This window comes from Populus alba, chromosome 11 (assembly GCF_005239225.2).
Source record: "Populus alba chromosome 11, ASM523922v2, whole genome shotgun sequence".
In the NCBI taxonomy this organism is placed as follows: Eukaryota; Viridiplantae; Streptophyta; class Magnoliopsida; order Malpighiales; family Salicaceae; genus Populus; species Populus alba.
Genome location: NC_133294.1, coordinates 20268309 through 20390204, shown reverse-complemented (window position 1 = coordinate 20390204; position 121896 = coordinate 20268309). Strand labels below are relative to the sequence as shown.

General features: G+C 32.2%; 11 protein-coding genes, 2 long non-coding RNA genes and 1 pseudogene across 21 annotated transcripts; 6 read left to right on the top strand and 8 right to left on the bottom strand.

Moving 5' to 3' along the window:
• Positions 1–695: 695 nt before the first annotated feature.
• On the bottom strand, positions 696–3566 carry LOC118031590 (uncharacterized). Its single transcript, XM_035036050.2, has 6 exons — positions 3161–3566; positions 2770–3063; positions 2035–2192; positions 1353–1458; positions 1146–1271; positions 696–989 (listed from the first exon to the last, which is right to left on the bottom strand). The coding sequence occupies exons 1-6, from the start codon at positions 3350–3352 to the stop codon at positions 855–857; spliced, it is 1011 nt and encodes a 336-aa protein (XP_034891941.1). The 5' UTR covers positions 3353–3566; the 3' UTR covers positions 696–854.
• A 5255-nt stretch (positions 3567–8821) lies between these two features.
• On the bottom strand, positions 8822–10484 carry LOC118031589 (uncharacterized). The gene is made up of 5 exons (XM_035036049.2): positions 10116–10484; positions 9923–10012; positions 9741–9820; positions 9404–9597; positions 8822–9184 (listed from the first exon to the last, which is right to left on the bottom strand). Exons 1-5 carry the CDS (start codon positions 10322–10324, stop codon positions 9098–9100), a joined length of 660 nt encoding a protein of 219 aa, XP_034891940.1. The 5' UTR covers positions 10325–10484; the 3' UTR covers positions 8822–9097.
• An 8692-nt stretch (positions 10485–19176) lies between these two features.
• Positions 19177–20921, bottom strand: LOC118031587 (uncharacterized). Of its 3 annotated transcripts, none has more exons than XM_035036048.2 (5): positions 20600–20921; positions 20437–20499; positions 20241–20326; positions 19935–20137; positions 19177–19397 (listed from the first exon to the last, which is right to left on the bottom strand). In XM_035036048.2, the coding sequence occupies exons 1-5, from the start codon at positions 20785–20787 to the stop codon at positions 19299–19301; spliced, it is 639 nt and encodes a 212-aa protein (XP_034891939.1). In that variant the 5' UTR covers positions 20788–20921; the 3' UTR covers positions 19177–19298. The 3 variants fall into 3 exon arrangements, with proteins under 3 accessions (XP_034891939.1, XP_034891937.1, XP_034891938.1); XM_035036046.2 differs by having other exon boundaries at positions 19177–19409; positions 20600–20920; XM_035036047.2 differs by having other exon boundaries at positions 19177–19409; positions 20241–20323; positions 20600–20919.
• Positions 20922–25818: 4897 nt separating this feature from the next.
• On the top strand, positions 25819–27833 carry LOC118031586 (RING-H2 finger protein ATL54). Of its 2 annotated transcripts, XM_073412367.1 has the most exons (2): positions 25819–26693; positions 26772–27833. In XM_073412367.1, exons 1-2 carry the CDS (start codon positions 25944–25946, stop codon positions 27111–27113), a joined length of 1092 nt encoding a protein of 363 aa, XP_073268468.1. In that variant the 5' UTR covers positions 25819–25943; the 3' UTR covers positions 27114–27833. The 2 variants fall into 2 exon arrangements, with proteins under 2 accessions (XP_073268468.1, XP_034891936.1); XM_035036045.2 differs by having other exon boundaries at positions 25821–27833.
• Positions 27834–33355: 5522 nt separating this feature from the next.
• Positions 33356–35444, bottom strand: LOC118031585 (transcription factor bHLH94). The gene is made up of 3 exons (XM_035036044.2): positions 34449–35444; positions 33761–34162; positions 33356–33534 (listed from the first exon to the last, which is right to left on the bottom strand). The coding sequence occupies exons 1-3, from the start codon at positions 34926–34928 to the stop codon at positions 33439–33441; spliced, it is 978 nt and encodes a 325-aa protein (XP_034891935.1). The 5' UTR covers positions 34929–35444; the 3' UTR covers positions 33356–33438.
• Positions 35445–47124: 11680 nt separating this feature from the next.
• On the bottom strand, positions 47125–54727 carry LOC118031493 (protein DETOXIFICATION 27-like; annotated as a pseudogene).
• A 2720-nt stretch (positions 54728–57447) lies between these two features.
• On the bottom strand, positions 57448–61155 carry LOC118031584 (protein DETOXIFICATION 27). Of its 2 annotated transcripts, none has more exons than XM_035036042.2 (8): positions 60677–61155; positions 60049–60590; positions 59067–59153; positions 58831–58887; positions 58396–58634; positions 58140–58258; positions 57864–57953; positions 57448–57762 (listed from the first exon to the last, which is right to left on the bottom strand). In XM_035036042.2, exons 1-8 carry the CDS (start codon positions 60959–60961, stop codon positions 57703–57705), a joined length of 1479 nt encoding a protein of 492 aa, XP_034891933.1. In that variant the 5' UTR covers positions 60962–61155; the 3' UTR covers positions 57448–57702. The 2 variants fall into 2 exon arrangements, with proteins under 2 accessions (XP_034891933.1, XP_034891934.1); XM_035036043.2 differs by having other exon boundaries at positions 60049–60609; positions 60677–60816.
• Positions 61156–76143: 14988 nt separating this feature from the next.
• LOC140956127 (uncharacterized) lies at positions 76144–78480 on the top strand. The gene is made up of 2 exons (XR_012171191.1): positions 76144–76486; positions 76613–78480. It is a non-coding gene; the product is annotated as an uncharacterized lncRNA (long non-coding RNA).
• A 752-nt stretch (positions 78481–79232) lies between these two features.
• LOC118031582 (uncharacterized) lies at positions 79233–81372 on the top strand. The gene is made up of 2 exons (XM_035036040.2): positions 79233–80348; positions 80968–81372. The coding sequence occupies exons 1-2, from the start codon at positions 79302–79304 to the stop codon at positions 81370–81372; spliced, it is 1452 nt and encodes a 483-aa protein (XP_034891931.1). The 5' UTR covers positions 79233–79301.
• LOC118031583 (uncharacterized) lies at positions 80445–83753 on the bottom strand. Of its 4 annotated transcripts, none has more exons than XR_012171301.1 (3): positions 83557–83753; positions 82429–83492; positions 80445–81212 (listed from the first exon to the last, which is right to left on the bottom strand). It is a non-coding gene; the product is annotated as an uncharacterized lncRNA (long non-coding RNA). The 4 variants fall into 4 exon arrangements; XR_004684550.2 differs by having other exon boundaries at positions 80445–81359; positions 83557–83752; XR_004684552.2 differs by having other exon boundaries at positions 80445–81168; positions 83557–83752.
• Positions 83754–85703: 1950 nt separating this feature from the next.
• Positions 85704–87610, top strand: LOC118031581 (uncharacterized). The gene is made up of 6 exons (XM_035036039.2): positions 85704–86063; positions 86174–86272; positions 86439–86480; positions 86666–86795; positions 87019–87120; positions 87379–87610. The coding sequence occupies exons 1-6, from the start codon at positions 85737–85739 to the stop codon at positions 87447–87449; spliced, it is 771 nt and encodes a 256-aa protein (XP_034891930.1). The 5' UTR covers positions 85704–85736; the 3' UTR covers positions 87450–87610.
• A 3251-nt stretch (positions 87611–90861) lies between these two features.
• LOC118031579 (pyridoxine/pyridoxamine 5'-phosphate oxidase 1, chloroplastic) lies at positions 90862–98376 on the top strand. 2 transcript variants are annotated; one of them, XR_004684549.2, is made up of 15 exons: positions 90862–91096; positions 91195–91392; positions 91478–91516; positions 91598–91765; positions 91856–91961; positions 92989–93155; positions 93293–93535; positions 93718–93806; positions 95544–95594; positions 95696–95786; positions 96827–96931; positions 97016–97086; positions 97330–97425; positions 97816–97932; positions 98034–98376. XR_004684549.2 is itself a non-coding variant. In XM_035036038.2 (14 exons), exons 1-14 carry the CDS (start codon positions 90956–90958, stop codon positions 97880–97882), a joined length of 1632 nt encoding a protein of 543 aa, XP_034891929.1. In that variant the 5' UTR covers positions 90862–90955; the 3' UTR covers positions 97883–98376. The 2 variants fall into 2 exon arrangements, 1 of the variants encoding a protein (XP_034891929.1); XM_035036038.2 differs by having other exon boundaries at positions 97816–98376.
• Positions 98377–105241: 6865 nt separating this feature from the next.
• LOC118031578 (transport inhibitor response 1-like protein) lies at positions 105242–108916 on the bottom strand. The gene is made up of 3 exons (XM_035036037.2): positions 107852–108916; positions 106855–107356; positions 105242–106769 (listed from the first exon to the last, which is right to left on the bottom strand). Exons 1-3 carry the CDS (start codon positions 108496–108498, stop codon positions 106011–106013), a joined length of 1908 nt encoding a protein of 635 aa, XP_034891928.1. The 5' UTR covers positions 108499–108916; the 3' UTR covers positions 105242–106010.
• A 7408-nt stretch (positions 108917–116324) lies between these two features.
• On the top strand, positions 116325–119712 carry LOC118031577 (GEM-like protein 1). Its single transcript, XM_035036036.2, has 4 exons — positions 116325–116764; positions 116852–116953; positions 117417–117688; positions 119240–119712. Exons 1-4 carry the CDS (start codon positions 116446–116448, stop codon positions 119417–119419), a joined length of 873 nt encoding a protein of 290 aa, XP_034891927.1. The 5' UTR covers positions 116325–116445; the 3' UTR covers positions 119420–119712.
• The last annotated feature ends 2184 nt before the right edge of the window (positions 119713–121896 follow it).

Sequence of the window (121896 nt, the reverse complement as noted above, 5' to 3'; positions counted from 1 at the left end):
TTCCAGGAAATTCAATCGGTAATTTTACAACATAAAGATTTACCGGTAAAATTGGCAATGAAAACTTTTTTCAGCAAATGTTAATATTTTAAAATGGGTTGTTCTTCCCCTCATTCTTCTTCTTCTTATTCCTCCTACTCCTTCTCACGTAAAAATTATGATAATGTTAATTTGTTTTTGGACAAGGGAGGCAAGAAGTTTTTTGGAGCCACAAAAACGAGGTTGTTTTCTCGAGCAAGATATACCTTTTTTTTCTTTTTCATTTTTTTCACTTGTAAATATTTGACTCCTTACAGGCCCGCTTGAGCTAAAAATTATGATAACGTCTGGTACGTTTTGGTTTAAAAAACATTTCAGTTCGTTTAATAAATTTATGTTTTGGACCTGTTCTTTTCTTTTTTAAAAAAAATACTAATATATTTTCCATAACACTTGAGAGAACAAAATGAAAAGCACCGTATTAGAGGGATATGGACATGCATGGAACCTAAAGTATATTTAACTATTCGAAATTTGAAACAATAAATTGTTGGTTTAAACCACATTTAATCAATAGCAAAGCCTGGCGATAGTACAAAATAGTAGAGTCGACTAACAGATTAAATGAGCGAGGTCTCCTGAGATGCAAGAATTTCACCATCTCATCGCACCATTTTTTTTTTATCTGAAAAAACTCAGTAATCAAGATGTAGATATGAAAGAAAAGGAGAGAATCCTCGGTTCATTAGGAATTGGTTATAATTCTCTTACAACATATATGCAGATGCAATTGAAGCTATCTTTCCCTCCGCTAATGCTTCCTTACTCAATTACCCAGAGGCAGTAAGAAGAAATTAGAAAAACACCATTAGTCACTACTGCTTATACAGTCTACAACCAGGGGAGTTGTGACGCAATGGTGACAGTGGTTGTCTCAATGAATCTATATCCCCAGAATCAATCTTGCTCTCAACAGGGAAACTCCTCGAACTTGATTTTCGCTTGCTCCTCTGCAAAAAAGTCAAGGAAATTAAACTGCGAAATGAACTTCAATGGCCAAGGCTGCTCATGAAAGTGAACGCACATACAGACATGGTCGTGCGCACAAATGGGCAAACATGCACATACAGACACAAATCGGGAAAGAAGTCTTCCTTCTCTCTTACCTTAGCAGAAGCACTGCTACTATGCTTTCCGCCAGAACCATCAAAGTTCTGTTCTCTGAGTTCTCGCCTCAATAACCTTTTGTTCTCCCCATCCAGTATATTGTTCTCTTCAAATAATAACTTGACCTACACAAGACAGTGTTTCATTAAGCTATTACCAGGAAAACTTGTGTCCTCCAAGAAAATTGTTTCCATGAGTCTTCTCACCTCCTCTTCAGCTCTAGTAAGATTAATCCTGAGATGTTCCTTATCTTGCTGAAGTGTCCTTGCTTTAGCAGCTAGTGATAATACTTTCCGTGTTGAAGGCCTCAAACTACCACCGTCAGAGACAAAAGTAAAAAAGAAATAAAGGTGATAAGAGCAAGAGAAATGTCAAATGTTTTTCAACTTTTTGGCATGCACCATTACATTTCCAAGACACACAGTGACGATAACACACGGTTGTCAAGTGCACCAGTTTATCAGTAAAAGATTAGACACAAGTAAAAAATGTCATTTCACACCAGTTTATCTTAATGTCCGAAATTACTTAAGTCTCTTTTGCCTGTCAACAGAGAGGTTGGTTCGTCATCATCAGAAATACAGGTGACACAGTACAAGACAGTGTAATTGCTGAAAAGCTGTCAAAATTGGTAAAAAGCAAGGCAAGCTATAGGTATTGGTTTGGGTTTCCAGTCAGAGAAACAAGGTGTGCTATGAGGATCTTATTTTATCATTTCTGGAAAATAAAATATAGTAAAATCAAAGATGGTGAAGAACACTTCTTTGTCTACAAGTCCGTGGAAAGTATAATCAAGCAGAAAGATAGACACTCTAATATTTGTAAAGGAAAAGGCTATATTTCAACAAACTTGACATAAAAACAAAAAAGACTGAAAAATTCATTTACCTATTCCACATTTGCAGCAAAGTTTGACATGACTCATAGCCACTGTTCGCTTCCAAATAAGCTTGACCAGATTCCACCTCATCTTTATCAACCAATGTTGCTAAAATGGACTCAAGAGAATTCTCCTCCATATCAGTGCTCTCAGCTGATGAATCATCCTACAAGGTTACAGTTATTAAGCATTTTCATCCTTTACTTGGAGTGGTATATGCACGCACACAAAGAGAAGCAAAAACTGATAGTAAGTGAAAACTATGTGCGAAACACAGAATCCTCATAACAAAGGGGCATTCATCTATCACGCATAACCAAACAGTATTACCAGGTTATGCAAACCATTAATTTCAGTGTCAACAAAGTGTACATTCCTTTGAGCCACAATCCAGTAAGTATAATCAATGCCTTTCAAGGAATCAAACATTATTAAATGGGAAAATTTTGCATGAGTGTAAATACCCTTATGAGAATTCACAGAGTTCTGTTAGCTGTCCATACATAGAAGTAGCACTAAAGTTCCAGGATAAAGAACTATAGTCTATAAATCAAGTAGGCACAAACAGCTAAAAAAACGTTACAAGGCAGCCTGACACACAATACTGAATCAACTAAGCAATAATACTAACTCATCTATAAGGTATAAGCCCAGACAAAATGTAAGCAACATCCAATTCTCAAAAACCCACAAACAATCAATCAAAAGGAAAGGAAACCGAAAACAAAGAATTTAAAAATTACCCTACGAGTATGGCACTTGTGCTTATAAAACTGCAATTCCTCCAAAGCCTTCCCCGACTCCTCCTCCAATTCACGAACCCTAATCTCTGCCTCTTTTGCTCTCTCCTCCGCCTCTCTTGCCCGCTCATCCGCCTCATTCCCAAACTCCATTAAAGCCTCTCTATCATTATCATAAAGCGAACACTCCCTTTCCCATTTGTTACACTGACTCACCAAATTCGCACACTCCGCTGCCAATCTTTGATTTTCCTCCACAAATTTCTTTATCGCTGCTGCATTCATATTCGCCTCCGCCTAAAAGCCAAAACACACCAAAAAAGAGCAACCAGATTATTAAGAAAATCGGGAAATAAAACGAACTGGATAATACAATTGATTGGTAATTTTTTACCTTGGCACGGTCAATAAGGATGTCTTTTTGGCGAAATTTGCCGAGGAGAAGAAGGTGTTGGTCACGGAGACGGAAATAAGCATCCTCGTAAACGCGAAGCTTTAATTGGAGAGTGCGAGCAGAGACTGGTAGGCCTAAGGATTCATTGATTGTTTCTTTTATGTAATCGTCGATTTCTTGAAGTAGATCCATTTCTGATCTCGAAAATAAAAACCCTAGCTTTTGAACTGATCTCGAAAAGTCAAATCAACGAACCCTACGAGATCGATTTCGCTGATCTAATCTCAAAAGGATTGAGATTAAAAGTTTTTTCGCTTGGCTTCTGAGTTCTGTGGCTTTTGGATTTGGGAATTCAAATTGAAAGGGAAGGCGGTTTTTGGATTTTGGATTGTGGGAATCGAAACTAGCCGTTTGGAGGGTATTTAAAGCGGCATCTCGAGTGGGCCCTCAAATAGTTTGAGGCGTTTCAAATCTACCTGTGTTCGGCCCAGTAAGACCCAGCCCAGATGGGCTGTGAATAAGGGTTTTAAATTTATATTTTTCAAAATGTTTCATTTTCGCCTCTGATGTTTTACATCTTTTTTTTGTTCTTTTCTAACTAAATTAAGGAAAAGAGAGATTGTTAGATGGGGAATGCTAGCGGCCTTCTCTTCAACAACCGCTAGCAACACTCTCTCTACATAAAAGACATGTTGCCAAAATTTTAGTTAGTAATTTTGCAGTGCTTAGGCTGAAACGACTGCAAAATTTGATTACGAAGCTTTAGCTGAAACTGAAGCAATTTTTTTTTTTAACCTTCCATCTCCCATAAATTGTATTTTTATAGAACGTAAAAGGATGAAAAAAATAAGGATCAAATTATAAATAAAAATAAAATTCAGTGACTAATTCTTATTTTAATATAGGCATAATTAAGCTAAGTTTTTGAAGATTTTCTTTGCATCAGGTTCAATGACTGGAAACTAAAATTAGATATTACTAGCTTTTTATACCCCGCGCGATGCCGCGGGTCATTTTTTTTTGTATAAAAAATATTAAAAAAAATAAAATTTTAAAAATATTAGGTTTTTCTGCAAAGTTATACCTAAAAATTTTGGGTTTGGCTGCAACGCCTGACCTAAGAGTAATATTTATAATATTTATAATAAAATTAAACTTGCATGACCCAAGTTTAAGTGAGTCTGACTATAACACCGAACCCAAGAATATTAGATGTGGATCTGGCTATAAGGTTGTGTCATAAAAGTGTGATAATTAAATAGATTAATTAAAAAACAAAGAAAAAAATCAACAGAAAGGAAAAAACTAATAAGAAAAAGAAAAAGAAATTGAATTAATTGGGTTAACCCTTTAAACCAGGTTATCCCGTAAAACCTGGGATTTGCGTCATGAAAGTTTGATAACTAAATAGAAAAAAAAATGACAGGTTTACCCCGAATTAAGCGGGTTAACCCATCAAACCAAGTTAACCCATCAAACTCAGGATACGTGTCATGAAAGTCTGATAATTAAGTAGAAAGAAAATTAACTTTAACAAACTAAACTAAATGAAAAAATAACTCATCAAATCAGGTTAACTCATTAAACCCTAGATTCGTATCATGAAAATATGATAACTAAATAAAAAAAATTAACATTAACAAACTAAATCAAACAAAAAAAAATTCATAAAAAAAAAATTAAAAAGAAAAAGAAAAGAAAAAAAACAGTCATATAATATAATACAATATAATAATAATTATAATGAAAAAACGTGGGGAAAGCTAAAACTAAAGCTAAATTCTCAACCAACTCAATATTAAAAAAATAAATTTAACAAAGATAATTTAAAAAATAAACATGTGGGGAAAACACTGCAGCAAAACAAAAATCATGTAAAGGAAACACTGTAGTAATCCATGGTGTTTTTTTTTTAAAAAAAAGAAGCTACAAAGCTAAGTTCTCAACCAGCTTAATATATATAAAAAAAAAAACCAAGATCCGTGTAATGAAAGTATGATAACTAAATTAATTTTTTTTTCACATTAACAAACTAAATTAAACAAAAAAATTCATTAAAAGAAAAAAAACACAAAGAAAGAAGCAAAAAAAAAAAAAAAAACCATGGGCAAAACGGGAAAAAAAAAGGAAAACAAAAAAAAGTCAAGTGTTTCACTGTGTGCACAGTGATACATTATATGTAAAAAACAGAAGAAACAAAAGCGAGGAAAAAAAAAACAAAGCTGCTACAGTGAAAAACCCACGCGTTAAAAAAAAACATGTAAAAAAAACGAAAAAAAAAAAAAGCTGCTACAGTGAAAAAACATTTAAAAAAACCAAAAGCAAAAAAAAAAAGGAAAAACTGCTACAAAAAAAAATTAAAAAAAAATGCCACAAAAGAAAAAATGAAAAAAAAACTGCAAAAAAAAAACAACTTGAGCTACAGTGAAAAAGCTACGCGTTTTAGAGTTCTTATTAACCTTTCAAACCAGAATAACCCGTCAAACACTAGATTCGCGTCATGAAAGTTTAATAACTAAATAGAAAAAAAAAATTGACAGGTTAACCTATAATTAACTGGATTAACCTGTCAAGCTTAGAATACGTGTCATGAAAGTCTGATAATTAAATAGAAAGAAATTTAACATTAACAAACTAAACTAAATGAAAAAAATTAATTAAAAAGAAAAAAACAAGAAAAATAAAATATCTAGTGAACTCGTCAAACTAGGTTAACCCGTCAAACTCGAGATTAATTAACAAACTAAATTAAACAAAAACAATTAAAAGGAAAAAAAATCTAAGAAAGAAGCAAAAAAAATACCCATAAAGGCATAAAAAACCAAAACAAATACAGAAAAAAAAATGAAAATGAAAAATAATATATATTATAATATAATAATATAATAATAATAATAATAATTATTATTATTATTATTATATATAAGTATAATTAAAAGGCGTGGGGAAGCTACAGTGCTTTCCCCACACCTTTTAGAGTTCTTTAATATGCACCGGATTTAAAACATGGATCCCATCCACTAAAATTCACTCGTAAGAAGTAAAAGAAAATGTTATTTTTTTTTTGGTGAATAACAAAAAATATTAATTCCCTTGCATTACGAAGCAAGACTATCGTTATTTAAAAATTCAAATTGTAACTCTTTATTGTATTAATCATAAGAGTTAGACGAGAAATTAAATATGACACGTGCATAAAATCAACGAGGAGCCAATCGCTACTTTTTGAATAATAGGGTTTTAGAGCATGTTTGGTGCTGTCTTTGTACCTGTGTTTTGCCCAAATTTGAATTTAATTTTTTTAAAAAAAAAAATTGAGTTCGGTTTGTACTTTTAGTATCGTTTTGATGTGCTGATGTTAAAAATGATTTTTAAAAAATAAAAAAACATCATTGGCATGCTTTTCGGCACGACAAGCTATTTGAAAAGCAACCGCTACCACACTGCCAAACACGCTCTTAATTTGACGAATCCCATCATATTCCTGTAGCATCACTAGTATCCATTGCCATTAGTGTGTTTGGCACTGTGGTAACGATTACTTTTCAAATATCTTTTCATTATCAAAATACATGCCAGTGATTTTTTTTTATTTTTTAAAAATTATTTTTGACATCAGCACATCAAAACGATCTAAAAAGTACAAATCGCACTCAATTTTAGCAAAAAAAAAATTAAAATTGATTTTTTTGGGAACGCAGGTTGAATCGCGTTCACAAACAGTAACTAAATCATGTTTAAAATTGTGATAGCGATTCCAATTCAAAATATTTTTATTTAAAAATATATTAAAATAATATATTTTATTTTTTAAAAAATTATTTTTAATATAAACACATTAAAACAATTTAAAAACATTTAAAATATATAATTTTTAGCCAAAAAAAAATAAAATTTAAAAAAATATGATTTTATACCGCATTTCCAAACAGGCTTAACCATGAATGAAGTGATTATTTGATTTTGATTTTTTATTGCAATTAAAAAAGATTTTTCTAGATGAAATTTGGCAAGTGAGAAGAAATCTACTCTTACCATTCAACATGCTACTTAAGTTAAACTAGCTATTTGATCCACGTTCCGCCATGAGTTTTATATTTTTTTCAAAACTAATATGAATGTGTGGCTATTTCAAAGAGTTTTTTACATCAAAAAATTCTCACTATAAATAAATTTATTTTTTTACAAATATCTAATTAAATAAATCGATAATTATTTATGTAAATAAACAAAAAAAAAAGACATAAACAATAACTAAAAGTGAAGCTAGAAAAATTAAAAAAATAAATTTTGATCAAGATATTTAATCCCGTAATATTGAACATTTACATGGTTGTGTTTACTGAATTTATTTATTAAAACCAGTTTTTAATTGAATCAAATGATAATAGAAATAGACACGCACATGGAACTAATCATAAATATTATCTAAAAATAAAAGAGAAAAAAAAACATTATGGAAGGCTAAACATATCAAAAATATTATCTAAAAATAAATATTTTTTATTCTTAATAATAAATTTTATTTATATAAAACAAAAACAAATATAGATGAATTAGAATAATATCTTTAAAAATTTAACACACAAAACAATTTAAAATAAACCTCACTTTAAAAAAGGTCTTTGTTGCTCATAACTCAGGTCATGAGTAAGGAATAAACCGATAAAAAAAAATTAAAAATAACCACAAAACTATTTTTCTTAATAATGTAGAACAATAAAATCATAAAAGAAAATGAGAAGAAGAAAAAAATATCAACCCGCATTAATTTTTTCAAACATATGACCCGAGTTATTGGATTGAAAGCACTATAAATAAAAAACTCGTGAAGCCCAAACCCCAGTAAATCAAATGTTGAGGATGAAACTGGAAAAAAAAAATCAACTACACAAAAGAATCTAAAATAAAAAATTATATTAAATGATAAAATTAAAAACAAAAAAAACCAAGAAAAAAAAACAAGAAATCAAAAGAATAAAGATCAAATTGGAAAAAATAAAATATAGTAAATTGTAATTAAAGGACTAAATTGAAAATAAACAAAACTTTTATAAAAAGATCAAGTATAAAAATTAAAAATCAAAAGAAAAATTTTAAAATTGAAATACAAAAAATAAAGAGGTTAAACGTGTACGTTTTAGATTAGGAGAGAGAAAAGAATGGAGGAAAAGATCACTAGTGATAAACCGCCTATCAATGACCATCATGTGCCACACCATGAGAAAAAGGACGCAACAACACTTCCAACGACATGGTGGAAGGGCATGTGTGGCCACCGAAAGACATCCTACACGTTGCTAAAAAGGATCGATGCCTTTCTTGTGCCAACGCATGAACAACCTTTTTGAATAAAAATTTAAGAATTCAACATAAAAGGAACAAAATGCTTTTAATGAGCTTGAAATTTACAAAAAATTGATGTGAAATGATAAAAATACCCCTAAATATATGTCTTCTTTTGCCTGTTTTGAAGGGTAAAAATATATTTTTATTGTATTCTAAGAAATGAAAAGATAGAAAAATCATTGATGAAAAGTTCTGTTTTTTTTTTAATTTTAAAGGGTAAATAAGTCATTGGATTATTGAAAAAACTAGAAAAAAATACACATATCCATGAACAATTATTTAATAACCAATAGACCATTAAAAAATACAAAATTACACTCAACATCGAAGCATTTTGTTAATTTTCTTACTAATAAATGGTATTAAAAACCACATAAATCATGAATGGCAGTTACAGAGGATTGTCAAAAGACTCAAAACCACAGGATAGGTGGCTGAGGAGATGGTGGCGGTGGTGGCGGCGGCGGCGGTTAAACAACAATACATGGAATAGAGATCACAAAAACAATGACTCCACAATATTTCAGATTCTCAGTTTGATAAATTACAGGTGGATTTGGTACATTGACACGAGGCCTCAGTAAGCCATTATGAGTTTTCGGCTTCTTTGCTTTTGGTATTGGCTTGAACGAATCGATCCGCCTCTTCTTTCAGTTCTTTTTCGATTTCTTCTAACTGCAATTTTTAAAAACCAGAAATCAAATAAATTTAGCAAATGCTTCTACTTGATATGCAATTTCAAAATAAATAAAGCTAGCTGAATAAGCTGAGAGACCAAGTCATCCATGGCATCGAATTATTAGGAGAAGATAATTAATTCTGATATAGTTTGACATGATAAGAGGTAAGAACATGAGATATGGAACAAGGTTCTGGGTTGATGAAAAGAAGCACCTTCTCGATAGCTTCATCAACTAGATGAGCATCCCTTTCTGCTTTTTCGGCTATATTTTCAATATATCTTGCCGTTTGTTTAAGTTTGCCTTCCGGCAAACTATCGGCTAAGTCTTCTACTACCTTGTCCACTTTATCAGCAACCTTTTCCACAGTTTCGGCAACAGCTTCTGTTGTCTGCAACAATGAATCAACTTTTGTCCACACACCCAATTCAAAAGCTAAGTTAGGCCCAGAATCATATCATAAGACTGTATGAAAATGATTAATGGCCATGCGTGCTGGATGTTAAACTCAAAGAAAATGTGCGTTTTGATCTGATAATGAAAATCTCTACCTTTTGACTTTAGCATAGGCCACCATGTCCTGATGCCGAAGGGAGTTAAGGCTAAAATCAATCCCAGAACCCAAGTTTGCCTACACAATGAAAGTTTACTGCATCAGTACATCTTCAGATAATAGATTGCAGAAAGAATATTACGAATCGCATACACATTGAAATTTCAAAATAGCACTCACCAAGATCCGGGGTTAAGATCAAAGGGAAGATTAGAAGGAAGAGGAAAAGGAATTCCTGATTCAACGCCGGTACTGTTGACAGCCATGTCCCTGAATCACAATTAGGTAGAGTCACACAAGGATATGATGCAATCAGCTTTAGATAATCATAGTATAAGAAATTATAGCCAAGCAAAAGAGAGATTAAATATACATCTTTCTATTCTTTCCGTCGTGTAGGACTTCCCGAGTGGTAGTGGAAATGTTCATCTTCTGATGCCCAAGAAACTGGATTCTGCGATTGTTTTTGGAGGCTGCCAGATGAAAACTGGGATTAGTGCCATAAACTTGAGATCTCCGTCTGGATCCGGTAGGAAGACTAGCCCAGTTATGGGGAAGTGTTGATTTTGCACTGCACAACATCACTGCTAGGATTGATTTCTTAGAGGCTTATACGTATCTAGGCTGCGGGATGAGAGAAATCCTTGGATAGAGAAGTAGTGTTTCAATCTGTTAACATATAAGAAGCTTGGAAGGAGTTGTTTTGAATTTTCGACCATTCTCCATGTTTGACCACATAAATGACTTTTAGAAATGTTTGAAAACATCTTTAAATTGCCTGGTAAGAAAAGAAAGCCAGTCAAAGACGCTTTATTTCATGCTCTGACAAAATCCCTTAGGTTTATATTTTGGAACAGTAGCGACAAAGAAAATGAAAATAAAAGTAAAATGTTTTTATATATTTTTTATTTTCGAACGTACATTAACTTATTTTAAAAAATACTTATTTAATGCATGTGGGACCATAAATTATCTTTATATCTCTTTAATCAACCATATTTCTGTTATTTTTATACTTCTATCTACGTAAAAACTAACCAAACAAAACTTCAGAAATTAAACTTCTTTGAGGAACCATCAATATTGCAAGCTTGCAATGAATTCCTCTCTCTCTCTCTCTCTCTCTCTCTTCTCTTCTCTCTCTCTCTCTCTCTCTCTCTCTCTCTCTCTCTCTCTCTCTCCCTGTTGTTTGTCACAAGCCCGGTTTGGCTTAAAAAAAACCTTAAAAACAATGTTGATTTAATTTAAAAAAATATTAAAAAGAAGATATTTTAGCTAACCCGTCCAACTATTAGCCTGATTAACCCATCCAACTGTTACCATGATTAAGTTTAATAACTCTACTTTTTAAAATCTAATTAAAAATAAATATTTATAAGAAAGAAAACAAATAAAATCATTAAAGAAGAATGTGTTTCTTCGGTTTGAACTTCATTTCTATATTAATACATCTATTTATTATTTTAATAAAATCATTTTTTTATTATAAGCAATGTTTATTTTAAATAAAAATCTATTATAATCACAAAAGCAAGTTTAAAAATAAAATAAAATAAAATAACCTCCTAATACTTTGTATGTAATTGAAAAAAAAATTAATAAATATGATAAACTCATATAAAAATCCATAAAAAAACTTAAAGAAACAAAAACTTGATTTTTTATTGATTATTTATGAGAAACATAAAAATGAGAATAAAACAAAGGCTTGAACTAAAACATAATTTAAAAAAAAGGACTGAAAAATGAAATCAAAAAATTTTCACGAGCCAAATTTTTTTAAAAAGGCGTCCATGAACAATGATTAAAAAAAGCTTGCATACAAGAAGGAAACACTGTAGATTTTAATGGTGTTTTTTTTTATTCCTTTAAGAATTTTTTATTTTAGTCACTATTTTTTTTTATCTTTACATGTTTTTTTTTTTGGGATTTGGAGTTAATATTTGATTCAATTAACTTTCTATTAGTGTTGAAAAAAAATTCCTGCCTATTGAATTGATGATCAATTTAGTAATATCAAATTCAATTTTATTGATAAAAAGCAATTGAACCTTTGAGTACTGAAATTGACTATGAAACCAAAAAGATAACTTTAATATATATATATATATATATATATATATATATATATATATATATATATGTCTTCATTTGTGATTAGGAGACATGGCTCAATGACCATTGTATTTTTCATAATGAAAAAATCTATAAAAAAATATGAATAGGTCATTGGAAACTAAATGATAGTATCAATCACATTACCTGAGCTAGCAACCTAACCTTGAAAACTTTTGATCTAATTTTCTATCTAAGTTGAGCTTTAAATTAAACCATGTGAAAGTTATTACACCATAATTTAATTAATTTGATAGGTTTAAAAACAACTCGAATGATCGAGAAAAGCATGGGTCAGCCTAAAAAAAAAGATGAGAATTTTTTGTTGTTTTTATATTGAGAAAGTGACATGTTGGATAACACATAATCAACCAAGGTAAACCTCAAATGTGCGACTTGGGTTATGAACATGATCGCAATTTGTTAGCTTAGTCAGAAAACTATCTTTTTACTTTCCCTCCCCCTATTCTATTGTTGTTTGGGCCTTATTTGGGCTTGGATCATATAAATATTGGTATTAAAAATAAAATTTAATAGAGAATAAGGGGTTAAGTTGAAAGAAGAGGACGTGCCTTGGGTGCGATGAGATTAGATCCCTAATTGAAGACTTATTATCAAATTAGAGAGTAGATTGAACAAGACAAATAAGACTGGGGGCTTAATTGAAGAGTTATTATCAAATTAGAATCAAAGTGAGTAACAGGAAAAAAAAGCATGGTGCACGCGTCAATGTGTGAGGACAACCGATGACTTCGAGCAACGCTTGTTGTCTCTTGTCGCCTCAAAAGGTGGTCATGTTTGGTGTTTCTAGAATTTTATTAGAGTCCATGTCATCTCTAAGTGGCGCATGTAGGCTAATTCACTATGATGTGTAATCAATAATTTGTTTTTTTTTCCTCTCTTTTCTCTCTTTTTCCTCTCTCCTTTCCTTGGATTCCACAGTTTGATTTATTTCTTCTTCCTTTATAGCTTTTAATTTTGTTTTGTTGTCAATTTCAATCCCTCTAGTGTAAATCTATTTGAAATTGGAAAATCCAATCAATTTTCTCCATAATCAAGAGCAAATCAAATGTCAAGATGTCTTTTGACTATGCAAGAAGTCTACATATCAAAAACAAAAATAAAACACCAAGTCCAATTATGAAACAGATCAACACAAAAGGATTAAATAGAAGGAAAAAAAGTCACATGGAAAAAAAAGAAAAAATTAATTGTACTGTGTGAATCCTTAGCACAATCGAGAGAGGTGCTATGCAAAAAGAAAACACCCACCAGCTTCAGTTTTTCTTAATGTCGGCTGATTCAATGGATCCAATTGTTTTTCTTAAGTGCTTAATCTAGTGAGCATTCTTCTTCTTTTTAACGAAAAGAAAAGTGTTAAGAAAATTAACATATAATCTGGAAATGCATTGACATGTTAACATCCGAAGAGTTTTTTCTTCTTTTATCCAAGGGAAGATCTAGTGATCATTAAGTTACCTCTAAATTACCTCATCATTACCTCTAAATTGCATGTGCATGGGATAAGATTATTATGCTCGAGTTTTGTTTCCAGTTTTGTGTACTTGATGTTTTACCAGGATAGTTGTTAATTAAAGAAATAATTAAGGTAAATATTCTTAATTATTTTCTAATCCATAAAAAATATAAAATTAAAGAATTGAACAATTCAAAACAATCATGAAATTATTTCAATGATTTAATTAAATGAGATGATAAAACATTTTGTATAATTTATTTACTCCATTTCCTTTTATATCTTACTTATATAAAATATAATTAACATATAAATAAATTATCAAATAATATCATTCTTTTCCGTAAACAAATTATGACCAAGCTTCAAGACTTCATTACTAGGTTCGGTAGCTCTAAGCTGATAATTTTCGTGTAGCATGGAAAAGTAACAAGTGAATTAATCTCAGTACTTGGTTTTGAATACAATTATAACTCTGTCCTTTGGGTTTATAAACATCAATATATAATGGTTATTCCCTAAACTATCACTATGTCAGTTTTTCTATATAAATTTAAATTGTTAAATGTTATATTTGGGATTAAGAAAGCACCAATAGATATTTTACCAAAAAGTAATAAAAAGAATTCCGGGACTAAAGTATTCATTTTCAAACACAAAGGACTAAATTATAATAACATTGAAAACTTAAAGACTAGAGGAAAGGTAGAATGGATTTATTCATTTTTTAATACATCTTTTTTGTTTAGCATCAACTAGATTTTTGCTCGTGATCTACTGCGGGCCAGGAAAAAAAACTTTTTGATGTAAGAAATACTACGCTAAAAAAAATTCAAAATTCGAGCTATTGTTAAATTAGTAATTTAATTAATATAAATAAAAATACAACAATAATAAATAAATTGATAAAAATAAACAACTAAAACAAGATGACAAAACCATACCTGAGCCTATATGGATTATTAAACAACCTTATATTGTTGTACGGTGAAACTGTAAAAAAAAAACCAATTAAAAGAAATTTAAAAGCAAAGAAAAAAACAACAAAAAGAATAAGGATAAAATTTAATGGAAAAAAACCCGAAGATGATGAAATTTTAAAAAAAAAATAAAAAAAATTTCAAACAAAATAATAGCAATTAAAAAAATAAAAACCAAATATGAAATATTATAAAATCATATGGGATAAAATTAAAAAAAAATATTTATAAATTGATAGATTATTTATAGACTAAGAAATAGCTAGGAGGTGAAACTAGAAAAAATAAATGTAAGAGGTTAATGCAATAGAAGGTAAACCCAAAAATAAAATAAAAAATCAAAAGAAAAGATAAAAATAATAAACTTATAAAAAGATTAAAAAAAACAAACCCAGACAAATCATATAAAAAATTTATATATAATTTTTATCTCTATGAGCATCGAGTAATTACATTTCAATTTTTTTTTTTTGAATAATTACACAATTACAATAAATAGTGATTTTAGTCTCGGTAAACCGTAACTTTAATTAGTATGCCTTTTCAGAATCAGCACCGGTCAAACAAATTGCATTTGTCATTCTTTCCCGGCTCTCCAGTGTTTTTCTTCTTTGGATATGTGATCGGCTTCCGCTGCGACTTTTTGAACAAACGACTCCGATCTCCTTTTCCATGCCTTCCTTCCACCTGCATTTTAATCGAAACAAGAGACGGCTTAAAATAATCAGATGTTACCAATCAAATTACTAAGGACTACAAAGGGCAAAAATGTTTCGAGTTCAGCTGCCTCACATTTGGTTCCCAACCTAAGTTAATTTAATTAGTAGCACATTTTTTTTTATCGAGTCTTTTAACTTGAAACTTGTATAAATATAAAATATAATATCTAGTATTTAATTTTATTAAATAAAATAAATATAATGAAATTAAAAAATATAATTACTTAAATCAATATATAATAACTTAAATTATTATCTCATAATATAATTTATATTATTTTTTAAAAACACAACTCCTCACCAGCAAGAAAACGTACTGTTGCCCCTTCACAGATTTTGCAAATTGTCCAGCAATCGGAGAGCATAGAGCGAACCATTTGCTATCTTCGCCTTCTGGTAAGGATTTTGCAACGACAAAATGCACGCATTATTTCGGTGATGGAAAAAATTAATTAATTCTTAAAAAGCAAGAAAAAAAGGGTATACTTTTCCTGCCCATCGTTGACATGTTCTTTTTTTTCATTATTCACTTCAACATTTAAATTTTTTATGACATGTACAAATAATTCTGAAAAATCTCATTAAATATTTTATAGAGGTGTTTAAGAATATGGTAAATGTTATTTTTTAAAGTGTTTTTTTTTTTTATAAATACATCAAAATAATATTTTTTTTATTTTTTAAAATTTATTTTTGACATTAACACATTAAAACAATTAAAAAAAACACTAAAAAAATAATTTATTTAAATTTTTTAATAAAAAGCAGATCTTAATTCTAAAGGGACAAAGTTTACTCACCAAAACACTTGTGTCACTTTGTTTTATAATAGTATTTTAAAAGTTTATATTAATGGGGCATATTAGGTGTAAGAAGAAGTGGTTCATTGTGATTCATGAGCATTTCATAATTTTCTATTTCTCTGAAGCAACCTTAGCTGTTTATTCTATAAACTAATATGGCTGAGCCATGTAGCCAAGTCGGTGCGAGCTGAATTAAGACATGAAATTTTCCAGCACGTTTAAAGTTACAGTCAAAATCAGAACAAAACGTCAAAACTCTGGCATTGTTCCTAACGATCTTCAAACAAGACTTTTCAAACGTTGATAAAGAAAAGATTCTTGCTGACTCAGTTAGCGGTTCGATACAGCATGTTTTTTATATGAAAGAAGGTGCTAGGATAAAGGAAGGTTCAATGGTTCCGCGCGATATTAGGAAACATGTTTTTTATATGAAAGAAGGTGCTAGGATAAAGAACACCTTCTAGATGACTTCGTTACTATATGAGAATCTTTCGCTTTTTATTTTTTTTTTGGAACAGTGATGAATTAAGTTTTTATCATTATATTTTTATCAAAAAAAATACTAAATAAAAAAAAAATATGAATATAAATTCTTTGGAGCACAAGCACACTCTAATGAAGACATGATAAGTTTAGTAATAGTTAGACCCAATCATGATTAAGCTTGTTTGTGTGCCAAGCTTTGGGCACACCTAAGAGAATTATCATTATTATTGGGCATGTCCAAGAACATAACTAGACCATTCTCCCTAGGCATATGCATGTTAGAAAATGTAATTACAGTTGATTTTCAAAGTGTTTTTTCATTCAGAAATATATCAAAATAATATATATTTTTTTATTTTTTAAAAGTTATTTCTGACATCATCACATCAAAAAGATTTAAAGATACTAAAAAAAAAAATATTAATTTGAAGCAAAGAAAAAAATTAAAAATTTCAATTTTTTTAAAAATGTTTCTGAAACGCAAAAATAAACGGGGAATGAATATCTTTATAGGGTGCTTCCAATGGGACGGACCAAGCCTCCCTTGGGCTCACTAAGAGAAGAAACTTGGATTTAGCCTAGGAAAAGAACTTGGCTCTCATGAGTTTAGCTACATTTAACATCTTAGACTCTAATTCATCTACACCTTTTAGGTGTATAAAAATCCTCCACAAACCCATCATATTTTCATCAAATATTAATACACATGTAAAAGATATTTATGTATACTATCAGGGTAAAATTACACTTCAAACCCTTCTTTTCACAAAAAAAAAAACAAAACTTATGGGTTATAAATACACCATGAGACCTTTAGAACAAAGGTTCACAACTTCTTATCTTTTAAGATAAAAATACTTAGATTTTAGAGTATTTATAAACTTAAAACTTAAGAATAAATATATTTATTCCTGGAATCTAAAATTATTTTAAGTTATTTAATACATTTATCATAAAGATATCAACTTTATTATCGGTGGGTTATTAAATCCTCTAATTAGAACTATTTTTGTATGTATTCAAAACTTCTATTATAAAACCATAATTTTTTAGATTAAGAAAAAGAAATCAAACTACAATTAACTACTATCCCAAATACTAAATAACTTTTTATTTATATATACCTTAAATTTTAAAATATCATCGCCACTAGCAAAAGTTGCTGATTTTTCAAGTTTCCCACCTTCTAGCAGATGATCGGCAACTTCTTCAGCTACCTTCCCCATTTTCTCGGCCACCTCCTTTACAACGTCTGCAACATGATCTGCCATTTTCACTACCGAATCAATTTTGTCTACACATCCAATTTAAAAGATAAGTTGATAATTAGGTCAAAGTACTATTAAAATCATAATTAAATCGACAAATCAATTTTATCTTTATTAATCTCATTGTCAAACTAGCGCTGCCGGTTAGTTAATATTTATGCTTTAATGGAAATTTCCATCTCTAATTTGGAGGTTGCAAAACTGCAATTTCTTGTGCAAAGAAAATATATAAACCAATTAAGAGTTTTTCAATGACTTCCAAACTATTATACCAAACACGTAAAGATTCTAAAAAACCCACATTGTTTATATTTTACATGTTAAATTATTATCCCGAATGATTAACTTCAAACTATATCTCCCGTGAGCTTACACTTAGAAGATGTCATGTTAATCCATAAAAATAATTAACTCCAAACTATATCTCCCATGAGCTTACACTCAGAAGATGTCATGACAATCCATAAAAATAAATAACTCCAAACTATATCTCTCATGAGCTTACACTCAGAGGATATTCAGAAGATATTATATCTTCTGAGTGTAAGCTCATGGGAAGATATAGTTTGGAGTTAATCATATGTCATGTCAATCCATAAAAAAATAATTAAAAAAATTATTTTTTTATGGATTGACATAATATCTTCTGAGTGTAAGCCCACGGGAGATATAGTTTGGAGTTAATCATATGTTATATCAATTCATAAATAATTATTTTTTTTTATTAAAAAATTAATTTTTTAATATATTTTATATCATTTTGATACATTAATTTTTAAAAATAAAAAAAATATTTTTAAAAAAACAACATCAATCCTAATCACTCTACTCCGACAATACAACGGAATTTTAGGGTGCTCAAACATCTTTATTTATCAATTACCATCCGACATGTGCTGGATTTGTACGGAATTGCATTGGGCGTGAATTTTCAAAAGCTTATAAAAACTTGTCTTGTCATGAGGTGTCTGAAGGGTTATCATCATCTTACTCTTTAAAAAACTTCGTATTTTTTTTTTTTGTCACGACAAGACGTTGGAAAAGAAAGACATATATATGGAAAGATTGGATTGGTGGATCCTTTTCATCCAATTTAATTGCCTAACACTTGAGAGGCCAAAAACCTTTAATGTCTTGTATAAAAGACTTGACAACAAGTCTCATTCATGTGTAGTTAAGTAAATAAATATTATAAAAATCCTCCGTATCCAAATTATACTCAAGATCATCTCATTTTATAATAAGGAATTTTTAAAAGCATTAAGGGAATTTTGATAATATCTTTAAACTTTTGGATATAAGTTAAGAGGGTCATTATAATTTACCCAAATTCATAATCTAATTTATATAATTTGGAGGGTGTTATCAATTGAAATGATTAATGTAGGACTGAATTGCAAGAACCTGTATAATTGCGTGTCACGAAGACTAGGTTTTTTTTTTTTTTTTTTTTTTTTTTTTTTTTCTGGTAACTGCACGATGTTAAAAGTTTGGGCCCTCCTGAAAAGAATAAACAGTTGTACCCGGAGGAAACCCAGCATTAACGATTATCTAATGGTTTCAAGATCTAGCAAAATGGAATCGAATTGGGACTGAAAATAGATATATAAATAGATAAATAAATAAGGGTATCTGCTACTTATCAAGCTTTCCTTAATTACAAGTCAAATTTTTCATGGTACAATAACAAAGTGTTTCTTGGCTGGCCTCAGCCTTTTGATTCTTCGGATTTTCCATTGGCTTGCTCCGTGACTTGCTCCGAGAAAGACTCCACCGCCTCTTCCACCTCCTTTTCCACCTCTTCCACCTGATTTTTAATCTTAATAAGAAACAACGCAAACCCAATTTTTACTCAAAAAAAAAAAGAGGCTCAGTTTACAACATGGATGCTAAAAATATTGCAAAATGCTTAGTTTATTTCATGTAATATTATAACATGTTTAAAACAGCCTGAATTGGCTGTCAATGGGTGAAGCATGTGGCTGGTTTTGATTTTCGATCTGGACTATGAAAACAAGTTGGGCATGCTTTTTTTTTTTTTAATCCTTTCTTCTTTAAAGCAGGCAGCCAACAAGAAAATGAAATTTGCTGATTTTCTTTTCCCTGCTAGTTATAATTCAGCCATGGGACCATGTTGTTCGCAACTAAAACGAATCGGTACACGACTAAAGTGAATGCCAAAATCATCAACAACGAGCATTTAGGCTTACGCATTGATTCTGCGTTTCGAGAAATACATTTAACCTGATATAAGGAAACGATTCATGGTGACACAATTAACAATAGTTTTATATGGTGTTAGGTAATTAAGTGCTAAGACAGAAAACAGTGTATTAGGCAGTACCTTTTCAATCATTTCATCTACTACATTAGCATCCTTCGCTGTTTCTTTCGCTACGTTTTCAACAAATGTGGCCACTTGTTGAAGTTTCCCACCTTCCGGCAGATGATCGGCAACTTCGTCGGCTACCTTCCCCACTGCCTCAGCCACCTCTTCTACAATGTCTGCAACTTGATCTGCTATCTCCACCACTTCTTCAACTTTGTCTACACATCCAATTTAAAAGCTAAGAACACTAGATTCCATAACTCATTCACAGCATGTGAGTTTTTATTGAGAATTGACAAGTCAAGCCTTTCGATCCCTTACCTTTTATCGACAGTAATGGCCCCCATTTGTTTCTACAAAAGGGCAGAATTATTGATATTAGCATTCCCAGAACCCAACCCTTCCTGCTAGTAGATCACCATAAAGTTGTATTAAACTGGCCGGGAACATGAAATATAAGGGCGCCAGAGTGCAATTTATCTGTTTAATTTATAGATCGTTGGTAAAGTCAACTTACCAAGGAGAAGGAGCGGAAGGATGAGCAGGTCCTGTTCCAAGATTACTGTATACAGCCATTTCCCTGCACCATTACATGCATTAGACTCAGAGCTGCAAGATATCTGCATCTGCATCATTAATGTTATACCCAGAAAAGTTTTGCAAAAGGAAAATAAACGTACATCTTTGTATTTCTTGCATAGAGCAGTTTCAGAGAGGTGCTGAAAACTTCCAGCCTTTGATTTCTAAGAAACTGGCTTTTGAATTTGAGTTTTGAGATTTCCGAAGTGCTATCAGATACCGGACTAGGAGCTACAAATATCTGGCTAACGGAACTGTAGGGAAACATTGCTCTTGTTACAGCCATCATCAATGCCAAGGTTAATTTCCAACTCGTGCAATCAAAGAAATCCCTCGATCAAATCGAAGATATATATCTCAAAAGTTTCAAGTTTGGTGCAGAACGTGCTTGGAAATTTTAGATTATATTGACTCGTAGAAATGGTCGAAACATATATATATATATATATTGCCACTTGCCGGGCGAAAGTCAAATTATTATTTTTACCTTGCTTCGCGTTGCATGATAAATTTTCTTGGAAATCTCGTAGCTATTTCCTATGGAGGTCTAGGAAATTAAAGTCCATCTTGGCGTGCAATGAGAAAAGGACAGAAAATGTGCTCATCTCCCGCAAGGTCATCCAAGTTTTCGTGTTGAGAAGATGAAATGATAAAATACCATTGGGATTTAAGACAATTAAGAATATTTTTATTGGCTTGAAAAAGATTACTTTATAAAGACGCAACATTCCCTGTTCCAACTCAAATGATAATTGAACAAAAAAAAGTAATTCTGGTTTAGTAAAAAAATAGTAATTGGGAAAACATCAAAATCACTCTTCCAACTATCCAAAAAATCTCAATTAGGTTCAAAAGCTAAATAATTTCTCAATCGAATCCAAAAAATCTCAATTTAGTGGTACTAGGCCCAAGGACAAAGAAAGGTTTGCGGAGTCCGACATCCCAAGCCGAGGCCCGAAAAAAGAGCCCAGTAAAGATTGAGGCCGAAAGATTTCAATAACCAATCAAATTACGGATCAGAAGGTATGGTAATAGCTAAATTGTTAATTAGCCAGGCGTGATTCTATATATATATATATATATATATATATATATATATATATATATATATATAATTGGCAACATTATAATTTGGATTGTGCCAAACACGCCGAATTTGGGATTTTGAACGCCATCCTGGATGGATATTATGCACAATCTGTGGCACCACGTATCATGATGAATTTAAAGATGATTGAGCACCATAGAAGCTTCGCCAGACGGTCGTTTCAGTGCCCGGGAAGAGATAGGAGAGAGAAGGGTCAAGGTTGAGTGGTGAAAAAGTCAATAGAACCCTAAACTAATTAATTGCGTGTCGTGTAATCAACTGGACGAGTGCAGGGATCGCATCGCATGTTTTTTATTGCCAGTTTACAAAGACAGATTGGGGTGAGGTTCTAAGTAACTAATTAATTGATATTGTCTCACCAACATCAATACTAATAACAGATGCGAATCGAACCGATCACAATGGCTATGGCGAAGAAAAAATGAGGCATTAAATGAACTTATTCAATGCATTGGAGCCAAGACTGACTACAAAGAAAATACAATATATACGGAAGAGCTCAATTCTTCCACGACTTGGGTTCAGGGTTAACATCACGATGATAGTCTTATTTGAACAATTAATGTTAACATTACAAGGATATTTTGGACTTTATAAACTAAAAATTTCTAGTTTTCAAGGTAAAAATAATCTTGAAGTTTATTTAGAGTGAGAAAATAAGGTGAATTAGATTCTTAATTGTCATAGTTATTATGGGTAAAAAAAGATGAAACTTGTGATGTATACTTGAATTTGTTGATTACACGATTTATTTAATGGGATCAGAATAGAAATTAAGAGACCTCTTTTATTGAATTAGATACTCGAAAATTCATATGGATACCTCTTCATGCACATCCTGTTTGAAGTGAAAATATGAAGGTCATCCAACTTATTCTCTGTTATCTTCTTTGCCTAGCAGATTTTCCGGATGCTTAAATGGCTCCGACGTTGTCTCCGTCGCTTCCCGCTTCAGTTCATCCACCTACAGTGGTACCAAAGTCAGACTAACCCTTTAGCTCATCCCCTTTGATCAGGGCTCCCAAGGAAAACCTCCAAAATCGTGTTTGGATTGGATCTACTGTTTATGGATCACCAGCAAGAAATCATTTCTTTTTGAATACCTAAGTTCTGCACGCATTGCAGACGTTTAACTACCGAGTACTGATACATAAAAGTGTCATTAGAAAAAGGCAGCAAATCAAGAAGAAACGATTGGTTTTACTTGAAGAGAATTGAAATGCTTAAAGACGATGAATTTTGGATGGAAATAGCCACCGTATTTGGTGAACTTTATATGTGAATCAAGTCCTTGGGCATCTTTAATTGCTTTTGTTAAAAAAATTTAGTGTTTTTTAATTGTTTTGATATATTAATATTAAAAATAATTTTTAAAAAATAAAAAAATATATTATTTTAATGTATTTTTAATTAAAAAATATTTTTTAAAAATTGACTTTCTGAAACACCCAACAAATTCCACTGTTTCTTAGTTTTCCATGGTTTGGAAGCTTTTCATATTCCTTCTCAGCCACTACAGCAACTTTCTCCACCACATCAGCCACATTCTCCACTGTCCCTTTAACTTTCCCGCATTAATTTACCGTTTGAGAAAACTATGCAGATTATATTTTTAAAAAAATTAATTTTTTTTATTAAAATTTAATATAATTTGTATGTTTTAGATCGTTTTGATGTATTGATATTAAAAATAATTTTTAAAAAATAAAAAATATCATGAACATGCATTTCGGCACGAAAAATTATTTGAAAAGCAACTGCTACCACACTGCCAAACATACTCTACATCACAAAGTTTATAATATGAATTACATAAATGTTCTTCCAACCTGCAGTTTTGCCGATCGTCTTCTTTTTTCATTTCCACATTTTCTATAATTTGCAATTGTGGATGACCTTATCTGAAAAAAGAAGACGATCGACAAAACTGCAGTTTGGATGAACATTTATGTGATAAATCCGAAACAGACAAAAAGACTTCCCCTTGACACCACCAGTACTTTTGTAATAAGTCCTGTTCTGATATCCCTTTCTTTAAGCATAGAACTTCTACTTAACCTTCATAAGAAATTCTTTTGCGCTATTTGTCTAAACGGTAACATTTTATTTTAGGATTTACACTTAGATTATGTTAGGTATAACTTTAAAATTGATTTAATTCTTTTTTAATTTACCTTTGAGTTTTAGCAAACATTCCCATTTCTTCTCCCAGGAAGGCTGAAGCATAAATAACGTTGATTTGCTCGTCGCATTAACCTACATAATGCATTGTATTATTGAAATGAACAGATCTATCTATGCCAGTAAAGAGGAGAAAAAGGATTTCTTGGTAAGAAAAGAAATCACCATATTAGAAGGTTCAAGATGGATTTATGTTCAGATGTAACTTCCTAGGAACCATTTTTTTGTCATTCTTGATGCCCTTTTTGTTATTAATAACACTAAATTTATTAGACTAAATATATTAGATTAGTGAATAATAATATTTAGTTTATCATATTTATTATTAATAATTTTTTTTTTAATATTCATTTATATTTGATTAATGAATATAGAATAAAGAGATAAAAATAATTTGCAAATAAAATTATAAAGTTGTTATAATTATGAGAATTTTATTTCATTAAATCATTATTCCTAAATGTTTTTAGTCAATATTCTATTAAGACTAAATATTAATTAGAAGCAGATATATATCATGTTTTTTATATATATAAAAGGAAATAACTATTCTCATAAATTGAGGTACAAAAGATATTTAACATTAATATGCATGTGCTTGTCAAATGATATGTACACTGAATTAACCCACAAAATAATTTTATATGGAGAAATTACCTAAGTCTATGGAAAAACTAATGTGATAGTTGTTTAAGTAATCCTTAAACTTGAGATTATTAAGTTATCTTATATATGAAATGTCATACTTTAATTTTGAATCACATGTTGTTCTAATCAAAGATAATAAATAGGTAAATATTTGATATAACATAAATTATATAAATATATTTGAATAATTAAGAGATGATACATCATCTCTAAATGAATTAGAGAAAATATTTCTTCTAGTTTCAAATAATATTAATTGTAAAATCATTTATTAATGTGGAATGATATTTGAAAAGAATTTTAAATTTTATTTAAAGAATCAATTACTATAGTGTTGAGAATTAAAAATGATTTAATAAAACACACATGGAAATATCTAAAACATAAAAGAAAAGAGTTAATGCTCTAAGGTATACCAATTCTTTCTTCAAAAAAAGTTTAAGAGATTCTTCACTAATAATTCGTGTATATTACTATTAGAAACCAGAAACTTAAATGACATGTGATTTTTAACAACCCAGAATTATATATATATATATATATATATATATATATATATATATATATTTATTTATTTATTTATTTATTTTGAAATCATTATCACCATTAATTGGGACCATAAATTATATATATATAAACCTCACATGGCAGATACGAGGTCCGTTTCACCTAATAGGTCTATACTGTCTATAGACTCTTTACCAATCCGGCTGTGACACCAAGGATGTCTTACCAGGGACGGTATTGATTGCACCAACTCTAAGATATGTTATAATAATAATGATAATGACACACTACCACAATAGTAACAGGACGACTCCGAAGATATTATAGCGCACCTAATAGATAAGAAATAATGGGAAAAGAAGATGGCCATCGGAAGAGAAGTACTTGGGACTCAGGAAAGGGAAGTTTAGTTTGTATTGGTACAGTTCGACTCAACTTATTTTATGCATGGCCTGATAAGATCAAGCAATGCTGTACTGTAATGAGAATGCTAATATTCTACTCGAGACGTGCTCTTTTTTGTTTTTGTTTTTGTAATGAGAATGTTAACAGCTGACAGTGGTCTCGAGAGTCTACAGAAGCCATATTGTTATGTTTATTACCGGATGAAGGAGAATGCTGAGACTACATTCACAGCACCGAACTTCTTTAACTTGTTTTCAGCCTGTTGTATTGTCTTTGATCTCCTTGTACTGTACTATGAAAGTCTAAAAATGGGCAAAAATACAAGTAAATACAAGGCACAGAAAAACACAACCAGATAAGAGTTATCTACGACAAACGACAAGGAACTTCTAGATTCGGAGCCACACCTACCAAACACATCAGTAACCTTGTTGATTAAAAATTGAAAAGGACATGTTTCTTAACCTTGTTAAGTTCTTTTCTTCCGATTGAAACAAAAGATAGTAAGCTCACCCACTAAGCCTCACACAAACACATTGTTGCAGATCTGTCTTTACTTTCCTTCTCAATTTCTTCCACTTTTAACAGTTTCTTTAATGGCGATGAAACACAGAAAACTGTTCCCAATTGGAACCGAAACAAACCAGACTATAGACTGCCCTGACTTCTGTGACCCAGCTTGTCCTTATAATTGCTATCCTTACTCAGACTACTATTTGCTACCCCCACCCCCACCACCTCCATTCTTGCCCCGAGAACATCACTTATCACCATATGTGATCATCATAGTTGCTTTGCTAGCCAGCTTCTTCCTTGTTGTTAGCTATTATGTTATTGTGGCCAAGTCTTGTTCTGGTTGGTGTGGTTCCAGGGATAACACGGAGCCCCAGGCTCAGGAAGATGATACAGATGAAGAATTTCTTGAAGAGAACCGGGTTGATCACCCGATTTGGTTCATTACCACCATCGGCTTGCAACAGTCAATTATAAATTCAATCACTGTTTGCAAGTACAAGAAGGGAGAGGGACTAATTGAAGGCACTGAATGCTCAGTTTGCTTGAGTGAATTTCAACAAGATGAAACTCTTAGGCTATTGCCTAAGTGCAACCACGCCTTTCACATCTCTTGTATCGATACTTGGTTGAGGTCTCACACTAATTGCCCCTTGTGTCGTGCACATATAATCAATGGTCCAGCTAGCACTCCCTTGATTTCGGTGGTTCAGAACCACGATAACTTGAATCCAACTTTCAGTACCCAGATGGAGAATTCGGATGTTGATAGTGGATTGGGTAATAATCAAGAGAGTAACGAACCTTGTGAAAACAGAGCTGGAACAGAGGAGGTAGGTGAAATACTGCAGGTTGGTGAGGAAAGAACTTTGAAGGATGAAGTAAATTCTAATGATATTGGTGATCTCCAGCTGCTCTGTAGCGCCGTTGACAAACACCGGGCTGAGGATAATGATATAAAGCTGCTGAGGAGGTCTTCTTCAATGGATTCTTTGAGAGCTACAACTATGTGTATTGGCCTGAATGATCATAAGAACCTGGTTGATCAGATTGACATTAATGAGGAAAGAAAATCAAATATGGTTTTGAAGCGAGATGGTGGGTATTCAAGCGTGTTTAAACTGACTGGTACTTCTTCCTTTTCACTATGTCTTCATAAAGGTCCTGTTTCCATGAAAAGATCATTCTCGTGTGGAGGAAGGTTTTTCTCTTCGAGGCAAAACCCAAGCCTGAAGTCAATTCTTCCGTTGTAAATTCAAAGACTTCGCTCTTTTTTGGTAAGTATTTTCATATGAGATATCTGCAAAACGGAGATTTCTCTTGCACTCCAAATAAGTTGGGGTTCTTGGAGATCAAGAGGTGAGCTACAAAATGTCTCTACTTACATATTAATATGTTGATATGCACCTTGCTTCAGTGTTTCACGTTCTGAAGCAGAACTGGAATAAGTTTCTATATCACAAAAATTGTGATTTAATTGATGCCTTGAAGGAGAAGGTATCAATTCCACCACCAAGAACTCATTATGTAGTTCCACTTTTATCAGAAATCCCTGAGGGGATGTAACTCATGTTTCTGAAGAGATGAGGTGATAGATCCGGTATGCAATCTTTTAATTCTGTCTATTTGACAATAATGGATGTTTGCAAGTATCACAGTGATGTTTCAAGCGGAGATGCATCTTACACAAAGAAACTAGCAATATCAAAAAGAGGGTTGTTGAGGAATAGACCATTTATGACATTAAGGTACAATTATACGTTTAAATAAAAACATAAATTTGAGGTGAGAAATATGCAGCCATAGAATTGTAGGATAGTTCTTGTCCTCTTCACTTTACTTTATTACTGAAGTAGAGTTTATTAAAGATGCTTATAAATCAATGAAGGTGACTACATGTAAAGGGAATAAAAATGTAAAAGGGTCATTATCTAGTTTTATAATAATAAGAAATTTTAATTGATTTTTAAAAATTCTAGATAATGAGTTAATTATATAATAAAAAAGATAGTCATTATTATATACAACTTATCTAAAATAAATTGTATTATTATTTGTTTTTAATAATAAAAATACATTATATACTTACATGTTAAGAATTTATCTAAACTAGTATATTTATGTTTTTATTAAAGGTAAAAACTATGATAGCCCAAGACAATGATTTAGAATCTAGGCTTATACAAACTTGATTTATCCTCACTACTGTAACATGAGCATTGCAACTAAGAGGATGGAAAACAAACGATAATCATAAGCTTTTTCAAGATTATATTAATTGAAATGGATTCAAGATCCACCACTTTATTTAATGAGTCCATGTGAGATCAATCTAATTTAGCTTAAATTTACCTATAACATCAAAGAAAGTTATTTTGAAAATAAGAACACAAGATAAATTAATCACACACATGTCAACATGAACATATAAAATTCACTTTCAAGTAACAAATAAACATTGACAAATAAACATCATCATTAAAATTTTAAAAATATTTATATTTAGTTTTAAAAACAATATTATCATTATAAGTGACTTCATCTTTTGAAAATAATTACCTAAATAACTGGAATACCTAAATAGCTGGAATAGTAGCTTAGAAAGGTATTCTTGAGGGCAGACTAGAAATCCATCGACCTAGATTCACAAGAAGAAAAAAAAAAACATTGCTATTATTATTATTTAGAAAAATTATGAGGAAAGTATGATATTTCAAAAATATCTTTGAACACGATAAAATTATGTCTTAATTGATTTATTTTATGCTTTTCATTAACCTAAAATAATAATGAATAATGATAATTTATTCATCCTGGGTAACAAAATATGCATGCAAAAACAACACCCATTTTCAACAATTCAAAAACCACATCTGAATCGCAAAATAAAATCCACAAAACAATCTAAACACCGTAAACACCATGAGCTTTCATAATCATCCACGACACATTGTCAACTAATTACATTAGTCGCGAAACAACTGGATTGCCCAGATTTAATCAGCCTATACTTTTAATCTGTGGTTTTTTTTCCTTCACTACAGTCTTAGTTTGCCATACTGAACTCGTCCTAAGATAGAGCATCTCCGAGGTATGTGTGTAGCTCCTCCAAATTCAATTGAAATGGAAAAATAAATTTTGGTGATCTAAAGGGCTTAAAGTCTCTAAGATGTGCGTGGTCTTTTAATTATATTTTTCCTTCCCTTTTTCCTCCTTAACGATTCCATGCTCTCAAAAAACAAGTTCTCATAATTTAAACCTTTACTATCTCCCCGCTAGTTGGATGCTAAAAAAACAGTGTACAAGATTTTATTTATGGTCAAAGAAACCTGGGTTAGTCCAATATAAATCTCAACAAATTAAGCAATGTATTATATATCAAATCTTTTGTTAATTAATTATACTCAAAGTCAAGATCAAAGCCACTCTTTATCGTAACATTTTGAAAAATGGTACGCACTTCCAATGTATCACAGCTATTTGTTAATGTGCTAGGATATTTAACACCAAACCTTCCCTACACAGCTATGCTTACAGTGCAGATGTGCTTTACGTCATTTCCCAGTTTTCCTTTCTCATCATCGATCATAAAATCTTTGGCAGACTTTAGCTTCACGGTGATGGCGATGATCAAAATCCTACCATTCAATTTTGCCTAACAAATGCTGGCTAATTAATGACAATTAGTAAAGACCTAACTTTTTGTCAAACTTAACATTTCACACGGCAAGATGCTGAATCTTCAACTACCATATATGATCTAAAAGAAAAGAAAAAATCAACCGCGTTTTCAAGTTTTTTTCTCCGCTAGGAAAAAAAAAAAGAAGAAAAAAGAGAAAGAAATCCAGCAAAGGATAGGCCCATTATTGTAGATTTCTGCTCCATGGCGAAAATGATTTGCGGCTATTTCAATTACCTGTTCGGGGCCGAATTTTATTGGTTAGGCCTATTACAAATCCAGTTGCTAGACATTTTTAACTATCTAATCGAACAATGATAGCTAGAAATTGTGAAGTTCTTTTTATTTTTAATTCACGAAGACAAGCTGGGATTTGAGACTTCTTGTTTATGAGGAAGAGGAAGACACGTACTATTGCATCAAATTGGAACTTTCTTAGTAAAAGAGGTCCTAATTTAACAATATGCTAGTGAAGAGTGAAATTTCTTAAGGATCGATGGGACTGGTTTCATTTTTCGTTTTCTGTAAATAAAAATTAAATTTGAAAACAGTAACATGGATTTTGATTTGTTGTGGTGTTTTGAAGAAGTTTAGATGTGTTATGATTAGAATAATTCTTAGAGGATTCCCTTTGTATAGACGCACGCTGTATATTTCTTCCATCAACTTAGATTTTCCGATGGAATCTCTATGCTCTGCTAAGATATGAGCTCGTGAATGGATTTGTATATGCTTTTGTTTTTCCCAAAGTCGATTGACTCAACTATATATTATACAAAGAAATAGAGCCACGGTCCGCCTCCTACATGCAACCTCAAGATCGGTTAGATTAAATTAATAATTAATGTTAACATCAAGTAGATATACTTGTAAACTAGATTGATATGTCCTAATCTAAAAAGGAGTTGGACAATTGAAGTGGGATTTCTGACAAAATTAGAAACTAATTTCCTATAATTTAAACAGTGTGGTATGTTATTGAAGTAAGATGTATTGATAATCAAGATCTACCATATCATGGTTTTGTCTATGTATTTTCCCTATAATTTGAAGTTTCGTAAGATTTTAATTCAACTGCAGCCTCTAGCTCCAACTGTGACTCCTGCCTGCCCTTCAATTCTTTGAAGTTCAAATTTTGAAGACACACGTAGCCCCACCAGTCGCGCACTGCCAGATAGAGCCAAGATAGAGGGAGGCAGTGTATGCATCCCAACAGTATAAAGAAGCTTTATTACTCTTTCGTAGAAATGCAGTCGTAATGATGGGGGGAATATCGTACCTGTTCTTGTGGCCGCCATTGTTTTAAAATCTTGAGGATAATTCTTTAATCGGCAATCATTTTATACACGAAACTTCTTCGATCCCACCGGAACTAGCACTTTTGTCATTTAAAAGCTAGAGTACCAATCATCAAATCATAAAAAGAAAAGAAAAAAAAAAAAACAGAGCTTGGGTTCTTACGAAGTTACACGGTAGCTAGCCTCGTCTTTCTCCCTGTTAGTCCTTTCGAGCGCTACTTTTCCCCCTAAAGTGAGAACGAAAATCTAATGGATTTCTTCTCCGTGCGAATATGTATATATTGAAAACCCACGTACTACATGCCTTGTCCATTTTATGATTCATACTTAGATATGTGGCCCACTACATCGCGGGTTTGTAATTTTCTTCGTGTAAAACCAATGTCGAATTACCAAAATCATATTTTGCTTAATCGGACAATAATAAGAAAAAAGAACACTATAATCCGTAAAAAACTCTTTTGAAATACCTAATTGAATAAAAATAGATACAAAAAAAAAAAAACATTGCTCAAGTCAACTCAAGATAACATGATTTACATTAGCCTAGCTAATATGGAAGAGTCAAGTTAACCCGCAAAATCCATTATCCAAATTATAATATTGGGATAACCTAATAAAAAAAAATTAAAAAGCTATTTTTGTATATATAAAAAACTAATGTCAAACAATAATATTGAAAAAAACATAATAAGCAAAATAAAAGGACAACGCCGACCCACATGAAATTTTCAAATGGATCATTAAACTTGAAGTACCATACATAGAAAAATAGTAAAACTCATTCCCAACAAATCAAGTATCAAATATTGTTGCAGCTTCAAAGAAAGGTGAGAAAGTCAGGGTGTGTGTGGTCTTTAAAAACTTGAATAGAGCAAGCCTTAAATATGATTTTTTTTTTTTTTGTTACCTCATAATGATTTACTTATGGATATTGTTGCTAAAAATTTCACATACTCTTTCATGGTTGGATTCTTAGGATATAACTAAATTAAAATGACAAAATAACCACCTTCATCACTTATTAGGGTACTTATTATTACAAAGTTATGCCACTTCATGAATGACTCAACTTCTACTTGTCCCAACTCGTTTCCTATAGTTTTAAAAGGTTTATTTCAAATCCAAAAGCAATTTATTTGTTTTGTGATATTGATATATGAATTGATTTTATGTGTACATTTATGATGATAATTAAGGTGATCAGGGGCGGAGTAGGAAAGAAAAATTAAAGGGGGTCAAATTAAAAGAAATTATTTAAAAAGATTAAAATTTTTCATTATTTTATATAAGGGAGGGGCTGGGAAAATTTTCCTTGCAGGGGTCGGGGCCCCTGCTAGCCCCCCTGTCTCCGCCACTGAAGGTGATATTTTGTTGATTATATGTGTGTTGATTTATTTATCTATATTTAGAATGCTTTTATTGATTTTGTGATGATTTAATTAATTATGTGAAAAATATGCATTGGTCCACATTTGATTCTCGTGTTTGATATGATTAAGTGTGATTTGTAATTTGGGGTGCTAAATATTTTTTTAAATGGCAGGAAATATTATATCCATGTAACAAAAAAAAATGTTAGGTTATTATTAAAGAGTTAACCATTAGTATGATCACTCAATGGGTTTTGTTAATTAGATAACAACACTTTGTTTTTTTTTTAAAAAAAAAAAAAAAAACAATTATAGATAGTATGATCAACCAACAGGACTTGTCCTTTCAAAAATAAAAAAAAAAATTCAAAGTTTTATTTTAAAAATAATAATAAATGAATTCAATTTGTGAGTTAAAGGTTCTCTTTTGTTTCATTTTTCTTTCATATAATAAATTGTTATTTTATCAGCAAAGTCGCTCTCATAACGACATTTATTTTCTAAAAATAATGAATTTTATTAATTTTAAAACATATTTTTTAGGATATTATCAATCATGACAAAAAAAATTTAGGTTGGGTCAATATAACCCTAAAAGGCTTATCAAGTGTGATAATTCAAGAAACAGGCTCAAAGCTTAATTTGTTATTTTTCATGCTCTCGAATCAACATCTATGTTATCCAAGTAAAGATTGGATCTTGTAATCAGGCTTATGCCCCATCTCACTTTCATATGATTAATAGCTTTACTATACATGTATATATTAGTTTAGATCTTTTTAGTAAAAATATAATAGTTAATTTTATTATTAAATACAAGCACAACACAGCCTACCATAGATGAGATATTTTAGAATAACGTGTTTTTTTTAGTACTATAATCAACTTTTTACCTAAAAATATCTAAAAAACAAGTTTCTTAGATGACTTAAATGAAAACTTCTGATCTATTTTTATCTTAATTTAATTTTCATTGCGGTATCGAATATGACACGAAAGATAACAAATTTGATTGGCATTGATACAAAACATATATAGATGGAAGAATGGCTATTATTCATTTCTTTGTTGTAATTGTAATTATTAATATTATTAACACTCGGTCGCGGTTATATAAAATTATCTTGGCGAAATTAAAATGGAGGGAAAATTAAACCAGCAAAATCCATTACGAGAGGCAAATTAACAACCCTAACTGCAGAACAGGTACAAATTAGGTTTACAAATTTCAGCTGAAAGCTGTTGCTTCTTCAATCCTGTATAGCATGTGATTAACAGCAGCTGCAATCTCATCCACTGTATTTAGATGACATCCTTCTTCAACCTGTCCCAATATATCCATACCCAATGAAAAATTAAAAAAAATAAATAAATTGAACACTGTACAGTAAATGTATAATAGTATATGATCATAATTAATATCAACCTTTCCAATTAATTGGTGTTTAATTTTATGGCTCTATTGGCTTAAAAGGAGAGGAAAATAAAAGGTGATATAAAATTGCTCAATAAAGAAAAATTGACTGATTTGACTATAAAAATTCACTAACCTTGACACTAACTGAATAGAGAACCATTTGATCAACAGTGGTGACATTGAGGTGAAGAATACTGAGCCTAAGGTTTTGCAACCCCACCATCAACTTCAAGAGCTGTCCTGGCCGTTTCTTTGATAGAATTTTGAGATTGGCATGGCTCTCCACCATTGTCACTTCTATGTCCCCTAAAGCCCGCTGGTTCTGATCAGCCACCGATTCATCTGCCGTTACTGAAGGCTGAGATGCACGAGTCGAATACTGTGGAAAGGTGAAGAACTCAGCAAATAGCCGTGAAGAGAAACCATTATCGTCGAGTTGTTGCTTGTTCTTTTTATTAGTTCGCATGGTCTGCAAGAGCTGCTCTAGCTCCTTCACGAAGTTAATGGCACCTCCAATTATCGATGCTTGGTCACCCTAAGAAGAACAAATTAATGCAATTAAATTTATTATAATATGTTTGAAAAAATTTACTTCTAATGAATTAGTACAAATCCGATCAAGAGATGACCGGTTAATCAATAGATGGAACTGTATAATAAGCTCCGGTGAACTTCCATGAAAAATTAATTTCCATAGAAGTGGGGCTATGGAATTCTTTTTTATCATTGAATTTTGAAAACAGGTAAAATATAATTCAAGATTTAATATGCACAGTTGAAAAAAGGGGATTTGATATGCCAAGGCGTATGTAGGTACATACTCTTTGAACATAAGAAGGAGGCATCAAAGACCTAAGCACAGCAAGATACTCATTCATCTGTTTTCTACGGTTGCGTTCAACAGCAATGTGAGTCATTCTCTGGCTCTCAATTTCTTCTTTATTCTTGGAGCTCTTGGTGCGTCTCCGTTTTCTCCTGTTTGTTGCTGTCACTGGTGCAGGTTCCATCATTGCAGGAAACAGTATTCCTTGGAGAGATTGATCAACATTGCAAGTCCCGGGTGATGAGGAATTGTAATCCCATTCTTTTTCTTGTTGCATCAATGAAAGTGATGATGAATCCCAGCTTGCATGGAGACCTTGTTGCTCCATGTTGTTATTTTCAAGAATCCCAAGAAAAGCTTTATCATCTTCTTGCAACTCAAAATCATAGTCCCAAGCCCCCCCTCCTGCCAAGGAGTAAGAATCCTTGCAGCCATAAGTAAATGGATCTTGAGAGTACACAATTGCCTCTAGTTCCATGTCTAGCTAGCTACTCTCTCTCAAAAGCGGAAACAGGCGGACCTTTTGTGTTTTCTAAAAATCTCTCTCTCTCTCTCTTTTCCTCACTCCAAGAGGCAGACAAACATGAAAAGAGGATTAGGGGTACAGACCCACAAGCTAGTGTACTGTGTACAAGCTGGGAGGAGTGTTATGAGTAGAGAGGGCTTAAAAGGAGGAAGAATTATAGTATAGAAGTGGCGTTCCGTTTGAAGAAACCCAAAGGAACATAACATGCACAAACCCGAAGGACGTCTATATACCAAAGGACAAACGAACTTGCCTTTTTATCTTTCTCCCCGTAGGAGAAAGCCATGATACTTTAGGGATGTTTAATTAACTAACAAAAGCTACAGCGTTCTGCACGTGAGATGCCAATTTGTTGAACACCTCATAAACGAGAGAGAAGAGAGATTCTCTTGGTTCTTGGAGATTGTAAATACTGTTTCCTGAAAATTAACATGGAACACACACACTACCAGTGAAAAAGAAAAAAACCAGACTACCTTACTCCTGAATACACATCCCAAAAAAATAAATATATGCGAAGGTAACAAAAGGAGAGGAATTTGATAAGAAAAAAGGTGGGTCCAAAAGGTATATCCCATTTTATGAGAAGGGAACATTATTTTCCAAGTTAAGGGCGGCTTGAGTCGTCTTCTTTGACACCACTGTTCCTTGTAATACGTTAAAAGGCTTACTTGGTCCTTTCAAAGTTTCAATAGGATGCATTAGTTTCTAACAATAAATAAAAGGATGTGCCTAAATAGATGTGACGATAGATTCATTTGGCAATAATGTGGTCGGACACTTGGTCATGGAAAGGAGAATATGTCGAAAAGCTGATAATAACCCAGAGATTCCGAGTAAGATCTATAGGGGAAAGAGCGAGAGAAGGAGGACAATTTAGCCATGTGACCCAACAAAGAGCCACTCCGTGATCATCTACAGTCAAGACTATGTGTCTACTTTCCCGATGAACGCCCTCGTTGTTCTCTTGCCGCTTCCTTGTTACACTTCCCAACTCCCAACGTAAATTAACCTTATTTACTGATGCCTTTAATGTTAATGACATTAGTAATATTAATCACAAGTCAATAAGACATTCTCTAGGGTTTCCTCTCTTCTTTCTTGGGTTCTATCCCATGGAGCATAAATTGCCCCACAACGTTATTTTATTTCGTGTTTAGAGAAATGTGATTCCATGCCATAGGCGCTATACACTGCCCTCTTTAATTAATTAAACAATTATCAATGGAAGAATAGAAAAGGGGGAAAAAAAAAAAAAACAATCCTTATCGAACTGGCATTCCTTTGAATGTATCACCAAGAATGTAGTTTAATTATGAGATTCCTTGTCGAAATGCATGCTTAATAAAAAAATCAACTGGCTATTTTAATACCTCTAATTCACTTATTTTCTTCCTTGAGATCTCTTTGAAAGGTACCAAATTCCTGTTAAAAAATCGAGAAATACCAATCAGCCTACAGCTCTGAGTGTCACATTACGCTACCACCTAGCAGTTTGTCACCCATTCCCTTAATTTAGTAATTATGCTGTACGAATTTAATTGTAGCATAATTATTCAAATATACTCAGGACAAATCATATGCTAATGAATCGCTTTTCAATTAATTAATCACTCCAATATGCTTACGTGTGTTTTTGTTTCCTTTCCCTGGAGAGAGAGGGAGAACAATAGAAAGAGTACGCTTTTTTTACTCATCGAGGGAAAAAAAAACAGCTCTTTCACTATATGGTAACAAAAATCAAATGCTGTGACTCATCGGGTAAAATTATAGCACGAAGATCATGTTTTTGCCAGAGCGCTCTTTTGAGCCATCAATTCACAACTTTATGAAGTTGCGTCCCAATATTTCATGCTTGGATTCGAATCATTTCCAAAATAGTTTTGGTGGAGATAAATTGATATATATCGACAAGTTCTCCAGCATCGAAGGCTCCTGTGATTCAATTATTTGATCGTATTGGGTCTTTGTTCGAGATTTCTTTTGACGTGAAAATCATTATCTAAACAAGCACGTGTGACATGCACTGGTTGTTGAATTTCGGTCAAAATTTGACCATTAATTTTAATGAAAGTTGGCAACAAATTGAATCGATCGGAGGACCAAATCTGTATTAGAATCAAGGACTTATTTAAAAAAAAAAAACCATATGACTCAATGTCACCAAATCATTGAATACAAAGATCTGCGATGAATGCAGATCTCAAGGATTTAGATTGCATAAATAAGAAAGTTGCTCCTTTTTTTGGTTAGTCCCTTCTCCTTCTGTACATAGTTATAACGTCATAAATCCCGGTGTTTTGGAAAAAAATCGATGAGATATCGCATGTATTTTCTATAGTGTAAAAGAAAAAAATAAACTCACAAAGGTTTCTTGGACCAAAGTGATGGCAATCTAGGTTTATGAAGGTGGAGGTTTTGATAAAACCATCGGCAAATACAGAAAGATTTATTACCAAAGATTTTATGAATTATTTTGATACATGCTTCCATGTATCAAGAATAATTTTTGCACGGATGTTAATAGTTATTGGGCTATATCAAATATTGGGGGGGGGGGGTTTGTATATTATATAGATAATTCAATCCATAAGAATTATAATAGAAAATTGTTTGAATCGTTTTCTTCGAGAAAGGAGCGAAATATAATAAACTTGAATTTAGATAGCTATTTAAAATCTTAGTGAAAGACTTAACAAGATAAAATACATCAAATAGGTAAAAATATTTTTTTTAATGGTGACCTTGTAACAATTATGTAACTAATTATATGGATGGAATGAATGAAATTGATAATGGATAATTTATTGAATTGTGAAATCAATAACTACAAATTGAAAGAAAAAAAAAATATTTTTTCTAGATATTTTTTAGGTAGCCCGGACCTCCAATGACAAAATTGAAAGTTTATCAAGACTCAACATGACATTACCTAGACTTCTAACTCAATAAAATAAACTAGAATTCAATTATTCAAAATTTAAAATATTTTCAAACTAGAAATTAATCTCAAAAAATTCTTAGTAAAGTTGGTAAAAAAACAAAAAAATAAATTCAACCCTAAAACTTTATCCCATATTAATAAGAAATTTTTTTTTTCCTCCTCCAAGACCTATGCAAACACACAAACATGGCCTATACCCCACATTAAAAACTAGAAACTCTTATTCTCTTATTATGCCTACATAGAGATGCTTTTGTTGATTTATTGAAGACTAATGACAAGAAAGTATCCTTTCTTAATTATTTTCCTCTACTTTTATCTTATATGATTGTTCTAGTTTTTGTGTTAAAAAAAAAGTGAATCAACTTTAAAAAAATGATGAAATTGACATAAAAAAAATATTTTAAACCCAATTTCTCTTCAAAAAAAATTAAATTGTGTATGAGTTGTCTAGATATGACTTAGTCAACTTGATTGGTCAAAAAATAAACACGATCGACTTGTAAGAAAAGTTTGGGGTTAAAATTAAAAAAAAAAATGATGAAATTGATAGGAAAAAAAAAATATATATCAACTTGGCTATTTATCTAAACCAGGTTTAAAATTAAAATATAATGAGTTTTTTTTTATATGATTTATTTTACTTAGTCAATTAAAAAATAACCTAAATGAATGTTAAAAAAATCATCATGAAATTAATAAAAAATAATAAATTTTTTTTAAAAAATTATAAACAGTACAAGAAGCTTGGAAAAATTTTCTAAGAATTTTAGTTGTGATGCATGAATGTGAATAAAATATTTATTAAAAAAAAACATTTTATAAACAGTACAAATAAACTTGGAAAGCTTTTCTAAGAATTTTAGTTGTGATACACGATTCTGTAAATAAAAATATTTATTTTAAAACCATTATATATATTTATTTCTGTGCTAAGAGCTTTGAACAGAAAGTTTTATTTTTCATGTAATTTCAATTGAGTCTTGTAATTATTAATATTAATTAATATTAAAAACTTATCTTATCATTAATTTTAAAATTTATAAAAATTAATTAAGATATGTATACCTTCATCCGAATATCCCATAATAAATTAAAAAATAATGTATTTTTTAAGAGATAGAGTGAATCGTCAATGATGATGACAGAAACTAAACCACAACCTTTCGTGTCTAATCCAGGCTTTGTCTCCTACGATACTGATGGAATTGCACCCAGCAATGTCTAATCTAGGCTTAATCTCACAACTCATCGCCTACACTAACCTACAATGGTACGAAACCTATTTAATTATAATCGTAGCATGTGTGAGCTCTATGGCATGCTGTCAAAAATTGTAACAATCAACTAGTCAGCTAATGTATTAATCAAGTATGCTATGCACTGTTAAGCCAGGGATCAGAGATCTGGTCTCATTAAATAGCCAAATTTTTGAAAAAACAAAAATTGTTTTTAAATTAATTTTTTTTTATACATTTTTCAGATTATTTTAATATATTAATATTAAAAATTATTTTGAAAATATATAAAAAATTATTATTTTAATATATTTTTAAATAAAAAATATTTTAAAAAACAATTATTACCTTATTCTAATCACCGTAACCGCTTTAGAAACTAAGTTGCTGGCATAATCAAGGAAACGCGGAGACATAGGGACCTGAAATCCCGGGAACCTGTTTATTGTTTGTTTCATAATACTCCTTCGTTAAATAGTAAATACACTCGATGCCAACCTTTAGAATTAGATTCTCATAACCGGGTTTGCATACAATATTTTTAACCTGAGACCATATTCATTGAAATTGGCTGCTTACAACCAATGGAAGCAAGCCACGTCAATAATAGGCCCTGCTGGTGCGCGATAGGCTAACACCTGGGGGTGGAAAGTAAAAACACGAGTTAATAGCTCTGTTTCTGTATTTTAAAAAATATTTAAAAAAAATTATTTTTTTTATTAATTTTAAATTAATATATTCTTTAATGTTTTTTAAATTCATTTATTAATGTTTTGATCTCTTTAAAATAATTTTTAAAAAATAAAAAAATATTATTAAAATATTACTTTAACAAAAAAAAATTATTTAAAAAAACAATCTACAATTACACTTTCATACAAACTTAATATCTTTATAATTCATACTGAAAAGGATAAAAACTTGGATTCATTGTCGTTCTTGTGATGTGAAATACGCAGCTTCTCTTTCGTCCTTGCTTGACAATAATGTATAGCTTTAACCCATGCATAGGTATTATCCCTTTTCTCTTTTTTTACTTTTTTTCGCTTTTCCGAACCCAAAAGATTGGATACTGTCCGGAGAACATTTTGTTTTATTGAGTTCGGAAATTAAGGGAGTTTTAATGTGAGAAAGCCTAATGCATATATATATGTCATTAAAGCACTGGCGATTTTTGGTGTTGAAGTCTTGACTCTACATAATTCTGCACAAGTTCTAACTTTATTCTTTTCCTTCTTCAATGTAGCGATGGTATGACCACTCGATATATTTGAACACCAGTAATGGAACTTGAAGACATTACTCAAATAATGCCACTAAAATGGATTAGACTGGAGCCCATGGCTATTTTTGATAATGTTTCAATATGCCTAGTAGATTTAACATCAAGGTTTATGTGTGAGATATCGATTAAATCTCCTAATTCTAGCAATTTAATTTATTTTCTTGATTAAGGTGGATGGTAACCGATACTTAATACCTGTTAAGCCAATATAATTAATAGTTGGTATCTATAAAAAATCTTATTTAATAAATTTAAGGACTCTCTGATGGTTAAGTCTATCTTTTAAGGAGATGGATTCTAAAAATATAAATGCTCAAACAAAAAATATTCAGAATAAAGCGATTGTGAACACCTTACTTTTAAAACCTAAGTAGATCTTATAGCTCATCATTCTTACCTTTTGTTGAAGCAAGGACTAAAAAGTCATCCTTTATAATAGCATTAAAACAGTCATTTTATGTAACAAACGAGGAAAACATATATCTAACTCGTCAGAAGTCTTGTGATCCAATATGTATCATGATAAGATTGCTAAAGTCTCTTGTACTTAGACTTAACATTTGGGCTGAGCTTGATGGTGATAAGTTGGCTGGTAACTCGTCATACGTCCAACTCATATATACTTGAGATTAACGTTCTGACTGAGCCCCAAAAATATTGAATCTGAAAATTCTCTTAAACTATATATGCTTGAGCTCAATGTCTAGTTGTGCCCCAATGATATTTGTGATCTGGCAGCTCATCCAGACCTATATATTTCTTGGGCTCAACACCTAGCTACGCCTAGCTAGCTTCTAAATTAATATATCTGTCTAGAATACAGAATTTGTAAGGCAATTAAAATATATGATATAAGTCTTTAAATAACCTTTATGTAAAGAAAAAATATGATGGTGGAAGAATAAAAAACATAATAGGTTTATACCTTAAAAACTAGATTTACTTTTAAAAAAAATATTCAATTGTTTTTCCTTTGAAAATAAATTATTTAGCAAGTGAAAGATTATTGTTCAAACGGCTCATTCAAGGGCATGGGCAAGATAAACTAATGGGTTTAAAAAATAATCATGAATCAAAAATATTATTTTATAATAAATTCAAATTTAAAGTCAAAAATAGATTTGTGAAAATCAAATTCAAACACGTCTCAGAACATTATGCACTGAAACCCGAGACCTTGTACCCTACTTTTCTATACTTTTCATGTTGAATTTTTACTTTATTTTTGTTAGCAAAAAATATATTATTTTGTCTGATTTTCACCACAAAAACCTATTTCATGGTAGAAAATAAACAAGGAAATTAAAGGTAACTATGGTATCAAACCAAATCTTTGATTAAGAAAACAAGTAAAAATCTTATGGGACTTCACTAATTCTAGAGTGTTAATTTAAAATCAGATGAGACAAAAGTTTTATTAATCTAGAAGAGGAATAAGCTAAAAGCTTTAATAAATAATTAAAAACCACTCAAGGGTTAAAAATCCACCACCAAGGTTTGTTTTGGTTTAGAAGATCTTGTTATTTTTAAAAGCTTAAATTAAAAATTATATTTTATGTAAATAAAATAAAAATTAATTCCTTCTCTCAAAAAAATTCAATAGTTATTCTACTCGAATCAATAATAATAAAAAAATCATGCTACTAAAGCAAACTTGAATATCAATTTTTCATCAAAAGTAGTCAATAAATCTTTTCCCTCGAAACAAACTTAAAAACTATTTTATTAATAAAAATATATGAAATAAAATATCAAAAAAGAAATAATAATACACCTAAAAATAATCCCTCTCAAAATGGTCAACTCAGAATAATATTTTTTCTTTAATTTAGACCATCTCTCTAGTCATTTTATAATCTAAAAAATAAAAGAAGAAATTTCATCCAAACACTAACATGGTGGCTTTCATTTCTCCCCTTGAGAAGTTAGATTAGCCTAACATCATTAAAAAGTAATGCACAAGGTTAAAACACAAATTGCATAACTGAAGGATCAAACTCGAGTCGAGAATTGCAAAGCAATGTAAACTTTATTGGCTGGGAATTTAGAAGGCAAGAATGAAATTCCTACACTATTCTTTATTCTCCAGAAAATGACATGTCGCTTCCTTTGTTTTGGACCTCATTTATAGTATCGAGAACCCTTACAAAATAGGACATAAATCCCTACCTTTTTTTTTCCGTTCTTGAATTGTGCAAGGCCTCTTTCTTTACTTCTTAATTTTGATGAAATCCATCTATATTTAAATACTTAAACTATTAGCTATTATATAAAATCTTAAAAATAGTTTTATACTAATATAACAACACATACCTTAAAATAATTTTTTTTAAAATCTAAAACTTACATAGGTTTATCATTACTTTGTATTATTTTTTTTTATTTTTTTTTATTAATATGAATGTTCTTATCAGCTTATATGCACCTTGATTAATCTCACAAGTCTGAAGTTAATGGTCATATAAATTTTCAGTGATCCTGAGATTTATAAAAACTCAAATTAATTACTTCTAGAAAAAATCTAACTAATTAAATTATATTTTTTAGTGTGAAAACAACAACCTCAAATACTTGTAGATAGACTATAAACCTGTGTCGGATTTTGATTTGATTACAAGTATAGAGGTGGTAGACAATGCCATATCATAAAAAAAATACCCTCCACTTAATTTAAGGCTATATTTAGCTGTCAAAGACAATAAGAGGTCCTTATGCTAGACACGTAACAATCTCTAGGACCACTCACATGGTGGACGATAACCAAAAAAAAACTAAAATGGAAAGCAGATTTATTATGCACATGTACTTAATTTACTACCCAGTGATTCAATACAATTATTGTTTTACCCTTCCCAAAATCTAATGGCTTTAATGTTAAGGGTAATTCGGTTTTTTTCTAATGACTCATTAGTCATTATGCAATTAACCAGACACAACTTGGTATTTTTGCTTTTTTTAATATAGTAAAATTGCCAAAGTGCCTTTAAAAAAATAAAAAGCAAACGATGGTATTCATACACGATAGCTTGAGTATGAAGGAGGAATTCCTATAAAGAATGACAATGGATTGGATTTAAGTGAGATTTTTTCCACTCGCTTACGATCTTGTTTGTTTAAATTCCTATAGAGGTGGAGGAATTTCTCCATGGCAGGTACCTAGCCCGATTTTTTTACTCTAAAAAAATAAAACATAAACTTAAAATAAAACTATATCTCTATCCATAAATCATAAAACTATAAAATAAACTTTAAACTTTAAATCAATGCATAAAATTATAAAAATACTTTACAAATCATAAGATAAAATCCACATACTATATCACACAATAAAAAATAAAACTCCTTAAAATAAGATAAAAACTTTAAAATATGAAGTGACGGCGGGGTCAAGTGAACCCCTCACCCACCACCGCATCTCTGCCAGTCAAGCCAAAACAAATTTTATACATCCTTGGCTTTGAATAAAAAAAAAAAAATTAACATAATTTATAAAATTTTAGCTATAAACAAATTTAAATTGAATAAGACAAAACTTAAAATCAACCCAATCAAGTAAAGTTAACATCGTAGCTCCTACTACCATGTCTTAGACAAGAAGAAGTTATTATTCCTTTAATAAATTAGCAGTGCACATGAACATGATTTATAAAAACTGCAATGATATGTCTGTCCCTGACTCGTATCAAGTAAGGCTACTTTTCTCGGTATTAAGGCAAAATAATCTCAAATTAAAAAAATTAAAGAAATCTAATAGATGATCTCTATAACTCACGGGTAGAATTATACTATTATTTATCGAATAAACATTTTAAATATTTATATTTTTCCATTTAATTTTGGTTATCTATTTGAATATCCACTGCCCCAATTGCTATTTATTATTCAATAAAAAAAATAATGTAATATGAGATATCCATCGTTTTATTGTTAGATTGCCATCCCTGTCACAAAGTCCCTTTTCCGGAAAAAACGAGAGTTTCTCATTTAGTTATATCCAGGCCTGATTTAGTTTATTTTATATAGCTTGATTATCTATTCTAGTAATTGGGCTAAATGATGATAGGCACGGAATGCTATGGGCTTGAAAATGGGCTGGAGATGTCAAGCATGGACTGCTGTCGGCTTAGACACCCAAATTCTAAAGAGAATGGACGGACTTCTTTGCTCCTCAGCCCATCAATATACTTCGCTCGTTCCATCGTTTCATTTCTTGCTTACATTGAGATTTTTTAATATTTCTCTTGAATAAAAAAAAATAATATTAAAAATTTAAAAAAAAAAATAATCCTGAGATAATCGACCATGAAAAAAATTAAGAAAAAAAATAATTTATTTTTCAAAAAAAAAAAACTTTTTGATACTTTTCCGGAGATTAAACATCTAATTTTCTTAAATAAAAAATATTGTTGAGAAATGCGCATCCATTAGAATATTTGATAATGTTCTATATTTTTTTTCTCAAAAAATATCATATGACTCAATTTTACTCTTAAAAATTTAAAAATATTACAATTTTCTATTTGTTTTCAAAGTTGTTAAACATATTGGACAATTTTAAGGATTAAATATTTTTCAAAAATTTTATCTGGGCATTGTGAAATTCTTTGTTCTTTAAAATCTTAAAAGTTTAAGTTTTTCTTTAATATTTTTTATTTCCCGGGAATTTTAAAGACCCGGATTCATTGGGAACTTTTTAAATTTTTAAAAAACTTTATGTTTAAAATTCTAATATTTTTTTTCTAGAAATATTTTCAAAAACATTCAGTTTTTTTCTAAAAAAGATATTTCTAAAGATTTTTCCGATTGTTAATCGGTGCTGAGTTTGCAATTAGAGGCAATTAAATCCGATGAGGTTGAATCGACTAAAGTTTACAAACAACCTTTTTTACGTAAGTTAATTTGCCTAGTTAGTACAAAAACAGGTGCAAGTGTGGCACTTTTTCAATAACTTTCAATACAAAATAAAATATTTTACATAAATTTTCAGCGCAGTCGAAGTTTAATGAAATATCCTTCTTGACCTATATTTTTCCTTTATTAATAATTAGATTATACTTCCTTAAAAAAGATTAAACTTCTTACCACTCCTTTTCATGTGAAGATTTCTATGACCAATCAGTATTTAAGTTTTTTTTTTTTTTTTTTTTTAAAGGGCATTGTTGCTGATCGGCTAAAAGGCCCAGGGTAAAAAAATATAAACAATGAACAATGCTGTCCAGTTAATTGTCTTGGGCCAGAGGCGTAACAACAAAGACAGTAGCTTGTCCAAACTACTGGTCTGGTCCAAAAGCCCAACTGCTCAAGAGGGGTAGCGGAAGAGAGAGGACCGGACAGGAGGAGAGAATTTACAAGGACTGACGACTCACTTTTCCATGCAATGATAATCAGTATGTTTAAGAGTATAGTATCAGTTATTTTTTAAAATATATTAAAATAATATTTTTTTATTTTTTAAAAATTATTTTTGAAAAAATACAATCAAAATAATATAAAAATATTAAAAAAAATAAAATTTTTTAAAATTTTCAAAAAATACTTTCAAAATACAATGTGAAATATATAAAGGTGTCATCTTGGCTCCTATGATGACCCACCGTATCGTGTTAAAATTCTCGCTAAAATGAATGAAACGGCAATAAGAAAAATCATTATTAGAAGTAAATTCAGTACCCAAGTTTATAACTCTCATATTCAGTACCCAAATTTATTTTTTCTAGACAACATGTAATGCAGGAAAGGAAAACGGAAAGAAAAGGAGAGAGAGTATAGGAATGCACGTGCTCTGACTGCCCAAACACCTGACATACATCAGTTAGAAGCTCATGGCTTGTTAGGACAACAACATCGCGCAATCACCCACTAGTGTGACACAACACAGGTATTAGCACAAACACACAAATGGTCAATGCGGGTTCCCTGTCTCCCTAATGACCAGTGTCATGCCTCCCACGGTCCTTGTGCAATTATAATTGTACGCCCAGAGGATCTATTTATAATCCTACAAGCTTTTAAAACTCATTTTTAACCTTATCGATGAAAAATATTTTTTAGACTTTATTGATATAAATATCTGTAATTATCGCTCTTTCAAAAACAAAAAACAAACTCGAGAGATACAAATTGTAAGTGTGTGAACAAAAATGAAATAATATATATATATATATATATAGGATGAAAAAAAGAAGCCAAAAGCATTGTAGATGAACAATTTCCCATCCAACATCGAGCTACAGTGTAGAAGAAAACACCATAATCATTCCATTTTCTTTAATAATTAATATTACAATTTGTATTTGAAAACATTTTTTTTTTATTCGAGGAAACTCTATCTCCTATAAAAAGTACTTTGTAGGTCCAGGTGAGTGAGTAAAATCTCGGCTGTCCTAGGCTTTTATAAAAGATGCACGCCTGACTTGAACTCGAGACTTGTTGTGCAGATCTCAAACTCTTTGCCACTACATTATATCCTTGGGATGTATTTGACAACAAGATGGCACTTGGCAAACATAACAACGAGCGCGTCCGTTTGGACTGCAATCATCCCGTTGGCCTGGGTTTTGACCATTTGTCTACGCGATTCCGAGCCTTTTCAGCCTGCAAATTAATTTCTCAAAACTTGCGAGCAGAAGATCATATGAATTCAAGTTGAAGCTGTACAGCATCAGTCATCAATATAAAATTCTAGCTCTTTATCCCAGTTAAATTTATCGTTATGGTGGCCAATGTAACAGTTTGGGTAAAAGTTCCACCAAGAATCATCCCACACCAGATGCCCTGGTACATAAAATAATCAAAATTAGAAAACTCTTTTTTTTAGTGGCCGTTATCTTGTAAAAATGTCGATTGTTTTTTCTCCAAACCCCAATTGTCAATCGGAAAAGTAGTTTACTCTATGTTCTGTTAGCTGTTATCTCCTGCAGAATAGATGAAAGGAAAGTCATGGAAGTAAAAGAGATCCCAACTTTGGAAACTCACCTTAATACCCAACTTCAAGACCCATCCCGTAAGAAATCCAAGATGGAGCCCAATAATGTAGTAGCAGCCAAGATTTACATACGCGATCTTTGTTTGCGACCCTGATACTACGGCCACTCCTGTCACGGCGAAGACGGTTTCTTTTAATGGATAGAGAGGAAATCGGAAGGGACAACCAGCTCCTCTATAGCGATAACATAGAATTAACAGTTTATTATTATTATTATTATTGAATATTGTTAAGTTATAGTTAATTAACTGGAAATCTCGAAATCACCTGACAGAACCAGTTGAACATTATTAAGGAGAATACTGATGGCTAAGAGGGGCGAGAGGCTATCAACCTCATGGATAACATCAGCGTCAGAAGTGAATGCCAATGCAATCTTGTTCTTCAATAGCATGATAAGCACGCACAACACAAGTCCAGTTATTGTTGCAAATGATTATTGCTTTACTATTCCCAGCTCCTAATTCATTGGACGCTCTCACGTTGCAAAATTGATGGTAGATTTCTTTGAGTGTAAGATCAAGAATAGCTAGCTACAGATATATAGATGATTATATTGTTAAATAATATTTATGTTGTCTTATTTATTAAGGGTAGAATAGTACTTTCAGTTTAACCTATATATACTTTATTTGTAATTAGGTTAAGACTATGTATTCATAATATACAGTTCATTCAGAATTCTAGCCTCCTTTTTGTGTTTGATCTCAATTAGTTTAACATGGTATCAGAGCTGGTTTTATGGAACGAAGCTTAATCCCAAATACAGCTTCGCGGATCCAACTGCAATTATTTTGGTTTTATGGAACGAGCTCAATTTTTTTTTGGAGTGATATTTTGTCTTCCGCTTCTGCAAAATTAGGTATTTCGACAGTCTCTGCAATTATTTTGGTATTTCGACAGTTTCTGCAATTATTTTGGTATTTCGTCTTCCCTTCAGCTTCTGCAATTTGGTATCTGCGTTCAGTTTTTGCAAATTTGTTTTGTGTTTTGGGAGTAATCGTATAATTTCGAGAAGATATTTGTTTAGTTTCTGCAATTGAGTATTTTGTCTTCCGCTGCTTTTGCATTTTGGTTATTTTGTAATTGTTGATTATGGCTACTGAAAGAGATGATTCGCTTCAGTCTGTGAGTGTGAGGTTGGATGGGAAGAACTATTCATATTGGAGTTATGTAATGAGAAATTTCCTTAAGGGTAAGAAGATGTGGGGGTATGTTAGTGGAACTTATGTGATACCTAAGAATATTGAGGAGGGGGATGCTGGTTTGATAGATACATGGGAAGCAAATAATGCAAAGATCATTACTTGGATCAACAATTCTGTTGAGCATTCAATAGGTACGCAGTTGGCGAAATATGAGACAGCAAAAGAGGTTTGGGATCATCTGCAAAGGTTATTCACACAATCAAATTTTGCAAAACAGTATCAATTAGAGAATGACATACGAGCTCTTCATCAGAAGAATATGAGTATTCAAGAGTTTTATTCTGCTATGACAAATCTTTGGGATCAATTGGCTCTTACTGAATCGACAGAATTAAAGGCATGTGGTGCCTATATTGAGCGTAGAGAGCAGCAAAGATTGGTACAGTTTTTAAAAGCACTTCGCAGTGATTTCGAAGGACTTAGAGGTTCAATTCTGCATCGTTCTCCACTGCCTTCTGTTGACTCTGTTGTCAGTGAGTTATTGGCTGAAGAAATACGTTTTCAGTCTTATTCTGAAAAAGGAATTCTTTCTGCTTCAAATCCTTCAGTACTAGCAGTACCTTCTAGGTCATTCTCTAATCATCAGAATAAGTCTCACACAAGGGTTGGCTTCGATGAGTGCAGCTTCTGTAAGCAGAAAGGTTATTGGAAGGCTCAGTGTCCTAAGTTGAGACATCAGAATCAAGCTTGGAAGCCTGGAAATCAGTCACAATCTAATGCTCATAGACCACCTCAGGGTTATAAACCACAACACCACAATACTGCAGCAGTAGCTTCCTCGAGTTCTATTACCGATCCTAATATTTGGCTGAGCAATTTCAGAAGTTTCTCTCCTTGCAGCCACAAGCAATGTCCGCTTCTTCTTCCATAGGTCAGTTGCCTCATAGTTCCTCAGGTATGTCACATTCTGAATGGGTCTTGGATTCTGGTGCTTCTCATCATATGTCTCCAGATTCCTCATCTTTTACCTCTGTATCCCCTTTATCCTCCATTCCTGTTATGACTGCTGATGGCACTCAAATGCCCTTAGCAGGTGTTGGTTCTGTTGTCACACCTCACATGTCTCTCCCTAATGTTTATCTTATTCCACAACTCAAATTGAATCTTGCGTCTGTTGGTCAAATATGTGATTCTGGTGATTATTTAGTCATGTTTTCTGGTTCCTTTTGTTGTATACAGGATCTACAGTCTCAGAAGCTGATTGGGACAGGCCGTAGGAGAATGGACTATATATTTTGGATGAGTTAAAAGTGCCAGTTGCTGTTGCTGCCGCTGCTACTACTACAGTTGATTTGTCTTCCTTTCGTTTGAGTATTTCATCTTCTAGTTTTTATTTATGGCATTCCCGTCTAGGTCATGTTTCGTCTTCTCGTTTGAGATTTTTGGCATCCACAGGAGCTTTAGGAAATTTGAAAACTTGTGACATTTCTGATTGTAGTGGATGTAAATTGGCAAAATTTTCCGCCTTACCTTTTAATCGAAGTATTTCTGTTTCTTCTTCACCGTTTGATTTGATTCATTCTGATGTATGGGGACCTTCTCCTGTTGCCACAAAAGGAGGGTCTCGATATTATGTCTCTTTTATTGATGATCATACTCGTTATTGTTGGGTTTATTTAATGAAACATCGTTCTGAATTCTTTGAGATATATGCAGCTTTTCGAGCTCTTATCAAAACTCAATATTCTACTGTGATCAAATGCTTTAGGTGTGATTTAGGTGGGGAATACACTTCTAATAAATTTTGCCAATTGCTTGCCCTAGATGGAACCATCCACCAAACTTCATGTACAGATACTCCTGAGCAAAATGGTGTTGCTGAAAGAAAACATAGGCACATTGTCGAAACTGCTCGTTCTCTCTTGTTGTCTGCTTTTGTTCCTAGTGAGTTTTGGGGAGAAGCTGTTCTTACTGCTGTAAGCTTGATTAATACAATTCCATCTTCTCATAGTTCGGGTCTATCTCCTTTTGAAAAAGTTATATGGGTATGTCCCTGATTATTCCTCATTTAGAGTCTTTGGTTGTACTTGTTTCGTTCTTCGTCCTCATGTAGAACGAAGTAAGCTATCCTCTCGATCCGCTATTTGTGTCTTCTTGGGCTATGGTGAAGGTAAAAAGGGTTATCGTTGTTTTGATCCAATCACTCAGAAACTTTATGTGTCTCGTCATGTTGTCTTCCTTGAGCATATACCTTTCTTTTCTATTCCATCCACTACTCATAACCTGACTAAATCTGATCTTATTAGTATAGATCCATTTTCTGAGGATTCTGGTAATGATAGCTCTCCCCATGTTCGATCAATTTGTACTCATAACTCTGCAGGTACTGGTACTTTACTCTCTGGCACACCTGAAGCTCCATTCTCATCTACAGCCCCTCAAGCTTCATCTGAGATTGTGGATCCACCTCCACGTCAGTCCATCCGTATTCGTAAGTCCACAAAACTACCAGATTTTGCTTATTCTTGTTATTCTTCATCATTTACTTCCTTTTTAGCCTCTATTCATTGTCTTGTTGAGCCCTCTTCCTATAAAGAGGCAATTCTTGATCCGCTTTGGCAGCAAGCTATGGATGAGGAACTTTCTGCATTGCATAAGACAGATACTTGGGATCTGGTTCCTCTACCTCCTGGTAAGAGTGTTGTTGGTTGTCGTTGGGTGTATAAGATCAAGACTAATTCTGATGGGTCTATTGAGCGATATAAAGCTAGGTTGGTTGCCAAAGGATACTCTCAACAGTATGGTATGGACTATGAGGAGACATTTGCTCCGGTTGCAAAAATGACTACTATTCGTACTCTTATTGCCGTAGCTTTCGATTCGTCAATGGCATATTTTCTCAACTTGATGTTAAAAATGCCTTCTTGAATGGAGATCTTCAAGAAGAAGTTTATATGGCACCCCCTCCTGGTATTTCACATGACTCTGGATATGTTTGTAAGCTTAAGAAAGCATTATATGGTCTCAAACAAGCACCCCGTGCTTGGTTTGAGAAATTCTCTATTGTGATCTCGTCACTTGGCTTTGTTTCTAGCAGTCATGATTCTGCTCTTTTTATTAAGTGCACTGATGCAGGTCGTATCATTATGTCTTTATATGTTGATGACATGATTATTACTGGTGATGACATTGATGGTATTTCAGTTTTGAAGACAGAGTTGGCTAGACGATTTGAGATGAAGGATTTGGGTTATCTTCGATATTTCCTGGGTATTGAGGTAGCGTACTCACCTAGAGGTTACCTTCTTTCTCAGTCGAAATATGTTGCAGATATTCTTGAGCGGGCTAGACTTACTGATAACAAGACTGTGGATACTCCTATTGAGGTTAACGCAAGGTACTCTTCTTCTGATGGTTTACCTTTGATAGATCCTACTTTATACCGCACTATTGTTGGGAGTTTGGTATATCTCACCATTACTCGTCCAGATATTGCATATGCTGTTCATGTTGTTAGTCAGTTTGTTGCTTCTCCTACTACTGTTCATTGGGCAGCTGTTCTTCGTATTTTGCGATATCTTCGGGGTACAGTTTTTCAAAGTCTTTTACTTTCATCCACCTCTTCCTTGGAGTTACGTGCATACTCTGATGCTGATCATGGTAGTGATCCCACAGATCGCAAGTCTGTTACCGGGTTTTGTATCTTTTTAGGTGATTCTCTTATTTCTTGGAAGAGTAAGAAACAATCTATTGTTTCTCAATCATCCACCGAAGCAGAATATCGTGCCATGGCATCTACTACCAAAGAGATTATTTGGTTACGTTGGTTACTTGCTGATATGGGAGTTTCCTTTTCCCATCCTACTCCTATGTATTGTGACAACCAGAGTTCTATTCAGATTGCTCACAACTCGGTTTTTCATGAGCGGACTAAGCACATTGAAATCGATTGTCATCTTACTCGTCATCATCTCAAGCATGGAACCATTACTTTGCCCTTTGTTCCTTCTTCATTGCAGATTGCAGATTTCTTTACCAAGGCGTATTCCATATCTCGTTTTCGTTTTCTAGTTGGCAAACTCTCGATGCTTGTAGCTGCCGCATCGTGAGTTTGAGGGGAGATGTTAAATAATATTTATGTTGTCTTATTTATTAAGGGTAGAATAGTACTTTCAGTTTAACCTATATATACTTTATTTGTAATTAGGTTAAGACTATGTATTCATAATATACAGTTCATTCAGAATTCTAGCCTCCTTTTTGTGTTTGATCTCAATTAGTTTAACATATATAACCAACCAAAGCAGCTCTAAATGCCTGATTTGGGAGTTGAAATGTATTCAAAGTGTTTACAGGAATGGACTTCTGATTCTATCTCGTAAGATTTATGGACATCTACTCGATAAGGAGTGACATTATTTGAACTCGAATTAAAACACTAACATGGCCATGCCGCCACACATACTGACTACATAATGTGTTTTAGGATATTACAGGTGAGAAGAAGAGGTTCAAAATAGTACCCGCAGCTGCAAGGAAGGCCAGGGGAATCGTGAATTCCCACCCAATAGTACCCATGCTGCAAATTTTTAATCCTTGGTTAAAGCAAGGCTTCCAGAATCGCGAGCTAATAACAACTGCAAAGACAGCAAAGGAAAAACCGTCTCTTACCAGACTGAGAGAGCATCCACAGCAAGTGTCGAGTTTTTCAAGTGCCCAGTCATTATTATAAGTATTCTATAGTACCAATTCTCCAAGCTGCAGCAAATAAGAGCTAGATGTAAATTCTTGGTTTAACTGTATTAAATTTGCTGCTTAGTTAACGTTCTTGGTAGAGCGTGGAAACACAAAATAACAATATTATTTGCCTTTGTATATGATATTTTGCTCAAATATGGATTATAAATGGGTAAAAAAAGAAATTTGTTGCTTCAGTTCACGAACTATATCCACCTGATGAATTAGTGATCTTCACTTTTTCTAGCTGGATACAAACACGCACCAACCATTTTGACTACCCCTCAAAACATAAGGCTCCATGTAAATGACCTTGCTCAACAAGAATCGATATGTATATCACTGTGTTTTTTTTTTTTCTAAAAAAAAAAAGATTATCAAATTATAACCGTATCAAGATCTGGAAGATGTTTTTTAAAAGAAAAAAAATCATTCTGATTAAGGTATTCGGCGAGCATTAAGGGAATTCGGAGGAGACAGGACTACATACCAGAGCATGACCCCAGAAGCAACAGAGAGCTTGACAAATTCCCATAGCCCAGAAAAGGCTTGGACGGAAAACCCAGTCCAAGTAGAAGGGCACCGACCACAAGAACTATAAACGAACAACCCAAGTGTTAAAGCCCACCAGGATATATCCAAAGCAATAGCCACGCCAACAACCCCGAAATGGAGCTCGTAAACGAAGAGCCAGCTTGCCAAGGCATTGATCCCCAAGCTCACCAAGGAAACCCAGGAAGTCACTTGATTCTTTAGCTGGCTCTGCAAGAACGTCCGCAATGGGAACAGAAATGCAAAGCTAAAGTGCAAAGGTATCAACCATAAAGCCACCGCTCCCGCCATCTTTGCCACTTATTCATCAGCCTGACCTAGACGTTTGAGAAGTGGAGTGGCAAAAACGTAAAATGGCAAAAGCAAGAAACAACACAAGAGCAGAACAACCCAAGATCTTTGCATGTAGATGCCCAACATATGGTATCTTTCAGCCCCAAAAGCTTGCCCACAAAGTGTCTCTAAAGCACTTGCCATTCCTAACTAATTAAAATGCGAAAACATCCCCTAAAGAAGATTAGAGCATATAATCGAAAAAAGAAAATAGAAAAGAAGTTGGTTAGTTTTGGAGATAGAAAATGAAAATCAAATAATATCGCACCAGGAAGCCAACAATAACGGTATTCGAAATGGAGATAGCAGCGAGCTCAACACCACCAAGATGACCAGCAAAAGATTGATCAGTGATCATGTTCATGGAGAACATGGCCATAAGACTGAAGATGGCTGGCCCTGCAGTTTGCCATAGCTTCTTTGTTTCAACCCAGATTCTTGATGCAAGATCGTCCTTGTTTTCTTGATCATGTTGATCTTGGAGATACAAGGCTTGATTACGTTCACTATCTGTGTCAACACTCCCCATCGAAAGGAAAAAAAATGCAATATAATCTAGCTATTCTTATTTGCTTCTGAGGGAGAGAGTTTGTTGGATGTATAAATAAGAAAAAGTTTCATGGTTAGTAAAATTGCTGTTATATGGCTGATATGGTTGGCAATCAAGTGAAAGGGCATCTGGGCATGGATTGTATAGGCTTGAGGACACATGGAGGTAAAGGTGGCAAATGAATATGGGAAGGGGTATAGGAAATATGTTGCCCATTTACGTTTATGATCCGTTTATTTTTAATATATAGAAACTCAAACCTTAATTCCGAACATTAACTCATTTAAAAAAAATCATTGCAAAAAATATATTGAATCTGAGTTATAAAACAACTCAGCATCTATATATAATGATAAAATTAAAAAGAAAATAAAATAAAATAATTAATTTTAAAAATTCATTAAAGTAAATTCAACAAAAAAAATAATAAATAAAAAGAATCAAGATAACCCAGATTATTTTTAAAATTAATAAAAAAACTATAGAAAATATATAAATTAAAATCCAGCCCAACTTTTGAAAAAAAAAATCCCACATCATTTTATTAAATAAAAAATAGCCTCTGCATTATTAATATAATAATTTGGATGGAACATCTAGGACGCATTTTTGATACTTTAAAGATCCAATTAATTAAAACTTGGTGCACAAGTTGGTGATTTACACAAACATTAAACTGTTGGAACTATAACATGGAACAGCTTAAAGGAAAGCATTGCAATCTAATGTGCTTAACTGATGTAATTGCATATTTGAATGCAATGGTAGTTTTTTTATTAAAAAAAAACAAATAGTGAGAAATTCTGTAAATCCATAGGGGATGCCAAAACTAAATAATTACTACATGGATCTAAAAATGCAGGTCGCACCTTCTTTGATCGATATTTGGGGCAGTCTGGCTCAAGGATCCAAAGAACACTCCAGATGGTAATCGACTGCCATCCAAGGGAAGCGGGATCGGCTAGCTTTGGTTAAGGTAATATCTAATTATCTGGATTCTAGCTAGCAACGCTAGAAGGAAGGTCCATGGATATGTTAATGGCTTATGTTGTTGAGAAGGAGGAGGCACTCGAACGAAAAACTACAGGAAGCCCGTCTAAACTTCTCTGCCATGACAAGCAAATTTTGCGATGGAGACGGTGGCTTTTGGATGTAAAACACCATTTTGAGCAGCAACAGAAGCAGGTTGGAAGGACACTGCAGGTTTAGCTACAGGGGCCTCCCTTGTATATCAGCATATTATTTTATTTTGTTTTTTTGGTTATGATTGTAAATAATCATATCACATGTTTATAAACTAAACATATTTCTTTCACTTCTCTGATTAAATAACTCTTTGGACAACACATACGTAGTTCGCGTAAAAGCGTGTAAGAATATTGAAAAACCAAGAGAGAGGTTTTGATTTAGTCAAGTGAGGGATTCCCAGGTAGACTGGGTTCAGGACAATACAATACGCATCAGAATTGTCATGAATATGGTCTCAGGCTGGGCAATAGCTAATTACCATAAAATCTAATATGGGCCACATCAGCCGGCCCATTCATCTGAACTTGCAAACATTTTAAAAATATTAAATCTTTTTAAAAATATTTTTAAAATACAAAAAAAATAAACAGGATAAAAAAGCTAAGAACCGTCCATAAGATATCCAAGCGCAGCCCTGATTTACATTTGCCAACTTTTCTTGCAATCCGGATCCTACTCCTCTCCTGTCACGTTGAAGATGGTTATTGATGGATGGGTTTTATGGGAACATTAATTATTGATGGATGGGTTTTGGATGTTTGATGGATGGGTTTTATGGGGACATTAATTATTGATGGATGGGTTTTGGATGTTTGAAGGATGGGTTTTATGGGAACATTAATTATTGATGGATGGGTTTTGGATGTTTGATGGATGGGTTTTATGGGAACATTAATTATTGATGGATGGGTTTTGGATGTTTGAGGGATGGGTTTTATGGGAACATTAATTATTGATGGATGGGTTTTGGATGTTCTGGGGGTCTAATGAAAATAGTTGATGTTCTGGGGGTCTAATGAAAATAGTCGATAGCATGGCATTCATCGATTGGTGATCTTGCTGTCATTAATTATGGATATCAACTGCATTTTGCTTTCAGTATTGAATTTTGTCAAGTCATTCACATTTGATTGGAATTCTTTTTCATTCTGGTCCTTTGAGAAGCTTTAAACAGCGTTATATGAAGTCTATGTAACATTTTTAAAGCAGACCACCAGTCATTAAAAGAAAAGGCAATATAAAATCCATTAGTATTTGTGAAGATGTAAAGGCAAGAGATCGGATTTTCTTCAGGGATTTCATATTTTTCTGAGATTAGCATATAACACGTATTTTGAGGCAGTGATTTTAGTTTAAGAGAGTGTTTAGAAACGTAGGTAGCCTGTATTTTTTAAAAATTTTAATTTTTTTATTTAAAATTAATTATTTTTTCATATTTTTAATTGTTTTAATGTTTTGATTTTAAAAATAAATAAAAAATATTATTTTTATACATTTTAATATGAAAAACACTTTAAAATAATTATGAATATCCTTGAAATGACCGAGTTTTAAAAATAGGGATTTGATGCTTTGACTTCATTAGGAGTTAGGACAGGAAGCACCAAGGATTCTGCTAGACAAACGCACGTATACCCAATATTCATGTTACAGCAGCATCAAGAGAAACATGGAGGAATGAATATTTTCATTTTTTTGGTAAAATTAATATTAATTTGCTTAGCATGTAGGAAATGCAAAAATGAAAAACAAAATCATGTGCTTACAAAGAAACTCGGTTGCCGCCAATAGGGCAACACTTTACCGCTCTAAAGACAATGAAATGCAGCTTAAATAATAAAAATTTTCTACTCCAAGAATTTTTTGGGTAAACCTCTTCTTCGCAATAAACCCCTCGAGGACTGTTATCAAATTGAGTCTCTCTATCATTGAACATCTGGCTTCGATTGCGACCACTTGTTCACATTAATGCGAGCCTTTTCCGCCTTCAAATTCAATGCGTTGACAAGTAAAGGATCATAAGAGAAACATTTATGCATTGTATAGAGTTGAAGTTCTAAAAGAGAAGTCAGTTTATGCTTCCTACCTCCTTATCCCAGTCGGATCTCATGGTTATGATGACCAATATCACCGTTTGAACGGCGGTTCCACCAAAAATCATCCCACCCCAGATGCCCTGGTATACCCACAACAGCGGTCCGAGAAACAAACTTCTATTAGTAACAAAGAATTAACAATCTCTCGATTGCACAGAAGAGAAAAGAGAGATTTGATGAAATGGCCGCTTGAGATATTCAATCCATATTACTTGAAAAAAAGCTTTTTTGATCGGAATAAATTTAATTGAAGGCAGTTAACTCACCTTAACACCCAACTTGAAGACCAATCCTATTAGAACTCCAAGTGGGAGCCCAATAATGTAGTAGCAGCCAAGGTTTACATATGCAACCAATGCTTGCCATCCTGCTCCTACCGCAACTCCTGCCATGGTGAAGGAATTGGTAAATATAATTTGAATTAGAAGGAAAGAAGACAGGAATTGAAGTAATGTGTTGGCAATTTTTTAAAAAAAATTTTGTGTGGGGGGGATCATAATTGACAAGGGGTTTGAAAATTACCTGACAAAACTGGTTGAACGCTGTTAAGAAGAATAGTAATGGCTAGAAGCAGGGAGAGGTTATCAACCTCCTGGATAACGCTGGAGCTAGAGGTGAATATTAATGCAATCTTGTTGTGTAGTAACATGATAATTACGCAAAATATAAGTCCAACTATAGATGACTGCACCACGGATACTATAGTTGCAAATTTTGCTCCCTTGCCATTTCCAGCTCCTAACTCATTAGACACCCGTACTCTGCAAATTTGACAAGCTTTTCATGGTTGTAAATTCAACAAGAAGACAGAGATATACGAATCATTTCTTGAAGTGATAGCTTAAATAGCACTGTGTGTAACTGACCCCAAACCCAAATACAAGGAGTACATCTTCTTCTCTTCATCACCTCAAAACTTATAATTAGTGAATTATGTTCAAAAGATCAGGAAATTACCCTGTAGCCGCGAAGAAGGCCAAAGGAATCATGATCTCCCACCCATTAATACTCATGCTGCAAATTTCAATCAGAAATACTAATTAAAGTGGAGATCATAATAAGTGTTTTACAGAGGCGCGCATGTTCTTCTTTCACAATAAGAATCTAGCAAGTAAAACAGGGTTTATGATACCGAGAAATTAAAGAAGAGATGGAACACTTTAAAAAGAACATCAATCGTTAAAATCTCTTACCAGACTGACAAGGCATCCACAGCAAGCGTTGCGTTCTTCAAGTACCCTGTCATTAATATCAGTATTCTGTAGTACCAATTCTCCAGGCTGCGTACCAAAGCCAGATACAAAGAGCAAGTTATTATTTTCTTCTTTTTTCTATTTAATTATGAGCAATGCTGCGCAAACTAATAAATCATACAATACAAGATTCTCTGTTCATATATGGCTAATCATTTTTTAATAAAAAATAACAACAACAACAATAATTTGATGACAGTATATGGCAAAAGAAATGAAGCGCGTGGAAAAAGAAAAAGAAAAAAAAGGGTAAGCTCATGAATAAACATAAAAGCATCTGACTGGTTCAGTCTCCCAAGAAGAAGCCCAACAAGACTTGAGCCCAACATCAAGCGTGTTTGGCAGTGTGGTAGCGGTTACTTTTCAAATAGCTTTTCATGCTGAAATACATGCAAATGATGTTTTTTTATTTTTTAAAAATCATTTTTGATATCAGTACATCAAAACGATCCAAAAAGTACAACCATAACTCAATTTTAGCAAAAAAAAAAAATTAAATTTTGTTAAAACGCCGGTTTGGCAGTAGTATCATCGGCAACTACCAGTCTACCAGAGGATTCCAACGCAAGAACCAACCTATTAGAAAAAGATTAAGAGAATTTGATGTATCTATTCTTAGTTCATCAATGAACTAAACCCCATCCCTTCTTTTTCCACGCCCCTACATATTAAAATATGCTTATTTATTTTTATTTCACAAGAGAGATGTTTGGACTCCATGCTTCTTGAAGGCACACACCGATGCCAGTCAGCTGCAATTTATTGACAACATGTATCTAAGCCTTACCTTATCTCTCTTGGAGAAACAGTCCTTCAAAAGTTAATTGATTACTTTCTTTCATTTTAATTAGATTTTTCTTTATAACCACATCCACTTTAATTAGACAGGAGCAAGGGAATTTTGAGGATGAGAAGAAGATACCAAAGCATGACTCCAGAAGCAGCAGACAGTTTGACAAATTCCCAGAGGCCAGAAAAGGCTTGTGCCGAAAACCCAGTCCAAGTAGAAGGACACCAACCACAAGAAGTATATATGAACAATCCAATAACTATAACCCACCAAGATATATCCAAAGCAATTGCAGCACCAATAACTCCAAAATCAAGCACATAAACAAGGAGCCAACTCGTCAACACATTGACCCCTAGACTCGCCAAAGAAATCCAGGCTATCACTTGATTCTTTAGCTGGCTCTGCAAAAACCTCTGCAATGGGAACTGAAATGCAAAGCTAAAGTGTAGCGGTATCAACCATAAAGCCACCAATCCTGACTGCTCTGCGACGTCATCGGGCTGGCCTAAGAGTTTGAGAAGTGGAGCGGCAAAAACGTAAAATGGCAAGAGCAAGAAACAACAGAAGAATAGAACAATCCATGATCTTTGCATGTAAATTCCCAACATATGGTATCTCTTTGCACCAAAAGCTTGCCCACATAGAGTCTCTAAAGCGCTTGCCATTCCTAGCTGTTTTTTTTCAAAACCACTTTAAGAAGTTTAGACAATAGAAAGGAAAAGGTGCAAGATTGAAAGCGAAATTTCCAATAGCATACCAGCAGTCCGAAATTGAAGCCAACAATAACAGTATTGGCTATGGAGATTGCAGCAAGTTCAACATCACCAAGATGGCCAGCGAAAGCTTGGGTGATGATGTTCATGGAGAAAGTGGCCACCCTGCTGAAGATAGCAGGCCCAACGATTTCCCATAGCTTCTTTGTCTCAGTCCAGACTCTAGATGCAAGCGGGTCTTGATTTTCTTGACCGACATCGTGGTTGACTGGATCATCTAGTAACAAGGTATCATGGAGATCATCACCATTTATGCTGATTCTGCCCATTAGAGAAAAAATGCACCACTGTATTTTTCTTCGCGACTCTTGAGGAAGCTAGAGAGAGCGCTGGGGAGAGAGAGGGTCAGAAAGAAAAGGTATAAATAAAAAAAGTTCTTACCCCGACCTAGCTTAAACGGTGTCCAAATGCACGTTAGAATTATTAAAAATATGGACAGATTATTTTGGACTGCCTATTACTGGAGGTCCGGGTTACCGCTCACCAAATTATTTCTAGCGTTAGAGCTATCTTCCATATATAAAAAATATATATATATAAAAAATCATATTTTCATTATGTAAAAAATTATTATCAATTTTATTTTTTAAGATAGCGTTTAATATCATGTTAATAATTATTTATTTTTTAAATTATTTTTTATTTTTAATATCAATACTAAAAAAAACATCATGAAAATTAATTCAGTATAAAAAATATATATATAAAAAAAAAAAAAAATCCTTGCATTCCGTACGAAACACCAACTATCCTTGTGAATGCTTTTAGGTGACAGCTTTTGAATGTAAATAATTAAATATGCTCTTGGGGGACACAGCTTTTTGAATCGTAATTTTTTCTATGGAAAGTGAAAACTAACCGAGGCCCTCTCTGTTTGATGAAAAATATTTTTTAAACAATAAATAAATTATGAAAAAATAGATTTTAAAAAAATAAATTATTTTTTAATGTTTAGTAGTGTAATAAAAAATAAATTAAAAATATTTTTCAGTGTTTAATTATATCATGAAAAATAGGATAGAAAATAATTTATTAATGTTTTATTTTTTAAAAAATTTTAAAAATAATAATAAACAAATCTTAAAAATTAAAAAGTTGAATGAGAATGAAATTAAAAAAATATATAATTTCATAAATTATCTCAAATAAAATAAATAATCAAAATAATAGAGATCAAATCAAAAAAATAAAAATAAAAAGATGAAGAAATTAAAATAATAATAATTAATATTTTATAAATTATTTCAAATAAAATAAGTAACAATTAAAGAAATGAGAACTAAATTCGATAGATAAAAAATTTCAATAAAAAAATAATAAGGGAAAAGTAAATAACAATTATAAAAATAAGAACCAAAATTAATATAAAAATTAAATTTAAGAGATGAAATTAAAAAATAAATATTTAAAACAAAATATATATAGTAATTAAAAGTTTGATGATCAAATTAGATATAATGAACAAATAATATGTCATTTTAAAATTTTTCACAACTTCCAAAAGTGTTTTCGGCTTAAATTTTTTAGGAAAATACTTTTCTGAAAACTAAGTTAAATTTTTTTTTAACTGAAAAGTATTTTTTATTAACCAACTTTTCTAATAATAAATACATAAAATTTTAAAAAGTGATTTTTCAGAAATTATTTTTCAGGAAGCCTCGAGATCATAGACAATGATTTTTTCAGTGACGTCATTTAATACGTATGTCACCCAACGTGTTATGTTAGTGGTTAGAAATTTGGAGACGTCAGTTTACACTACAGCATTTTAATTATTAATTAATATATTCTATTTAAAATCTTAATTTGAAAAAAATTTAATTTTTTACATACCTACTACATTGCTATCAATTTTATCATCGTTTATTTTATGAAAAGTAATTTTTTTAAATATTATTTTTTAAATTATTTTATATTTATTTACTATTAAAAAAATTGATCAATATAAAATATTTTCTAATAAAAAAAATTAGTTTGATTTTCAAGAAAATATATTTTTTTTTTATTTTAAGTGTAAAATACTTTTCAAAAATTATGCAAAAATTTAAAATATCATTTTATTTACTGATTATATTAAATTTGTTCTTTAAATTTTGTATTGCTATAAATTTTATTTTGATTTTTTTTAGTTTCATCATTTAGAATTTGATTTGATTTGATTTAATTTTTATATTAATTTTATCCTTATTTTTATGATTGTTATTTTTTTTTATTAATTTTTTAATTGAATTTTTTTTTATCTATCAGATTTAGTCCTTATTATTTTAGTTGTTATTTATTTTATTTAAAATAATTTATGAAATTATAATTTTTCAAAAATTTCATTATCTTTCAAATTTTTGCATATTTTAGATTTGATCTTTATTATTTTAATTTTTATTTATTTTATTTGAAATAATCTATAAAATTAGATTTTTAAAAAAAATTATTTTCATCAAACTTTTTAATTTATAAGATTTGCTATTCATTATTTTAATAAATTTTTTTAAAAATATATTAATAAATTATTTCTCAGATATAATCAAACACTTAAAAATATTTTTCAGTTTATTTTTTATGATAATATTAAATATTAAAAAATAATTTACTTTCAGTAATTTATTTAAAAAAAAAAAACTACTTAAAATGAAACTGCTTTCAGCAAATAAACTGGCGTAACATTCCATCATAAAGTATAACAGATCCTGGAACAGTATAATCTAATGATTTCAATCTAATATTCCGCTGATTTGTGAGCTGGTTGGTTTTTTTTAAGGCTTCCGGCGATTTGTTTTATTGAATATTCACAGTTAATTTAGAAAACATTTAAAGAATATAATTATTCGGATTAAAAATTTATAAATTCGTTATCATTCAAAAAATATTTTATTATATTTTATTGGTTTTTTAATAGTGAGAAGTGAATGTATTGGTATATTTTTAATTAATATATACATGCAAGCACGATTTTTTATTTTTTTTGCAATGGATTAATCTCTTTTTTTGTATTGAGATGAGGTTTTATATAAAATATATTTTTTTCATTTTTCATAAATACTATATGATTAAATTGTAAAATTTAATTACTTTTAAAGCTAATAAATATATGAAATAGTTCCAACTTTCTATTTAAATGTAAAATGTTAGGATTTACTTAATCTACATTGACCACTCTCATATACATCAAACGGTGCTGGTTAAAAATATTTTTATAAAAATTTGAATAAAAATAATTTAATTGACCGACACTAATAATATATTATTGTTGTTGTTTGTTGTTATTACTATTATTTTATTATGGATGACAACAAAAAATTTCTGTCATTTTATTTTTTCACGTTGATTAATATGAAAATTGACAATTGAAGTTGACAAATTTTATTACTGATCCGTTACACTATTTCTAAGATGTCAAATTATGTCAAATAATTACTGGCTAACTGACGAGATTCGTCAGTTTATAGTGTTAAAAATACGTGTCCTTCTTAGACTTTAAATTGAAAAAATTGATCATTTTAATTAATACTAAACTTGACATAATTCGTTTTTAATTTATTTTTAAAGTTTATAACCAACAATTTCAGCCACGTTAGTTATAACCTAAACCTGAAAAAAAAAAAAAAAAAACACGGAGAGTGGAAAGATTTTAGCAAGATACTGTATTTCATTTAACACTCCAACTCCAACTTTTATTTTTTTAATATTAAACATGTATACACACACACACACATAAAAACTCTGGTTATCAAAATCTAAACTAAACTAACAGATGACAAGTCACTTGCCAATATAAATAATAATTAAAAAAACCAATGATGTATCACTCGTTTTGTTTTTTTTTAAAAAAAAAAAAGGATCAGGTTTGCGAATTTAGCTATAAAGATCTATGGTTACCTAATTTTTTCTTTTTTTCTGTAGGCTAGCACATTTGCCCAGCCTCTAAGACCCAGGGAACTGACATCTTTCTAATGTCCCCTAGTTTTTTTTTTAAATAGTTTTTAGATTTTCATTAAAATGCACTGTAAGTAAAATAATTTAAATTATTATTTAATTTTATCATAATTATTAAATAATATCATAGGTTTATGATAACATTAATAATTATTTTTTAATTATTATACATATAATAGCAAAAGATATTACAAACATGCTCAAGAATATTCAATAAAAACACATTTTTTATTTTTGTTATTTTCTAATATATTTTCATAGATATGTTAGTCCCCATTAATTAATTATTTTCTTCATTCACGTATAGATACGAAGTTATTATTTTAATATTCTTTTGTTACAACTTTATTTTGAGATTATTATAAGTTTTTTTTATTAAAAAGTAATACTTATAACAAAAAAAATACGTTAAAATAAAAAGAAATATATTAACAAGGAAATAGAATTTTGATGGAAGAGATGTATTTTCCTGCTTGTTTTAGATAACTGGATTTTTTAAGAATATTTATTTTCATTGTTGTTGATTTTTTTATTTAAAAATGATGGTACTGATAAAAAATAAATGAATAGATTAAAAAATCATTAATGTGATAAAATGTATTTTTTTCTATAGAATTTTAATCATTATTTTTTATATAAATATTGATTTTAATTATAAATTTTTTTAAAAAAATAAAATAAAAATGACCGTAGGATTATGTGAAAAAATATCTCTTGTTGTTCTAAAAGGACATCTAATTCAGGTTATGTTTGTTTTCATCAATTTTCATGACTGTAGTGAAACAAACATAGTATGTTATTTAGTATCAAACTAAATTATGTTTTGTATCGCATAGCCTATTAATAATTGAGTTTGAAATGTAATTTTTATGAAATAATTTTAATGTTTTTTAATTGAGTTTCGTAAAATCTTATTTGTTTTTACGTTTCAAAAACGCTTTTGAAAAGAATTAAAATTTTTTATTTTTTTATTTGCTTCAAATTAATATATTTTTGAGTTTTTTAGATCATTTTGATGCACTAATATTAAAAATAATTTTTTAAAAATATATATATATCTTGATGCATTTACATGTAAAAAAATATTTTGAAAAAGAACTGCAACCACACTTTCACCAAACATTTTATATATATTTTTTGCTATACATAAACTTCAATCATAAATTTTATCAAACACATGTCTAAATTCATCTAACCATATTTTTTTAAAACTTATTTTTTAAAATTATAATCACAAAAATTACCTCAAAAATAAATTTACATGCTTTTAAAGGTGCCCGGCGAAACGAAAGTACATTTTGTCCGGAAGCAACCGGGCGATGGTTTGCCTTGTAAAATTTAGTGTACACTGATTCTGAACGGTCATGTTTTGTTTGTAAATCAAACAGTTTTTATTTTATTTTATTTTAAAAAAAAACTTATCTGTCCATTCTGAGCATTAATTAATCAATCAACAGAATTTAACATGCTCCACACATTTAAATATTATTTTTCACACATGTTGGCAACTTTATCTGCTACCAGTAGAAGGGTTGGTGGAAAACGAAGAAACTTTTGCATGGAATTATGTTTAATGTGGTAGTGCGATTTGTGTTTTTATATTATTTTTCTGTTAAAAAAATATTAACTTAATATTTTTTTAATTATAAAAAAATATATTAAGATGATAGCATTTTTTTTTTCTAAATACATGATAAAAGATATAATTTTTTAAAATAAAAATTAAAAAAGAGGTCGAGTATGTGGATCTAGGTAGCCTAATACGCATGGGCTCAAAAAAACCTAAGCAAGGACCTCTCAACCTGAATTTGCTTGTCTAGGTCATGATATTTTTATTTTATTTTATAAAAAAACAAATGAATTGTTGTTTGTTTGCCTATATTTTGATCACTGTTATGGTAGGGAAAAATTCAAGACATATTTTTGTTCGTTTTTAAAAAATATTTTTCAATTTATTTTTTCATAAAAGTTGTAATAAACACCCTTAGAGCATGAGAAAGTAATTTATCAACTTGAAGAAAAAAAAGAGGTTAAAAAACACAAAATCAAACCGAGTAAAAAATTATTTTCCTGATCTTGATATGTTTTTTCAAGCAATATTAATATTCAAAACAATTACCATCAAACTTTTTTTTATCAAATGAAATTGTCAACACCAAAATCAACATTTTTAATGAATGAAATTGGAGTCAATAAATGGCTTACTCTTTTTTAGTTGGAATCCAATGATTTTCTCTCTCGTCTCTTAAATCACAAACTTAAAATAAAAAAATAAAAAATGCTTGTACAGAAATTGAAATCACAAAAACTGGAGGGACTTTCAAGGAAAAAGAAAATGTAAAAGGACTAAGATTAACCTTTTTCTTAGATTTTATACTGGCCATGGGACTTATCTTTATTTTATGCTCTAGTCACCTTTTTCTATTTTCCTATCCTTAACAAATTTTCACGTACTTGTCATTAATTTGTCTGTTGAAAATTGAAATTGAAAAAAAATAAAGAAAAAAAAATCAGTGTATCTATAACCAAATACCTAAGCATTTTAGTATATTCAGTAATTTGAATATATAGTCGTTGGCTTGTTGTTATTTATCTATTTCTTAAAAATATCTATTTTGCAATCGTGAAAACTTCAAGCATCATGTTTTCTGCTGTAAAACAAATCAAATTATACCAATTAGCAAAACAACATTTAGTAGACTATTTAATTAAAAAAGCTTGAAATTAATTTCTCATAGTCTTAAGTTCAAGCTCAGTAATTATTAATATAATAGTCATTGAATATTTATATAGTTGTTAATTTTAAAAACCATAAAATTAATTGAGGCATGCATAAGTTAATCTGGATAACTCTCAAGTGAAAATACCCCTAATTTTCAAGCTCATACTCCACGGCGTACGTATTGTTACGAGAGAAATGGACAGTACGACTTTCCTTCTAGGTCCGTGGCGTCACCGGTAGGCTGAGATAGGACTGTACATGCTGAGCTGGCGAATTACAGAGTAGACAGTAGACAGCACATCTAAAGATATTTTTAGAAACAAGAAACAAGAAACTAAACCAACCATCTACGTGTGTGCATATTTTCTTTTCAAGCCAAAGATATTTTTAGGAAAAAATAAAAACCATCTACGTGTAGCCTCTTCCTTTGATTTTTTATTTATTTATCAACGAGAATGAGTGGATGAATCTCGTTGTAAGTGTGAGTGATGAGTCTTTTAAAGTACTAAAAAATCAACTAAGCCTCTCTTTTTGGTTCAATTACCGGCAGATATTAATTACTATTCCACGTATGGAGTGTAAAATTACCCCAAATTATCAATATTATTTCTTTTTATTCTTTCTCCTAGTTTTTTTTTTTTTTGTCTCGAAAGGTTTATACCTGAGCAAATTTGTATTTATATATCAACATAAATTTGTATTTGTTTCTCCAATCAGTACTACTATTTTTTTTTAATTATAATTATTTCCTATCTCTTTCTTCTAGTAATTTATCCTTAGATTTATCAGTGATTTAAATATCTTTAAAAACTAATGTTCGCATTGTTTTTTCACCGTGAACATTCTTAATTAACAATTATTTTTAGATACTGTTTAGATACGTGATATACAAATTGTATTGTATAAAAATTTATTTTCTCATTAAAAATTAATTTTTATATATGTTTTTTATCATTTTAATTCACTGATTTTAAAAATAATTTTTTAAAATAAAAAAAATATCATTTTAATCTATATCAACATAAAAAACACTTTAAAAAACAATCACAATTAAATTTTAAAAAAGACCCTTACTGTAATTTTTCTTCTACCGTCTTAATTTAAATTTTTATCCTCGTGGTAATTGTTACCTTAAAAGATTATGAGAAGTGACGTGAGATTAGGCCATGTCCGTACATTCTTGGGTATTGTTGTTTTGTTGCCAATAATTAAAATAACAACATGCTTCCGGACAATATGCTTCCGGACAAATTAATCAAATAATCAATTAACTGTGCTTCCAAATCGTATTTAGAAAAATCAAACCCTAATCACAGGAAGAATCCGAGAGGACGAGAGAAAAAATCCAAACCATGAAAATTATACAAAGGGAGCTTAACTTTTCTCCGTGGGCCAATGCCAGCAAATAGAAGTGTCGGAGGGAGCTCAACTTTTCTCCGTGGGCCAATGCCAGCAAATAGAAGTGTCGGACTAGCAACATCTTTTATCTGACTCTCACTGATGGCGTCAAATTGACATAATGACTGTACCGAGCAACTGTGTTCAAGGAGCCGAAAATTAAATTACCAGATCGATGAATGCTCGGTGTTTGTTAATTTACTTAGTCTTTTCCTTCCCTTTTCTGATTTTCATAAAGTGCGCCCAATTGTGATATTTCTAAATTCCAAGCACGAGTGCTTTGATTAAAAACATTTTCAAGCAAATCGCACGTCGTCTTTAAAGAAAATCGAGAGGCACTCGATTGGCACGATGAACAAACACTCTTTTGTCTACTATTGTCTGGATATTGTTGTAATTTTAAAATATACTCCTAATTGGTAACCAACAATTTAAACCTAAAGATCCTTTTTATTCTCATTTCTTTATTTTTTTTTCTCTCCTTGCAGCCACCCACCTCTACTTCTCTTACCACCGCCCACAACCTTCTCTCTCTCTCTCTCTCTATGCCCAGATTGGCGACAATCTCTCTCTTTATAACATTGAAAGTTAGAGTTTTAAATGAGAGGTTAGGTTAATTAAATATAATTTAAGTTGATAATTAGATTATTTTGTTAAATAACCAATGATTTTAGGTTGATGTTGATTGTGAATTAATAAAGTTATGTGATAAAATAGTTAGTGTTGATTTAGATTGAATTATGAATTATACTGAATTGTATATAATATAATAATACTAACTATAAAATACATAAATTTGATTGATAATTTTGTTATGGTAGCAAAGTTTGATGAATTTAGGAGTTCACCGATTAATTTGATGAATTTAGGTTCCAGTCGATTATATTACCGTTATGGATTTCTTGGTAAATCACGCAATTTCATTAACCTTAATATATTAATAAATTAAAATTATATTTTATTGTGTTGTTTAACATGATATCCGATGATTTAGAAATGCTATGCTCCCATGGTAGTATCATTGTTAATACTGACAATGGTATTACTTATAATGGAGGAAGCTATGAATTCTTAATTGTTATATTAGACATTTCTCTTAACGAGTTATCTCAATTTTTATGTGGTCGATTTAGTTGAAATATATTTGAAAGAGAAGTTAAAATTACTCTGGGGATGTTGTAAACCAAGGCCAGTCAAGCTCATTATATCACTGTACTAATTTGTAGTGACGATAGTGTGAATTAAATGTTTGGGTTTACGAGGATTAATAAGATTAATATGTTGGAGCTCTATTTGAATAATTGAACTAGATAAGGAGACTCCTTTAGTATAGAGTTGACTTAGGTTTAAGTAACTCTTAAAAAACTACAAAGACATTATGAGTAGCTGGTCCATTTATGTTATGTGGCAATGCTACTAGACAAATATTGGTGCAAACAATGATTAATATGGAACCTTAACTGGGTATTAAATTGTCTCCATATTGTTATGGAGAATCCAGACCAAGCGATGACGAAGATGACCATCACATTGATAGAGTTGAGGTTGAGGAGAAAGACGAGGATGATGGGTTAATTAAGCTTGTTAATCAATACACGCCACCTCTTGCTCCTGAATTTGAGGTTGTGAGTGTGAATAACCAATACGAATGCAATAAGTGGGCTAATAGTCATAGGCATTCAAGCTTATCAGTTGATGAATTGAAGGTTAGAAAAAAAATTCAAAGACAAGTTTGAATGTGTTAATGCAGTAAATAAGTGACACATAAAGAACTCGTTGCAATACAAAGGTTCATCGTTCAACAAAAACCTATGTTCATTTGAAGTGTGTTCAGAAATCATTTTGTAGATGGTTTTCGCGTAGGAGATATCACTAAAAGCGACTACATCAAATTGATATGTCTAGGCATTAATTTTAAGACCTCCCCAACATATGTGATAGAGGACCAATTGATTTTGTATGCTCGAACATACGTGTTACATATGTTTGGAGGTCTTGTTTTCACAAATACTTTTGATAAAGCAGTAATGTTGTTTTTTTTTTTTTTTTACATTACTTGAGAATATTTGAGCTATTCCTAATCACAACCAAGGGGACTATTCTTGCATATCTATACGAGCAACTATGCAGAGCATGTCTAAAAAAAAAGATAAATTACCGGGTGCCTACCATTTTTTTAGGTATATATATTTAAAATTATTTGATTGTTAAAATTAATAGAATTATAAATGCTAACTTATAATTATCAATGTTAGTTAATATAGCTCGGTCATAAAAACATATTCATATTGAACGTCTAGAGAGTTAAGGTAATAATATGCTAGATATTGTCACTCATATGCCATTATCCATTGGTTTTAGATAATAAAAAATTAAAATTGATTATAGTCAATGAGTTATTTATATTAATTAAATGGAAAAAAAATATTAAGTTTGTGGTTTGTCATGTCAGATGACATGGAGCTAGATATTTCATAGTAAATCTCACTCATGTCCACGAGTTTTATCAAGATGAGTTGGTTGCACAATAATCACATCAGGTTTGTGTTACAAGTATATTGAATTTTTTGTTATTTGAACATAAATTATCTAATTTTGATTCGTTATCTAATATAAGTCTTTTATATATTATGATAAGTTATATGGATGTCATATATAGAAGACTTGATACTTCAAACTTTGCCCACATATGAAACTGTCTCCTCACTCTTATCTTCATCCTTGTCTGGTTGCCAAGGTAAATGTTAGGAGAATTGGTTGGTGATTCATTCATCTTACCTAGATCTCTAAGATGCTAGCAGAGATCATGTTTTTTTAAGAACGATATCCAATAATTAATAAAAATATCTACATGAAATGATATTTTTTTATTACACGTCGTTTCATTACACGTGCACAATCATGTTTCCCGGGATATCCATACAATCCAAAAATTGGATTGCATGGTACTCCAAGACTTAAAAACACTATTTAGTATTCGTTGTGATAATGTGAATTTTTTATTATTGGATAGAGCGACTAAAAAACCCTATTTTCATTCATCGAGGTAAAAAGGCTAACTCTGGTCCTTAGATTATCTTGAGAAAATTATATTAATATTTATTGGGAATTAAATAGTATTATGGTAGATATTTGTTTATAGGATTTTTATGAATTAATTATTCTTTGATTTTTTTATATAGCCACATGAAAACTTTTATTTTTGTTTATAACTTTTTTTTTACATTATAAATTTTTTTTTTATTAAATATAACATGCTAATAATAAACAAATATGTTTTCATAAAAATAATTAATAAAAGAATGAACGTTTTGTCTCTAAAAATAAAAATATTCACTCTTTTATTTAAATTATTAAGATACTTGCAAATATTCATTTAAATTATCTTATATATATTTTCAACTCTTATAAATATCTATTTTAATCATCTTATAAATAAATAAAAATTAGTTTTGAAAGTTAGGAACTTAACTATATAGACTACGATCGTATTATACTTAGACCCAACTTAAGAATAATAAAAAAAAAATCCTATCTTTTCCGAAACGCGTTTCGTCAGCGGCCTCAATGATTGGTCTTGTCTATTCTGAATAATAAATACTCCACGTGACTGCCTTACTTATTTCTGGAAAAGCAATTCTTTTTCTTTCGAGAATGCGAATGATTATCGATAGTTTTTGTCCCACCCGCATAATGTGCGCTATAGGTCCCCGCGAGAGGAAGCCAAGCAGATCTCGTCCAAGAGACATCCGTCCCCCTTAGCCACTCTCTCGCAAAAAACAAAAACCTAAAAAAAGTCCTAATTTACCACTCCTTTCGTCAAGAAAGTCTGGCGCCCCAACTTCCCTTGACGCTGTTTAAATAGAATTAGAATTCAATTTTGTCTCCTCTGCCTTGTTCACATTTTATCTCGAAAATACTCTTTCCAAGTTCTATCATCGTATTGTTTCTTCGAAGAAAATCCTTCCGAGACCATCTCTTCTTTTAAGATATGAAGAAACTGTATGCTTCACTATAATGATTCTTAGAGATGACAGTTCGTGACAAAAGCGAGACCAGAAAACAAAACACCAAAAAGATAAAAAAAATCACTCGAATCACAGCAACTTTCCCATTCTTCTAAATTTAACTATTCATTTTAGTATTTAGGTTTAAATCTACAGGTTTTTCAGTGCAATATTAAATAATAAATTGTTTTTTAAAAAAGTTTTGGTGAAGAAATGTATTAAAATAATATATATATATTTTTTAAAATTTATTTATAAAAAAATAATTTAAAATAAATTTATTATTTAAAAAAAATATAATTTAACCACAATTTCGGACACGTCTTACCCACGTCAGATCTCTAAAGACAGGAGACGTGCCCCGTATAACTTTTGGACACCACCAATTTTCTACTCATCTAGCCTAATCGCGGTGATTAAAATCGCTGTGTTTTGGGGTCCAGAGGGGAGAAAATTCTCTGGGCTACAGAAGGAGCACACGTGTTCAACTATTTCCACGGAGCACACGTGCTCAACTATCTCCCTTCTATTTCAATTCAAGATAGCGTTTAGAGGACATTAAAAAATGGGGTGAAAGGGTACAAAAGTAAATAATCTCAACCAATCATCCATCCCTAAAACCATATTAAAACTTGTAAAAATTAGCACAGCCACCGCACCTTTCGTTGTATTTTTTCTTTCTTCCTCTTTGACATTACATTCCTTAAGTTCTTAAGCTTTGAGTACAATGTACAGGAAGATTTTGATAAAATTATATAAATTCAAACTACAATTATTCAATACATACATTCAACAAGAAAAATATGTTGACATGTTTTAATGAACACAACTACTTAATACCAAGTTAACGTGGTGTAATATCATCTCTTCAAAGTCTCATTTTTTAAATAATATCTTATTGAAATTCTATATTATAATCAATAAATTTAATTTAATTATATAGCTAATACAGTTACGTAATTCGACTACATAAACACATATTGCATTTGACCTTTGTTGACAGACAATCATATATGCTTCACCAGTTTGCCTGCCTATCTTTAATAATTAATCCTCGCTGGCCATGCATGTGCTTCCTGGAGTCGACAGCAATAAGTGCTATTTGAAGAGGCTCATTTATCGAACACCTCAAGATAATCCCTAGAGCGGGAGATTAGTTTAATTGAGACTCAAAAGTTAGAAAATAAACAAAAAAAAAACAATAATCATCTTCCATAAAGCAGAGATTCAAAATAAAATTAAAAAGATTACAGTTAACTTGAACTAAACAAAGAACTTTAATAAAGATAACGCATAATTATCACGAGATTAGCGAAGGTACTTTTAAGCATGATTGAGGAGTGCATGTTCCGAACGAGAAAGCAAAACGATTACAATAATCACATATTTAGCATGATTGAGGGGTGCATATAAATAACCATTATCCTTGAAGTGACAAATCTGTGATGAGAGACGGTAGGCTCCATGGTTGCATGTCACTAAAACACATACAGCCTCTTGGGAGGCTGCTCCTTCAAGAACTAGAGGCACTCCTCTCATTCATGACATCAATCGATCATACAGCCTCGTGATTTAGTTTTTCAGAATTGCTGGCTACGGGCTTTGAATTTTGCAGCTAACACCCCAAGTTTACTCAATGTTTTCTGTCCAAGGTTTTAAAGTTCCTTTAAAACTTGAAAGTATGGTTGTGGTTATTTTTCAAAATATTTTTTACTTAAAAATATATTAAAATAATTTTTTTTTTTTTATCTTTTAAAAATTATTTTTAAAATACAAAAACAACAATGGTTAGCTGGCTCCATCGACACCTAATGTTAAATTGAGCCCAGGAGTCAAAGAAGGGATGAAACAGTAAAGCCCACACGAATCAAATCCAATCATACAGCTAGCATGGTGAAGAATTAAAAAAAAGCTGGGCTTGCCATGCTGGGCTTTACAACTATGGTATGCACCCATCGGATCTCGTCCTATCAGAAGATTAGTTTAAGATAGCGATCAAATCTCATCCAATCAGAAGATGTTTTCAGGATCAATATGATATTTCTTCACATCAAAGGATGTTTTTACTGTCATCATCAGATCTCTTCACATATTGGGAGATCGTTTTATGGTCCCTATTAAATTTCATCTTATCAAAAGACCATTTCAAGATCTTGTCCTTTAGGAAGAAGGCTCTTCCAATATCAAACTTGAGAATATCCTTTCATGATCTCTCTTCGTATCACAAGGATATTTCATAAACCCGTGTTCAATAACTTAATTCTCAATAAAAAAAATAAAATAAAATAGAAGGAAAATATTTATGTCTAGAGGTGAAAATTCCTAGTAATTGGTATAAAATCCTTAAATAAAATAAATAAAAAATAAAAAAAACTCATACCAGGCAACCCATTATGTAACCATCTTCTAAAACCCTATGATATTAAAAACTTTAGATATTTTTTTCATTTACTCTTAGTAATGTGGGGAGATCTAAAATTCTTTCACACCTTAGAGTTATCCAGCTTGGCTTTTTTCTTAGCATAGACGTGTGTCTCATAATAGAAATCATGCAATATGGTTTAAAAATTCCTTAAACAAAATAAATATAAAAAAATCACAATTTCTTAATATACTTCACACGTTAAAACTTACCTAATTTTATTATGGTTTTCCAAGACTCGCCTGGCTACCTTAGAGTTTGCAACATCCCATCAAAAAAATTTCTTATAATAATTTTTGTAAAATAATTAGTTTCTAAATTTAATACACACACAAAAATTATTGATTATTTATATACTAACCTTAAACTTCTCTCACCATTTCTCATAAAAAAAAATCATTTCAAAATGATCTTTAAGCTGGCTCCATTTAAGCAAAGTCATTTTCACTACTATTTAGCATACGCATGCGGCGTCACGATAATCATCATCCTGAATTAGGATTTTTAGATGCGTGAAAGAATAAGAAATTTTTGTATGGTTAAAAATGTTCAAAGTCGCCACCTAGTATTTTGATTATTAGAAACTATAAAACATCTTCAAAGTCTAGATAAGAATATTGGTTGTGTATAAAAATGATAATACCACCCCTACTACACCCCACCTAAAGTAAGCCGCATTATTTATTTATTTGATTACTACTAAGGTAATGTTGTGTTTTTTTAAACAATGGTCTATTTATTGGTTAATAAAGGTCCATTTTAGTATATGAATCATGACTTTATAGGTCAAGCCTAGTCATTCTAGAGTCATAACATATTTTTACATCTATTTCTTTTATATCAGGTATACATCTTATCTATAAGGTTATATAATCTTTTATATTAAAAATAAACAAATTGGTTTTCGGTGTTTTTGAAATTTACATCAAGCTTCTATAGTTTTAATAAACTTGTTATTAAATTCATGATGCATGTAAAATATAAAAACTACTTTTTTATTTTTAAGAAGTGCTAAATCATGGAAATATTTTTTTCTCTCTCATTTTTCTTTCATATATTTTAGGCCTGGCCATGAGAATTTCATATGGGAAGCATTCTGCATCTGTTTTGAGAACGCTAATTTTGTTTCCAGTGCTAGCTTTTATATCACTTTCTCTTTTTGGCGTCGGCAACTTATGCATGCAACAATAAGCATATAGAGCGAAATTGAAGAATCTTTGACATGCATATCCACGGGGACATCAGGGCATTTCGTTGAAAAACATCAATGAAGGAAATGCAGGAGGGAGAAACAAACATAGCCTTGGTGTCTCTTGTATGATTTGTTGGTTGAGAAAGCATGCTGTTTTCTTTACTTTGTTTTCTTTTTGTAATTATTAGTTGAATGATGTCCTCAAAGCTTATCTTATACATATGAGATGTCGTTTTTACTCTCCTGCAGATCAGACCTTATCTGGTTTGGCTGGAAGTCCTGCATATGTTGTCCCTGAAGTTCCATTGGGAAACTATTCTGAGAAGGTCGACATTTGGAGTGCTGATGTCATCCTACATGCTATCATGGTCGTAAGCCTTCCATTTCAAGCTGACTCCTTATAGGCTGGTTGAGGCAACCAAGAATGTCCAGCTTGATCTTCACACAGGGATAGGAGAGTCAATATCTAAACCTGCACGCGAACTGTTGCAAGGATGTTGACAAGGGATGCATAAGCCAGGATCACCATGCACAGATGAAGCACTTGATAAATATCTGAGACACAATGAACTAAGACGACGGACATATGATTGCATTTTGTTTTCTCTTCTGGGTTCACATGTCTGCTCGTATTGTGGCACTGGGATTTTTTTTGCAATTTTATCCAACTAGACGGGTAAGACTTAGACTACTTAGCGACAGCTTCTTTAATGAGTGGCAGTTTGCCTTTTAAGAGAGCCTCACTCTGTAGTTCCTTGTCTGCTTAGCAGCACCTTGATGACAAGCTTTCTAGGTGATTGCCTGTGTTTATCTCCTTGACGAAATCTCTATTGTATACTTGTCTCAGAGGTCTTTACATCTCTGGGAAGTAACCCCTCTGACTGAAAGAAGAATTTTCAGCTTCCGTGCTTTGCATGTGGTGAGCTGCCATTTAAATTAGATTGATGGTGCGTGATGCATCCTTACATGTCAAAAAACCTAATAATTCTTTGCAAGTTTCCCAAGTGTGAAATTAGGTTTTCCTTCTTGGTTGCTCGTTTCCGATTTAATCTCAATTTCTAGTAACTCCTCGTAGGTATTAGTAGAAAGTCCTCAATTCCCGGCCTTGAGGTGCTGGATTTTTAATTAAAGGCTACTCCATATTTCCTGAGTTGTAATTTAGAACTGCGTCAGTTTTTTATAGTGTACATTTGTTTGAGATTTTAACAAACTTATAGAACTTAAGAGTTACCATTTTCACTAGGTTTACAGTCCGTGCAATCTTGTCTGCTCGCAAACGTGATTGTCAAATCCATTTTAACCGAGCTCTTGTTAACTCTCTCGATTTATGCATTGTTTGTGATCTTTGATAAGTTTCCTGGACTCTATAATGGTGGAAAGTGGAGTTTTTCATAAATTTATTGCTGGTTCTACTGACTAAATTAACTGTTAACTAGTGTCTTCCCAGGGCATCCATGGATTTTGTTCTACCCAGAGCGCACCTTAAAGATACTGTCCATCAGGTCAAAAACAAAGAATCAAGTTGCAGAAACTTCGTCCCAACCTGCAAATGCACCTGTTAAAGTTGGCTGTCCCGAAGAGGACTCAAATCAGCTTCCATCTGATAGTTAAACCTGCAAGTCAGAAGAGCAGGACGAATATGAGCAAAAGAGGAGTAGATGTGGACCCACTGGCCCAATAGAGCCAGAGTGATCATCTAACATCACAGCGAACAATTAGTGTAGAGCATTTTGATTCAGCTGACAGATTAACACAACTAACGTTGCTCATCTCCACTGTTTTGTGAGCCGGGAGAGAAGATCTGAAACAGCCACACCTTAACTCCAATTTTCAGTGGGCACTGGGCGAAGATGGTTACAGAGCAACTTAACCATAGCTGGTAAATATGGTGTCATTTCTTTTTTATCAAACATGACTGTAACTTCTTTCAGTAGCCATGTTCTCGATTTAACTCCAATAATGTTTCTAGACTGATTGGCTGAGAAATTTGTTGAACAGAAATAGTGCCAATGAGCAATTATGATTTATGTTTTGATGTCAGTTTGCATGGATTAGTTCCTTGCTTTTCGAAGTCTGTTTTGGACGTAAAATTGCAGGCCCTTTCTAATTTGTTTCAAGGATCTGTGTTTTAAAAGGGCTCTTCACTTTGAGCTGCAGAGAAGCAATGATGTCGAAGTTGAACAACAGTTGATGCCCTCGGGATTGTAATGTATTGGCATTGCCTTCCTGATCCAATCCCTCTCAAATGCTAAACTCTGTGCCACCGTCAATTGTGGATCTCGATGCATAAAATCTTATAAACAATAGTTCCCCAGGTTCTGTTTCTAAACGTCAACTGCTGAACAGGCATAGTTCGATGAACATAGGAATGTAGACCCGTGACATCTTCTATTCTTCTCTCTTTAATTTTATGTTTGTAGCAAGTTGATGTGGTTTCAATAAGGTCTGGACGTTGGAAAAGTGAAAATCTTTTCGCTCGGAACACTAATCTTAGCCTCTCACGACTAGTTCTCCTCCGCAAGCAACGTGGCGTTATAATTTCATAAAACACAGGGTCAGTAGCTAATTAACAAGATTGGAACATGACATCATGGACAATAAATATTTAAACGCTGCCATTAATGTTTGGGAGTGCTGCATAAAATACTGGTTTATAAAAATTTAATTTTTTATATTTTTTATCGTTTTAATATATTAATGTTAAAAATAAAAAATTATTTTCATATATATCTAAAAAAATAGAAGCTGGCAGTAAAATAATCCTCATAGCTGGACCTGGAGGGGAGACTAGCTATATTTTATGCATTAACCTTTGACCAATCACGATTAACAGAATTGTTTATCAGGGCCACTTCAATCTCGAGAGCTCAACTCCTCACAAAAAGCCATAAAAGAGGCTACAGGTTTCCATCGCTTCCATTTCAAAACTAAGTTAGGTATGGATGTGGAAAAGACCACCAAAACATTTACCAAAAAGAAGAGTTCATGTCACTCAAACAAGATCATCACATGTGTTTTTCTACTGCCGCTGATTCCCATACTCGTGCATTTGCAAGCCTCCCCTTTCTATTTCTTTTCCTCTCCCACTGCTACTTCACGAGCTTTCTTCAACAAATGGAGAGGAATAGCACTTGACGCCTCCGCTGGTCCTTCTATCTCCAAAAACAGTGAAGGTTTGATCTCAAAGCTCCGAGAGTCAGTCACTTTCCTACCCCTGAAAGATCTGAGGTTCGCTCAAACTGCCATGGAGGGGAACACTTGGTTTATGAGCTCCTTGAACGACACCCATGAGGCAAACGAAGCTGAATACCTCTATTTCCCTTCACAAATGTCCAAGGGGCGGCTTCTATGCATCAAAGGACGTCACGCGACAGATGGCACCAAGAACTCATATGCCTTGGTTTGGCCAGAAGCTCTTCCGGACTCTGCCACACTCATGAAGGGCTTGACCTTTGTGTCAGACACATTCTATGATTATGGCAATTTGTGGCATGGATTGACTGGTATGGCGCCCTTTGTTGGTTGGTCTATGAAAAATAAGTGCCTGAATCCTACAAGATGGGTGCTGTTCCATTGGGGAGAGTTGAGGTCAAAAATGGGGTCATGGCTACAACACCTAATGCAAGCTAACTTTGGAGATGTTAAAATTGAGGGATTTGAAGGAGGAGAAGGGCCGTACTGCTTTGAGAAGGCAGTTGTGATGAGACATAACGAGGGAAGTATGGGAAAGGAAAGGAAGCTTCAGGTTTTCGACTTGTTGCGATGTAATGCTAGAAGATTTTGCGGTATAAGCCCTGAAGGGAAGGGACAGGAGACCAATGAAAGAGGTGAACCGGTTATAAGGCTGACGCTGCTCATGAGGACAGGTTCAAGGTCATTCAAGAATGCAAGCGCTGTGAGAGACATATTTGCACGGGAGTGTGCAAAGGTGGAGGGCTGCACATTCAAGGTAGCTCAGTCGGAAAATCTAAGCTTCTGCGACCAGGTTTGTTTGTCTGAAACCTCTACTCTATTGGATCCAAAAATTTTCTCTTTTCCTAGTCTTTTTACATTGAAAAAAAGATGATATCTTCAAAGAGAATTCATGCAAAAAACATAATATACCCAAGATATCGATACATTCATTACACTTAACATACATTTTTCTCTCAGCAAAGAAAAAACGACACTCATCTTATTTTACTCTATGACACTCATCTTATATTAATGACATAGCCCCTTCATTGTTACTGAGAAATCAAATTATCCAGCGTTCAATTTCTTTTGAACAAATGCTAGTGATCATGATGGTAAAATCTCTGGCTTAGTCAGGGACAACAACGGGCTGTGACTGGTTAGGTTGGGAGCAGAACTAATACAAGCGAATGCCAAAATAATCGAACTCCTACATACTCATCCGATTGGTCGAATGAAGAACATATAGAACATTTTGCAACTCACTGCTCATTAAGTTTCCTTAGCTGAAATTCTCTCTTGTACATGCTTACTAAACAACATGCAATGACAGTAGCAATAAGCCAACAGGAATTAATAAAAAGCTCGATGGTTCGAAATGTCTTGCTGCAATCTAGCTCATTCTTTTAACAATTGTGTTCATCATTCAGGTCAGAGTAATGACTTACACCGATGTTGTCGCATCCCCACATGGTGCTCAATTGACAAACATGCTTTTCATGGACAGAAACAGTAGTGTGATGGAGTTCTTCCCTAAAGGATGGTTAGAGCTCGCCGGAGTGGGTCAGTACGCACATCACTGGATGGCAGACCAATCTGGCATGAATCACCGAGGTGCATGGTGGGATCCACTGGACAAAAAGGAATGTCCATTTCCTCAACAAGATCTAGATTGCTTTAATTTTTACAAAAATGGGAAAGTTGGTCACAATGAAACCCATTTTGCAGAGTGGGCAAGAATTGTTCTCGACCAAGTTAGGATAAGCAAGATGCAAATTGCCACTAGGAGTCCCACTAACAAGCCACAGCCAAACTCAATTGCCTGCAAGTGCTAGTGTATTTGTTCACTTGGCATTTTACAATCTTAAATTATAGGGCACACTTGAGTGCTAACAGCAAAATTTGATGAAATAATGCTTTGTTCTTGTACACGAGAAACAAGAGGAAAACATGCAGTGATATTCTCTTTATATAGCATTCAACTACAATTATAAGGAATTTTTCAAATGTTGCATTAAAATTGAAGAAGCTGCCAGGAAGATTTACAATTGAACCTACATTTTAACTTTTTTTTTTATTAATATGGGTGTCTGAGCCCACTTACGCGCACCTCGACTAATCCCACGGATCCTAAAGTTAACGATCATGTAAACCTCTAATGCCCCCGCGGTTTATGAGATCCGAACTAGTGACTTTTAGGAAGCAAACCTAAAACCTGACTAGTTGAGCTACACCCCTCAGGGTTCCTGCATTTCAACTCTTGATACATCCAAAGGATGAGCATTGCTTTAACAGATACTTTGGTGCTCAATAGACCTCATCTTCTAGACATTTTGGACCACAGATAAAACACCAAGAAACAAAACAGTGCAAAAACAACCACATGAACAATATGGTTTCCACCATTCTTGATGATACTCTTGTTTAATTTCCTAAGGTTTTTCTTCACACCAGCTTGAGCTTTCATCACAGTCATTTGCTGTTATGTCATTCAAAGGAACCTTTCAGAAGGCAGTTGCAGATTTTTGTAATGGGCCGATGTTTCATTTACTAAAAATAAATATTCAACATCTCAAGTTGTTTTCTATATCTGAGAATCAGTATTTTCAGTTATGGGCAGATAACTGTCCTCTTCTTTTACAATATAATGCGCTATCTCTAAAGTTCAGTAATTTTATCCACCATTTCCTTGCCCTTTTAAAATTTCACAGGGCCATTGTGTTTTGTTTCAATTTTTTTATTAAAAAAAAAGGTTGAAACTAGCAGACTAGCAATTCAAAAAGAAATCATTATATCATAGGAGTGGCAACGTTGAGCAAACCAAAAACAAAAGGATGGCAGAAGTTAGTGTGCACAAATGTAAAAAAAAAAAAGAAGGTTTAAGCATATACCAGAGTCTCTAAGAAATCCTTCTCATATTTTGCTTCTGATTCTATCTCTTGAGCCACCTACACCATATGATTAAATTGGAGCTTGAACATTACAACAGAGGAAACTTCGAACAATTCTGCACTCAAACTGACCACATCAGATGGTAATGTTAAATTTCAAATGGAAAGATCTTCATCATAAAAATATGCGAACAGTATAAACACAGAAAAATCATCAACAGTAGTTTTTATTTTTGCAGGAAATGTGCCCAAATTCCATACGATAACAAACACAGACCAATCCTGGCTTCGATAGCCAAGAATGGCATGCATGTACTTCCTCAGAGTCTTTAAAGCAATCAATCCACCATAATTCCTTCTTCACTGGGAAAAACCCCAAGAAAGGACCTTATCTTGTTTCTTCTTTTATTAAATATAATAAAATATCCAGAGTCCAATAACAAATTGACAACAGTTTTGTAAAATCCCATGAAAGAACAATTTCACAAACCCAGAGTTGATCAATCACAGACATCTTCAACTATGACCAAAGATCATAGAACTTAGGGTCTTCGATACAACCTTGACGGTCTTTTTCTCACTCGACGACTCATCTTCCTGGCATGCACTGTTAACATTTCAATTGCACTAGAAAGCCAGCCGATACTAAACCAGTAGGAACAGATGTCATAAAAATAAACCCCGAAACAACATCTTACATGCCAAGGAGAAACAGCAAGTGGAGCTGCCCAAATTTGCCACACAGCCAGGCTTGTTTGTGTGATTGAGTATTAGAAAATCTAATCTTTAATAAATCACTCCATTTTACAGCCCTCGAGCAAAATATTAGTTCAACAATACAGAAACATGTCCGCTTTTTTCCAGAGGAATTGCTTTTCCTTCATTAAGCAACCTCAACAATTTTTATATATATAAAAAATAAAAATAAAGAGGAGCTTGCGTTTCTTAATTGCCTAACTTGGCTACGAAGGCCAGTGATCTCATCGTCCAAATCCCAATGGATCGGGTCAATCCGCAATTGTATTTCATCGGAGCTCGCCACGGGTCTCGTGCTAAGTCCCTCTCTACAAACATTTGAAAAGAATTAATAAAGGAATCATAAACCCTAAATTTGAGAATAGCAAATACCTTGATCTGTAAGGAGCAGCGCCTCTGTAAAAAGAACCGCCTCTTCGGTTCAAACGAGCCTCCGTTCAACAAAAACTTTTTTCCTTGAAGCAAATTTAGAGGTGAAGCCAAATTAAAAAGGCCGGAGATTTGCGCGAGTTTTAAAATTCGAAGAATTGGTTGGGGGGTGGCGTTTTTTCGAGCGAGTTTCAAAAATTTTATGTTCCACGTATTAATTACTTTTTAAATAATTTTAAAGAAAAAAAAAGATATATATATATATATAATAAAATTTATAAACTATTATTATTTTTTTAATTATATTTATTTTTTCCAAATAAATTTATAAAATAACTAATAAAATATCATTGATTATTTCATACCATTATAAAATTTCCTATTTTTATGTGTATCAATAGTATTTTTTTTTTCAAACAATAAAGTGCATTATTTATTTGGCTTTGATTCTCAACTTACACGTGCAATCATCTCATAATTATGATCATGCAATGAAGTTATTTATTATAACTTTGATTATAGTGTTTATAGATTTAGTTTTGGGAAAGAATGTTTTATATCTTCAATTATGCTGGAAAAGATATATTAATGATTAAAAATTATTTTATTTTATTTTATTTTGAGTGTTTAAATTAATTAGAATATATTTTGTTATTATAAATGGGTTTATAAAGGTTCCTTGCGATTTTTGTTATGTGCTGGGTTAAAAATAATTGGAATGTAGATTAATGGATTCAAAAACTTGAAATCAAGTACTCGAGCCACCTCATGTAATTGAAAATGTTGGTAGACAAATGTGCATCATTTGCCCGAATGGGTGATGCGGTGTCTACCATTTAAGAAAAAAAATATAAACTAGGGGCGTGGGTCTAGGTTTTAACTTAGACTGGCGCGCCAATTTTTTTGGGACGATGTATGCATGCCTCTTCATTTTTTTTATCTGTTTTCATTTCACATTTTATAATTAGAATTTTAAAAATAAATTTATTTAAATGATATTTAAATATAAAAAAATAATTATCCAATTACATTATTATTTTCAAATAATATTAGCGTCTTTTATGGGAATATACACAATTACATTTTCTTATATAATTTAAATTGATATTTTTTTTATGAAACCTCTTTTTTATTATCATATAATTAAATATATAAAAATTTAGAAGTGTCCATCATAGTAAGGTTAAATATCTCCACTTATATTTACTTTTTACTTGCATGTTATTTTTTAGTTAGCATCAACAATATTTTTTATGATTCACTAGCTATTGAAAAAAAAAAAAAAAATTTTAACTCACACGTTAACTTTTAAATTTTCAATTAATATTTTTTTATATTAAAAAATGTTTTCACGATACCTACTAATTTTCTCTCCTGTTAAAAATTAATTTTAAAACGGGTAATTGACTAGTTTTTTATACGGTGAAAAGAGTGTTAAATTCGTCCTTGATTTTCCTTTTCGGTGGCTTTCTGTTTTTTTTTTTATTATTATTTAAATTCGGCGGCCTTTTACTTTCTCACATGGTCAAGTCAATTGGAAGCCGTGTGATAATTAATTCTCTAATGCACAGTAACCTAAGAACAACTCAAGGGACGTGGCAAAAGAAATGTGTATGTATATATATATATATATTATTTTAATTTTTCAATGTTTATTTCATGTGCTCTAAGCGTACTGCTAAATAAAATATCGAAATGCCTTTTCTCTCCAAATAAGTGGTACTTCTACATATTTAGTCAAAACCAATAAAGTAAGGTAAAAAAAAAAATAAACCAATTAAATACTGTGTAGGAAAATTACATTGATTTTTTTAAAAAAAAAAACTTATTTCTTACAGTTGGATAAAATTATTTTTTCAAATAGGTTTTTTTTATTAAAATATACATAACAAAAATATTTATATTTATATTTATATTATTTAAAATACTAATTTATCAATTTGACTCTCCAAAACAAAAACAAAGAGATGGTCTAAGATGTATATTTCCATCTTTACCCATAGATCACAACCTTTAGTCATGTCTGACGCACATCCTCCACCATCGATTAGTTTGACCTTCGATGAATCCGATGCTGCCCAATAAACCACTTTCACTGTCAAACAAATTACACGCGTTGTTTGGAAGTTTCCATCAATCCATGTCCATCAACACCCTTTTCGCAAACGCAGAAATAACACGCGATGCCTGGCTATAAATTTTTGCCCTCCAAAGCCACAGGTGTCACAGCCTTTCTCTCTCCTATAAAATTCCCCAGACAGAGAGAGGATACCCACAAATTTTGCAATATGGGAAGTGAAGCTGAGATTCCTAGAAAGCCCAGGTTTTTATGCCTTCATGGATTTAGAACAAGCGGGGAAATTCTGAAGACACAGGTGCACAAGTGGCCTGAATCAGTGCTTCAAATGCTCGATCTTGTTTATCTAGATGCCCCTTTTCCTAGCCAAGGAAAATCAGATGTGGAAGGAATCTTTGACCCTCCTTATTATGAGTGGTTCCAATTTAACAAGGTCCAAATCCTTATGCATATTGTTTCTCTATGGTTTGATTTTGATACTCGGTTTGTTTTGGTATATATTTTTTTTTAATTTGAAGAGATGTTTGGTGTGTTTTCTTCCAGGAATTCAGTGAATACACTAATTTTGATGAATGCCTTGCTTATATTGAGGATTTCATGATCAAGAACGGACCCTTCGATGGTCTGCTTGGTTTTTCTCAGGTGTGTGAAAAACTGTGTTCTTTATTTGTTTCCATTTATATAAAGATTCTATTTGCTCGCAGAGAAAATGCAGAAAACTGTAATGATTCTTGTTGTTTACATTTTATTCATGGCTAGTTTAATATTTTCATGCAACTTGTTCACTGGATGTGCATAAATGACACAGGGCGCAATTTTATCGACTGGGCTTCCCGGATTGCAAGCGACGGTTAGTTGAAGCTGCTCATTTTTTATTTTTATAAATTATAATTTATTTGTTACAGATGAGAGGCTTGAAACCCGACATCTCCAGGAAGGAGAATATGAATACAAGTCACTGGCAGCCTCTAGTTTATTAATAGAATTATAATAATGCTAGATGATTTATTGGGTTTTTGCTGTTTCCTTTTGCAGGGTGTGGCTCTAACCAAAGTGCCCAAAATAAAGTTTCTGATAATAATTGGAGGAGCTATGTTAAAGTCACCGTCTCTGGCTGAGAAAGCATATGGTTCCCCAATTGAATGCCCATCCCTCCACTTTCTAGGTATCATATCTACATTTATTGTTTCTTTCTATGAGTATAGAGTTCCATATCTTTTGCCATTACTGCTTTATCAGCATTGATATGTACTAATGAGGCATTTCGGGCTCCTTGTTTATAAATGAAACGGTTAGCAATCATTGTGAAAAGAATATAAAACAAAGCTGTATATTATTGAATTCAGAAATAACATATTTGCTAATGTCATCCTGCCTGTTTGTTGCAGGGGAGACGGATTTCTTGAAGCAATATGGAATGGAACTCATAAAATGTTGTGTAGACCCTGTTGTGATTCATCATCCCAAGGGTCATACGATACCAAGACTTGGTGAGTGCTGAAATGTGAATCACCCTTCTTTCTGTTTTGGTCTAACAGGAGGCTCAATGCATCTTGTGCTATTGTAACAAGGGATAGATCTCCATCAATCATTAAATCCTAAGTGCATCCTTCACATGATTTGGATCTAAAATCTTCGAGTGTAAATCCCAAGTCTTAATTGCTGATGAGGGACCCAAGTCTTAATTGCTTATTGCATTTCTATCATTGTTATTTACTAACAGGCAATTATTTCTCTCTTTCTTTCAGATGAAAAGGGTCTGGAAACCATGCTGAGCTTCGTTGACAGAATTCAAAACATGTTACTGGACAACAAGTAGATTATGGTAGTGCTTATTTAGAGCATCATCGATTCACTTTAAGCGGATTAATAGTGTATGATGGCTAGCCAGAGCTAGCAATGATGTTAATCCAGTGCCAACATGTATTTTTTTAATGCAATTTGACGGTTTCCCCCAATACATGCTCTTGTTTTTGTTTCTATCTGCCTTACAGGCGCTTTCTTCTGAGTGAGCCTGTGCACTGGTATTTTATGAATCCAAGCCATTATTTTCCAGACGATGATGCACAGTTTGTATTGGTAACTTGACAATTAAAGTGGCTTTCTCTGAATCCATTAGTTTCTGTTTGCAAAGCAAGCCCTCGCCATTCATTTTTTACACAAGCCATGTTCTCTCACAGTATCCACTTAGAGCGTAAGTGTGTTAGTGTGATAGTGGTTGTTTTTAAATAGTTTTTTCGTGTCAAAATATATGTTAATGATATTTTTTTAATTTTTTAAAAATTATTTTTTATATCAAAACAATTCAAAATATACAAATTGTATTAAATTTTAACAACAAAAAAAATTAGTATTAAATTTTTTTAGAAATACGGATTGTACCACATTCTCATGTAGTTTTTTATAATACTAATAAATTGTACCTGGCATTCTTTTCTTGTTAGATGGACTAATAAATTGTACCTGGTATTCTTTTCTTGTTAGATGGGAGGTAGAACTTTTTTTTCTGTCATGAGATCATTTTTTAACGAATATAAAGAGCCCAATAACGCACCTCCTGATAAGAGCTGCCGGCATATCTGAACATCACATTCCATAGTTGACGGTTCTCGTCTGATCACCCTTTACATGTTATCCCATTCCCTCGAGTAATTCAGTATGCCAAAATGGCAAAATCAGATATCACCAAGCGATGTTTTGCCCTCCACAAGGTGGATTCAGCGGACGTACACCGTTCGGAGGACGCTTTTGCCTCTCCCTCAATCGGATGGAGGATGGAGGATGGATTGGTGGCCTATAAAGACCGAGCGAGGATATGATAGTCCGGTGCACTGTGCAGGCAATTTAATGCAGTTATTTTTTATAATTAAATAAAAATAGTTTTTTTAAAAAAATAAATATTTTAAAGGGTGTTTAAAAATATAGTTGCGGTTATTTTTTAAAGTATTTTTTTTAATTAAAAATATATTAAAATAATATATTTTTTTATTTTTTAAAAATTATTTTTGACATGAACACATTAAAATAATTTGAAAACGTGAAAAAATATTAATTTGAAATAAAAAAAAATAAATTCAAATTTTTTTCAAAATCTTTTTTAAAACACAAAAACAAATAGAATCAATGGAGTTCACCACCTAAATCATGAATTTACAAGTGTCTTGATATTTGGTTTATATTTAATTTTACAAGCATACATATTTTTGTTATTGTATAATTAAATAAAAAAAAAAATTTAAAAAACAAAATTCTTAAACCAAACGAGATTCATCACTCGGACCATGAATTTAATTGTGAAGCTTTGGTCAATTCATTATGTTATGTCTCAATATTATAAAACAAATCATCTTGATTTTTTTTAAAAGTTAAATTATATTTTTTACAAGTTATTCATGTTGTCTTTGAACTTACCAAGTTAACTAAATTTTGTTGGGATATCTCTCATATAATTTAATTTTCATGATTGACTCATTTGATTGGGTTTAATAAAAATGATAAGTATTTCATCATAACTCAAAGGTTTTTTTTACATTTTTTTTTAGTTCGGCCGCGGTGTAATGCGACCCTATAAACTAGTATAATTACTAAATATATTAAAAGAACCGGAGGAAAGGAAAAGGTGTGTTGAGCAATATTCCTTATGACCCGTACTTCTGTTGTGTTTCAATCTTGGACTTTTTTTATTTACAATTCCATCATTACAGGTTATACTAGTATGATTTATATTTTGATATTTCTTTCATTTCTCATTCTCTTGCACATAAAGTGTCGAGGAATATCACGATCATGAATTAAAGATCATTTTTGTAAAATAAAACTTTATTGGTAGTTAAAAAAAAAATTAAAATAAAAGGGATTAAGTTTAACAAAAACAAACAAAATATACCTATTTGGATTTGGTCACAGAGAACTTTAATTTGCTCTCTAAAATTTTAATTTACATATTTATTTGGTCCTTGTTATTTTTTAATTTTATAATTTAATAGTAAACTTTTTTTAAAAAAATTACATTTTAGTCTTTACATGTTAAGAGAAGAAAGATAGCCATTAAAAAAATACTGAGAAAAGAAAAATTACTTGAATAATAACACTAACAATAAAAAAGTTAATCTAAATGTTAATAAGTTTGTCTTTTTAAGAAAAGCTCAACAAAACAATGTTGCTTTTTGATCATGTTGGAAAAAAATAAATTAAGATTCTTAAAATTTTTGTAACTTATTTGATTTTTATTTTTTTATATAGAGATTAAATGTTGTTTTGGGGTCGAAAATAGATCTAATAAAGTTTATTGGGTGTTTCTAAGTGAAAAAAATTGAAAAATAGGTTTTTGAAATCGAAAAACTTCCGCTCTAATTTTTCAATAATTGAAAGTTTAAAAAACATGTTATTTGCTAGAGTAAATGACTTATCATTTATTTTTTTTCTTAAAAAAAAAACTCGCATAAGCAAAACAAAACATAACATAATTTTTTTTAAATTTTCACTTGTTTCTTATTTGTTATACTCTATATTTTTTTTTTATTAAAATCTTAATTGATACCTTATATCTTCTCCTTTTTATTAAAAAAAAATGTTTGGTTTATATTTTTTAAAATAGTAATTCATATTGTTTTTAATTTTATAATGATTTAAAAGAAATATTTTAATTTATCTTTAATTTTATATAAATAAATTATATTTATGTTGTATAATTATGAAAATAAAAATTATTTGCTCTTAAAATTAATCTATGAGATAAAATATATAAAAATATATAAAATAAAAAGAACATATGATGTTAAATATTGACATATATATCTATTTATCTTTTGTTTTATTAAAAAAAGTAGCGTTTTATTTTAATATTTAATTAATATTAACAATTTTATTTTCAATTTGTTAATCCATATATTTTTAATTTATTAAAATACAACATCTTTATTTTTTCAATTAAAAATGTTATAATAAAAAAAAATCCATACTACCAATACGCTCTACGATTATCCTAGAAATGAACTTTTAATTCTATCCATAGTACTAGAAAAAAAAAAATCCGCAATACTGTATTTTTTTAATTTAGTTTTTTTTTTCGTGTTTTTAAAATAATTTTTTAATTCAATTAATATGTTTTAATATTTTCAAATTTTTTAATACACTAATATTAAAAATAAAAATATATATTATTTTAATATATTTTTAAATAAAATATATTTAAAAAACAACTACAAATGCATCCTAAAAACCACGAGCACGGCGTGCTAACGATCAAAGTAAAAAACATTGCTAAAAGGATTATAATTCCATTAGGGAACTCTAGAAGAATCATGTGGGCAGCGGGCAATAACGATGACGATGGTGATTCGAAGGAGTAGCAGTAGAGCAATGACATGCTTATTTCTATCTCAATTACTTCCTCCCACGCTCTCTCACCATAACCACTCCTTTTCCATTTACAAATCCTGTCGCTCTCTCTCTAAAACTCCCTCGGTAACTTAGCGCTCTCTCTCTCAAACCGGTCTCTGCATAACTAACTAACACAGCCTGTAATCACGCTCCTTATTTTTTTTTTGTTGTTTGTTTATTAGGATTTTCTAGGTTCAATCTGGTGTCCCGCAGTCTGTGCAGCCCCTACAATTCGTTCATTTAGTTCAAAATTCAGCGAATCCAACACCACCGCAAGAATGCAAAATCCAGAGTCCATATCATACCTAACTCAGCGAGAAGCTGCTGAAGTCGATGAGATTCTCATGGGCCCGCTCGGCTTCAGCGTCGATCAGTTGATGGTCACTCGCAATCTTTATCTCGATTTTTTTTATTATTATTATTCACAGACTCAATTTTTCATTTTGCTGCTTGTTTTTCTTTTAGGAATTGGCTGGATTGAGTGTTGCTACTTCAATAGCCGAGGTATTGCCAAATTTTTATTATTTATATGAAATCGAGTTTATAAATAAAATTGCTATTAACCTTTATTATTGTGAATCAAAGGTGTATAAACCTAGCGAATACAGTCGTGCTCTTGCAATCTGCGGTCCAGGGAATAATGGCGGTGATGGTTTAGTGGCAGCTCGTCACTTGCATCATTTTGGATACAAACCTTCCGTTTGTTATCCAAAACGGACTCAAAAACCTCTTTATAATGGTCTTGTTACTCAGGTAAAGCATTCATCTGGTCTTGAATTGAACTGTATTTAAATTGTAGTAAAACATTGGAATCCCATTACGATGTTTTTTTTTTTTTGGTAGTTGGAATCACTGTCAGTCCCTTTCCTTTCAGTGGAGGATTTGCCTGTGGATTTGTCTGAAGATTTTGACATTCTAGTAGATGCAATGTTCGGGTTCTCATTCCATGGTAATTACTTGTCTCAGTGCAAACTATGTCGTGATTTTTCTATGACTGTATATACATATAAGTGTCTCAACAACTTGAGATTATTGTTATACATTCTTTATGTGGAGTATATTAAGATTGTAGCAATACTGAAATATAGTTCTTTTCAAGTTGCTAGAATTTGGTTTATTTTTCCTTTGATATTCTATTTACTTTAGCAGCTTAGAGTGACTCTGCAAATTCAGAGGTGGAAGTAGAAAATATAAATTGAGGGCTGGCATAGAAATGTGAGTGACGAATATGAAATTAATAAAATTAAACAAGGATCCAAGAGAAAATATGCTAGTTTTGGGTGTACCATCAAATGCACTCCTCATATGAAACATCACGAAGTACATGTTTGGTAGGAGGTTAAAGGGGATAAAAATTACCCTTGTAGGGAGGAAAACTTTTAATGGAGGTTAAAATCTAACTCAAAAAAGGGGTTTAATGTTAAACTTGTGTGGAGAGGGGTAAATAAATTTTGAGGGGGGTACTTTAGGTTTTGTGCCGTTCCTTCTTTTTTTTTTTTTACATATATAATTCAACACTATTATATTCTTTTTTTCATCTCCTTCTAGTTTAGACCAAAATTTTAAGTTATTTAATTTGAAATTTGATTTTATCTTTATGGGGACCCATTATTATCCATAATTTTTCTACCTCCCACCAAGCGTCCTTAAGACATCATCCTTTAACCTTTTTTACACTCTTTAACACTTCACCTTTAAATCCCAGCCAGTCAACATTTCTCCTTTAAATTTTTCACCCCATACCAAACACAACCTGAGGGTCAAATTAGGAAATTTTAAAAATCAGGGGTGCCATGTAGTTCCATCCCCATACAAAATCAACTCATCAGAGCTTAGAAACCTCAATTGTTTTATTTATTTGATTCTATAATTTGCATGGATAACTTCTTTATCTATCATACATCAAAATTCTTACTGCTGACATGAATTTAATCATGTTTATTATCTGACTTTCAACATTTCCAAAAAATTTTCAGGTTCCCCAAGACCACCCTTTGATGACCTAATCCAGAAGCTGGTGCAATTGTGTAATTTTGCTCAAAATCACCAAAAATCCCCTGTAATTGTGTCTGTGGATATTCCATCTGGATGGCATGTTGAAGAGGGTGATGTTAGTGGCGAGGGAGTTAAGCCTGATATGTTGGTATGTTTTTAGTTGAGACATTTGTACCATACTATTACCGCTTCAATATTTTGAAAGATTGCAGATACTTTTCCAAAAAATAATCCAATTTAATTATATTCAAACCGTCTTATTGATACAACTTTAGTATTATCTAGGTTTCTTTGACTGCTCCAAAATTGTGCGCAAAGAAATTTACTGGTCCACACCACTTTCTAGGGGGTAGATTTGTCCCACCATCTATTGTGGACAAATTTAAGCTGCATCTTCCAGCTTATCCAGGAACTTCCATGTGTGTCAGGATTGGAAAGCCTCCGCAAATTGATATATCAGCTCTCAGACAAAACTATATTTCTCCAGAATTGCTTGAGGAGCGGGTGGCGGCTGACCCCATCGATCAGGTATGAACACTGTTGTTGGCCATTTACTTAAGTATTCTTTCCCTTAGATGCTTGAGTTGACAGCATAACTGTTAACACATAGCTGTTCAGTTTTTCCCTCTCCCAATCTCTGCTCCTGGTCTTTCACAATCACTGGAAAATTATTCTGCTGTATTCTAAGTCTGCCATTTTCTATCTTGCAGTTTCGTAAATGGTTTGACGAAGCATTGGCTTCTGGGTTGAGGGAACCAAATGCTATGGCCTTGTCAACTGTTGGAAAGGATGGAAAACCGTATGTTGCTCTTTGTTTTCTATTCATTGTTGATAGTTTGTTAAATTACAATCCAAGTTAACATGCATGCTATTTTTGAGGGTGTTAGAGAATAATATAAATCATATCCTAAGATCTCACCCAATAGCCTAAGCTATTAGGTTGAGATGATTTTTTAACATGGTATCAGAGCCTTGATGACCAAGTGGTCTCAAGTTAGAATCTCACCATCCCCATTTATTTGATAAAAAATAAGTACAAGGTAATGTGGGCTTCTGCAAGTTTCAAGCCTAATGGGCTTTTATTTTAGGGGGTGTATTGGAGAATAATATAAATCATGTTCTGGGACTTTACCTGATAGCTTAAGCTATTGGGTTGAGATGATTATTTGACAGAGGGTAATGATTGGATGCATTGTTTGCTTCTTTGTTTAGTGGTTCATGTGATTTGATTTTCAGTGATATGGTTTCACTTCTACATCTAAATTCAGAATACTCCTGTATTACTAATTTCTTAAGAACAAATTTCATGACACAGAAAACTATAAAGAATGTTAGACCATGTATACTTATTAATTGGGTTCTTCAATCTGAATTTGAAGTGGGAGCTTATGGACCCACAAGGATACTTATCCACCCATATAATTTATGGAAACTTTGAAGCTTGTGCAACATTTCTGATGGGAGTTCCAAGTAATGACTGAATTGCCACGTAACATATAAGACTTTTGAAATAAATTCACAGATTTGATGTAGGCACCAGTACATGGATCTCTTTTAGGTGGTTTACAGGCAATTGAAAGGGGCACAAAACTATGTGGAGCGGGTTGGCTCCTTTGGAGTTTGTAAAAAGGACAAATGTGAGTTGGAACTAGACAAGGAAATCCAGTTCTTAGGGCTGGTGCAGGTGCTGTTTATGGTACTTTTAGAAAGTCTTTTAAAAAAAATAAAAATTGATAAGATAAATTTGGATTACAAAGGTAAGATTTCTTGGGCTTCTATGGGTGAAAAAGATAAATAATTTTTACATACATTCCTCGGTGCGCTTAAAGAAATTAATGCTATAATCATCATTTTCAGATTCCTTGGGCATAGGACCCAATGTTTTCTTGACATCACTCCTTGGGTCAAGATTGCATCACATAATCTCATATAGATGGCTTAACAACTTGACATGTTTGTAAAACTAGCTGATTGATACCATTACATGAGACTTATTAGTTATCTTAATTCTACAAATTCTAGACTCATAAGCTTTAACTTGAACAATCTACCAAGACTCGAGGCGTATACAAAGAACATATATATGAGTGGGCTCAGAAACTTTCAATCAAATTGAATTTTCAGCTGTCATGTGTGATTTTACAATCCTAACAGAAGTTGTAGATGAGTTACTCCATTTTTCGAAGAGTGTTGTCTTTGTTTGGTATTATCAAAGAGTCAAAAGCATCTCTTACTCTTCTATTTTGCTTCTCATTTAAAACAAACCCAGTTCTTTCATGAATTGAAAATGAAAGGATTTGTTGTTCAAACCTTGTTCAACTTTTTTCTGTTTATAAAATGCATAGCTGGCTGCTTTGTAGAATTAATTGTCATTTTTCAATCATATTAATGATTATGTGGAAGATCTGCACTTCGAATGTTCTTTCAATGTTGTCAGATGTCTGTAAAGATGCTGGAATGACTATACGATGACTCATTCATGTATAGAATTTGTTTATCTAACAGTCACCACTTGTCACGTTACTTTTTGCAACAGCTCATCAAGAATTGTGTTGTTGAAAGGAGTTGACAAGGATGGTTTTGTTTGGTAAGTGTTCTTCTGCTATTATTGGTGGCAATGGTGAGATTAGAAATGGTTTCATGACTGCTCGTGGTTTTAAAAATTGCTGCAAATTTTACCCTTTTCAGGTACACCAATTATGAAAGTCAAAAGGCGCATGAATTATCTGAAAATCCCCAAGCATCACTCCTCTTCTACTGGGATGGTCTTAATCGGCAGGTATTCCATACTTCTGCTGACATGAACTTGAATGGGGGAAGGGGTTTTTTGAGGATTCTCCAAACAGAAGGGGGTGGGAGGAATTTTATTTATATCATATTCATCGTTGTATGCTGTATGTGAGCTTATATTATATACTGATCTAGTAGACAACTGTGATGGGTATTTTACATGTGAGATTGGACAAAAAGTGTAATTTCTTAAGGATTACTGAAACTAAAAAAGACCCTGGTTTTCAGTTTCATGTGCTTTCCAGTGATCATTATTGTTGGGTTGTGGTTTACTTAGTTGCCTGCTGATAGATCTGTGCTGTAGTCTTTCTGCATGTTTTTTTTCTGTCACATCTGTTTTGGGAGATTTGAAAAAAAAAATATGATCGTGTAGTTTCACGTACTTTTCTGTTATTCCATTTGTCCACGGGGTAGCTTTTCTTTTCTAGTTAAAGTTTGCTCAGATGATTAAATCTCAAATAATCTGTGGACTTACCTCAAAATTTCCATGTTGAATCTGGTGCTACACTTGCGGTAAATATTTAGCAGCTGCAAAATGGCATCACAATTTGCTCACACTCAGTTTTATCAAACATACTGAGTATCTATAGCTGTAGGTCTGTTGTCATTGTATATAGGACATAACTGATTGTCCCAAATAACAATGCTGCATTGTTAGTTGTGGGAATTAGGTAGGAGAGGAAAAGCTGTATTTTGCCATTGTCAAGAGCATGATGTTAGCAATCCATCAATGATGCTTGTTGCCTAAGTATGACCATCAACTAACAATGAATTATGCTAAGCATGATGTTAGCATGCCATCAATCATGCTTGTTGCCTAAGTATGACCATCGATTAACAATGAATTATGCTAACCATTATCCTATATTGCATGATATTTAGGCTATCCTTCCACTCCACTTTAGGCCTGGTTCTAAAGTCCATATATGGTTATATAAACATGAAGTATGCTAAGAATTATGCAGATTATTTTTTTTTTGTTTTCATGTTGGGTCTGTTGCTTAAATGCATGATAACTGTGATTTTTAGGTCCGAGTGGAAGGATCTGTGCAGAAAGTTCCTGATGAGGAATCAGAACAGTACTTTCATAGCCGTCCTCGAGGGAGTCAGATTGGAGCAATAGCTAGCAAGCAGGTTTCTTTTATTCTTTTCAGATTGTATCCAACACATCAAAATATTGGTGTGAGCTTTGTTTATCAATCTTCTTTCTCCTTTCAGAGTGCTATAATCCCGGGAAGGCATATTCTGCACCAAACATACAAAGAATTAGAGGGAAAATATTCTGATGGGTAAGTTGCACTTCTCTTCGTTCTCCTCTGAGAGTGACTTCAAATAACTAGCTTTTACAAATCTGTAATATAACTCAGTTTATTATTACAAAGAAGACAATATTTCTGCTACCTTTTTTTGAAGAAAATGATTACTCTGGATTTTAAGAGTAGTGGTTAGCAATTTCTTGTTTAACTGGGTATGGTTGTTTAAGAGGAAGTATCAATAAGATCTGGTGTTTTTTCCCTGTTGTCTAAGTGCAGAAGTTTGATTCCAAAACCTAAACACTGGGGAGGGTACAGGCTTAAACCACAACTTTTCGAGTTTTGGCAAGGACAGCAGTCTCGTTTACATGACAGGTTAGTTTCACCTCATTTCTCGTGCTGCATATTTATATTTGCATGCAAACATTGAATGGAGCAGGTTTATTAGCAACCCCCCATATCATATTTTGTTGTCTATTGTGTTTTGCTGAATGCTTGATTGCATCACAATTTTACAAAAATGTTAGGGATGTGGCTTCTCCAGGAAAAAAAAAATTAATTCTCACAGGAAGGTACTCTATTTTGCATACTATGATATATACATGTATATGGAAGTATTGAGAAAAATGGATTTGGAAAGGATAAAAGTTTTCATAATTATAGAAGACATGGGTATTGGGATTTTACACCCAAAAGAGAGTTTTGGATATCAAATGATCTTATGGTAGTTAACTGCATAGTTAATATATGCATAATCTTTTACAGGTTGCAATATATTCCTCAAGAAATTGATGGAAAGCTAGTTTGGAAGATTGTGCGGTTGGCTCCCTGACTAGTACTTCCAGCTTCCTCGTTGTGAAGCTGGTCATTCATGATTTCATGGTATTTTGTTATCTGTTGCCTGTGTTTAGTTATTTTGGTACAAGTAGCAAATAGTATAATTATGTTCTCTTTCTTTTCTGTTTAATTTATTGTGTTGCTAGACTTCCAAAAGCCTTGTTAGTACCCAGGAACATAAATTCTCACTCAGTGAGGAACCTTGTACCGTAAATTTAGATCTTGGATCGCAGATCTATTGGCGAAATAATTGAAGTGAAAGGCATGGGTCGAGGTTGGGTTTAAATTTTTTGCAGTTTAATCGGAAGGCAAGCTATGGATGAGAAGAGACACACTATACTCCAAAAGTTGTGGGCGGCAGAGGTAGGCTGTTGCTGTTATTTAATTTATTGTTACAAGTATAACTTGTAATATGTTTCATACGATAGCAAAAACATGACCCAAACTATTATTTTGAAACTTAACTAGCCTGTACTCTATATTTCTCAACCTTTTGCATTAGATTACTGGTACTTTAATTTCGTTGTGCACTATGAATGCTGCGGAGGAGGTGTGACTTTTCAATTAAAAATATTTTTAAAATAATATTTTTAATTTTTTTTTTAACATTAACATGTTAAAACCATTAAAAAAATCTAAATAAATTCATTTAATATTTTTTAGATAAAAAAAATTAAAAAACAAGTTCAACTATTAAAATAAATATTTCCTGTTGCATCTCGTAGAGTCGTGCGTAATTTTCCATTTGTTTGTCATAACTCGTAAGGATTACCTTACAATTAAAATTACATTAAGAGCTGGGGTCTTTCAACCTTACCATCTTGTGGATTACAATAATGCCTATTTTTTAAGTTGTTATTTATTTTTGCGTTTTTTTGCGAGTTGTTTAAGGATGGTAGTTTTTATTTTCGTGATTTCTAGAGCTTTGAAGGTTTTCGTTAGTTTTTTAAAACTTGATTGGAGATTAATTTAATATAAGATATAGTTTGTATTTGTAGTAGAAAGATAATTAAGATTTTATTCGTTTCATGAAAAAAGGTTTAGAAAATCACTTTGTGTTTATTTTTTATTAAAAAAATAGGTAAAAATAAAATACTTTTTAATAAAAAAAATTTAGTCTGGTTTTTATAAAATATTTTTTTTGTTTTAAATAGAAAATACTATCAAGAAGTTATGAAAAATTTAAGAATATTTTATTATTTGTTAATTATATCAAATTTAATTTTTAATTGATTGATATATATTTTATTTTAAGTTTTTTAAAACTATCTTTTAAAAATATCAATGACTTAATATTTTTTAAAAAAAAATATGTCATTTAAAAAAAAAATTAAGTCAAAATATTTGTTTAGCAATTGTTCGTTGTTTTTTGACAGGCTTGTAGGGCCATATCAAGGTAAACAATAAATCACATCATGAGTTTTCAGATTTGATCTATAAAACAAGATTTAATAATAATATCAAAAGGTAATAATAATATCAAAAAGTTTTTCCCATGACATGGATAATTATTTTGTTTAATTTTTTTTATATATACACAACTCGCAACATAGCCTATGCAATATACTGGTTTATCTACTTGTGCTCGAGCAAACTCTACAAAATCATGGATGGACATCGAAAGATACTGATGGGAAGTCACTTTAATTAGTGGATCTATAAATCTTCCCTTTGTGAATGACTCCAAAATAATTGGTAACTATCGATCGAAACCAACCACTAGTGTGAAAGACTCCGAAATAATTGACGATCCAGCCATGATATCGTATGCTTGGCCTTGGAATGGAAGGAAAATCTGGCTTCTTTTTAAGCAAAAATGAAGCTACAGCTTCATTGGAGAGGGTTTCATCATCTATGTTTTGCTGATGCTGTAATATTGGCTATTGATCCTGACCAAAACTGGGCTCCACCTCGAGTATAAAATATCTGGAGTTTCTTTTCAAGGTTCTTTTGACCGAACTGAAGCTGAATTCTGACGCACTACTTTATGAAAGACCATTTCGTTGCAAGGTGGCCACACCACACACCACTTTCTTTTCAAATGGGTCAGACCGAGAAGTGTGCGGTGAGTGGAAAATCATGGATCTCAGGTGTTACTTGTCAGGGAGAAATTCAAAGGCACTGTTTCTTCTGCTGTCGTTACACATCAACCCCACCCCCTAAAGATCCAAGATCGAGCGGTGGGGGGATTTGTAGAGTTGTGAAGAGAATGATTAGAGGAGTCTCCTCTCTCTCCTTTTCAAAAATCAGTGTGTCTGAAAGTAAGGTCTACTGGCCTATGATCCATTAAATGAACTCGGAGCCACCACAAGTGGGTGATGCTGTTCGATCACATACATGATGAGTTGTCAACAGCGAAAGAAAATCTCTTGAAGACCATCGACTCCAAGAGGAACACCAACTATTGAAGAGCCCATCAGCAACCACTAACGAAGGTTGACCCAACGTTAAATAATAAGTGGCCACGTCCAGATCAACAAGTTGAGATGCCCTAGATACAGCATGTTCTGATACAAAAACTTCGATCGCCAGGGAAGTTTTTGCTTTATTCCCATTATCTCCCCGGGTCATTTTTCAACCGTCATTTGGGAGAGAATAAAAAAGGCCACTTTCTTTTTCTTTTTAAAAAAAAAAAAAAATCATATCCACTAACTCCTCTATTTCCACACGTGAAATTCGGAAGATTCTTTAGCAAAAATTTGGGGATAAAATCCTATAGCAAATTCGAGATTCATGTTCCTTTCCATAGCAGGTATGGTAAATACTCTCCCCCTAAACTTTGCAAGAGATGATTATTGTTTGGAGGGTAAGAATCACATCGAGGAAGATGCATTCAATTGCTTGAATCATTGTTCAGAATTGCTGCAAATTGTTGAGCTGCTACACACACACACACACCACTTCCTACCTTAGGTTTCGAAAGAGAAATTCCTGGAGATTTACATGGTAGTTTGTGTCTCAAATATATATGTACATACTATATATATATATATAGTATTGTTCCACTTTGGATTTTGGGTTCTTTATGAAAATTATTCTCTGGTCTTTAAATTGAAAATAATTTTTCTTCGCCTAAAACTTATGTTTTTGTTTAATTGAAAAATTAATTATGATGACCAGTTTTTAATAACATAATTAAATAAAAAAAATCAACAAACAAACAAGTTATAAGTCAGCTCGACTATCGTGGTGATTATGATAAATTATGATGTGGGAGGGGAGGGACCATGCCTGAGGGGGAGCCAAGATTCTGCACCTTCGGGACCACGACACTTACGCTAATTATTTATTTAATAATAAAATATATATTTTTACGTTAATTAAGATTAAAATTCTTTCTCAACGGATTTTAAAAACACATCATTAATATATTCATATAAATTTAATAAATCTTTTAAATGTTAATTCTAAAGTTTCAATTCTTAACTAGTAAGTACATCAACTATCAAATATTTACTTGCATCTGGATCCTGAAAGGAGATATTTATATGGGCTCAAAAGAAAGAAAAAAAAAAAACGCTGTGGGAGATATTTTGCATAGACGGAGATGGACCAAAATAACAGGGAAATTCCATTTTCTATGTTGTCATTGATGTGGACACGTAATTGGTTGTTCAGTGAGGACTGCACTAGATTTAAAATATGGGGTTCTGGGACTCTGTCCTCTGGATGTTCTTAGAAGTTAGAACCTTTAACTTATCTGAGGAGACCTAAAGTCTTACAAGTGGATTATGCAATTACTTGATATGTTGGCTCAAGTTATGCCGCGCTCCATACAAATTTATTATATATATATATATATATATATATATATATATATATATATATATATATATTTCAAAGCTATGCAAGCATTTTTTTAAAAAAAAATAAAAAATTCATTACCTGAGATAGATCTATTTTAGAAAGATAAACTAGTATTATTTAATTAGTTATTAAAAGAGCATGTAATGATAATAAATGAATCAAATTAAGTAAAAAAAAGTTTTCATGAGAACCTGAACCAAGAAAAGCTTAAAAAAAAAGTGATGAAGTTTAGATCTTATCCAACCCAATACAAATAAACAAAATCGAAAAAGAATGAACTGAGCAAACTTGAGTGACCATATCAAATTTATAACCCGAGTTATGATACTAAAATAAGTCAATATAAAGTAAATAAAAAAATAACAAAATTCAATTCCAAATAAATACAATATAGAAAGATGAAATCGAGAGAAAAAAATTAATTAATAAAAAAGACAATAAAAAACACTAACAAACCAGCCAAATCCACCAAACCCTATGACCCGAATCATGCTAATGAGATAACTCAATAAAAGAAAGTCTAGAAAATCATTAAATCTAATACAATCAAATATTAAACGATGAAACAAAAAAAAATTGCTATTTAAAGGAGCTCAATATTTGTTTAAATCTCAAATTCAGTCCCAAAGCTTTCATTGCTGTAAACTAATAAAATTAAATTTTAATTTGTAAAATTGAGCAATGAAATATTTTCTTGATACCTTAAGGTTCCATTTATAGATAGGCAAAATAACTTATTAAGCATAAACCCATATTATTGCAATATCAAAGGATCAAATAAAAATAATGTAAAATGCTAAAGAAGAAGAAGAAGAAGAAAATCATTGTGGATTATTGGTAATCTTTTTATTGGGTAGAATAACTTTAAGAAGAGATTTAAGTATTTTTGTAATTTTAATGGAAACCCTTTTTTAATTTTTATCACAATAATTTCCTATGTCGAATAAAGTATGTATAAATGGATAATTGGTTTTGATGAATGATTATTTTATTTCGAAGATAGTACAAAAAACAACCAACTTTTGAAATAAGATAATCTTATCTTAATGCATGTATTTAACCTTGATAATTACAATATAGAGAAGTTTTATTTGGCATTTCGACACTAATAGCTAGACAATACTATCCATGCAGAATAAGTAGAGGATCAAATCCCAGGATGCTGTGGTGCTTGGATGTTCTTCCTCCCAAATTCAAATTCAAGCCAAGCCAAAGGAATTAGGTTAGTGTCAAAATGTGCTTTTGTTTGCTTATGATTGATAATTTGGTATGCCCCCAATTTTCGAAAGGATTAGTTGCATATAATTTTCTTTTCTACTCCGGGTGGCTGCGATATTAATTATTGCCCTCTCTTGGAAAACTCCATAGATCAAGGAAATACATGAACACAAGAGTCCTAATCACCATGAGCGTCATGTTCAATGCTCAAGGCATCAGCTAGCATTCTAAGCTATAATTATATATACCTGGAGGCATCGACTAGCTGAGTGGCAGGAAACCCAACTGTTTGGGAGTATTTTATACTTGTTGGGGTCTCGAGCTGGAGCCAAATCTTTCCTCTCCTCTCTACACTGAATCCAAAAACAAAAGGAGAGAAAGAATCGCGAAGCATCCAATATTTGTTTAAATCAAAATGAATCCTAGTAAATTTCTTGTCACATCAGCAGTGCAGCTTCACTTTAGCAGCACCGAGCAATCTGCATGCTAAGAATATGAGCATCAGATTTGCAAATAAGAAAAACATGTATGATGGGGTTCACTGGGAAAAGCAAGATCGATCCTGGAAATAGTGCTCGGAAAAGGGTGCGATGCGTGTGAGAAAAGATATAATACTGCCAGTACCAGTAGTTTATGCGTGTTTGTACAAATTAAACAACGGGGATGAGAAGAGAGTTAAATTAAGTGGAGCAGCACAGGGGAGCATATACTTTAGTGGTTGACCTCGTGCTTAGCTCAGCTATGAATGTGCTTAGCAGACAAAAATAATGAAAAACCACACTCTTTTTTGGCTTCACCGACTTTTTCCACGCCCACACCACCCACCGGATCACTTATCACCTGCCAGATGCCAATATTTATTTAGTTTTGATGTAGTTTGTTGCTATTATGTGTACGTTAGCCCCTCTCTCTGACTCTCCATTATTTCTTAACAACAATGATATTATTATTAAATGCATGATTATTATAGCTTCTTATTGTCTTTTAATGTGTAAAGTTATTAAGGTATCCCACCTCCCATACCGTACACGTGGCCCACAACATTGATTGATCTGTGGTGGGGCAAATCTTGAGATGGGCATCCACCAATCAGGGCAGCGGAGCCTAAACTCTGTCATGGCAACATATCATGACGATGCATCTGCTTGGCGAGCAGTGCAAGGCGGGGGCAAAACCCTAAACGGGTTGGGTTAATATCATGACCATTCAATTAAATGAAAGTCTCTCTGTCAAATGATAGATAGATAGGATATGTTCATTAGGTAAGACGGTTTAATCAAGAGATGACACTACCACGTATCCAAGGCTAAGAATTTGAGTGATGCCAATCCTGTGTGTGGTCATCGTCAGATCTCTTCCTTTCTACATGGGGACAAGGGAGCAGTGCTCAAAAAGAAGAAATAAAGGCAAGACTGTAAGCAAGGATATAATCAAAAAGCAGAGGCCACCATTGTTTGGCTCTGGTCATCCGTGGGATTGTTCAATCCCACCATGAGATCCGAGAAAAGCAAAATGGATAAGCCAAGGGGCAAGTACCAAAAAACTCGACATGCTTTTATGTTTTTGTCCAACCCTCGAACACGTACATCTTCTTATCCTTGACCCTAGGTCTAACTCTCTTTTTACGGTGATTTATACACATACATGGTCTGGCTGTCACTTGTTTTTTAGCGTGGTGGAGGATGAAGAAAAACAAACAAGGGTTTGGTCAACTTGGAATAGATAGACCTGGCCTAGCTATGCTCAATGCCATGCTTCCCATTGCTTTTCAAATGCACAGTCAGATTCCACTTCGATGATAATTAAGCTTGCTTTTACCATCTTGCCAGAGAGAACACCAACAAAGATGGCAGGTAGATGGATTTCTCTCCTGATAATGAGAGTGGAGGAGAGGACTTGGCTGTGACAGATCATCAGATTATCGGTCCCACCTCCGGCCATGGAGAGAAGCGCCGCCGTGATACGAGTCCCAGGACACCAAAGAGACCTGTAGTAATTCTCAACCGCTAATAGATCAAACCACCAGATTCTCTTGTGAACAACGTAGCTCGCATTTGCAACACAAGTTGCAACAACTCTCGAGGAGGAACATGAGAAATGAGAAATGATCAGACCCATCCATAACCTAGAGGATTGGGATTATCACCCAATGGAGCCCCACACGGTGGACAAGGGGGGCGGCAACATGTACTTGTACAACACTTTCCATACATAATTAAATAGTGGCCTCACTGTCAATTGATTATTCCACATTCAGGGAAATAAATGAAAGAGAGTGAGTGCGAGAGAGAGAGAGAGAGAGAGAGAGAGGGTATTGACACATTCCCACTAAAGATGTGTATGGTCCATGCACATGCTGCATATTTGGCATTTATTACCCATCTCACATTGGCTAACAATAAAAATAATAAATTCAACAGTCATGTGCTACAACAACACATCTGAAAAAAGCAAACGTTGAGAAAGAGAGAAGGAAAGACGAATCAAGTCTGGGCATTTAGTTCTCACCAGCTACACCTTACAACTAAGCTACCATTTGAATCAAATTAAGATACTAACTTCTTTCATCTGCGATTGCTTGCTCATTGGTTTTGCCTTTTCTGATGCTCCTTCACTGGTGGCACTCAAAGCGGAAGAAAAGATCCTTAATTTTTCCAAATCTCCAACCCATCTTGATTTCTTCATACAAAGAGGATAAAACGACCATTCTTTCCATTGAATATTCTATGCACCTCAACACCCATCCCTTTCCTCTGGGAGCCTTCTCATTTATGATCAAATGAATATGAAAAGCAAAAAAGAAATAAAATTTAGAAGCATACCAATACAACAAGATCCAATGGTGGTCCAGTACCTTGCAGCAGATATATCCACCCCCCCCCCCCCAGATATGTCTGTCCTCTTGAAAATATCAGGCTTCTGAATGCCATTTGCAAAAACACCGCCCAAGGACTGAAGTTTCACTCAACTTTCTCTAGCAAGGATCACCATGAATTTCTTACGGGCTATGAAAAAGGTACCCGTCAAATCTAATTTTGAGCAAAAAAATGCCCACAGCTACCATCAGAACCGCTGATGCAACTTCTAGTACAAATGCCTTACAAGATGGAAACAAATCGTGGCACATCATGTCTTCTCCCAGCAAGAGACCGATACATGTACAATGTATCAACATACTCATCCTTGTCCACATTATCTTCATGCTTAATCACTTCCACCACCAGGTGAGGCAATGCTTGAGCAATCTGTTGGCATCCCTGATGAGACAACTTGCAAGCGGACATCCAAAGGAATCTCATATTGTAATAGTGGTGCAGACCAGAAAGTAGAGCTGCATCCCCGAATGGACTGTCTCTAATCTCAAGCTTCTGTAATTTGGGACAACCCTCAAGCACATACTTCAACCCCATGTCACTATCACCAGCAAAAGCAACCGATAGGGTCCTTACAATCTTCCCATATTTTCCAATGTAAGCAAAAGCTCTATCAGTCAATAAACCAGATACTGCAAGTCGAGTGAGCTTCTTGCAATTCATGACAATGGCTCCAAACCCTTCATCCATAGGTTCTCCAGTGACATGATCAGGCTGGTGGAGTCCCACTATGCAGAGTCGGAAGGCCACAAGGTCTGGGCAGTTCTTTGACATAGCTATAACAGCAGCATTTGTCATCCGCGGGCAAAAATACAAAATAGATTGGAGCTTCCTGCAACCCTCTGAAATCGCTTGGAGGCCCACTTCAGAAACAGGGCCCTCAATATCCTCCCCAGCTTCAAATGGGAAAACCCGAAGCTCACGTAGTTCCTTGCAAGTTGTAGCCACAGCCTGAAGTCCTTCATCACATATTGAATCAAGAACCTGGACAATGAAAACCAAAAACATTCTCAGAACACACATTTCATGGCAGTTTCTGTTTAAAAAAGGGACCCAACAAAACACATACCCAGAAAGTCTGAAGCTTGTGGCAATTGCTTATAATTGGTTTGAGCTGTTCTGCGCTGATATTTGCATAACTAAAGTTCAGTGAAGTGAGATTAGCACAGACGGGGTATATTGCAGGCAAATAATCTGGAATGATTTCCCTGAATCCAGATAGGCAAACTAGTGATTTGCAAGCAGCAAACGCAGAGACATAATCTAGTTCCAGTTCACCTTGAGCCACATCCTCCGATTGGCTAAATGAGCCTGTCCCAAGATGTGTGAGCTGCGGAGCTCGAACCATTAGACGGTATAGTTGCCCAATTGAAACGAACCTGTTTAGCCTAAGTTTCTTAAGTGATGGGGACCTAGTCACCAGCCTCTCCAGTGCATCAAAATCAATGTGACATTCTACACAATCTAAAATCAGGGATTCAAGACATGTTTCGGTATCTGGAAAACACAAAATCCAATCCACTTCATCATCCGATACTTCTGATTCAATCAGATCAAGCACTTTGAGTTGCCTGTACACAAACAGAGCAGTACACAACATACTATAAGTCCACCAGACAACAACTTTCTCATCAGAAATTTCAATAATTTCAGTTCCACTCTTTTATATCCCCACTGCCCAAAAAAGCATCATTTGGACCAACAAACAGAAAAGATAAAATAAAAATTACCAACAATATCACAGCCAGCAAAAGTTCCAAAAGTTTGTAGATCAAAAAGCTATATCCATAATCACTAAATTAATTCCCCAATATCTCAGCATTGCTTGGATTCAGATATTGCTCCAAAAATCCATTTAATTAAACAGACAAACAAATCCCAACCCAGCAAAAGAACAAATCTTGAAACAGCTTCTAGCTCCACAAAGATCTAAACATTCATTCCATAAACACGAATCAAAACAAAGTTTCAAACTTTAACAGCCAACCACTAATCAAACAAACCAGATACCTAGAAAGATTAACTGACAATGCAATCAGATCTATGAAAGGGAAAAAACAACGTACCTGCACTTACTAGCCACAACAGCCAGTCCACTAGTACCAAACCCATCACAACAAACAAGCACGAGCTCTTTGAACCCCGAAAATGACTCCGCAAGCAAAGCCAGATCATCATCCGTCACTGACATCCTCTTCAAATGAATCTTCTCTAACCAAGGGTAAGCCTTTGCCATTGCAGAGACCCAAGGCGCGAAGTGGGCTCCCCAATTAGGCGGCATCAGGTTAAAATCAGCAAACCTTGGCTTTCCTTTTAGCGTCACCGAACGGATTCGGGTAAACCGCGACGTTGCGCGTTCTGGAGACACCGCGTAGCAGTTACCGATAAACAAATCGGATCGGGTCATAGCCTCGACCCGGTACCATAACCTACAAACCAATGACGCAGCGTTTCGGTCCTTACGTGAGGTTAAGAACCAGAGAACGTTTTCTAAGACGTTTTCGAGGACTTGGTCCGGGTATGGAGCTGGGTATTCGGGGATGGAAGACGAACCGGACCCGGACCCAGGAGTGCAGGTCCGTGTTGGGCAAGAATCGTTGGCGATTGAGTCCGACGGCGGAGATCGGTCGTCGTCTTCTGACATGTCAGTTCGATCGTCTCTCATATAATTAGAGTCAGTGTCTGATGATCTAGGCTTTTTGTTGGTGATCATATAAATTTCAGAGGAAAAAAACAGTATGATTTTTTTTCGTTCTTAAGGTTTTCGATTGGGGAAAGTTTTCGAGTGATTTTTTTTATCACACGAGAGAAGTTGAGTCTGGGGTTATGGGCAGGGGGGAGAGAGAGAGAGAGAGATGAGTGAAGAGAGGTTGTGGGGAGGATGCAAGGAAGTAAAGGAATTTGATTATTTAGAGTATAATTGGTGACAAGAAGGGTGTGAAGAGTAGTAGGCTGTGGTGTCTACTAGACTGAGTAGCATTGGGATTCTCCATGCTGCCTTCTTACTCTCTCTCTCTCTCTCTCTCATCTGCAATATCCAATGGCTCTCCACATTTCTCCTCCATTATTTGGGGGTTTCTCTTCTCTTTCTCCCCTCCCCCTCTTTTTAACAAAAGCTTTTTTTTTTTTTTTTTTTTGTCTTTTTAATTACTCATCCTTCTCTACTCACTCATTTCTTGTTTTTTCTTTTTCTTTTCGGTTTTGTTGAAATGGAGCATTCTACAAAGTTTTTCTTGGTTTTGTGGAATGACCCTTTATTTTTTTATTTCTTTGAGATGGCTCTTTATTTTCTTGAATTTATATTTCTGTGGTGCTTGTGTTTGTGTAAAACTAATGAATATATATTATTCATGCAGTTCAAATAGAAGTTTGCTATAATTTTATTTTATATTTTTAAATTATTTATTATTTATTTAATTTTTCAATAAAAATCATTCTAAAATATAATCATAACTATACATATATATTCCTCATTAACTATAATGCGAGATTATCTTCTAATCTATTCAAATTTTGTTGTCACCTTCATGGGAAAAAATGATGATAAAAATTAATTTTAAAAGCTGTAACTTAACTGGTCAGATCCTAGATTTATTTTTTAAGAAGTTACCAGTTCGAGTCCTACTAACATCAGGGCTACTGAAGACTTACATGATCATTAATTTTAAGGCTCATGAAATTAGTCGAAGTACGTATAAACTGGACCGGACACCTATATTAACAATAAAAAAAGATGAGGAGAATTAAATCTTTATTAGAATCTAAATCTATTTTGATACCCAAAAAAAAAAAAGTTGAGTCCATGTCCTAAACAATAATGTACATATATTTTGTTATATTTATTTAGTCACATCCAATTATCCGTAATGGAAAATGAATATGAAAAATATAGAGATCAATGAATGTGTAATATTTGGGTTTTGACCTCATTTGAATTATTATATTCAAGGATGGACGGAATAGAGCCTGGCTAAAGTGAGAATATTTATGATTTGGGAAATATCAGGAGCGGTTTTCACGAAAAACAAAGGTCTGTCTAGTCAACGGGTGGGAGTAGTAAATAACAGAAATATGACACTTTCTTTTCAAATGAACAAAAATAGAAGGATATTTTTGTAAAGATCCATTGTACTTCTAAGCAATAGCTTCAACTCTACGCGTTACTAGAGGAGAGTATAGTGCACAGCCCAATCAAAAGAAGTACCCAGTAGTTAGTTACTGAAGCTTCAGGACGAGCCGCTTTGAACAAAGGCTGACACAACCTATGTGGCACTGTCAGATTTATGTCTTGTCCACGCCGAAACTATTCACGTGGAATCACGCTATGGTATTGGAGTTGTTTGCTACCAGCAACAGCAGCCTGAAAGAAAAGAAAAGATAGCGTGGATGCAGCTAACTCATCCTCTTTCTTTAGGTGTGGCTGAGGTTAGCATCATTTGTCGTTCTTGCCTATTGTTGTTGTTTTACATTTTTTAAAAAATATATATATTATAATAGCTTTTTTTTATATCAGTATATAAAAAAATATTTAGTAACCCTCTCTATGATTGCGAATTTCTCTCTTAACTAAGCCTTATGTCCTTGTACTTATGCAAATCTCACTCTTACGCCTGTTAAAGTTTTCATTTTGGGAGGGGGGTAATTCGGTAAGTAGAATTTCCTAGTGATTATTTTTTGTTTGGTTTTTATTAAAAAAAATTGAAATTAAATTTTTTTTAAAAAAAACTGAAATTGATTTAAATTAATTAATTTTAGTTCGGTTTGATTTTTTAGAATAAAAAACCAGTTCAAACTGGTTTGGCTCGGTTTTTCAAGTTTCGGCTCAGTTTTTTCGGTTTCAGGTTTATAAAACCAAAACCAAACCAGTCAGTTTTTTCAAAATTTTAATCAGTTTGATAAGTTTTTTTCACGGTTCGGTTTTTTCAGTTATTTTTTTTCTAAATTTCTTGGTTTAATCAATTTTTTAGTTTTTTTGCTCACCCCTGATAGAACCTGTTTCTCCGTGTTTGTTAAAAAATTATTTTTTATTTTTTATATTTTAAAATTATTTTAATATATTGATATTAAAAATATTTTTTTAAAAAAATATATTATTTTAATATATTTTAAAAAACCATTTAAAATAAAATTGTTATTATAATATTAAACAATTAAATTATTTATTTATTTATTTATTTGGTAGTGGAATCGCTAACATTGGGTCGGAGCAGGGGACTTCAAAACACCGGATTTTGGTGGATTTTTATTATAGTCATAATTACATCAAAATAAAAAATAATATTTACATCATATACTTGTACAGTGTATTCTCGTGAAACGGTCTTGGCCAGTGAAGAAACGACATCAGCTACAATAATTAACTTTAACTATACACTAAAAGAGTTAGGGAATAACCCATCTGAAAATAGTATTTTACATCATAAACTTTTTTTTTCTTTCTATTTTTAAATTTTTTTTCATTTAAATTCTTTAATAATTTGATTACATTAAAATAGGTTTTAAATTATTATAAAAATACAAAACTAAAAAATAAAGATATAAAATATAAACACGTAGAGAAAATATAGAATCAATCTTAACTTCGCTATAATTTTTATTTTTGTTTTAAATTTCAATTTTGTTTATTTTTCAAACCATGTGTTAAAAAGAGGAGAAAAATTCACTGGAAAATAACTACAAAATAGAAAGTTACCGATTGAACCCCATTTCAAAGAAGAAATTTATCGTTTTTTGGTGTTGATAATTTTTATTTTACAATAGGAGTTTAACGATGATGATTTTGAACCTTTATTTTACCGAAAAAGATAGATCGGACTTGATTTAGAGTATGGTTCATTATTGAAAAAGTATGGTTTAGAAATGGTTTTTGAAAGTGATAAATTTATACTCTCTAAAAATTATATATTTATTGGAAAGCAAGTATTTATGGAATGATCTTTTTAAAATGAATATAATAACCATTATAATCAAGAATGAGATTGATAATAATGAGAGTGTCTCTTCTTATTATTTGTTTGAGTCTTGTGATATATGGCATGACAAGTTAAGATATATGAATTATGATTCTATACAAAAATAAATTAATTTTGAGAAAAAATCACAAATGTGAAGTTTATGCATAATCAAAATTCACAAAAACTTCTTCTCAAATAATTGAAAGAAATAGTGATTCTCTATATTTAATTCACTTTGATATTAGTAATTTAAAACTTATACAAACTATAGGTAGAAAAAACATAGCATTTTTTTTTATAAAAAATTATACTTGACATTATTACAAGAATTTTATAAGAAGTAAAGATAAAGCCCTTGATATATTTAAATATCACAAGAATACTGATAAAAACATAATTTAACAGAAAGATAAAGGTAATAAAAAACAATACAAAGTATCTTTTGGTGAATTTTATTCCCAAAATGGTATTATTCATCAAACTACTACTCCTTGTTCACCTTAATAAAATGATATTATTAAATGTAAGAACTAAACTCTAAAAACAAATGATGAATGTCAAGCTAACAAGTTCAAGAACATCTTAAAACTCGTGGGGGGTAATTTTAATTGCCAACAATTATATACTTGTTTAAGTACCTCATAAAACATTTAGAAACGACACCATGTAAGTTGTTAGAAATGAGAAGATATTCTTACAAATAACTAAAAGTGTATAGGTTTCTTGTAAAAAAATGATGATATATAATCTTAAAAAGGTCAATATAGGACTTAAAATTATAAATTATGTGTTCATTGAAAATGCTTACAAGACTAGTATATATTGCTTTCTTGTACACAAGTCAATTATCAAAGGATATTCATCCCAATACAACAATGGAATTAAGTAAGTCATCATGTGGGTTTGGTGGACTGCCAAGCCTAATGTTCTTGGGATCAACTACACGTTGAACCTAAATAAACATGAGTTTGGTAGCTCATGAAACTTACATGTGTTTGGACTCAACACGTGGTTGAATCAAATGACGTTGGGTTTTACAGCTCGTCATATCCATATATACTTGGGCTCAGTTACTTGCTGAGCTCAAGTATATGCTAGTATAGGGAGTTTCCGGACCTAATATCTTGGGGTTTAGCTACATGCTGAGCCCAATTACATATGAGTATGATGAGTTAAAAGATCTAATATCTCTGGGTTTAGCGTATAACCTAAGCACATGTGGGGTTTGATGAGATGCTAGATCTAACATCTTTAGATTCAGCTACATGATGAGCCCAAACACATATGGGTTTAGTACATGTAGGTTTAACAAGTTGCCAGATCGAATATCCTTGTGTTCAACCACGCGCTGAGCCCAGGTACATGTATAAGCCCCATGTGGGGTTGTGACATGATCAAATAATTAATGTATTTTTTCAAATTCAGGAGTTTCAAAGTAATAAATAACCTGACAAAATCATAATTGATCTACAGGGAGGTTAATGATACAAAACCATAAATAATAAAAGAAACAAAGTTAAATATATCTAAAAGACGTGATATTAATGTAAAGATTTAACAACAATAAAAACAATTGTCAAAATTAGAGGATTCACTAATGATATTTTAAATAAGTATAGTTCAAACTCTTTTTATTACTCAATTGAAAACCTCACAAAAAGAAGGTTCTAATAAGATAATTTATCATTAATAACTCATTTTAAGTTATTAACATGCTTATATTAATGATCTTTAATTACTTTATTTGAGTAATGCCAATACTTGTAAATATTATCAAGTATTTATGATGTTAACTTATGTTAACAGCAAATTAAGATCATTTTATAGCACAAGTGTCAGTTCTTCATGTGGTAGGTTATGGAAGAATCAAGTATTTGTTATGTCAAGGATTGTACATCACGAACCAAGACTTATCACTTAACAAGAAGGGTATTAATATTGATCAAAATAACAATTATAACATATGTTAATAGCAAACTTTCTTAAATTAAACATTAAAGTCCATATTGAGTTTGTATTAAATTTATTCTTTTACTATTAATGTAATCTTTTCACTTTAAAAAAAAATAAACTTAACCAAATATAATTAAAAGAAAAACATAAATAAATTAGATAAGAACATAAATATGATATAAATTAACTGAGTATAATAAAATAAAAATGATAAGCATAAATAAGAGATTAATGATAATATGACATGAAATAAAACTTGAATATTATAAAAATGCAAAGAAAGAAAATAAGAGCATGAAACTTGACCTGAAAACTAAGATGTCCAAATGAATGAAAAATATCTCTTTTTATGGGCTAAAATTTAAAACTATTAATACGATGGCTAATTAATTTGGTAGTTGGATAAAATATTTTTGATAACATCATAATTTGAACAAATGGTCTACATGAAAGTTATAGGAATTTGTATCATCTTTCCAACAAAAGAAAGAAAGAAAGAAAGAATGGGCTTATGTGGACTTCTAAAACTCCAGATATGGGGTGAACATCAAATAATGTCCAGGTTGCGTGATAAACTCGGACTTTTTTTTTGTTGCTAAGAATTGAATAGAAAAACAATATTATTAAGTCTTGGGCTTTTCATTAATATTTTAAGCCTACATTTTAGCTTTATATCAAGATAAACCACACCTGAATATGAAGTTGATAACTCCATTTATAACTTAAAAATAAAATGATATTTTTGTTTAAATAAAATTAGCCCAACTAGGATTTATTCTATAAGCCTAGTTCTCTTTTTTTCTCTTCACATAAACCTCAATTTCAATAATTAAACTCATCAATTACTCCTTTAAATTGTGAAATATGCATGTTTTACAAACCTACATTAAAAACCAAGTATTTATCATAAATTAAAGATATCTTATAATATCATATTATTATCATAAATCATGCTTAAGTTAAGAAATTTAATGATATTTTAAGTGCAATACAATAGTACAAAACCTTAATAAAAAAATATTTTTAAGTATTTGTCAGGTTACGCGACCTTATTTGTTTACTATAACTTCTAATATGAAATGTTAAACATCAAGAATAATCACCTCTCTATATTCATAAGTGCATAAATGTCTTTTAAGTGTCTACCATATTTCCATCAACATTAATACTGCGTAAAAGATATTTATCCTTTATTATTGTTGTGTAAGAGATATTCATCACTCTTTATCCATATTTATGTTCAGGTGGTATATATATACCCCTAAATCATCCAGGTAAATGTTTCACCATTTCTATTTTCTAAGTATTCATATTTGTATTCTCAAAGCATTTATCATATGAAAACAAGAACAAACATTATTGTTTTTAGAATTTAAAGCTCATTCTCTTATTTATTGCAATATCTTGCTAAAAATCATTGACTTTATCTTTGAAAAGTCCCTAAACCCCCCGCCCCCCCAAAAAAAAAAAAAAAAAAACTATTTTTCAGGTGTTACATATTTTACCACCATTTTTCAACTTCTTTAACTTTGGTGAAGAGAATATTGACGTGAAAGTATGATTATTTATTTTCTAAACACTTAAAAATCTGATTCCTAAATATATTGGATTTTAAACCATCATCATCACAACCAAATGAATTTTTCTTGTTCATTTGTTTCCAATATCAAACACTGTCTGCTCAGGAACTCCATTATCAGACTGATTTCTAACAAGAGGCTTCATATAAAACTTCAAGTACTCTCTGTCTTCCAAAGTCCGAGCCTCTATTTTTCATAACAAAATCCACTTAAGCCTCAGAAGATCCAAAATGGAAGCCAGCCAAGTTTAAAAGTATATGTCGTGGTGGTGACGTTGTTATACGAGCGGATAATGATGCACGGAGAACACACGATCAAGCAAAAGCGAACCCACCCACGGCCGAAACACTACTAGGCCTTTGGAAACAAAATTCAATAAAAGAAAAGAAACTTCTTCCATGAAAGATTATGGGCCGATTATCTAGTCAGAAAAGAGAGGCTAATATTAGTGGATAAATAAAACATGTAGTTGGGTTTCATAAAAGCCCACTCAATATCCGGACTTCTCTTTCAATTACCTTCTAGTAATCGCATTAAGCACATCGGATCCATAGACTTCCTTCCTTCAACCCGGAGAAAATCTTAATCAAAATTAGAAGTTTCATAGCTGTTGTTTTAGACTGTGGTTATTATTGTTTTTTAAAATATTTTTTATTTAAAAAAATATATAAATAATATTTTTTTTAGTTTTTAAAAATTATTTTTAAAATTAGTATCTTAAAATAATTTGAAAATATCAAAAACATATTAATTTAAAAAAAAAATAATTTTTTTTAAAAAAATACTTTTAAAATGTATTATCAAATACACATTTACATAAACTCTATTTACCACTAAAAATATCCTTTTTAGTTTAGTGAATAGTGTTTTTTAAAATATTTTTTATATAGAAATATATTAAAATAATAATAAAAATTTATTTTTAATATTAATATATTACAATAATTTAAAATTAAAAAATTACATTTTTTAAAAATATAATTGCAATACAGTACCAAACAAAACCAAAATATATCCGAATATAAAAAATTTAACCGTCAACCCAGGTTCCCCTCCCCTCGCCAGGTCTATGCTACACTCTTGTTTACATTGTTTTTCTGGCTCCTAGTCTTCTTTCTCCTTTGTCTTTCTGTTAAACAGATCCAAAGTCCAAACAACAGAAAAAAAAAAAAAATGAATCAAAGCAGCGAAGAGGTCGATCAAACCAGGAAACCTCGATCACCGTCAGATTTAGAATCTGAAAAGCTCGCGGAGGTCGAGGACAAGTACAAGAACAGCAATTTTCATACCTCTGATTACGCTCCCTACCCCAAGCTAGACCCTAAAGACGTTGCTCCTTCTCCTGAGAATTGGGCCAACCTATCCACGGGATCAACAGCACGGTCTAAACCTCCTGGCCCATCTCCTATCGACGGAACCGCTGCCACTACCATGCCGGCTGAGTCCAATCCCTACGTGTCTGCTGGTCCCGCTGCTCCTTCTTCCTCCAAGAGTAATTTGCTTCAATTACTATTTAATTTATTGTTTTTTTTAAAAAAAATTAATTAATTAATTGGCGTTTCGGATCTTCTCTGAGCAGATACAGTGGAGGCGGTGAAGGATGTGTTAGGGAAATGGGGAAAGAAGGCGGCAGAGGCAACGAAGAAGGCTGAGGATCTTGCTGGCAACATGTGGCAACACTGTATGCTGTTTTTTTTTTTGTTTTTTTTTGTCTATGTTTGTGCTAGGGTAAATGCCGATGCTATTTGATTTGGGCAACTATTACCTTTTGGGAGACTGAAATGATAATAATGTTATATGGCCCGCTTCTGTATTTGATGGACTATTTATGATGGATATGCATTCTTTTCCTTGCATGATTAATGTAGAACTCTAGTCATGCTCTCTCTCTTTTTTGTCAAGATGTTGGGTGAAATTCCCCGCCCCCTTTATCCTCTCTTGACTATTGATTGTGGTTCCATTGCCTTTTGATGTTTTGTTGCAACTTGATGTTTTTGAAAAGATGGTTTTTCGTTACAATATTGTTGGCTTCAAGCATCTTTATCAGACCATTTTAGCTTAATTGTCTGCACTTGATTGACTAAATTTCATGTTTAGCCATCTTCTCAGTGAACTTTTCTCATTTAAAAATGCTTTTTGACCAGTGAAGACAGGCCCTAGTTTTGCTGATGCTGCTGTGGGGAGAATTGCTCAGGGAACCAAAGTTCTTGCAGAAGGTGGTTATGAGAAGATTTTTCAACAAACGTTCGAGACTGTTCCCGAGGAGAAACTTGTGAAGACATTTGCATGCTACCTATCCACTTCTGCCGGTCCAGTTATGGGAGTTCTATATTTGTCAACAGCAAAGCTTGCGTTCTGCAGTGACAATCCTTTGTCTTACAAAGTTGGTGAGCAGTCTCAGTGGAGCTATTATAAGGTATGCACATTGTGCTTTTCATTATTTTGGCAACATAGTTTATATATCCATGCTATAGGAGCCAACCATGCATGACCAGTCTTCTGGCAATGGATATTTTACAATCCTTTACACACCGGGAAAACTGTTTTTCTCATTTCGGTTCATCACCATGAACTTTGCATCTCCAATGACTGCAAGAATTATAGTATTGGTTTAATATACAGATTTGTTTTATTTGCTAGGAAGAATAAGAAAGTGCCTTGAGAATCCAGTTTACAATGTGAAAATCCTTGATTCAAGCGAGAAGCATATGCATGAAACCTTTGACAGTTTATGCATTTACTCACGACCTTTCAATCTAACAAATCTTTTAGTTGATAGCATTGCATTAAGATTTTTTTTTTATAGAGGTTGAGTATTATTTAGTCACAAGCTAACGAATCCTCCATGCTGACTCGCAGTCTATGCTGGATGGTTTCATCCTGCAGAGGTCATGGTTATTAACATGTTATATAAAGTATTCTCTTGTTGTCATTCAAATATTTCTCAAAGACGAATTTATAGTGTGCATGCGTGTTATTATGGAGGATCTTTTCTGTAGTCTGTTTATAGTACAACCATTAGCTGATACTTTTGAGGACTTATCCGCCCTTGCCTTGCATCTTGTTTGTTAATTATCAATGCAAGATACCATGTCACTTTGAGGATCTAAGAAACCTCAAGCAGTTTTCTTAATGGTCATGCTTTGCTAAGTTTCCTGGTAGACAACTCTGACAATGCTCCATTGTCTCCAAGATTAATGCTGATGATCGTAGTTATTTTTCCAAATATTGTTCTGTTGCTACATTCATTGATGAATTAATAGTGATTGACTATGACATGGCTATCTACAGCTATCAAAGGGTGGGGCAATCTTTAACTTAGAATCTTATGTTTCATAATTATCCATGGAATCTTTCATACTAAAAGACTTTGCTCAAGTTTTACCATTTGCATTTTTTTTATTTGTATGTGCACCATCATGTCTACAAGCCTGTTTGTTTATGCGTTTTAAAAACGCTTTTGAAAAAATTTGAAATTTTTTTATTTACTTCAAATTAATATGTTTTTAGTGTTTTCAAATCATTTGGATGTGCTGATGTCAAAAATAATTTTTAAAAAATAAAAAAAATTATTGGCATGCACTTTAGCACGAAAAGTTATTTGAAAATTAACTTGCAGTGCCACGTCCTCTTTTGCTTTGGACCCGGGGATTTGGTGCACATGCATTGTTGTTGCAAATTTGCTTGTTGACCTTGAGGGGATTAACAAAACAATTGAATTATATCAATGCTGCTGCCATTTCATTTAAACAACTGTATTAGAGTCACTGATTTCTCCTCCAGTTAAAAATGTGGAAATAGGATCTGATGTAATTGGAATTTACTGGTTCTTTGCTTGTTACTGATTATATCCTGATGTAGGCTAACATGCACACCTTTGTCTGGTCCTCTTGCTTTTGGAATAAAATCTAGTTCTAATCTCATCAAGTTTCTTATCTATATCATTCTTTTCTGTGTATGTACGCAGGTTGTTATTCCATTACATCAGCTGAAGGCTGTCAATCCATCCACAAGCAAAGTCAATTCAGCTGAAAAATATATCCAGATTATATCTGCTGACAACCATGAATTTTGGTTCATGGGTTTTGTATACTATGATAATGCTGTTCAAAGTCTTCAACAAGCACTGGAGCACCCCGCTCCATGATGTGTATTGAGCATTGCAGCGCCACTCCTTATGATGCAATCATGCAATTAGGCCTGGAATTTCCAACGTGTCCCCAAGAACAACATTACGCTGCAATTTGTAGATAAAAATTGATAGTTGTGCAGAATCTGGAATACAATGGGAAACATATACATGCATGTTGCGTTAGCTTGTGAAATTGATGTGGTATTCCTTCTGTCATCCAAACACTGATTGTTATTTTTAGTTGTGATATGATGCGTGTTGTCAGATTAATAGTTAAATCTATGAGAAACAAGCTTCGTGATTCCATACATTTTGTTGTCGTCCAATTTCTCAATTGATTGTCTTGAGTCAAAGATGATTTCCTCTTCCTTTTCTTTTTTTTCTGAACTCCTCCTTACCGTATCTTCTCAGCATATTCCTACCTTCCTGCTTAAGTTCTCCGTTGGGATGAGAGGATTGCGTCGGTTTGATGTGAAGTGACTTTGCACGCATCCAAGATGCCGGATTTCTAATGCTCTAATACACTTCGACTAAGATTTACGACAGAGGAAACCAAGCCTGGCCTGGAGTATGGTTAGGCCCAGCCTTACCAAGCAAATATGGTAATGCGATAACCTGATAAGCAGTTAAGCACTAGCAGGCCTAGAAATACGTCGGAATCCCCGGTAGGGTCCTGGATTCACAACCCATCCTGAATCCGGTCAGGTGCCCAGGACAGCTTTCTGTCTGAGTCCCAACTGGCAAGCTGAAAAGAGGATAGCATAACACGACTAATGGCAGATAGACTTCAAATTCATTATGGCCCATTGTTTGAACCTCACAAAACATCATTTCTGCTTTTGTTGCTTTGCCGATTTTTATATATTTTTTAGTACATATTGAAAAAAATAATAATTCAGAAACGTCGACGAACGCTTAAGAAATCCCGAGATTAATTTAAGAAAATATGGACCAGATCACTAGACCTCTTGAGACAAAAGGAGTCAAGCTGAACATTTTATAGAAAACAAGACTGTTGAAACCGAAGAGCAGGTCGCCGTGTAGCGGTCAGAAAGCTATTTGTGGACATTCGATTACCGCCAGAATTGTGAAGGGGATAGTTTTTGGCCTTCTGCCCTCAGAAAAAACTATATGCGAAACAGCTAATAAAATGTGTATCTACTGATGCACAGGGATTTTTAATTTTTAAAGGTAATATATTCTTTTTAAATGGAATGGGGATATTGATATTGATTGTACGTAGGTTTCATATCTATCATGCCTGATAATCCCGTTCATTTCCAGTTAATTTATTATAATTCAAACTCATTTATGTACGTGAGATGTGTTAATATTTACATAAATAGTACAAGTCTAGGTTTAAGAATTTCATAATTTTTTATCATCATCATCATCATCGTTGGTTACGCATGGAATAGTATCTTACACTGTTGTGTTAATATTATTTTTTTAAATAATTATAGTTATTATTAAACTCGGCCAAGTTAACTTGTCCAACTTCACTCCTAACTTGGGTCAAGTTTTTTTAAAAATCAACTTAAAGTTGATATATTTGAACCGATTGACTTGATAAATGAACCCATAATTTAAAAAACCCGGTTAAAACTCGAGTTAAATTTTTTTTTCTTAAACAATATTGTTTTAATTTCGAAATAACACTATTTTAAATTGATCTAAAATAACCCAAGTTAAATCGTTCAATTTTTTATTCAGGACTTGATCAAACTGAGTTTAATAACTTTACAAATAATAAATCATAAATTATCTAAGTATAATATGAAAATAATGATCTCTTTGTACTACATTTAATATTAATAAAATTCCTATTTTTTCTTAAAAAAATGACTTAGACAGTGCACACAGATTCAAAATTTACTTACAAGTTTGATGTACTTCAAAATTTTGTGGGTGAATTCTTACACGAGCTATGTTATTTAAATCATTAGGAGATACCAAGTAAATGTGTCAAACAACTAGTTTGATTAAAAAATTTAAATTGTTGATTGAAATGTCGTTAATAATGATTTTATACTATTTATTAGGCATCTTTTTAAGTGAGAAATATGTGAAATATAAATTTACATAAATCTACTGCTACTTAAAAATCTGAACCTGCACATCACTTGCTTGTGATTAATTTTTAATTTCTTAACCGCTTAATCATTAAATTCTAATATTATATTAAATAATTAATTTAATTAAAAAAAATATAATATTTAAGTGAAATTCTAATAATAATTTTATATTATTATTCAATAAAATATTATGAGAAATAGATTAAATATATATCATAACTGAACCTTTAGTAAATGAATTGTAAAAAATGTAACTTCTCATGCTATGTTTCGTGTAGGACCAAAATTCTTTTGAACTACAAAAATAATATCTAGGCCATAAAATCTTTTTTATATTGTCATTAAACCGGGTACAAATTAAACTTCGAAAATTCTCAACCTGACTCTTTGTCCAATACAAGTTTCAAATTAAAATAC

What these genes read in the sequence shown, in the direction of transcription:
- LOC118031590 (XM_035036050.2), bottom strand. Translation starts at nt 3,352, where the DNA reads ATGGATCTACTTCAAGAAATCGACGATTACATAAAAGAAACAATCAAT. An exon ending in TTGCTGCAAATGTGGAATAG is followed by an intron (nt 1,459 to 2,034) that starts GTAAATGAATTT and finishes TGACGGTGGTAG; the next exon opens with TTTGAGGCCTTCAACACGGA. An exon ending in TTACTAGAGCTGAAGAGGAG is followed by an intron (nt 1,272 to 1,352) that starts GTGAGAAGACTC and finishes TGTCTTGTGTAG; the next exon opens with GTCAAGTTATTATTTGAAGA.
- LOC118031589 (XM_035036049.2), bottom strand. Translation starts at nt 10,324, where the DNA reads ATGTTGTGCAGTGCAAAATCAACACTTCCCCATAACTGGGCTAGTCTT. An exon ending in GACGGAAAGAATAGAAAGAT is followed by an intron (nt 10,013 to 10,115) that starts GTATATTTAATC and finishes ATTGTGATTCAG; the next exon opens with GGACATGGCTGTCAACAGTA. An exon ending in GCCTATGCTAAAGTCAAAAG is followed by an intron (nt 9,598 to 9,740) that starts GTAGAGATTTTC and finishes TGTGGACAAAAG; the next exon opens with TTGATTCATTGTTGCAGACA.
- LOC118031587 (XM_035036046.2), bottom strand. Translation starts at nt 20,787, where the DNA reads ATGATGGCTGTAACAAGAGCAATGTTTCCCTACAGTTCCGTTAGCCAG. An exon ending in CCTTCCGCTCCTTCTCCTTG is followed by an intron (nt 20,327 to 20,436) that starts GTAAGTTGACTT and finishes GTGATCTACTAG; the next exon opens with CAGGAAGGGTTGGGTTCTGG. An exon ending in TAGATGAAATGATTGAAAAG is followed by an intron (nt 19,410 to 19,934) that starts GTACTGCCTAAT and finishes TTTCTTATTAAG; the next exon opens with ATTAAAAATCAGGTGGAAGA.
- LOC118031586 (XM_035036045.2), top strand. Translation starts at nt 25,944, where the DNA reads ATGGCGATGAAACACAGAAAACTGTTCCCAATTGGAACCGAAACAAAC.
- LOC118031585 (XM_035036044.2), bottom strand. Translation starts at nt 34,928, where the DNA reads ATGGAACTAGAGGCAATTGTGTACTCTCAAGATCCATTTACTTATGGC. An exon ending in CTCCTTCTTATGTTCAAAGA is followed by an intron (nt 34,163 to 34,448) that starts GTATGTACCTAC and finishes TGTTCTTCTTAG; the next exon opens with GGTGACCAAGCATCGATAAT. An exon ending in TCTATTCAGTTAGTGTCAAG is followed by an intron (nt 33,535 to 33,760) that starts GTTAGTGAATTT and finishes ATATTGGGACAG; the next exon opens with GTTGAAGAAGGATGTCATCT.
- LOC118031584 (XM_035036042.2), bottom strand. Translation starts at nt 60,961, where the DNA reads ATGGGCAGAATCAGCATAAATGGTGATGATCTCCATGATACCTTGTTA. An exon ending in GCTTCAATTTCGGACTGCTG is followed by an intron (nt 60,591 to 60,676) that starts GTATGCTATTGG and finishes GAAAAAAAACAG; the next exon opens with CTAGGAATGGCAAGCGCTTT. An exon ending in GATCCGACTGGGATAAGGAG is followed by an intron (nt 57,763 to 57,863) that starts GTAGGAAGCATA and finishes TTGAATTTGAAG; the next exon opens with GCGGAAAAGGCTCGCATTAA.
- LOC118031582 (XM_035036040.2), top strand. Translation starts at nt 79,302, where the DNA reads ATGGATGTGGAAAAGACCACCAAAACATTTACCAAAAAGAAGAGTTCA. An exon ending in ATCTAAGCTTCTGCGACCAG is followed by an intron (nt 80,349 to 80,967) that starts GTTTGTTTGTCT and finishes TTCATCATTCAG; the next exon opens with GTCAGAGTAATGACTTACAC.
- LOC118031581 (XM_035036039.2), top strand. Translation starts at nt 85,737, where the DNA reads ATGCCTGGCTATAAATTTTTGCCCTCCAAAGCCACAGGTGTCACAGCC. An exon ending in AGTGGTTCCAATTTAACAAG is followed by an intron (nt 86,064 to 86,173) that starts GTCCAAATCCTT and finishes GTTTTCTTCCAG; the next exon opens with GAATTCAGTGAATACACTAA. An exon ending in TTCCCGGATTGCAAGCGACG is followed by an intron (nt 86,481 to 86,665) that starts GTTAGTTGAAGC and finishes TTCCTTTTGCAG; the next exon opens with GGTGTGGCTCTAACCAAAGT.
- LOC118031579 (XM_035036038.2), top strand. Translation starts at nt 90,956, where the DNA reads ATGACGATGGTGATTCGAAGGAGTAGCAGTAGAGCAATGACATGCTTA. An exon ending in GGGATGGTCTTAATCGGCAG is followed by an intron (nt 95,787 to 96,826) that starts GTATTCCATACT and finishes TGTGATTTTTAG; the next exon opens with GTCCGAGTGGAAGGATCTGT. An exon ending in GAGGGAAAATATTCTGATGG is followed by an intron (nt 97,087 to 97,329) that starts GTAAGTTGCACT and finishes GTCTAAGTGCAG; the next exon opens with AAGTTTGATTCCAAAACCTA.
- LOC118031578 (XM_035036037.2), bottom strand. Translation starts at nt 108,498, where the DNA reads ATGATCACCAACAAAAAGCCTAGATCATCAGACACTGACTCTAATTAT. An exon ending in GTTGTGGCTAGTAAGTGCAG is followed by an intron (nt 107,357 to 107,851) that starts GTACGTTGTTTT and finishes GTTTGTGTACAG; the next exon opens with GCAACTCAAAGTGCTTGATC. An exon ending in ACAAGCTTCAGACTTTCTGG is followed by an intron (nt 106,770 to 106,854) that starts GTATGTGTTTTG and finishes TTCATTGTCCAG; the next exon opens with GTTCTTGATTCAATATGTGA.
- LOC118031577 (XM_035036036.2), top strand. Translation starts at nt 116,446, where the DNA reads ATGAATCAAAGCAGCGAAGAGGTCGATCAAACCAGGAAACCTCGATCA. An exon ending in TGCTCCTTCTTCCTCCAAGA is followed by an intron (nt 116,765 to 116,851) that starts GTAATTTGCTTC and finishes TTCTCTGAGCAG; the next exon opens with ATACAGTGGAGGCGGTGAAG. An exon ending in CTCAGTGGAGCTATTATAAG is followed by an intron (nt 117,689 to 119,239) that starts GTATGCACATTG and finishes GTATGTACGCAG; the next exon opens with GTTGTTATTCCATTACATCA.